The 144,179-nt window shown below is 40.2% G+C and overlaps 4 protein-coding genes across 8 annotated transcripts; 2 read left to right on the forward strand and 2 right to left on the reverse strand.

Moving 5' to 3' along the window:
• Positions 1-460: 460 nt before the first annotated feature.
• NOL10 (nucleolar protein 10) lies at positions 461-38,817 on the reverse strand. Its single transcript, XM_039331872.1, has 21 exons — positions 38,697-38,817; positions 35,467-35,512; positions 34,151-34,249; positions 33,481-33,558; positions 31,945-31,982; positions 30,652-30,788; positions 29,068-29,133; positions 28,210-28,270; positions 26,541-26,626; positions 26,316-26,394; positions 25,115-25,264; positions 20,855-20,921; positions 18,307-18,359; positions 10,479-10,605; positions 9,567-9,646; positions 9,163-9,261; positions 7,653-7,742; positions 5,407-5,580; positions 3,118-3,365; positions 2,474-2,576; positions 461-1,169 (listed from the first exon to the last, which is right to left on the reverse strand). Exons 1-21 carry the CDS (start codon positions 38,760-38,762, stop codon positions 1,050-1,052), a joined length of 2,067 nt encoding a protein of 688 aa, XP_039187806.1. The 5' UTR covers positions 38,763-38,817; the 3' UTR covers positions 461-1,049.
• Positions 38,818-44,187: 5,370 nt separating this feature from the next.
• Positions 44,188-68,602, forward strand: ATP6V1C2 (ATPase H+ transporting V1 subunit C2). 5 transcript variants are annotated; one of them, XM_039331854.1, is made up of 14 exons: positions 44,188-44,482; positions 44,768-44,835; positions 46,099-46,262; positions 47,615-47,682; positions 50,887-50,972; positions 56,633-56,727; positions 57,501-57,592; positions 58,902-59,000; positions 61,508-61,576; positions 62,488-62,580; positions 64,327-64,420; positions 66,080-66,177; positions 66,519-66,648; positions 67,399-68,602. In XM_039331854.1, the coding sequence occupies exons 3-14, from the start codon at positions 46,134-46,136 to the stop codon at positions 67,492-67,494; spliced, it is 1,149 nt and encodes a 382-aa protein (XP_039187788.1). In that variant the 5' UTR covers positions 44,188-44,482; positions 44,768-44,835; positions 46,099-46,133; the 3' UTR covers positions 67,495-68,602. The 5 variants fall into 5 exon arrangements, with proteins under 5 accessions (XP_039187788.1, XP_039187787.1, XP_039187789.1 ...); XM_039331853.1 differs by having other exon boundaries at positions 44,771-44,835; XM_039331855.1 differs by lacking the exon at positions 44,768-44,835 and having other exon boundaries at positions 44,188-44,446.
• Positions 68,603-68,984: 382 nt separating this feature from the next.
• On the reverse strand, positions 68,985-88,378 carry PDIA6 (protein disulfide isomerase family A member 6). The gene is made up of 13 exons (XM_039331849.1): positions 88,224-88,378; positions 83,594-83,735; positions 82,623-82,680; positions 80,015-80,141; positions 79,142-79,248; positions 77,602-77,738; positions 76,854-76,968; positions 74,486-74,626; positions 72,810-72,894; positions 72,646-72,718; positions 71,474-71,632; positions 70,784-70,880; positions 68,985-69,485 (listed from the first exon to the last, which is right to left on the reverse strand). Exons 1-13 carry the CDS (start codon positions 88,255-88,257, stop codon positions 69,411-69,413), a joined length of 1,350 nt encoding a protein of 449 aa, XP_039187783.1. The 5' UTR covers positions 88,258-88,378; the 3' UTR covers positions 68,985-69,410.
• Positions 88,379-138,772: 50,394 nt separating this feature from the next.
• On the forward strand, positions 138,773-141,465 carry KCNF1 (potassium voltage-gated channel modifier subfamily F member 1). The gene has a single exon (XM_039331894.1). It carries the CDS (start codon positions 139,369-139,371, stop codon positions 140,830-140,832), a length of 1,464 nt encoding a protein of 487 aa, XP_039187828.1. The 5' UTR covers positions 138,773-139,368; the 3' UTR covers positions 140,833-141,465.
• The last annotated feature ends 2,714 nt before the right edge of the window (positions 141,466-144,179 follow it).

Here is a 144,179-nt window from a genome sequence, read left to right on the forward strand (position 1 = left end):
CCAGATCTCCTTTCAATTTTCCCTTCCTAGCTTTTCTACATTTTTTTCTCAAGCTAATCACTTTTATTATACTCTAAAGAAAATGATGGAAGGAGTGTTTATTCTGAGAAATATATATCTCTTCTATCTTATCTGTTGATAAGATAGGAAGTGGGGATAATAGTCAATTAAATTTTTCCATCTAAAGTAGAAGTTATTTTAAAAGAATTCATAAAACTTTGGTGCTCACACATAGAAACATGAACCCAGCACCTGAGTAAACTGACACTTGGCTATTTAGAAACTGCTGAAATGAAATTCACATTAAATATATCGTTCATATTGACAGACTGTAGGCTCAGTCTAACCCTAACCTTAACCCTAACCCAGTGTTTGTCAATAGTGAAAATAAAAAGTTACAGTAGGCGAAATATATGTAAAATCAGAGCAGACATGAAACCAGTACCCAATGTAGGAAAGATTTCTTTTCAGGTTCTGTTTAATAAAATTGACATCCATGGAATTGCATACAAATCTCCCATACACTGATTTAAACTTAGCTCCTCTTCAGGAACACAAACAGATTACTATCACCAAGGAGAGCTCCAAAGTAAATCCTTCCTTTTGTTTTGCTAGAATAAAAGCCCATTTTAACCTCATCAGTTGGGAAGAAGGGAAGCAAATGTTATCTTAACTGCTTGGTTGTCCGAATATGCAGTATATCAACAGGGCTGTGTACTATTGTTCATATGCCATAAAAATATAGCAAGGTTTCCCGATTCTTAAGAAGTAGAGCCATTTGAAGTACCACAATATTATTCGTATTTATTCACGTTCACATAGAATGTACACCTATCAGCCACCACACACAAGGTTATACAATAACCAACTGCTGTCTCTTCAGAAACATTACAGTAACACGTCCGGGGCAAACAGGAGATCCACTATGCTTCCCCACAACATAATTGGGCTATGGACTGTTTTCCTCTGTCAAAGTGGAGAACAATCCACTATTAAAAAAACAAACTTCTGGGTCCCCAAAAGAAAAAAAAAAAAGCCGAACTGCTCCATCAATGGAAGCGTCGCCTGTTTCCCTGTTTACTTCTGAGATGGCCAGCGGACCGGCGGACTTTTCTCCTCTCTTCATGATGGAGTTTCTCTGCTTCCTGCTGCTTTTTATGGTGCTCGGACTGCAAACAAATTACAAAAATCACTTAAAGGCAACCTCATAATTTATATATCCAACGGAGTTCATTTGAATAGATTATCTCTTAGTGGAGGGAAGAGACAAAGTGTCGCCCTTCTCCTTCCATTTGTATCTTTTCCCTTCTCCATCTTCACTTATGGGTTGGGAGACAAACAGGGAAAAGGGAGAGAAACCAAAAGCTTTGGGGGGTGGGAATGTGATCATTAAATTTGCAAGTAGCTTCATAGTCCCATAAAAGAGATAAGAAGAAACAGTGTGAACATGCCAAAATAAAAAAATAAAATAAAACTTAATGAAAAGTTTATTAAGAAACATAAACAAGTAGATAACTGGTTTTTTTTTTTAAAAAAATCTGCTTATAGTGTTAAGAGTTCACAGTTAAGTTTAGATGCTAAAATTATAATGGTTTGGTCCACTGTGGGGGGAAAAAGCCCCCAGAGTTGCTTTGTTCTAGATTTCCAGGCAGAAATACAAGTGTGGCTGGAGGGGGAAATGTGAAAAATCTCAAGGAAAATGTGAAAAACATCTCCTCTTCCACTCTCTCGGAACTGACAAAAACCTTAAAGATGTCTACAATTGCAACTTAGGCTGTAGGCTGAAAATTCCTATGTTAGCTATACCAAAATACTTTATAGAAGATAGTTAATTCACCGAGCCATCTGGATACAATTAAGAGAAGCAAAATTTGTCTTTTTGATGTAGTACTTTAAAGCCTCTTTTCAGTTTATTTCAAACAAATCTACTTTTTTTTTACAGTTATGTAGTATAAATTATGGCCTGGTTTCTAAGAAACTGGTAGCAGTTTCCTATTCCCACTTCCGGTCATCTTGCCTATATGTTTTTTGTGAATGTGGGATGACACCTGAAAAAAATGATCAAAGCAAAGATGGCGAGCGGGGCTGCTAGGAAATTGGGGGGGGGCCTACAGGTAATGTGTGTGGAGGGTGAGGATGGTGGTGGTGTGAATATGAAAGAAATTAAGATCTATCCCATTTCTGCTTTGGCTAGACTTCTGCAGAAGTCAAGTCAATACCCAGCAGAAGCATAATGCTATATGGATCTAGCTGTCACAACACAATCAGACAAAGATTTAGCACCCCTCTCAAAGCTAGTGGCAGCAAATTAAAATATGCAAAGTGAAAAGGGAGAGGCAAGTCTGCCGAGTTGGCCCAAGAATAGACCATTCCGCTCTAGAAACAGTAATCCACCCGCAGTCTCATCCGAAGGACAACTTAGTACTTCTACTGCATTGGTCTTGACGGTTTTAAATTTAGGATTGATGCTTACCTTTTTTAATTTAAAAGTAACCTGCTTACTTCCTACAGTGGTATCGTGTACACTAAGTGCGCCTACTCTCTCTTCAAGTTGCAAGCGATCGCCGAGTGACTTTCTGCAAACGAAAATGAGAGGATGAACTCAGCATCTACTTTCATGGTCAGCATATCATCTCCCGTATAGTTAACTGTCTGTGCTTTCAGAGCAAATGGAACAGAAATTCACCACAAAAATGAGGAAAGGAGGGAGGGAGGAACCAAGCTAATTAAAGTATCTTAAGACCACTTATAATGATCTTTACATTAGGATAGGCCAGTGGGCTGATTGGCTAGGAGACTATGGATCCTATAACATATCAGCCTAAGACCATATCCGGATTTAAGGGCCCACGACACTGGCACAATGACGCCACATAGGCCTTGTGCCTCCCTATGCACAGCCCATCAACATTTCTAAGGAGTCAATGGAGTTTCTAGTTGCACCTCTTTTAATTGGTGTGCAAATGAATGATGAATTGAGAGAAACCTCTTCACTACATCTGTGCTATAAAATCAACTGCCTTTAGCAGAAATCTGAAATCAACAGTACATCTTAATCATGAGCAATGAAAAAAAAAGCAGACAAATCACTGGAATGGAATAAAATTGCAGTCTTACTTCTTTAACGTTTGCTTTTTGGCAGTGTCTTGGAAACTTCTAAATTCTTCCCCAGCTTTAATCTCAAAAAACTTTGGTTCCAGGACTGTTTTCTGATCCTCCTTGAACCTTTCCTGCCGTTTTACTTTTTCCTCTTGGCGTAGAAGTCTGCGCTGTTTCCTGACCTCTTCAACCCATCCTTTTTCATCATCTGAAGACTCCGAAGTTTCTGCATCACTTGGTTTTCCTTCTGGCTCTTCCTCTTCTTCCTGAAGACAAAAATAGTCAGTTTAAAAAAAAAAAAAGAATTAACATTCCTTAAATGAACCATTTACCTAATTAGGAGTACGTGACGCCTTACAGATGCACTGTTTGGAAAGGACGTTAACCCAAGATTGGGCAAGACATTTTCAACAGAATGCCTTTATTGCTAATTACCATCACCAATGATCTACAATTCTACCTGAGCTGCTGAAAGATTAAAGCACCCCTCACCCAAAAGGACAAAACATATCCAATATAAATTAGATTTAATATTCCTATTGCTGAAAGGAGAAAAAAAAAGGATCCAAGACTGCTAGGAAGCAAAGTGTGTGCTACATAGGGCCTCCAACTGCTCAACTTAAGAAGCAAACATCTGAAATTAGGAACCAATCTATCAAGAAGTAGCAGAAGGGAAAATAAAAGAGACCCGTTCCTTGATTTTATAATAATTCAACAAAACAACAACAACCCTTTCCAAAGATAAAACAGTGGCAAGAGAAGACCAACATAAAAAGCTGCATTCTTAAAAAATACAGAAGTATGCGAGAGTTGGGAATATAATGATATAATGGGAGGGAAAATAATTCCACAGCATATGTGCTATCAGTAACCCTTTCTTCACAGTATCTCCCAGGATCAATCTGCAAAATTGTGGCACAGAGAACATGGTCTCATCCAAAGACTGCAGGTGCCTGATGTATCTAGAGATGATTTTAAAATAGCCTGCTATGGTACTGAACTTGTGGCAAAGTGCCAGCTAATGCCGATCTTTTAGCAGAGGGGTGACTGGTTCATGTTGAGGCACTCTAGTTAGTAACCTAGGCGTTGAATTCTGCACCAATGGTACTTTCTGGACTACTCACAAGGGTATGCCACAAAAAGCAGTTATAGTAGACCATTCTTGAGGTTGCCTATGCAATGAATTACTGTAATTAGGCAATTCTTCCCAAGGGCTGAGCAGAACTAATCTACCAGTTTAAATTCATAATATGCTTCCTAGCTATGAAGGTAGCCATCGGTAGATCCAGAAACAATCCTAAATTGCATATTTGTTCCTTTGTGGGAAACCAGTCCAATCTAGAACAGGTAGATCCCCTACTTTCTATACCAGGGGTAGGCAACCTTGGCTCTTTTCTGACTCGTGGACTTCAACTCCCAGAATTCCTGAGCCAGCATGGCTCAGCTTGGAAACCTCTCCCTTTCCCCTCAGCATGGCTGGCTCAGGAATTCTGGGAGTTGAAGTCCACGAGTCATAAAAGAGCCAAGGTTGCCTACCCCTGTTTTATACAAATTATAATTACCTTATCCATCTCATCTTTCCTATTACCATCTCCTATTGGTATCTTATAATTTATCAATTTGTTGTTCATATGTACACCGAGAGCTTATGAACAGCAGACAAATTGCTTATGGTTCCAATCACACTTGGCCAATAAAAAATATTCTATCTATGAAGCTGACACTCCTAATGCTTTAAACTTATTCTGCAACAATATTTTCACTCCTGGTAAGATTTTTAAGACCATCACCTACTTGGATATGACCAGAGTGCATGCTGCATTCCCATTTGGTCCAAACTGTCCACATTTGTCAAGCTTTTGTGCTCAAAGAACAAATACCGCATAAAGGGGGAAAGCCATTCGTCGTGTTTTATTAGCTAGCCATGTATGCCTGTGCACAAGTAAGAACTGGATGTCTAATGCAAAAGGAACAACACAATTATCTTAAATCTTGCTAGGGCTTCTTAGCACACATTAACTAAACCAAGGGTAGTCAACCTTGGCTCTTTTATGATGCATGGACTTCAATTCCCAGAATTCCCAAGCTGGCTCAGGAATTCTGGGAATTGAAGTCCACGCGTCATAAAAGAGCCAAGGTTGACTACCTCTGAACTAAACGAATGGTGGGGATAGAAAGGTTGAGAAAATATGATTATATTGAATCCTCCTGGGATCCTTCTCAAACAGTAGAGGGGAAATTACATCTCATTTTTTTTATAAATAGCTATTGGAGAACACTAGAAAGTCTCAAATTCTCAGATTTTACCTCTCCCAAGGCTTCATGGTATTCTAACTCCTTTAACTTCTTCTTCCTTTTCTCACTCATTTTAGAAACAAGTGGATTCAGCAGCCTAAACTCTTCACTCTTCTCATCCACCTGGAAATCAGGATCCTCAAACATGATTTTGAAGCGGTCATCACTAAGGATGCTAGGCATTTTCTGGAAGAAAAATGAAAATGGAAGTTGAGAAATAGTTCCCTCGCTTAAAGTTTTCCAAATATATCTGCTAAATGCATTTAAATCTCCAAAGACCTTTTGCAAAGCAAGAAGAAGCTTTGTAAAATAAAATTGATATTTTTTTTCCTCCGATGAGCTATCTATCTTTATTATTTATTTAACATCAAGCTTAAACCAACTTTTTCTTTTAAGAGTTTGCTTGGGGGACTATAATTTCCTCCTCATATATTCTCCATTCGAGGAGTTTTTATGTTTAGTTTGTTTTCTACTGTCAGTTGTTTTGAGTGCCATTTGTGGTGGAAAGGAAGGTTGTAAGTTAAACAAAGTAAAACAAATGCAACAGCAGGTTTGTGGAGGAAGAAGGAAACTGCCAGGCAGAATGTTTTATGTGTTTTCTTCCAAATTCTTTACCGGTCCTTGAAATGTCCACATTACTTACCTAATATTATGCTGACTTAGACTTATTTATCTTACTTTAGTTTATTTTTATTTCATTCGTTTTACTTATTTTACTGATTTTCCTATACCTATTTGTACTTATGCATAATTCAAAATAAAGATTATTTTAAGATCACGGTGACAGAAGCGATGGGGGATTGCTGCATTAAATGTATGAGTGATAGTCCTCAACAGAATCCTTTGTGGATGGAATAAATGGAATTTTTCTGTAATAACTCCCATTGTTTGGAGAACATCTTTCTGAGGAGATTCGCGCATCCCTTACTGAAAATTGGCTATAAAGAAATAGCTGGTATTTGGTATGTAAGTGAGGGTCTTCTAATATCATAAGGTGTCACGCTTTTAATTTCATACAGTGATTTTCTTGATAGCGTGATTTTATTGCTAGCTTTTGAAAAAATAGCATGCATTCATACATCAGTTGTGTCTTGTTGAATTACTCTCAATAGCCCCTGTCAACTTGACCAGGGTTGAGATCCCCACCTTTACCTTAGGTAGTTTTTTTTTTTAGAAAATCTGAAGCCCAGCCTATATTGGTCAAGGTACTTGGGATTTAAGCAGGGTTAGTATGGCAATGTCTCGCTTACAAATTAAAAGGCAGTTTCACCTTTAAAGTGAACTCTAATTTTAATTAAGATTGCAATGTTCTGACATAGCTATTTAATCACTACTTGCATTTTAGGAGTTAGAAAAAGGTCACTTGAGCCTGGCTGCTGGAAAAATACTAGCACCTGGGAACTAGTCTTGTCCAACAACTTGTTTGGACAGCTGGCTAGAAAGGAAAATTCTCTGAGTCACTAAAATTGCTCTAAAATATGCATTCAGTTTAACTCTAAAATATGCATTACGTTTTGTGATCTAACAGGAATCAGAAGTTGCTGGGATAAAATAAAATATATAAATATAAAATATTTATATAAAATAAAAACAACTTAAACGTAAAGCCGAATTTAAAATGCCAAGAGGCAGGAGCACAGTGTTCCGATCAAATAACTGTATCACCCCGTTTATTGTGTAGATGAGTAACTTTTAGTTCATATTACTTAAAATACTTTACATTATCCTTAGTATTACTATTAATATTACTTTACTATTACTACATCACTATTAATTTCAACATAACCTTTCTATACAGGGATGTGCCTAGTGCAGGGGTAGGCAACCTCGGCTCTTTTATGACTCATGGACTTCAACTCCCAGAATTCCCTGAGTCAGCTTTGAAGTTGAAGTCCACGAGTCATAAAAGCCAAGGTTGCCGACCCCTGGCCTAGTGCACTCTCATTTCTGATTGTGTTTTGATTAACAGAATTCACCTCAGCAAGTAAAGCTCTTTTAGCTCAGTCATCTGAGTACCATTTCCTGTCATGCTCTCCAAGGATTAGGATGATATCAGTCTTAGCCCTGTCATCAGAGGTCCAATAACTGGAGATGATAGGATAAGTCGAAATAGGACTTTCAAAGTTTCTGATCCCTCATGAACTTAATACCCCTCCATCACCCCACACGTATCCAGATATAGGCATCTTTGAAACAGCACCACTGGTCAATTTCACTTCATATAACTAATATAATAGGAACAAGGAAAGGCGACCCACCTTCTGTTTCTTCTTTCGAGCATTTTGTAGCTCCTCTTCTCCCTCCTCAATCAACTTCAGTGCAAGTTCTTTATTAACTCTGGGAAGTTTCTAGCGAATAAAACAAGCATGGATCTCTTTTAGTGTGGCACCTGGCACCTTCAATGTATTTGCTGATTAAATATATGAATCACCGTACAGACAATAATGGTGTATAGGCTATATAATGATTTGGAATATGTCAAATTATGTATTAAGTGAAAAAACAGGCTCTAGTTACATCTACCCAGATTTCTTGGATAATTTGAGAAATCCCAAATTATTTAGAAGGTGCTCATACGAGGGATTTCAGTAGAAAACATCAAGAACTTGGATCTTTCTGAGATAGCCAAGGACTTCTGATTTTACCAGTGGCTTAAGAAAGAAGAGGATCATACTTATTTTCACCACAGAGCAGTGCATGCTTTGGAAATGAGTTAAAAAAAAATGGTTTCAGACTTTGTCACTGGTTCTGGGGATTCCACTTTTAAAAATTAAGAAGACTCTTAAGGAAACTCAAAGGGCAAACTTGATGGACCACTGGGTGTTTTTCTGCCACCAGGTTTCTATATCTCTCTGTTTCTTTAAGCAGCAGCACCACCACCTTTTTTTTTCAGATTCACAAAGAAGCCTGAAAAATGTTGGGATCCCTCCTCCGTGATGCAAAGTGACCCCTAAGCACTATGCCAGCGATGGCAAACCTTTTAGAGACCGAGTGCCCAAACTGCAACCCAAAACCAACTTATGCATTGTCGGGGGCCGGGTGGGTGTGGCCAATTGGCTGGGCATGGCCCACTGGCTGGGCGTGGCTGCAGTGGTAACAGCAGACTGGGTGGGACTAAAAAGTTCAATCAATCAATTCCAACTTTGCAAGATCTTTTTTTTTCCTGTGAGAAGTTGAAATTGACTGATTAAAACTTTTTTGTTTTTGCACACGGCGGCGGAGGCCTAAAGCAAAAAGGTTTTATAAAACCCAGCTGAAGGCTTAGGACTGGGGTGACAGCGCGCGTGTCCACAGACAGGGCTCTGCATGCCACCTCTGGCACCCATGCCATAGGTTCGCCACCACTGCGCTATGCCATTCATATTACAACCGCTGGCATTTTGCCAGACTAGCACAAAGTAAAATTCAGGTTGCTGACTTATCACCTGGTTCAAATGTCATTTCTCATCGGGAAAACCCAATCTACGTAGGGGCTACATAATTCCTTCCATCAAGAATGGTATTTTTTAGAATCCTGAAAAGCGGGAAGGAGAATATGGATTCCTGCTGATAGTTAAGCCAACGCCAGTAGTGCCCTTTGAGAGCTCACTACTTACCCCAGCAAGGTCAAAAACAAAGAAAAACTCTGTAGCAGGTGACATGGTGCTCCTTTCCTTTCAGGAGTAACAACTCTCAAACACTCCAAATATACTGTTTATTTCTAGGATTCTCTCTTTCATTCTCTCTCTTTGATAAACTTATCCTGAATGAGCCAAGCTTCTTCTTTACCTTTAGCTGCACTCTTTGCGCACGTGTTTCTTCTATCTTCTGCCTAATTTTCTCCCTTCTGTATTCCTCGTAGGCAAAAGGATTTACCATCATTTTAACCTGCAAGCACAAAGCAATCAGGGAGAAAGAGGGAGAAACCGTAAATCATGGCATAATGATTCTTCCATTTGATTTAACACTCTTATTTGCTGGATTTATATTCAGGGTTGCTAGCAAGAATGAGAATAAATCTAAAAATCGAGCTATGTACTAATTAAACGTTGCTGAAAGATGGCAATAAAATGAAACTCACAGCAGCCAACTGAATAAAAGTCATCTCATTCATTCAACCAAAAGTCTGCCTGAAAAAAAGGTGCTCTATAAGGAAGGGAGCTAGCTTGACTACTTTGGGCAAACCCACATACCTTATGGTACAATCGTATGTCCATGAAAAAGCCATGCATGTATGCCCGAAGAAGGGGTGATCCAATAAGATGAGAAAGCCCTGGAGACAAAAATGGAGGTTGGGGGGGGGGGGACAGGACAGAGAGAGGGAGATACATATATTGAACCTGACTTTAATATAACACACATTTTAGAAAATAAATTTCAGAGTATCCATGACACACACAAAAAAAGTAATCTTGTGGTGCCAACATTATTATAGACTTTTGATTCCAGGTCACCATCACAGATTCCCTGCAAAATCTAAGATAACCACTTTATGTTACTTAGCTATAAATCTTTTAAAAATGACAGTTTTAAGTACTCCTAAAGTTTTAAATGCAAGGGACAAGTGGATTTGAAAAAAAATCATATTAGATTTAATGTAAATGTTATACCCTTTTAAAGTTTATTTTTTTAATGTAATGCTTAACTGGCTTCTCCTAGGTAAAATATATTTATATAGAGTTTTAACAGTTTATTACTAAATTAAACAAGTTTAATTTTCCTCAATTACTAATAAAGAATTGAGTCTCAAGCAGCTTTTAAATTATTCCTGCAAAAATGGTAGTTACATTTGTATTTCTTTTGCATAATACCGTCAGGTACCAAAATTGTACCTTATTCGTGATTTGAATCAGCTAATATAAGCCATTCTTTCAACTCAGATCAAGGTACAAATCAAAGTTCTCAATTTGGACTAGGAAAATAAGGAAATCAAAACAGGAGTCTTCTACCAAAGACCCGGTAGTGACAGGAATGCAAATACATTTCATCTTGAAGGACTGTATGTTGTAATCACTAAGATACATAAAGGTATAAGTAAATCTGAGGTCATACTCTAAGGAAAGAGGCAAGCCAAAAAAATCACATCTACAGCAGTAATACTTTACCAAGATTGTCAAGATCTTTTCTTGTTACAAATTTATAGTCATCATAAACTGTTGTCTCTGGGTTCTCCTCCAGCTCTTCTGTCAGATTATCAAGAAAGGAGCACCACTTTGGAGCAGGACCTAAAACCTACAGATATATTCAAGTCAGATGTGAAGGCAAATTATTTCGGTGAAAACCCAATGACCCAATAGGTCTGAAAATGATTGTTTCCCTTTCCTCCCAATGAGGGTGGCTTATCCCTTTTCCACTGTTGATAACAATCTCTCTTCTGCTACTTGGTTCACACCCAGCGAACCAACATTAACTGAGTAAACTTCAATATATACACAGCATTATCAAGGTGCATGTTGAAAGCTCGCTCTTTCTCCAGAGCAGAGGGGAAAAGAAATAATGGCACCTACAGAATGGAACTTTAATGCCCCGCTTCCTTTTCAAATCAATCAGTGACAATAATACAGGGAGAAGATAAACAAGACATTTCAAAAGAGAACAGCTGCAATCTAAGCAACCTGGATTTCCCTACTCCAGAGCAAAATATATTTGGGGGATGCTGAGCCTATGTGCTCTTCGTATAACGATTAATGTCACTGTAACTGAGACCATGTCAGCCTTATCTACCATTTACACAGCTCAAGGATGAGAAAAATATTTGTACAGATCAATAAAAACTGCCAGTGCCAATTATCTAAATATGCATTCACTGCCAGCATACTTCAAGTACTTCTTTGGAATTGTTACTATGACCTTAATTTTTCAATACACACATGAAAAGTTGTTTGTGAGGAGGGGGGGGAGTCTACAAATTATTAATGATAAAGTTCTACATAACTGTGAATAAACGAAGGCTCAGTACAGAAACATTCAACCTGTGTTGTCAAATGTCTTGGAGTGGCACATGGCAGTTGCTTTAGCAAGAGACCTCAGTACGGAAGCATACATTTTCCTGATAAAAACAGCTGAAGATTTGGGTTCCAATAAACATGTTATTTCATATTACTATTAACTGTGATCTCCCATCTATTTTTTTTTCTATCCTTCCACATTTCAAGGCTCTGACCTGAAAAGTGTAATTATAATTTTCCTCAAAACACCCAGAGAAAACATTCTTTCCAAATTAGTCATTAAATCCTCATCTTGTAGTTGAGCTTGTGCAAACTACTGACAGCTTCCCCATTAACCTACTTTCTGGTTTATTGAGAATAAGGCTGTTAATTTACTTCACTTTCCTTTCAGTGTAATGATGCCATGCTTTGTCACAGGCGTCCTTTTCTTTCCCACAAGATACACCCAAGGATGATCACTGCTGCCATTCCTTTTTCTCCTCTGCTCTGGACAAACACAACCCTAGCAGTCTCTTAGGTTCCCTTCCCCTGTTCCTCCCCTATTGCTCCTGAGTGCTTTCCCTGTCGGTGCTGTCAAAACAAGCATACCTGCTTTCGCCACCTTTTCCTTCAAACCAATCTTCCCCCAAAATACACAAGGTCACATTTCCCCAACCTTAATTATACCATCATCTATTCTTTCTTCACTTAGGGCTGCCTAACCATGGGAAAGGAGTTCATGCAGGATCAACCTGACTGAAGATTTCAGTATTTCCAGGTAAAGTTCATCCTCACGTGTTAGTTTTCTACCCCTTCTATTTACAAGCACAGACAGGAAGCAGATGGTTACTATTTATCTACAGGCACTAATCTGAGCCACTGGAACAGCTTCGGGTAAGCAATTCTGTGAAAAACCACATCTGAGAAGGAAAGCTTTTAAACTCCCCTCCACCGGAAGCATGCGCATTGAAAGACAAGCCACCCTGAATAATATTCATTTATGGCCATTACACTGACAGAGCAAACCTCCAACCTGCTGCCCGGGAACCATTTCCTTTTTTCTCTTCCTCTCCTCTGAGAAATCAGAAGCAAAGGAAGGAAGAGCAACTGGATTTGAAAGAGCTGAAGGAATGTATAGAGCAGTGATGGCGAACCTTTTAGAGACCGAGTGCCCAAAAACCGCCCCTCCGCCTCCCACCCTGCCTGTTCCGACCCCGCCACCTGCCCTGCCTGCCCACAGGACTATGCACCGCCTCCATGGCCCGCTGCAGATCACCCAGGCAGCCCTGCAGCGCCATAGCAGCCACGCCCTCCGCCCACACCCCACAGCATCATCTGCATGCTATGGGTCGTGAGGGCAGAGTCTTGTCCCTGTTGCCTGGCTATGTCCTTGGCTGCGCTACTCCGTGCAGGCCGCGCCCAGGGGTGACTCTCCTCCAGGGGGGCTGCTGGTGAGGAGGGGGACGCAGGGGAGGTGGGGCTGGGGTGACGGCATGTGTGCCCACAGAGAGGGGTCCGAGTGCCGCCTCTGGCACGTGTGCCATAGGTTCACCACCACTGATATAGAGTTTCAGCACCAGGGACTTGTCAAGCAGGGGTAAGAAAATCTGTTTCAATTAAAGTGCTCAGTTCTACACAACTAGTAAAGGACCTCTCTTCCCCTGTCTGATTGACCTCCCTCTTCAGTCTCCGTTTTTGCTTCTGTATTCTTTTCTTCAAAAAGAAAGTTAAGGGAAGGGAGGAAAACAAAAGAAAAATAAAGTTTTTGCTTTGCTTTTCAGTCGCCAGAGGCCTGGGGATGAATCCACTGCTGGCCTTCACACCCCACCAAGTGGAATATCATAACAGCTTTCTCCAATCAGGTGGTCACAGTGTGCTGGGAGTTGCACTGCAACACACTGGGAAGGCTGTACTAAATATCCAACAGGAAGTCAGTGGGCCATAATGAAACTCTGCCTAGAACTGTGTTATGGAGACGATGAGCATAATCTTAAAAATACTGAATCCTATGGATCTTCCCATGGACAAGCAGTTTTTTTTTTCCTCCGTGGGTGTCCCGCTGGAAGACGCTGTCCAAACAAAGTATAATGGGCATTATTATATTTCTGTGCTAATGTTATGCATTTAGCAGCCTAGGGAATTCTAACATTATTATCAATCCAGACCAATTCAGCATTATGCTTTATGCGTCATCCTTCAAGATCCCACAATCTCGCTTTGATTTCTTTCCTCTCAATCACTGTTGATCACTATGTGGATTAGGGATATATTTGCTTAGTCTTGTGAGCCAGTTGCTCCAAGGAGGAGAACCCATGAGAACTCCAAACAACAAGAAAGCTCTGACAGAGATGATTTTCACTCCTTTCCTTCTTGCTGTGCTGTTTTTTTTTTATTATTATTTCTCTCCCCTTTAGGTGGCCAAAGGCAGGCTTGTGTCTCTTTGAGCAGCCCTAGTGCAAGATCAGGCTCATCTCTTATTCTGAAGTTTGTTCATTTCTAGGCCAGATATTTAATATAGGATGTGTCATCTATATTATAAGAGGGAACAAATGGCAGTGTTATTCAAACATGCAGTGGTGAAAGAAATCACATGAAAATTTAGAACATTCATAATCTTGCAATGCTGTGACCTACAATGTGATGTGAGTTTCATCTAAACCTCATTAAATGATCAAGAGAATCTGGTTAAATAAACAACAAAAGAAGGCAATGTCAAGATTTTTTACTGAACACACTCTGCCAACATTCACCGCCTTTGTTGGGAAAAAAAAACCCACTCGTGCCACCTCTTTTGACAGCGGTAACTTCAGTCTAATGTCTTCTGCATCTATTAATCAATCCTTAACATCAGCTTGAAGGTATTTTGACTTCTTTATAGAAACTGCTTCAACTCACTTCAGATTATGACACATTTCAGCTGGATTCAGGGCAGGACTCTGATTTAATCATTCAAAACACTAGCTCCATTTACCCCAGGCATGCTGGCTGAGGAATTCTGGGAGTTGAAGTCCACAAGTCATAAAAAGGCCAAGTTTGAAGACTCCTGATTTACCCCATTGAGAGGACCATCCTAGGGCTTCATGTACATTCCAACTAAGGAATTCAATATCAGTCAGTACGATCAAATAAGGCAGTGGTTCTCAACCTTTCTAATGCCGCGACCCCATAATACAGTTCCCCATGTTGTGGTGACCCCCAACCACTTATACATCACCGGGTGCCAGGGGCATGGCCAAAGAAAAGGGGGAAAAAATGGCGGACATCCTTGTTTGGCGACCCCCATGAAATGGTCGTTCGACTCCAAATGGGGTCCCGACCCACAGGTTGAGAATCACTGAAATAAGGGATGACGGAGTATACTGTTTGGGCTGGTTTTTTAAAGCAGAATTTTTCTATTAATTGAATTTAGATGAAGTGGGCCAGAGTACTGTTGGACTACAGACAAATCTAAAGATTCAAACACTTTCTGGTACTACTCCAAAATCATCCTGCTATACATTTCTCCACAATAATCAATTGCCACAGAACAGAGATGCAGGTCAATAGAAGCTAATTAGGATAGAGGAGGCAATCAGGATTGTTTCCAGAACAAGAACAGAACAGCCAAACAAAGTACATGTTGCCTTGCCATCTTCTGGCCAAATGAAATCTTGTATAAGTAGACTCAACAGTGCTCTTCATTATTTGACAAGCATATTAATCCATCAATATGGGGAAAGCATCTTCTTCTAGTTTTACAAGCTTTGAAAGGATGCATTATATTGAAGGAGCATGCCAGTTTTTCCCCTAAAAGTTTGAATGCAAAAGCAGTTGCCTATAATTTCCAAATATTCCCCCAAATCCTTCCTGTACCTAAGTCTACAATTACTTTGTAAAGTAGCAGAAAGGCCACTGTTTAAATCAGGGATCTTCAAACTTGGCCCTTTTATGACTTGTGGCTTTCAACTCCCAGAATTCCTCAGCCAGCGTGCCTAGCTGAGGAATTCTGGGAGTTGAAGTCCACAAGGCATAAAAGGGCCAAGTTTGAAGACCCCTGGTTTAAATGGTCTTCTGGCCAAACAATATGTCACTAAATTAGATTTCATATTCGTAATAGAAAGGAGCTGTCATGAAAGCTTCCTTTGGTTATACATCAATTAATATCTGCCCTTCTCACTAGGTATAACTACCCAATGACTTTTATAGCTTTCAAAATGTAGAGGTGGAGGTATAATTCCATCAGCTTGAGGACTTTCCATGACATAGTGAGGACCATACTCCATAGTGGATAGTGTCAGGATGTCTTGTAATGCTCATGGTACCTATAGGACTTTAAATCTTCCCAACTACACACACACACACACACACACACACACACACACACACACACCAAAGGGGAGGGGGGAATTGGCTTGAATTTTTTTGGGTTTTCCCGGCTCCAGGGCCATAACATGGTCGCTGCAAGCCACAACTAGTTTTTTTGCTCTCCTGTTCCAATACAGCTAATCCTGACCTGAGGGATTCTATTTAAACCCAATGTGACGGGAATCCCAAAGCCGCATTGGTTAACTTCTAAAGGCAGTGTCTGTTTTTATATCTCTGAAGAGCTTCCTAATTCTATTTCAGGATAAAAATTCACATTTTAAAATAAGGATGTTACAACAGATGGGACATAATTAAAAACTGAATGGGTATTTTTTTAAATGAAAGAACGGAAAACACGTATCAAGCCAAGTTTTGGTATGAACGTTCTTGTATTATTAATGATGTATACTTATTTCCACATGGGCATTTTCCAATATTCATCTGCTAAAGCTGTATCTATTAATATAAACATCTCACCTTCTTCACGCCCAGTTCCCAACCTATTCAGTGGTGTGTCATATTTAGGAAGTAAATCAATAAATAATCATATGGCTCCTATTTCTACACCCCCCCTCAACATTTTGAATTGTCTGTGCAAAATCCGAGATCTCTCAATAGAAATCCCAAAAGTGGGCGGGGTGTGGTTCATAACTCCCCCGCTTCCTTCCCTAAAGCCTTCACTCCTGGTGTGGTTCTCCTGCCCCCACCTATCACTCTCTATTTTCCCCATAACCATTTCCCCTTTGGAAGGGTGGGGTCCTGGCACCTTTTGTGCTGAAGGCCACATGCAGCCCTCAATAGCCTTGATACCTATCTCTAGACTCCCAACCCATCTTGCCAATTAACATTAATGTTCTATGTGTCAGAGGTGGGGAAATTCATAATTCAATGAAGAATAATCATATTAACCGGTCAGTATAATTTTGTAAAATTATTCAATTCAATCACACTTTTATATTTCCCTCACTCTTTTTTGCTTTAGTCCTGCCTACATTGTGAAGTGCAGCCCACAACATGCTACCTAAAGCATTTCCCTGCATAGAACATTTTGGGCTCTGAGAAATGTCCCCTCCCATCCAGACCCACCTTGGTCCATAGTCTACCACCATCCTTTAACTGAAGTATCTCTCTTTCACATCTGCTTATCCAGCTGCTTATCAGGACCGCAGGGTCTCCTCCCACACCCGACACAGCGGTCCAAATGTGTTAAAAGATTCTACAGGATGGCCACAAAATTACTTCCTGAGAGTCACACACTGGATGGCTTCCGCACCTATGCCCACACACGCGCATTTCCTTTGAGGCAACATGTTATGATGGGAAGTAGAGGATTTCCTTTGTTGTGAATAAGCCCAACCTGCTACTTTTTAGATTGAAAGTACTTATCCAAAAACAGATAGGAAGCCCACATTTCCTGTTTTGTGGAGACTCAACAATTGTCTGGCAGATTATACTCAAAAATATTGGCAGATGAACCGCAAGTATTTCGCCACATTACCATAAGAAGACCCAGGAAAGAGAAGGTACACTTTCTAGGGAAATAAGTTAATGCTGGGTGTGAAATGCACAAGTAAAGCAACATGTTTCTTTCCAATCTATTTTCTATTTTATTTAGTGCTATGTTTACAGTTGTAACACCATTTATTGGTGAAAAAAGTTGATATCCAATGATCAGCTATTTTACATTTCACTGTGACTGCATAAGACAGAAAAAGTCTCATTAACCAAGCTTTGTCCACAGTGGAAATCAAGGGGAAATTATCAGTTAACTTCAAATGACTATAGACATTTTTAAATAAGTTTATTGCTTTATCATAGACAATAAAATAAAACAAACAAACAAAATGAAACAAAACAAAAACATACATTTGACCCTAACCAGAACAAAAAAGAAAAGAAAAAAAATAGTGTACAAAAACGGAGGAAAAAGTGGTCAATTAAATTTAACATTTAACGTGTAGCATCCACCCTGGCTGACTGTAGCAATTTTTGTACATAGGCTGAGCTATAAAAAAAACCTTGATTCTAATCAAAGGTGCAAGACTAGAGGGCAACAGCAGAAAATTGAAACACAGAATTCTCCTTTACAGCATCATTACCTTCTTGCTCCTTCAAAAACATGTTTTATTTATTATTTGTATTTATTATTAACTCTTTTTACAGGTCCACAATCCTTTGGCAATATTTTCCAGACATTCTGGAGGAGACTGATCTGAGTTATCACGCTAATATCTAGGGACGATATTAGATCCTAGCCACATACTATTTATGAAAAAGCCATGTAGTCAAACAATGTATTAATGGGAACAAATTGCCTCTAATCAATCTCCCAATCTAACTGCAACTCTGGGATCTTCTAGTGATCTCCCATTGCAATACAAATGAAATACCACCTTGCTTAGGTTGGCCAATGGAGGTACTGCCATCATGAAAAGACAATTTCAGTGAAATAAAATAAACTGTAATTTCAGTGGGACAAGAATAAAAAGCACGCATGAAGTACTACTGCTGTTTCTTTTTCAACATCAGTGTAACTCATATACTCAAATATGTATATAATCCTTGTAATTGAATGCCAACTTTAAATACAAAGAGTACAGATCTATTCTATCATGCCCAGAGACAAAACAGCAAAGCTCACTTAACAACTCATATTACTTACAGGAATGTAGTAGATGTTCATTTTAGGGGTTTCATTGGCTGTGAACAGCATTCCTGTGGATCAAAAAAATTAAGATTGTTGGTCTCAAATGCAGAACTTTTCCTCCATTTTAAACTTTGAGGAGATTGAACTAACTAAGATTATTAGTGGGAGTAAAGCTGAAATACCATACAATCCAAAGTCATTTTTTAAAAATAATTAACAGGTCCACTGATATAGCAGCAACTCTACCTCAGACAGAAGAATGTTTAACCCAAAGCAACCAGAAGTAACCACCTTTTCTCCCATCTTTCAACATATACCTTGCATTCAATCAAGTACACTTACAGATTAATTAAGAGAAAAACATAAATCAGTCCAATACTGATATTTGACAAAGTAGAAATTGTTTTTCTTCTATAATATTGATAGCATTGGAGCAGGGGGCAGTATCTTGTTTATCTTTAATTGTCAACAAGACCATTATTTTTATCTGGGATATTATACCGAGAACCAGATTCTAACAACCAAGAAACTTAGAATAAATCTGGATTTTTGAATGTTGCATTATCCCGTATAGTTGACTTCTAACAATAATAAGAGATATGTTCTAATTAATATCTATACCTTAATCCTTGAACACGGGGGACAAAAGTGCCATTTTACAGCCAGATGGGATTAATTCAATCTTTGCAGATTTTTTTTTTTAAATTCAACATTTACTTCCACAATTTACCCTCCTTACTCCTGGACAAGAAAGTTAATAATATAAAACAAGAATACTAATCAAACTACAGCGATCACAAAGACTTTTTAAGCATGACCATCCATAATAACTTCCATACACTGCAGTAAAGATGCAAGCAGTAAAAATCCACAGCTTCCTGTAAGCACTCTAATTAAACTCTGCCAATCCCATCAAATGGTATCAGCTTCCTGCAGAGTTACAGATTTAGAGTGACAATCTGCAGGATCCTAGCTCATGTGAAAATCAACATGTACACAACTGTGTGCAGCTTCCAGCAGGAAGCCAAGATTGTCTGAGTGACTTTGGGGGAAGGGAGAGGTAGGGCTTAACTATAGCACAAGGACTCCAAGTTTCAGAACATATGAATTGGAGCTCAAGGGATACCCTATTTCAGTGGTGGCGAACCTATGGCATGGGTGCCAGAGGCGGCACCCAAAGCCCTCTCTGTGGGCACGCGCACCGTTGCCCCAGTCCTAGGCCTTCAGCTGGGTTTTATAAAACCTTTTCGCTTTAGACATCCGTCGCCGTGTGCAAGAAAAAAAAAGGCTCATTCAATCAATCACTCTATTTCAACTTCTCGTGGGAAAAAAAAGATCTTGAAAAGTTGAAATTGATTGATTGAACTTTTTAGTCCCACCCAGTCTGCCATTATTACCGCAGCCATGCCCACCCAATGGGCCACACCCACCCGGCACTCAACGATGCATAAGTGGGTTTTGGGTTGTAGTTTGGGCACTCGATCTCTAAAAGGTTCGTCATCACTGCCCTATTTAAAGCAGGTAGGTCTTGTATTTTAATTTCCCATTCAAAAAATAACAGGCATCCAATAAAGATGGTTCCCCCCCCCTTCGACACCAAAAAGAATATAATGGGCTCCTTGATTAATTCAGTAGGAAGAATCTCTACTATTCCCCACTCCAATATAAACTTAAATTCAGAACAATTCATTAACCAGGGAAAAATGTGTATTCATGCTGTGGAGGGACCTTTTCTATATGCCTGTGGAAGAATACTTCCAGAGAAGCACTAATAAGGACATGATATTATAAAACAATTCTCCAGTTAGGTGCCCATTGAGCTGCAAGTTACACATTCTCAAAGTGGTACTTGTAATAAATCAGGAAAGCATCAGACTCAAACATTGGGGGGGGGGGAGAATCCTGACTACTTTGAATAATCTCATTAGTAAAAGACAATGTACGGAGACACTGTTAAGACATCATAGACACCTGACAGTGAAATTTTGTAATGGGAGAATAAAATGATCCAATTCTAACATGATGATATTTTCAATGAGAGATGAAGATTTTGGAATTTAGAAATGAACTGATTAAAAACCTCTATGAAGAATAATGATAAAGTATATGTCTACCTTTACATCTCAAACTCATCACCCCTTGAATGGGACAGGTTTTTAGGAAATCACAACCAGTTCTCTATCCAATCATCATGAAGGATTCAGTATACAGTACAGCCCACTGCTTTTCACTCTTCGCATCTATAAGATATGTGGACTTCAATTTCCAGAATTCTTCAGCCAGCACAGCTGGCTCAGGAATTCTGAGAGTTGAAATTCATATATTTTAAAATTGCTAAGGTGAAAAATATTTTCGCCCGTAAGAGCAAAAATGCTCCATTGCTGTTTAAAATTATTAATAATTCTGAAATGGTCAATAGATGATTCATTAAATACTATCAAAGGAAAAATGAAAAGGGTCACCTCCTTCCAAATACTCAAGAAATTATCTAACATTGGGCAGTCAGGAAAGCTATGAGTCAATCTGTATGACCAGAAAATTCAGATATTGTTTCGTACTTTACCTGAATTGGGGTACAGGCAAACATCATTAATATTATGTTCAGGTTCTATGGACGTGAATATTTTCCCCTGAAAAATGAAGTCACACAGTTCTTAATGAAAGCATACAAAGGAAGTAAGGAATTTCATATTATAGAAAGAGGAGTCTTTGGGCAATGAGATGGATAGCATTTAAATTCAATAAATAAATTCTTTAGACAATAACTCATTATCTGCCAAAATATTGTTATTGTCTTCATATTGCTAATATTAATTTGGAAGTGTGTGCAGTTAAATAGAACAATTTCATTACTATTTCAGAAAGGAATTGGTTCAAAGTCTTCAATTTTGCTATGTTATGTGGAGCCTGATTTTTATAGCTGTTGCACTCTGAAATTTTAGTACTTTTTAAGAGTGTAAAATTATCTATCTATCTATCTATCTATCTATCCATCCATCCATCCATCCATCCATCTACTATTGTTACCTAAACCATACAAAGAATATCTAGCAGCAAATTTCCATGTCCAAATTACATTTCTTTTAATAAACAACATGCACCAAATCATAAGACTATCCATATTGTCAAATGGCACAGTCCAGTCTAAATCTATTGATTTAAGTGGCTGTCAAGTTTATCAAAATTTCTTCTTCAGAAAAAGAAAGGATTTCTTAGCTCTGGCTAGACTAGACTCATCTTTATTGCCAACAAGCTCTTCTCCATAGCACATAGCTCTTCACTTCCACAATGTGTCCTCTAGTATTTCCAGTTCAGTAGATAAACCATAACTGAGGCACAAGGTGATTGTAGCAAGCTCCATATTCTATCATTTGAAGGCAGATTCTGTAGCCATTTTAAGCACCCCACATTCCTTGGCAGCCAATCCCACCTACTCCCAAAGTATTTAGAAGAGGACAATCAGACAATTGTATTGCTAGGTATGAAGAAAGCAAATTACTCTTCTGGTATTTTTCTGCTGTCTGGAGTCCCCCCCCCCCCCAAAAAAAAATTGGCAAGCAAATTTTGAGGACACAGATGTTGAAGATTTTAACACAACAAACATACCGGCAAGGCTCATATACTGGAGATGTTTTCCTTGAGTAAGTGTCAATTAAACAAAGTACTACAAGCAAACCTCTGCCAACCCAGAATTCCTATCTGTCTGCTGGATCAGCCATTGCTTTACACTTTTCATCCAACGTGCATGAACATACGTTTTTCTGGGCCTTCAAAGTAAGTATTTTCTCCCTTTCCGTGGGAAGTATGTGGATTTTCCGTTCCGCTGTAATATTTTCCACAACCTATTTCAATGTTTTCATGTAGAGGAAAAAGATGTTTGGCCAGAGCCAGATTTAATTTAGAAGTGAGTGTTATGTATAGGAAGGTATGAAAGAGGAAAGAAGACCTACTGCTTTGAAGAGAGCAATTTATTGTATTAATGACCGCAAGATGTTTGAGGAAGCCCCAGCCCCTTTCCTCTCTCCCATAAAAACAACCCCCCCGAGACAAGTGAAATGTTAAATTCCTTTTGTTCCACAACATGCTGGGATCAAAATACTGGGAAAATATTATGCAAAATCATGGTTGTAGCAGAAGAGGTTTGTGGTATGCCGGGAAAAAGGTGAGAAGTCCACCTTTTTGGTTCTTACACAGAAGCTCCCTTTGTTTGGATATGTATTCCTAAACTGGTAGCCTTCATATATGGGCTTCGTTTATTGGTATCAATCAAATTTATACCTCAGTGTAGTCACAGGAATCTTGGCAGCTCACAAAATATACAATATAAATGTACAATATAAAAACATACCACATAAAATAATTCAAACTCAGAGATAACATATCAGATCAGCAAACCCTTCAAGAAAAAAAACAGACTTCAGCTTTTTTCAGAAGGCAGACAGTGTCAGAAATAGAGAAAATTCCAATGGAAGGGCTAGTCCAGGGATAGGCAACCTTGGCTCTTTTATGACTCGTGGACTTCAACTCCCAGAATTCCTAAGCCAGCAAAGATAAGTGTGGTACGGCTTCACCTTGAGCTTTGCTTCAAAAAGGCCCTATTTAACTCCTGAAGCAAATCATCCTTTCAAGGATTTACATAGCCCTAGTGCAGGGGTAGGCAACCTTGGCTCTTTTATGACTCGTGGACTTCAACTCCCAGAATTTCTGAGCCATGTATATAGCTGGCTCAGGAATTCTGGGAGTTGAAGTCCACGAGTCATAAAAGAGCCAAGGTTGCCTACCCCTGGGCTAGTCCTATCTCCCTGAAAAACAATGCTTCCAGACTCTGGACCCCCTTGATTTCTAAGTATGAGAAACAATCAGCTGCTTCTCCCAGCATAATCAAAGAGGCCAGGCCAACTCTAGTGAGGAGATGCAATCCTCTAAGCAACCTAGCAACGTGCCATAATTATAAGTTGAAACCAGCATCTTAAATTGCACCCAGACTTCAGTCAGCTATCGGCATGGCCCCCCGTTAGGAATTCTGGAGCTGGTGGACATCTGGAAAGTGAAATAGCTGTACTAGAACAAAGGCCAGATGTGTGGAGATTAGCCTATGAAGGTGCCATGGTATAGACCAGTGTTTCTCAACCTTGACAATTTTAAGGCATGTGGACTTCAACTCCCAGAATTCCACAGCCAGCAATGCTGGCTGTGGAATTCTGGGAGTTGAAGTCCACATGCCTTAAAATTGTCAAGGTTGAGAAACACTGGTATAGACTTAAGAGTGGCCACTCTTAGGGGAAAAGGTAACCATCCTAAACTTAGTTTTTACTGAATCCAGGATGAGTCAGCTAAATAAACAAAGGATGCGAATAGTCGTGACTCCAAGTCTGACACTGAAATAGGATTTATTTTTTTTCCCCTTGTGAATTCCTCCCTTCACTTGTTTCTTTAATAGTTTCATTTTGCCTCTAGGTACAATACTCTTCCTTTCCCTCCCTGTTTAATTCTGGGACCTCACCCACGTCTGCTGCTTTCTTAATAATTAAGAAAAAGATTTTCCTCCAACCTCAACTTTGAAACCAAAGGATGAGATACTTTCCAGCTCCAGGCAAAGCGGAAACATAAAGCTGCTTCCTATCCTACCACCTTCCAATTACACACAACCAGAGGTGATTTTGAAGTAGATCTATTAGATCTGTTTTGTAATAAGGAGACTCCTCGTTTGGAGACTCCTCACTGAGTTCTCTATAATCCCATACGGTAATTTTGCTGTAGATACAGTTTAAAAGTCCTTGGGGTGTGTGTGTGTGTGTGTTGTATAGTTACCAGTCAAGAATGGCTGCTTAAATCATTATGATTCTACTCCCCAAATCAGAAAAGGCTTGGAAAGTGGACAATGACCAAAAGTGAATCTGTATAGCAAAAAGTTGAGAATTCATTTCAATTTTGATATTCAAAATTCTTGGGCATTGAAATCATTAATTCCAATTGTATCTTTTACACCTTGGCTTCAGTTGGTGAATTTTAGACTTGACATCAATAAACAGATTCTGCAAGTCTGATATCTGTCTAGCTCTCTTCTGTCTTAAGACTTTATTAAGCCCACAATTCAAAATTAAATGCACTTTAATCTTGTGCATAAGCACATAGACTAAAATGCAAAGGTGAAACATGAAGGGAGCCAATGTACAATTTTGTGGTGGCCATCTATGCTGAAAGGCATTCAGTCTTAGCTCCACAAGGCCGTCTAGAAACAGCGAGGAACCAGCCCCTGCCGTGCCGGCCCCACCCCCTGGGTGCATGCTGGGGAGGTATCACTCTTTGTGAGGAATGAAGAAATGGACCACGCCTTGGCGCTTACCTCGGTCCCACCCCCTTCTGCCAGAAACCCTCAGATCTGTCCCACTCTTGCCCAGGCCCCCACAGGCACTCTTGACGCGAACGATGTAAGCTGGCCATGCTCACCCAGTAGGCCACACCCACTCCATCCACGCCCACCCAGTAGGCTGCACCCACACTGGCCACACTCCCCCGCCCCCCCCTCAAGGGCAACCGCAATGCTGATGCAGCCCTCAATGAAATTGAGTTTGACACCCCTGCCGTAGGACTTTCAGTTTTTACAAAATCCAAGACATGCAAACACCTTTTATAGAAGAATTGGAGCACTTCTACTTAACTAAACAGAGTTACCATTATGATTTATCTGCATACTAAATATAAATAAAACACTATTTTTATTTCGAATGGGGCACCGAAAGTAAACATGCTATTTATGATTTAGTTATAACAGCAGAAAGTAGATGGTGTTCAGACAGAAAACAAGAATCAATATCCTTACCGTGTCCTGGTTCCATAGTTTTATAATTCGTGAATCAGCAGAAATAATCAGATCCAATGCATTGTGGAACTGGATTGATTTGACTGGTAGACCGTATTGGTGATCCTTCATTATTAATGGATTACTTGACCGAAGATCATAAAGTAAGACCTGGTGCCCAGAAACAATAGGTCAAATTTGGTGGTCAGGTATTACTTAATACAGGTACAAACCTAAGATAACATTTATATTTTGAAATTGAGAATAATAAAAGAGATATTTTGGGTTATTGAATATTCTGTAAATCCACCACAGGGACTTTTAAGTAACAAAATCTCTTAGACTAATTCATAGTATTGGTCTGCAAATCAAGCAGCATTAAGCATTATTTTATTTAGAATAACTATTACATACTTTTATCAAAACGCTTTGGAACGGACTAGCTCAACCCTCATCCATTGTACACTTGACAAATCTCTATTTATATGTTGCAAAATACAGGTCACAGTGTATCATCCAACCATCAGTTTGGCTGGCCTACAGTAATCTCATTACATTCAAGAACAGTGTTTTATTTACCCTTTAAAACTTTAGAGGAGCTATCACAATATTCTCTGGGTATGAATTATACTAATAATTAAAACTAGATTTCCATTCAGTCTGGTTTTGTTTGGTTGGCTGAAGTTTTTTTTTATACAAAAAAAACCACCAGAAGCTCTCATCAATAACCCAACTTAACACGCAACACATCAACTAACCCTTTTGAAGAATCCACAAGTGTCTTTAGACTAGAATTAAGCAATCCGAATTACAATATTCCAGCACCATATTCCCTTCACAAGCTCGCCTTATTGAATTAACTTTCATTCATTCATTCATTCGTTCGTTCGTTCATTCATTCATCCAGTCAGTCAGTCAGTCAGTCAACCAATTTATATGCCACCCATCTCACTCTGCAAAGTAAGTCTGGGTGACTTACAATTAAAATAATAAATATTAAAATATTAGAAACATTAGGTACAAAGCTAAGAAACAAAAGGACTTCTTAGTCAATCAACCACCCCCAACACAGAGCACCTCTGTCAGAACCCCAAGCCACCAAATCCAGGTTTTAATGTCCTTCCAGAAGGCCAAAAGGGCGGGGGCAACCTGGCCTCAGTCAGCAAAAAGTTTACTTCAAAGCCCTTGAGGAGTGCTGTAAGAAGGTGTACACATAGCATACCTGCCCTGTAGATGTTCCAACAGCCATCTTCAAGCTTCCATCAAACTTCAGGGCGGAAACAGCGGGCAGGCCACCTACCCTGGGAAAATTCAAATACACTTCATTCAGATGCAGTAAAGGTCATCATAATCTGGACCCAGACTTAACACCCCAAATCTGAATCTGACAGCATATTATTTCTGTTAGAAATACGACACAGGAGAGATATTTAGAATATGTCCATACTCTTGATCAGCAGTCACGCTGTTTAAAGCGCAATCCAGTATCCCAACACGATTTCTCACTCTAGGGTCCCAGCATTCCACCTTTCCCTGAGAAAAACAAAGCAAAATGCCACTCGGTTATTCTGAATAATTCACCATGGTTCACCTGCTTCCTGATCTGCTTTTTACAGAAATTACCAAATTATTTTAATGCACATTTATTCCTCCAGTTTAAATATTGTGCTGCAGTCGAATCTGACATGATTTCCCCCGATTCTGAACAACATAACTCAGGAGATTCCAAAGGCAGAATAACAGAGCTCCTGCAGAGAATCAGCCAGCTGAATTATATGGAGTAGCTGAGCTCTATTTGGGAAGAAAGGGCCCTAAGAAGCAGTTAGTGTAAACTGTGATTGTCTGGTTGAACAGTTAATTGGTATAATTGTTTGTTTACTCCAAGCTGAAGCTGGATAGAACCCCATTAAGATTATAGAGGCAATATCTACCAGTACAGGTAAGTCTTCGAATTACAACCAGAATTGGGAATAGAATTCATTTCTTACTTGTTAAGTAAGTCTTGCCCTATTTTATGACCTTTTTTGCCACGTGTGCTAAATGAATCACTGCCGTTGTTAAGTGAATCAGGCGGTCGCTAAGCAAATCCAGCTTCCTTCGCTGACACTGCTTGTTGGAAGATGTCTGGGGAAGCTTGCAAACGGTGATCACATGACCCCAAGATGCTGCAACCGTCATAAATACATGCTGGTTGTGCCAACTGCCCAAATTTTGATCACATGACTGTAGGGATGCCATAGCAGGTCTTAAGCACAAATACTGGTTGCAAATCACTTTTTTCAGTGCCTCTGTAACTTCGAACCGTTGCTACATGAATGATTGGTAAGTCGAGGATTACTCTGAGCTTCAGGAAGTGGAAGAGGATTTTTCGATTATGTGGACCCTGCCTTGCCAGGCTGTTCACGATGGCCAGCTGGATAAGGATAAGCAGCTGAATCTAAGCAATGGCCAAGACCACTTTGAAGGAAGGGAGGAGGTTCCAGCAGCCCTGAAACAGGTGCCACTTTGCTGACTCCTCGAGAGGGAAGCCTCTGATCCATCTCTGATGGATGACCACTATCCAAACTTGTTCTAGAGAAGATTGTTACAAAAGCAGATCAGTAATTAGAAAGCTCTCTAGAAGATGCAGAATTATCTGGATCCATGGCAGTGTTGATTCAGCCTGTCTACTTAGGAATAAACTTTGTTGAGTTTAAATAGAATAGATCTATCTACTCTTAGATAGAAGAGTAGATAAAAGGGTAGAGAAGTGAAGCTTCAATAATTGTTGATTATTATTTAACTTTTTTTATAGTAAAATGCCTCCAGCCAAAATGAACAAAAAGAACAGCCAGCAACATCCTTTTCCAGGATACATTTTTCCACTTCCCAGTTATCTTTTCTTACTTCCAAAAATCAATGTCCTCTGCTCAGTATTTAATAGGTAACATTTGTAGAGATTCTCCTGCTAACATTTTCCATTAAAAATTTGGAGATGACTCTTTAAAATATATTTCTAGAAGCTTTACATTTTCCTTACATCTTCTCCTATCTCCCACTTCTGGGCAAGTGATGCTGTTCTGACCCAAAACTGAACCAGTTCTTGAGAATGAGTACACAATTTTAAACTCGCTTACCTCAATCGTCCCAGTGGCAAATAAACCATGTACAGGATTTATGTCGCATACATGATTCTCTCTAGAAAACAACAATAATAAGTGTTTAATGCAGACAGGGAATAAAATCCTCAAGAATCATGTTTGTTAGAAACATTAAAACCAATCAAAATATATAGAAAGCAAAAATAATATAGGACAAATTGAACGCAGTGGCTTGCATTTGAATTACTGTATTTTCTTTCTGATGTAAAATATGCATCATGATATAAATTCAAAACCAGAAATTATCACAGAAGAAATAATGAAACATTTGCTTTCCCCCTAAAATATCTCAAATACAAATGTCTTAATTCTTAATTGGCCATCCTGGCCCAATCTGCAGATGATTTAAACAAATGCTTTATAATCTGGGTACAAACTAGAGGGATGCGTATATTAAAAGTAACTCCTCCCATGATGGAGCAAACCCTCAGCAATCAACTTATTATTCCTAGTTCAAATGTCATGAGAAGCTATCTTAGCATAGTGAATCATGGCTTGTTTTACAATTTGTAGAAAGAAAACACTAAACTTAAAAAGAAAGTGAGGTCTGCAGGCAGAAAGATTCCTTCTGCTTTTGCTGGACTATTCAGCCGATTTTAGAATTAATGTAATAAGCCAATGCTGACCGTGAATAGTGTTCAACATTTACAATGTACATATAGTATTGTATGTATGTGGACAAACACAAACACACACACACATATAAATACCAAACCCAGATTGTTTAGAAATTAGCTTGTTATCCATCTATGGTGTTTTTACAGAGATCTTATATAGTTTGGCTCCACCTACTGGAAAAAGATTCTTACATTAGAAAGCAGAAGATATACTTACGAAGCATCTGTTTGTAGAGAATTCAAATACCTTCCTTGTTCCAGATTTAGCCTGTATATTTCAGAACTGTAACAAGAAAGAAAACACTCACTTTGCTTTTGATTCCTGAGTTTTACAAAGAAAGATTAAAAACCATGCAGGCAAGAAATGATGAATTAAATTAGTTCTGCTAAAGATAAAGAAGATGGCTGTGATGGAATGAAGAGCCAGTGAGTAGATTGGCTCTTCGCTATTCTACTCTGGACAGGAAGAGGACTTGTGATGGTCCACAAGTGTTCCATACAGCCGTTCATCCCAAGGAGACTGCAACACAATCGTTTACTGCATGTTTAGAGCTCTTGGAGACAAGAAAATAACCATCCTGCTCAAACCTCAATCAGCAACTTTAAGGACACTAGGTTTGCTTTTCTAGTAATTTTTGGCCATTGCTTGTGAACTACTTTTTAGGTAATAGGAACATCTGGATTGACATGTCTGAAAATACTGGGTGAGTGACAAAAATCCCAGTACTTTACAATACTTCTGTATTTTTGTAACAAAAATGACATGGACCTGTCTCTGAAGTCAAGAGGAGATCAGCTTGCCTTGAAGGGGAGTTTAAAATAATATATAATAAATGTAAATATTATAAATATATAATTATAAATATAAAAGTATATATATATATAAAAAACAAAGATTTTTAGGCATTGTTATTTGAGTGTCAGAAATTCAATCATGTCACCCAAAGAGCCATTAAGACAGTCGGCTCATAGCTATTCTGAAATTCTGCTCCAGGCTCTCTACAATGTACAGAGATACTGGTAGAGGTACAGATTCCTCACCAAATGTCAATGGGAAAAATGTAACTTCAATGTAAATTCTGAACATAACTCCACTTTCTCCTTTTTTTATAACAAGTCAAGAAAAAAAATTGTTTCATTGTTTGGAAAGAATATAGACCTAGTCTTGGTAAAAGGGGAAGAATGAGCACTTCGTTAAGGGGAGATTTTCAAAAACGATTACTTAATTTTGAGAAACAAAAAGCATGAAAAAGAAACTCGAAAATAATCCCACCTTTATTTTGTTTGGAGCAGAGACAAACACAATCAAGCTCTCAAGATTCTGTAATTCTATCCTACAACAGTAAAGAATATTTCAGCAATCTCAACTGTTGTGCCTGTTTCTTGACCTTGCCAATCCCAAAGGCTGACAATTCTTACACTTCCATGGAAAGGACTGGATTATGTTTCAAAGTTGTAATTAAACATTAAAAAAGCTTTTTAAAAATCTCATTTAATTTTCCAAGATTTCCAGTTATGATTTTTGCAGTTCTTTTACAAATATTTTTAAAATGAATTTAGGTCCTCAGTTATTCACGTGATTGAAATGTGCACAAATATATTAGAAAACTATTTGATTTCAGAAAAGCACTGCAGCAGTTGTGCTTGACTTAGATAGAAGTGTTTATTAAATAATTTCATCACTTTACTCAGGGAGAAAAAGAAAATGAATTTTTAGGGAAAAAAAAGAACTAGTCAAAACGATTTCCCACGTAGAAAAATAAAAGTAGAATTTAATAATGATTCAAAACATCACAAATACCTCGCTCCTACAAAGTATAAGTCACAGGATGGATAATGATATGAGAAATCTCTTCCAAATTTTGGTATTCTTGTCCTGTAATAACGGCCATGTTGTGAATGAAATTCCACGTATCTATCATTGTGCAAGAAAACGATCTGAAAAGTACAAGCCACAAAACTGCATTGGAGAGGATTACTTCTCCCAACTGATACTCTTATAAAGCGTCATTGAAACAAAACAAAGCAATTGTTTAAAACAAAGAATTCATCATTCAAAAAAATTATGTCACTAGGGCAGGAGTAGGCAACCTTGGCTCTTTTATGACTTGTGGACTTCAACTCCCAGAATTCTGTGCTGGCTCAGGAATTCTGGGAGTTGAAGTCCATGAGTCAAAAAAAAGCCAAGGTTGCCTACCCCTGCATTAGGGCTATGTAAATCCTTGAAAGGATTATTTGCTTCAGGAGTTAACAAGGGCCTTTTTGAAGCAAAGGTGCAAAGTGAAGCCGCACCACACTTATCTTTACTGAAACAAAGGGGATCTATTTCTACATAACAAAGAGATTCTCCCTAGTCACAGGGGCTACTGCTTGTCCCGTGGTCCCTTGAGGCAGATCACACAACCTGCCTCATCTCTGTCAAGGTGGACCAATGCATATCCAGGAAGTGCTTTTTCTCACTGAGACACAACAGGGGTCTTCCAAAAATGATGCTCCTCAAGCAGCTCCTTATCTGGGATGGTCTGACGATTTCTCCTCTGGACAGGGAGTTGGACTAGAAGACCTCCAAGGTCCTCTCCGACTTTATGATTCTGTGACAAGGTAAATTCTATGAAGCATGTGAAGCCTCTTTCAGAAACAGAGAAGATATAACAAGGCAGAGGGACATCACATTCGTTCAGTTTAGTTCTCTCTTTTGTAAGGGTATACGGCAGGAGTTACCAAAAAATGGATTTATGAGTTTTACTTTATTAGCTTCACACACACACACACACAGGAGAGACGGTTTAGCATAGTGGTTGAAACCAGGAGCCCTTGAGTTCTAGTCCCACCTTGGGCACAAAACCAGCTGGGTGACCTTGGGCCAGTCCCTCTTCCTCAACATGGGAAGGAGGCAAAAACAAAACACGTCTGAAAAAACCTTGCCAAGAAAACCGGAGAGACTTCTCTGAGTAGTCTCCAAGAATAGGACATAACTGAGCAAAAGAAGAGAAAAGGTTCACACTGCAGGCTAAGCCAGGGTATTTTTTTAAACTGTAGTCCCAAATTTACTACTATTTACACATATGATTAAAAAAATTAGAAGTTGACCTACCTTTGAGTAATCGTCCGATAAAATATCAAATGTGACTACTGGGGAGATGAAAAGTAGATTACAAATGGCAGTCAGTCATAGAGCAACTATTTCACATCATGCTTTACCCCACTTTCTCAAAACTTAATTTCATCACCCACCAAACACTCTCTGATCTTACAGCCAGAATCAGGGGCCAGAGCTGGACCAGGCACGGCCATTACAGCTCTCCATTTGCCTCCTCACCCAAACTTTTCTCTCCTGGGCTTGTGATCCATGGTACTGCTGCATCTTGAACCAAGAACGTCCACAACAAGAAGAGCAACTTGTCTTTCAGTCCAGACTCTTACTACTGTAAAAAGGTTTCAATCTCTCCCATTAGGTTCAAGGACCCAAGAGAAGCAATGGCAAGATTTATTTATGTACAACATTTGTGCATTGCCTGATTCTCTTTGACCCTGGAACCCCTCCAAAGTTGCTTTCATGGCTCTCCATGGGCTACCTGCTTTAGTATCAGTTAAGTGTAAGCCAAGAGGGAGTAGCTCTGCACTCATCCTGGATAAGCAACAAATGAGTGCAAGTCTGCTTATTGTTTAAATATCCTGCCCAGAACAGAATAGTATCGGTTGTTACAGAATGTTGTATCTTCTAAGTGTTATATTAGAAGATAATCCTCAAAAAATCTTAAGGGATCATTCCCTCACAGAGCCCAAAGAATGAAGAGGAGAATCCATGTCCAGCAAGCTTTCTCCTTCAATGATAATTTGTTTAAAATCAGGAATATTTCAATGTACTGCCCAAACACAGTGAAATTTTAGAAAAAATTCCAGTTTGCCAGTCATATATTTTTAAAGAATACAATTCAGTTTTCTACAATATATTTTCCAAAGAACAAAAATAGCATACATTGAAACTGCTACATCTTCATTCTTGAAGACCTAGCTTTTCCCTTGGCATTGCAGCCAAGATGTTAGCTAAGCCTAATTGGTATGAATGCTTTATTATATGTTATGGTTAAGTTTTGAAGTCTCGATTATATTATATTGTACTGTATTGCAGGGGTTCCCAACCCCAGGGCCGTGGACCAGTACCAGGCTGCAGCATGCCAGCAACTGGCCCACACAAACAAGGAAAGCCCCATCCACAGGATGCAGACAGCACACAAAATCACGCACTCTCCGGTCCGTGGAAAAACCTCTCTCCACGTAACCAGTACCTGGTGCCCAAAAGGTTGGGGACCTCTGCTGTATTGTATTGGTCTTATTTTATTTTGCTTTATATTGGGTTTTTCATCTATTAGCTTCCCAGAGTATTATTAGATTGAGATGATTACCTTATAAATTATACAAATAAACATAGTACAGCTATTGCATTAATAAGAAAAACATTCAGACCACTTAGGGTGCAACCCCTATCTGCTCCCCAAGAAAAATACTTCACAGACCAGATGTGTACTTATTTCTAAATAAACGTGGATTGATTTACTCTTTGAGATTTTTTTCCCCCTTTGTGCCTAATTTATCCATATTGTTTTCCATCATAATCAAGATTACTAACCTTCGGCATCCAAGCATCTTTCAAATTTCATGGATAACTGATAGGTATCAAAACATCGGACCCTTGGCTTATATGTGCCTGTTAAAAATATATATTTAACATCAAAGTGAAAAGAAAGATTCAGAGGTTGATTTAAGAGATTTTGATCTAGAAATTAATGGATAGGCAAAACAAAAATAGTCTGAAATTTTGTTCTTAGCGAAATTCAACAATGAAAATGGTCCTAGTTCACATATATGCAAATGAGTTTCCATGCAGGCCAAATATGTACATATATGCACATGTACATATGCTTATAAAAACTGCCATCCAGGTCTCCCATAGCAGCCATTTTATAACAGTGACTAAAATATGTCCTTAATATTGTTTAAGTGTGTCCTTGGGACCAACAAACCCTTTTCTAATTTCAATATTACATCAAAATTCTTTGTGATGCTGTAATATAAAAGAAAATTGAAACATTAATGCATCGGATATAATCTCTACTCACATTATCTTTCTTTAAGGCTCCCAAATACACAATGATCCACTCTCCTAATCTTTGCAAGATTTAGTGCCAGCAGACACTATATTAGATTTGTGTGTAATCTCCAGAATCCAACCCAGCATTCCTCAGTCATAATTTGCCTTTAAAGGCTTATTAACTGGACCAGGTTTTAGCCAAACTTACCTGTTGCCATTACGTACTGCCCATCTTGTGACACCTTGATCTTGGTGCTAACAGCAGGCATTTCAAAATCTTGGATAAGTTCAATTCTTCTATGAATGTCTTTAAAATATGAAATAAAATTTGAAGAAAGACTGCATAGCAAATGCATCCCTACTGCTGGACAATAATGGCATCAGCACTGCTTAACATTGCCCCACTTGGCCTAGATACCTTTTATATACCCTATGCTTATGCAATTTGCTCTGTAAAATGTTATTGCACAAACACCCTCGCCTTTTGTTCCTTCTTTGCATTTACCACACACTGCTGCTATACACACACCACTGCTATGAGCCTTGCATCTTTTTCCTCAAATGTGCTTCTGACACACTAACAAAAGAAAATGTATCCTTCAAATTATCCTCAATCCCTGCTAATAACATGTATACATCTATGTGGGGTTTTTTTAACAGTATAGTTTTCCCATCACTTTTTTTCATACAATGATTTTTCTATTTCTGCCTAGTCTAAAACCCTTGGATTTGCTGATGATCTCTCATTAAGATATTAACCAGGTCCAATTCTGCCTAGCTTTTTCAAGAACGGATCCAGAAGCTGCCACCCGCAGTAACATTAAAATAAAGAACATTTTTTTTCTTTTGTTGATCAATTTTTCTTTGTCAGTTTCTGAGTTTTCAGTGTTTCCATTACAACACTGAATTTTTGCTGTTTATGCCTCTTGGGTCAGTGTTTCAGAGAATTATCTCGTTTCTTCCCCCACATGAAAACTATTTTTTAGTTTTAAAAAATCTGGCTTCATGTATATACTATGCCATTTAAAACTCCTTTTGTACTCCTAAGCTTTTAATCAAACATAGCAAGTTCAGAATATTCTGTACTGACTAACACAACATACCAACTCCCAGAACAAGACTAACTAGAATTGAAAAAAGGAAGAAGTCACAAAGGCACTAAAATTACACTTCTACCAGACATTTATGCACTAAAGGACCCCACTCACTGAGCATGAAAAAAATAACTTTCAAATCTAGATGCTGTAAAAATGTCCATGGCGACCATTCAAACAATCAACTAAATTTCACAAGACACTATTATTTTTAAAAAATACTTTGCCAGTTTAAACACAGACAAGAAAACAGAAACATACAGAGAAGGCAGGGAATGTTCTTCCTTCCAACATTAATAAAATGCAGAAGCTATGGTTGGAACATGTCTTCAGCTTGGTATCATGAAAAAATTTGTTGGAATCTGAAATAATATTAACATGCACGAATGAACATAAGAACTCTTTTTAGAATAAAATAAAGGCAACTCACCAACATTTTTCTTTTGCAGTGCTCTTTTTTTTCTATCAGAAAGCCACTATAAAAAAACACAAAGAAAAACTCTGAAGTTTAATGATTTGCAGAAAAGACTAAAGAAAGGTTGCTCAAGAAGGCCGGTTTATATTTTAAAAAATCTTCAGCTAAACGCTCTCAGCTTACAAAGGATTAAACATTAAAAATACAATAAAATCAAATAAAACAATAACTGCAGCAGGATCCAACACAGTAACTGCATATTCACAAGTGCTGAAAAGTCACCTGATTCTGTAACTAAGCGTACCTTTACCATCACAAGAGCATATTACAAAATTAAGAACTCGGGGAATATGTAAGCAGTTGATTAGAAATTTTCATCTCTACTGTGCAGGTGTTTTCAAAATAATTCACTGCAATCCCTGTAGCTTTATTTTTCTTTCAAGAAGCTGGAGACACTATATTTTTGCCTTATCAGCTTACAAATCTTAGATCATGCAATAAAGATCTAGTGAATTTGGTACAGTAATACAGTCAGAAAAGCGCTATTTCAAAAAAATACTCCCAACTTTCATACAAAGGAAGTATAACATTTGCAAAATAACATGTTAAATACATAAAAACAACTTTTGCCGGTTTTGTATCTGCCAGTGTGGTAGAATTTAATTTCTAGCCAGTATATCAATAAAATATTGACTCTTAAATAGCCCAAATGTTCACAAAAACAAGGGGGGGGGCAATACTGCATTTTTCTTCTACGTATCCTGAGAATTAGTTCAAGGAAGGCACTTCTTTTTTTTATAAGATTTTTATTGATTTTTTTCATACATTCAATAGTACTTGTTCAACAGATATTTTAAACAGATTAAGAATACTTTTTGGACTAATAGATTTATTTTGATGAAAATTATGTATTGGAATTGAAAAAATGTTGATTTTTTAGATTGGGATGGTTTTAATAATTAATGGAGTGTTTTAACTTAGATGAGTTTTTTTTGTACAATAACATAGATGTGATAAAGTACGATAATCAATTGGATGAAATTTGAACTTTGTGTAATGAATTGAAGTGAATTAAGGTTTAACGTTATTTTTTAACTAAGATAGCTATTGTGTAATGGAAGAAGAAATAAATGAGATTGGTGATAAAAGGAGGGAAGAGAAATTAAGAACTAGAATACATCTGGAAGGGATACCTGAATTGATAACTTGTTGATTTAAAGTTAAATTTGATTTTGGTAATTGTAAACTGATAAAGTTTTAAAACAGGTTTAGTAGTAATAGAAATTTAATTTAGAAATGGAATATTTTAAACATATTATGTTATTTGAGGGGAAAAGAGAGGAGACAGTGAATGTATTAAGTTGAGTTGTTTATTTATGTTTTTACTTTTGAATGTCTGATTACCCAAACACCACAATGTGTCCTGAGCACTTTTTCTTAAAAACTAAAAAAAACCAATAAAATATTTTATAATAATAGTACTTGTTCAACAAATGTGTTGTCTGAGTTTTACATTCACAAATACAGATTTAATTCCTAATCCTTTATTCTTTCCTCTAGCCTTTGATAAAATAAGTCCCAAGTTTGATAATATTGTTTCTTCTTTTTCTTTCAACCTCAAAGTCAGTCTATCCATCTCCGCACATTCTAGTATTTTTTTAATTATTTCTTCATCTGACAGTATTTCTTCATTTTTCCAATATTGTGTGAATATAATTCTTGCCGCTGTTGTTACATGTAAAATCAAATATATGCTTTGCTTATCAGTCTGTTCTGGCATTATATCTAATAAAAAGAAAGGTACACTTCTAAATACCTGTACTTACACTTTGCAGAATTCAGTATTAGACATACATAGGACCACACTGTGAGTGATATTACTTGTTTACCAACCACTTGTTCAGCAACCATTCAAAGTTACAATGAGCTGAACAAGGAGATTTAAGACCCCTCCTTGAAGCTGAGGCCCTGGCACCCTGCCCATGATCATGTAATTGTGGTTTAGGTGCTTGGCAACTGGTGCATATTTACATTGCTTGTAGTGTCCAGCAGTCACATGATCACCATCTGCGGTCTTCAGTCAGATTCTAATAGTCACATGACCTTTTATTTTACAATTGTGTCACTTAAGCAGGTGATGAGACTACCCGTACATCTACAGATTATAGTATTAAAACCTAGATCTTGATGAATAAAAGTAATCACCTTACCTAAATTTTATCAGTATTCTAAAACAGAATATGAATAGAAAGGACCTCTTTTGATTGTCTACAGCTACGAAAGAGTATCAAAGCCACCAATATGGCAACGCCAAGCAATATTTTGCATCTCATTACAAATTCCTCCAAGGCTAATTTAATTAAGTCTTCATTCTCCCAATTGAGTCAGAGGTAGAGTTATAAAAAGGAAATGATGTCTGTAGCACTTTAAAATGAACTTATCAAATCTAAAAAAACGTGGAGGGCAACTCCCAAATCCCTTAACACTGGCCAGGAAACAAAGTTGTGGAATGCTGCCTTCAAGATTAATACGACATATGTTCAGAGTAAATATTAAACATTAATGATCTCAAAGCAGCTTATTTTTAACTATAAAGAAGAAGACAGCCTAACTTGTTGCAAAAGCATGAGATTTTATGTACTACTTGTTTCATCGGAGGGTCCAACAGATTTAAAAGGCGAAAAGATTTGAAAATCAGCTGCCTTAGAGAAGCTAATAAAGGAGAATATTTGTAACTCAGGACGGAAATGAGGAGTCCTTGATGCTCTCTGGGCTTGGTTTTTCTTGCAGTTGTTTCATTACCCAACTACGTAACATCATCAGTGCTACGTGCATCACTAGCACTGATGATGTTACCTAATTTGGGTAATGAAACGTCCGCAAGAAAACAACCAAGCGCAGAGAAAGCATCGAGGACGCTTCAGGAAAACTTCATCCAGCCAGGTCCACAGAGGTTCTTGCAATATTCCTTTCTCGTCATCTTCTAACATTGGCCATGCGGCCTTCGAGAAGCCGGAGTGGCTCTCCCGTAACAATAGATGTTTTCCGTAAGGCCAGAGATACCCTTTCCCGGGTAGCGATCGCCTTTTCGACCTGTATTGATAGGGAACTTGAAGCGCACGATCCGCCTTTGGGCATCGCGCAGAGCGAAAAGACGCGCGCTCTATACTAAGAAGCGCAGCGCGCGGGAAGGCGGAGCGCGCTGACAGGGCAAAGGCGGGGGTTTCGCGCTCCCGCATTCTCACCTCCGGCAGGCTCCGGCCGGCGCTCAGGCTGTAGATTTTCACCTCGTTGAGGCTGGAGACCTGCATACCGCCCCTCTTCCCGGACGAGTACCGGGCTTCACTTCCGGGAGCGAGAGAGAACTCTTCCGGCCATAGAGTGGAGAAAAAAAACACTCGAAAGGCGGCGGGTCATGTCATCCTAGATCGTCAACCACGTGATCCCATCTGAAGCACTTTTGCGCTTCGTCCTTTCGGGCTGGATCTTTTATTTCTTTTTCCTTTTGCTCAGAAAGGAGAGGCTGGAAAAGAAGGTTTCCAGCAACTCTGAACTTGGCTCTGGATTAGGTGGGAAGTCCCTTCGCGAAGTGCATACTTGAACGTATACACGGAATCCTGACCCCCCCTTCTCCAAAGAATCAGAATAGACCTGGAAGAGACCTTAGAGGTCTTCTAGTCCAGCCCCCTGCTCAAGCAGGAGACCCTACCATTCCAGACAAGTGGCTGTTCAGTCTCTTCTTAAAAACTTCCAGTGTTGAAGCAGCCACAACTTCTGAAGGCAAAAGCTGTTCCACTGGTTAGTTGTCCTCACTGTTAGGAAGTTTCTCCTTAATTCCAGGTTGCTTCTTGATTAGTTTCCATCCATTTTTTCTTGTCCTGCCCTCTGGTGCTTTGGAAAATAAATTAAACCCCTCCTCTTTGTGGCGGCTTTCTGGCAAAGCAGGGCCAAGTTCCCACTCTTCCTTCTTCCCTGCTGAATGTGGCCTCAGATGTGTTCTTCTGTGCCAGTTGGTCTTTATACCCAAGTTTTTCCTTGGGCTGAATGAGGGCCCCAGCAACCCCCATCCCCAAAAAGAGCAAGAAAGAAAGCCAGAGGTGCTTGGTCTTGGTTGCCATGCCGTTCCTTGGAAATTGTGTTTTCCAGGAAATTCCATTTCATTCTGGAGGAGTATAGTGGTGGCTTTCTACTTTCCATTGTACCACACCACTTTTTGCTCAATTTCCCCAGAGGTACTGGGGTAAAACTACCTTTTCTAAAGATGTGAAAGTCCGTATCTGAGAAAAAAGGTGGATGTTTAACTCTTTGAGTCTTCATCTGTCCTTTGAACTAGCCAACTGCAAATGACAGATTTAAAGTCTGCTTCTACAATGGTAATCAAACAAACCTCTACAGTAGACAATAATAGCAGCAGCCAGGATAGTTTGTTAAGCAGTTTTGTAAAATTTGTAGGTAGCATATAAAGTCAGTCCTCAGCTTTTGACCATAATTGAGTCCCAAATGTCTGTTGCTAATCAAGGCAGTTGCTAAGTGAGTTGTGCCTCATTTTACAAACCTTTTCACCACAGTTGTTAAGTGAATCATTGAAGTTGTTAAATGAATCATGTGGTCATTAAGCAAATCTGACTTCCTCTATTGACTTTGCTTTGTTGGAAGCCAGGTTACAAATGTGATCATATGACCCCAGGAAAATGCAACTGTCATAAATACATGCCGGTTGCCAAGTGCTTGAATTTTGATCATGTGACCATGAGGCTGCAATGTTGGTTGGTGTGAAAACCATTCATAAATTGCTTTTCTCTGCTGTTGTAACTTCAAATGATCAATAAACAAATGGTTGTAAGTCAACAACGTACCTTTGAAATTAGCAGAAATATATTAAAAGTCTTGGAAGATATACTGTAACCATCTTTGCTAGTTGCTAAGCATATCTTTTTGGAAAGCCATTCTGGAATAAGAGGAGCTACCATTGAAACAGCCCTTCCGCTGCTATCTTCAACACCAGAGAGTTCCCAGAGCAAAACTGAAATGAAATTAGGGTGTACACAGAAGTACAAAGAGGTGTCCCCCCCCCAGGTACTCTGATCTCAAGCTACAAAGAGCTTGATGAATTAAAATCAGCACTAGAATTGTGACCAGAAATCAAATAGAACCAGTGAAAAAATCATATTAAGCTGACCAATTATGTGGTAACATCCTATTACAATCACTTCCCTTGCTGCAATGAGTATGTATATTTATCCATGAATGTATTTCATATATGAAAGAGAATAGTTAGGATATATATCTGGGGGATTGATTTTAAGCAGTTAATGTTGATCAGTACTTATTCAATTATTTTTTTTCTTCTAATGTAGAGTTTGTGACTGGCATATGGGCACATACACATAGATGATGTGCAAGTGTGTCTCGTTTGTATGTTTACTTGAAATTAAGAAATAACTGTTCACATTATGAATTTAGATATATTAATATCAGCTAAAAACTGATTTTAACTAATGTTTTAACTGTTGTTACTATATCTAAATTCATAATATTGGGAGCTAGCCCTAGAGAGGATCTTTGTCTCCATTTAAATAGATTATTTTTGTCTATTCTTTATTTTAGAAGTGGGTCATCATAATGTATGTTTGTGTTCCTTTCTAATATAAATTAGAATAATATAAATACAATAAATGAATATTCTAGAGCATGTTAAAAGCAACCACACAAAAATTACATTGCAATAAACTGAAATATCCAGGCAAATCAACAAGGCTGTATTCTAGGCAAAAGTCATTCTGCAGGACAACAACTACATCTAAGTATCAAAACAAGCCTAATCCCTGGTTGAAATAAATAGTGAAATTGATTACTAAATAAGAACTGAAAGAACTGAAATTGGTAAACTGGGAACCACTGGTTTTCAGGCTGCACTGAATCTTTATTAAACAGATGTCTCCCAGACCTTGATGCTCAATTTCACTTGAATTGAAAGGTTGAAGAAATGACCTGGAATTTAAATATTGGATGAAACATATAGACAGATGATTTTGTATACAGCAATAGTCAAATCGTCTATGATTTCTGATTTTTCTGGAAGAAAACAACTTATTTAGCCATATCATCTGAAGTTTCTGTTTATAATCAAGTTGCAGAAATATGCGGTGAAGTGTCTGTAGATTTATTGCTAGTCTGGGCATGAAGTCAGCACATCAACACAAAAATATTGATATCAAAACTGGCAAACAGCATACAGATATTATTTCCAAGCAGATTATCCATGCAGAGTCATTAGATCAGAATAGCATATACAGTCTTTATTTTTTTTAAAAAAAAAATCACTATCTGCTTTTGTAAATGTCACCAATCCTTTGGTCATAGATTATTATTTGGGATGAATATACATTCACAAAAATTGAAATCAATGGTGTTAGTTTCACTGGGTGTGCAAAACCCTTTGATCAAAAATTTCTGAAATAAGTTTTACTTAAATGTGGATTTCCTCTTTTTTATTACTTAGATCAATAATTGAGCAATATACTGCTCTATTTTCTTGGAATTTACAACTGGAATTATATGTTTTTCCCCTCACAGAATCTTATTTTGTGAGGGGACAATCATATGATGTCAAGATGACCTCTTATTTTTAATTTGATCCAAATTACACAAATAAAATAATAAATTAGGCATTTCAGGTACAACAGTGACAGCTAACTCTTATTATATGCTGATAGATTGCATCTTATGGATTTTTTAAAACCAAAATCAATTGATTCTTTGCAATAATTTATGATAATAACAGCACTATGGCCTATATTGGCACACAAATAATGATCTGAAGAAAGTAATGACAAAACACTTCTATAACATTGCTATATGAATTTGTTCATCTAGTCCCACCTTAGGCACAAAGCCAGTTGAGGGACCTTAGGCCAGTTCTTTTCTCTCAGTTCTAGGAAGCAGGTAATGGCAAGCCACTTCTGAAAAACCTTGCCCCCCCACACACACACAAAGGGGGGGGAGAGAGAGAGACTAACTTAATTTGAGGCTTCCTTACTTTTAAAAATCTACTGAAATTGATGGCACTATATCTAAATATAGGTTAGATTCTCTCTCTTTGACTAATAGTTCATTTGACACCATTGTTATAGAATTAAAATGTTAATGCCAAAACAACTTTATCATCATATATGTATTTTGACATGTACAGGTTGCCTTTTAAAGTTGTTTCTTTCTTTCAAAACACCATTGGATCATGTCCTGAATGTGATGAATTGTCATTTTTCCTACAGCAGACTCCTCCCTTCACCTTTCCTTAATATATTGCAGGACCTTTTGAATTCAACAGGATTTCTAGATAGTAGAGGCATTATAAATATGCGTGCACACACACACACACACATATTTGTAATGTTAAAGTCCTGTTTCTCTGTGTAACAACAAAAGCCTTGGAGGCTGGGACATAGGCCAATTATTTTCCTTTTCTACCTGTGCTGGAAATGTTGGCCCACTGCAACCAGAAATCAAGATTCAATAACTCTCTCTTTCCAGGGAACCAGGAGAGAGCCCTAATATTTCAGCATTGAGGAGATAATTTCTAGGAAATGCCTTGTAAGACAATGAATACGCATTGTTGTTTCACTAGCCATGCTGCTCACTTCTTCAGAGTGGAAGTGGATACAACTGAACTCCATCATCTATATCATAATATGGATTTTATAATTTTATAATCCCATATTCAATGGAGTGCAGTGATACCCCTTCCCAGACAATTAGGCCATTCTCTCCATTTTAAATTTCCAAAGTCAGGAAGGCATTCAGAGATAAGAAGACCTTGGTCCTCTCAAATGATGGCCCTCTGAGTTGGGTGCACTCTTATTATATGCATTAACCCTGATGCTAATTTCAATCCACCTTGTGCCAGTGTGGTAAACTGCTGAGAATCTTTGGAAATCGAGTGGCTTACAAACTGAAATCAAAACAGGAATACAATTAAACAAATTGCTGGCTGCTGTCTAGAGACAAGTGATATCCTTTCTCTCTATTAAAATCTTGTGCTGCTTTAAAAATTAATAAATGTATCCAGGCCTCATTTTAAAATGGACTGTAATTCATATCATATGATACAGTTTCAATTATCAGCCAGATAGAGTAAGCAAAGCTAATTTGCTTCAGAAGGGAAACCATTATTTGAAGGAGGGCAAAATTAACTATGGGAAGTCTATCTCTTTTGACCAGGGATGAAAAAAGGTCACATTTTAGAAATGGGATAGAACAGAGAAGCCACCAGGGTATATTTTGGCTCTTCTATGGGAGAAAGTAGAAGAGGCCCCATAGTATATGAATAATAGAGGGCTGAGAGTTTTCATAGTTCCATTTCCATGTACAAACCCAATGTTTATTATTATCTCTGTCTGTTTTCAAAGACAGAGAACCATGGTTACAGAAAGATAGATTGGACTTAGTCCAATGCTTATTTTTTAGGTGCAATTTAGAAAAATCTAGGTTATTACTTCATATGCGCCTCAGATCTTTTGAAAATTCACAAGAAGCAACCAATCTCAGCCATATACCAAAATGGCTTGGTGGCACCTCTGAGACTGGCAATGATGGAAGGAAGGAAGGAAGGAAGGAAGGAAGGAAGGAAGGAAGGAAGGAAGGGCGGGCCAGCCCTGGAAAAAGTTCTAAAGCTTCCCTGTTTGGGTGTGTACGCGCCTCCATCGTCTGACGGAGGACGGGACTTCCCTGAGGAACCGTCCATCCCTGTCAGGCACCTCGAGATCTGAACCACGCAAAGGCTGGAAGGGGGAGGCCAAGGAGGAGCTTCGGCAAGCGCCACTGGCCAGAGGAAAGCGGCAGGATGGGTCTCTCCTCCCTCCAGCAAAAGGCGAAGCCGCAGCCGGTGGCGGTTCAGGTGCGGGTGGCTCCGCACCCTGCAAAGTCCATTCCTCCCCTTCCGGCGTCTCTCGGAGCTGCGCCTGCTGCCGGCAATGGAAGGGGCCGCCGCTACACGGTGAGCAGCACCTGTGGTGTCTCCCGAGGACGTGGGGTAAGTAAAGCGGTGGGAAAGTTTTCCCACCGCCTCCTTAGAGAGGCCGGTTGCTGCGCTACTGCGAAGCTCCGGCTGGGAGGGGGCGCGCGCTGCATCGCTGGCTTCGAAAAGAGACCCGAAACACTTAAAAGAGAAATGATGGGATCGGATCGGCCTCGGGGGAGTTTTCTACTGCTCGGTCCATTTTATTCCACTCGGATGTCGGCGCTGCGTCTTGGGAATAGAATGCGCTATTTGTTAGTCGTTGAGCTTGGCCGTTTACGTCCCTTCTGTTTCTAAAAGCAGTTAGGAGTGATGGGAAAGGCATTTTCGCCGAGCCGTTGTGAGCTACTTTCAACATCCAAGTAGACGTAAGTTATCCCAATAAAACTGAAAGCAAGCCTAGTTTGTGATATTTTTAGGATGCTTTGGTTGTTTTGTGTTTGAAAGGCAAAAGGCATGAATCCATCCCAGGCCATTTTAGAAAGGGGTCAGTTTTGCCTTGGAATCAATATTCGAAGGCCCACTACTAGATAAATTAAAGATTAAATGATGAAGGGAGAATTGAAGAACGTTGATTATGATCCCTTTTTACACCTATTAAAGCTATAGCCAACCGTTTCCCCTTCGTTTCATTATGGTTTCCATTTCTGAATGATCTTTCTGGCTTAAAGGATGGCTACATAGGATCAACCACACTCATTTGTCCCTAATGATAGCAGGCAGTTTCTGCAGATGGCAGCCTTTAACTAACCTGGCTTTCTCTGAAAAAACTACGCAGGGAGGGAGCTGATTACGGAAAAGATAGAAGACCACTAGGAAATCCCAGGGCTGAAGGCTAGGTTGGAAAACTGAAAGTTTCCCAAAAGACAGCTGTGGCAAACACCTTACGATGAACATAGATGCATCCATCTAATAACCAGGAGTCAAGCTCATTGTAGATAATATTTATCTTTTTTAAAACTGATAAAATTATCATAGATGCTCATATATGAAATGCAGGAGAAAACTGCTTCCTCTGCATTATTTCTCATAATGCCTTAGTAATTTTATATATACATTTCATTGTTCTAATATTTCTGAACAGGATGGCAACAAATATATATTAACTGTCTGTCATTTAGATTTTTACAATGAAGTTGATTTTTGTCACTTGTTTTGATACTTCTAATATAAAGGCGAAGGACAAAAACTTCTAGAATATATATTCTAAGCATGCTGGCTGGGGAATTCTGGGAGATGAGATCCATATATCGTAAAGTTGCCAAGTATGGAAAAAAAGGCCTTAAGATTTCTTCTCAGATAATGTTTCTTGCATTGGAATTATGAACAGATCAGCCTATTACTTCTGCAGATAATTGTGAATTGTCCCATGTTCCAGCACCCTTGCAATTGAAAACTCCTCCCTACTAACCAGATGAAACAATCCAGGCAGGGAGGGGAAAAAAAAAGGAACTACTTGCCTGTTGGTGACTTTGAAGAGAAGGTCACATTTAATTTTAGATTTGAATTGAAAGGTGATAGAAGTTTCCCTGTATGGATTGAAATACCAATAACTTTTTATTTTTTTTAAATGGATTTAAAGGTTTAGCTGATCTATTTTTGTGTTTTTTGTGTCCCCCCCCCTTCTTTAGTTGTAGTGATTTGTACGCAGGGATCCTTTTCTACCATGTCAGAGTTCTGGCTAATCTCAGCTCCAGGGGATAAGACAAATTTGCTTGCCTGGGACAGAATGAACACCGTGACTTCGAAAGCCAACCTATCCAGCAACAGCAAGTTCGCCATTCCTGACCTCAAGGTAAAAGGTGGATGAAAAGTTAGAAGGGGAGGGGGGAGAAGGAAGAACAAGACAAGAACAGGGCAGGGATCAAGCATATTTCTTCTTCTTTTTTAGTAGAGTGGGTCTCCATACAAGGAAAATTAGTCTGAATAATATATTTCATTCTGTAGCTTTCTGAAGTGCTTGAATTCTATGCGCCATTATTATCAATCAGTGGGTTAATTACTAGCCGAAAAACCTGGAGGTTTAATTTGGTTCTACTCAAGCCTGTCGTTTTCAGAAAATCTCAAAGAACTTTAGCTAGACAATCTATGAGCATCCTTAATGGTCACGATTCCAATTAAATCGAAGGGGAGCTCTGCCATAGATAGCCTTGTACAGAGACGAATTAAGTAAGATTTACTCACAAATAAACATAAATGCAATTGTAGCATTAATAAACTAAATCCGAATGAATTCAATGAGACTTAGTCCTAAGGAACCATACATTTCATTTGAATGGAGATTCATCACATTTTAACGGGTGTCTATAAAGAAAAGGGGGTGAGTGGGAATTATAACATGCATGCAATGTCATTGTGTCATATTTTACCATAACTGATTAAAAAATCATAATTTGTACTAATGCTGTTAGCATTTCTATTCAAAATAGGTTAGTTATTTCAATATTCATGCTATGTAGACTTTATCATAATTTAATTGACAGAACTTCAACTTATTAAATTACTTCTTCAATAACATCCTGCACTAACAAGTTAGTTTATTTTGGTTAGAGTACGAGATGTAAAAAAAAAATACAGGGATTAATAATATGACTATGATAGAAGTGCTGGCTGGTACCTGAAAAATCACCTTCACTATTGGTAAGATACTGTCAGTATCTTAAAGTGTAATAATTTCAAGAAGAGATGCAAGGAATTTATTTACTGCAACTGCTTTCTGCCCACATTATATATAAATAAGGTAAGGCTCTCTCATTTTAAAGAAGAAATGTTTCTTCTTACTGAAGTTTGTGAGGAAAATAAATGTTCTGTTCAGTGCCTTATGATTGCATATACAATATACTGTGAGTAATAAAGCTGTTGAGGAACACCAATAATAAAAATAGGGAAGAAGTCTTGTAGAAGTGGGTTTATAATCACATGATGATATGCAGTGTTTCCTTCTTTAGAATAGAAGAAGAGGCATTTCAGTCATTTTCTATTGAGAGAAAATATTCTCTCTGATTGACTTTGGCTTCCTCCAAGTGTCCTTAATACTTTGATTGCACAAAAGGACATCCAGGCCAAAAATAATAAAAAAGATCATTCTGGCAAAACAGTCGTGCAGCTCTTCTGTTTATGTTAAAGTATTTGTGTTCCCTTCCACAGGTAGGAACTCTGGACACACTGGTTGGCCTCTCAGATGAGTTGGGAAAACTCGATAGTTTTGCTGAAAGGTAAAATAGAACTTATTTACTGCACACAAAGACAACTGCATGTTGTTTCTCCAGGTCACAGGATTCCTGCCTGAACCCAACTCTGACTTGTTTAAGCTTGGCCTTAGAAGTCAGCCAGATCAGGCAGGTTTGGTTTTATTCTGTTTAAAGAAGAGTTGGGTCCAAACTCCTGTGTTTTATTTTGAATCCAATATGTTTGGATCTAGGGACACAGCCTTCGCCCCAAGTAATCAGCAAAGTCCCTGTGAAAAATGGTCCCTGCCCTCTTCATCATTCTATTCTATACAATTATTCTGAGAAGCCTTTACAGATATGAATCGGGCTCATAGTAATGGGAAATATGGGGGAAATAGCATTTTTTTTGCAGAAGCACTATGGATGCTTTTAAGAATATTGAAATAGCTCTATTCAGTTTTATTTGGCAAAAATGTCCATCTATTGCTAAATCTGCCCCCCTCCCAAGTCTTCAGTGTTCAGTAATAACACTGGTAATAACTGCCACTAAGAGACACAGGACTACCAAGATGCATTAGCACAGAATCTGGGAAATAAAATATAGGGGTGAAAATGAAATATATATTTGAAACACTATAGTGAGATTTGGCAGCCTAGAACAAAAGTTGGATTTTTTTTGGGGGGGGAAGGGTGGATAGGATGCTCCCCAGTCCTTTTCCCTTTTTACAATGAAAAGCAGAGTCAAATGGGCAAGGCAGATAAGAAATCCTACTTTCTCTCATTTCTTTTTCTGAATGCCCACTTTCCAATTCTCTTCCCCCTTTTGTCTATGGAGATTCTCAGTCATCCAGGTCATGGTTATCTCAAAGGTGCTTTTTCAAGTCAACTGGATTATGGTGGTGTTGTTTTTTTCCCCTTGAGGAAAAATATGTTTTGCTTCTCATCCAAGAAGCTTCATCAGTTCTGACTGGATAGTGGTGGGTGATGGAAGGATTAATCCTAATCCTTCCATTTCTCTCTCTCTCTCTCTCTCTCTCTCTCTCTCTCTCTCTCTCTCTCTCTCTCTCTCTCTCTCTCTCTCTCTCTCTCTCTCCCCTCTCTCTCTCACACACACACACACATACACACACACAGAGACACTATCCAGCCCGAACTGATGAAGCTTCTTGGATGAAAAGTGTGAAATATCTTCTTCCTCAAGAGAAAAAAAAACATAGTCCAGTTATATTTTGAAAAAGCAGCTTTGAGTCTTTCCCCTTTTCTTCTTAGTCCTTGCATCTGTATGAAAGATTAGAAGTATGAAGTTGTGTATTTTATTTAGCGGTTGGGATTTTTTTTTAAAAAAATGCAGAACATATGGGCCTGTTATTAAGAAATAGATTTGCTTCTCCTCGGTGGAACATTATTTCTCAGAATTCATCTGTTTTCTGACTAGGCTCCTAATACCGGTACTCTTATGGTCACCAAGAATTCAACTCTGCTCTATGCGTAGACATCCATTCCTAATTATGGTGGTGCCAAAATGACAAGAAATGGGTTGCCACTCTGATGCACATTTAATCTCCTGCCTGCTCCCCGTGTAGATATTCATTTTCATTTATTTATTATTAATTAAATTTCTGCATTACCCATCTCCCCTAAGTAACTCTGGGTGGTTTAAAATAGCATAATAAAACAATATAAACACCTGAATAAAAGCGGAGCTAAAAACAGAGTTAACAAGTTAAAGCTTACAAGTTAAAAGGGAAAAGATAAATATTTTTTAAATTTAAAAAAAAATAAAGTTAAAAATTCAGAAGGCTGCAAAGGTTAATGAGGCAACAGGAGTGCCCTCCAGCCACCAGCCATCCCCAGGGTTACATCATACTCTTAGACCCCCATGCTAATTGGAAGACCCACTTCTTAACTCATTTCCGGAAAACCAGAAGAATGGGGGGGGAGCTCACCTTACCTCTGGGGGGGGGGGAGATTTTCCAAAGGGCAGGGGCAGCTGCAGAAGTGCCTCATAATGGCAAGATTTCTGCCATGAGAATTCAACCCACATTTGTATTAACTGCATCATTTTATAGAAGAAGCCGAAAGTCTGAGGGGGAAACTCATCTGATGAAAGAACTGACTTGTGTGTGAGACTAGGGTGTTATAAAAATGAAGGCAACAGATGCTGAAGTCCATGGACAAAGAGGAATTGCTCTGAAGCTATGCCAATGAACTCAGCATTTATATTATAGTTTGCAGAGAAGCAGGTTGTTAGTGGAACTGTTATTAGATCAACATATGCAGGAAATGCTGGTACATCTAGCTGGGCAGCAGAAACCAGCCAGCGCTGCTTCTGACCAGCGTGGCAGGGAAGGGGCAAGAGTTTTCAGGGTCTCTTGTTTCCCCTGCAGTTTTATTACTTATTTACACAAGGAGGGGGAGAATTTTTCCATGTCACTTGAAGCAGCCCGTGGCATTCTGATCTCTCTACCCATCCGTTCTTGAGCGGTTTCCATCTCGGATGGCCCGCTTTCCTTGCAAACCTATTTTTAAATGCTCACCAAAGTTAAAATGGTATAGAATAAAGATGAGAATCCTGGGAAATTTGGGTGGAGAATTAATACTTCAAAAGCAAGTTAATGTCCATTTCTAAATATGTTTATTCTGGAGGACGCGCTTTTGGACTTTTCCAGTTCTGCTACATCAGTGTTCCATTACATGCACAAACGCACACCTGAAAGAAAGGAGTATCTGTGGATCCCATGGGCTTCAAAAATGCTTCCTCCATTCAGGCTACTACATATATACACACTCTGATTCCAGGTGTGCTTTTTCCTCTTCCGGAACAAGCCACACCTTATTTTCTTGACAACGATAGCAGTTGGGAAACAGACTTTGTAACATAAAGAACTTACTAGCACTGAATTATTAGTCCCATCCATCAGAGTTGGGGACAAAACAACAGGAAGTCATGCACTTAATGAATGAAAGAAAAGAGTATCTTCTTATTTTTAGTACCAGAACTCAACAGGTATTTTGTACAATACCCAACACACACTTTAAATAAAAAATAGCCAATTCCCTTTTTTTGTTATTGAAACTTCTTGTTAATCCATCATTGATGTTGATCTGTCATTTGCTCGTTTCTGCCTACACATTGGTTCTCATTGTAGGAACTATGAAAATGATTTTTTTTACTATCTAGCTGTAAGTTATTTCATGGTTCTCGAATTAAATTGAACTAAAATGTCACTGTTTTGTTCTTGTGTGAAGTGTAATAAAGAAAATTGCCCAGTATATTGGAGAAGTTTTAGAAGATTCAAAAGATAAAGTACAGGAAAATCTGCTGGCCAATGGAGGTAGGCCTTGAAATCATGGATATATTGTTGAGTTTGGATGTTGTTTGTTGTTTTCACTCAGTTTCCAGAAAGAATTGCTGGAATTAATATGCTCATTTATTAGAAACTTAGATGGTGCTTCTAGTTTTAGAGAATAATGCTTTTTCTTCACTGTATTATATGATTAAAAAATATGATTATCTTACAAGGAGTCCAGATTCCCAGAGAGATGACTATTACTCTACAATTCCATACAGATTTATTCTACAGATCACAAAGTATTTAATTGTTTCTAATGATAAGGAGAAATCCTTAATGGCAGTCAGCAGTGAAACACTTAGCACAAGGAAAAGTAACTATAACAGATAAGAAGAAGAAAATCAACTCAGGCTAAAATGACATTTTAAACTGCAATGTCTCGAGAGCATTGCAATTGACAACTTTTCACAGGCTAAAGTGGTATATGAATTGCTCCAAATTCAGCTTTAGTTCATACCTACATATAGAGATTTTTGTGCAATCTACTGAAGATTACCTTTAATGAACTGTTGAAATGACTATTGATAGCATAAGACCAGAATGGAATTCTGTTCTTTGGCAGACATCTTGCAGAATAAGGATGCCAAGTGATAACTTTACTTTTTAAGTCAGGTATTTTTGAAGATCAATCAATAATTGCACTTACTATATTTCAGGCACAAAGGACAAAATGAAATGTCTAAAGGGTATGTTGTGTTTGGGTGGCAATGTGTCTTGGCCAGCATGCACTAGTGTGTTTAATAATAGAGTTGAGCCCACATCTGGTTGTAGGGGTACAGTGATCAGGTTACGATGGATTTCTCTAGTAACAACCCCGTAGCTTGATCACCATCTCCCTATGACTCAGATTACTTCAGGTTTGCATCCTAGATTACTGTTGATTTTTCCTTTCCCTCAGTCTTTTTCTTTCTTTTTAACTTAACTCTGCATGTATAGTGAAAGGAACTGTAGTGACTACTGGAGCGTGTGAAACTTTCTGCATGCATCTATTTTCTTATGATCAATCGTATCATCAGTGTTCTTAAACGTGTAGTTTTTACTCAGTAGATCAGTTGGTGCTACTGGATCTAAGCTGTAAAAATTCAGATGAGGGTTTAGTGGCAGCAAATATAGCTTGCTGCTGCCACCTAGTGGTTATTTAGATTTTGCAGCCCGTGTCTAGTATATCCAGGGCTCTTCCTCACAGGTGAGGGCTGTTCATTAGTCCTTAAAGGGGAAAACAAAAAACAAAACCCCCAACACACACCATGTTGGCATTAGCAATGCTGTGCCTTTGCCAGTCTACATTCTCACTAGCCCATCGTACTTTCCTTATGTAGCTATTGCAGCCATTTTAAGGAAAAGAAGTGATGATTCCCCTTGTTTCATTTCCTATCCACCAAGTTATGCTTGCTGATTAGGAAACAGTCACCAATCTATTTCCCTCATGGGTGGGGAGTGAGGATGGGTGAATTAGATGATTGATTAGAATGGCAGATTAGCCCACTATGAAGTTGCCTGAGTTACAGTTAGTCCTCAACCTATGACCACAACTGGGACCAAAATCTCAGTTGTTGAGTGAAGTGCTCATTAAACAAGATGCCCACATGATCGCTTTGCTTAATGGATGCAATCCTGGCACATGCAGTTGCAGTCATTAAACAAACTTGTGTGTCTCCTAGGGCCTTCCTCATCCCTTGAGATGATGATATGCTCATTTCGTTATTGCTCTACCTCTCCACTAAGGAGCTGAAAATCCTCTTTGCTAAAATTCAAACAGGTTTTTCAGCCCTTGAACAAAGAGACAATCCACACATAACCTGGGCCAGGTTCCCAACCTGCCTCTCTGCACCTGTCTGTGGAAGTTCATGCTCATTACTCTATCACGCAGCCTCTCTCTGCTCTGCTTGGATTTCAGCTCCCCTTGTCTCTGGAGGCTCGCTGAAAGAGCTGCCTGCTGGAGGATTTCAGCTTCCCTCCATGCACAGAAGGAAACTCCTTCAGTGGGATGCAGAAAAAGATGAAATCTTAAGGATTTCAGCTCCATTTCTGCACTCTGCTGAAGGAGTTTAGCTCCCCTTGGCAGGCAATTCTTACAGCCACCCCCAGAGGTGAAAAGCTGTTCTCTCGGCAGGCAGCAGCAGCAGCTTGCAACCTTCCCTGCCAGCTTCCTCAGTGACTTTCTGGGGAAGCCAATAGAGCAGACTTCAAATGGTGATCACATGGTTGCAGGCTCTTGGCAACTGTTGTAAGTGGAGACAGATTGCCAAGCACCCAGATCATGATCATGTCACTGTGGGGATGGTGCAACATTTTGTGATGGTTGGAAGTGCTTTATGGACCGTAAAGCACCATTTCCAAGGCCATTGTACTTCTGGACTCTTATTAAACAAATGGTTATAAGCTGGGGATTATGGACATGGAGATCGGGACATGGGAAGAAGTGGAAGGGACCACTGCCAAAGCTCCTTGGATCATTTGAATTTGTCAGTCAGATCATTTCTGAACATGTGTAGGGTGTCCTGAAAAAGTGCTAAACCCGTGTTCCAAAGTAGCTTGGATCCACAAGTGTGGAAGACAAGCAACAGGTGAAACAGAAAGGAGCTCTGATGCTGTCAGTAAGTGACTTTCCATTTTAAGCAACTGGCAGTAATCAAAAGACAACCATGCAGTACATGTGTGTGACAAACTGACCTCCTGAATCACACAATTCTGGATGGTCTACACATAACCACAACATATATCATTATGGCACCTACTGCTGTCAAAGCCAAAATAAAGGGGACAAACTATCCTTTCCTCTCCTACCAAGGGGGATATATGTATCTATGATGTGGTGTGCAAAGGGTCACAAGAAGTGAAGCTACACAAAGTGATCTGGGAGCATTGCCCAGTGGGGATAATAATTCTTGTCAGCAGCAGCAATGGAAAGCTTTTACTGGTGACAGACCATAAGAGCACATTGTTGGCAGAACCCGACTCCTTCTCTGCAATATAGGACTAGTGCTTTTTCAAACAACAACAACACTAAACCCACTTATATATTTTAATCCATAATATAAGGGAGACCATGAGTTCCAATCCTGCCTTAGCTACGAAAGCCAGCTGAGTGACCTTGGTCCAGTCACTCTTTCTCAGCCTAACTCACCTCAGAGAGTTCTGTTGAAATGAATGGGGCAGGCCTTGTGAGCAAAGCACTCTCTGTGCACTTAAAATGACAATCACAAGTTATAGTTCTGTAATGGATTATTTGCATTCAGGGTTTATTCAAAAGAAATGAGTACAGAAGAATATGTGAGAACTACAATAAAGTGTGGCACGGTGGAATATTTCTGTTTAAAATCCATTTCCTTTCCTTTCAGGAAGGAGACAGAAAGGCTTAAGGCAGGAGTATCAAATCTTGGCAACTTTAAGACCTGTGGACTTCAACTCCCAGAATTCCTCAGCCAGGAATTCTGGCTGGGGAATTCTGGGAATTGAAGTCTACAAGTCTTAAAATTGTCAAGGTTGGACACCCCCAGTTGAAGAGAAAGGAAAGGTCCAGTTAGTTAGCATCATGCGCACTCAGGGTGCACTTAGGAATTTTACAAACATTTTTGGAAGGAGTCCATTTGCTTCTTGAATGTCCCTATTGAGCTGTCTCATACATATTTTATAGAAGATGAAGCCTGTTGATTTCAGATCTCCAAGTCCTAAATTCTTGCTGTGCGCATTAGATTTTCCACACCCAGGAAATATAAGCAGGTAAGATGACTCTTTCTAGGAGAAGCAACACTCTAGAGAAGGACTTTGAGATACCAAGATGGAGCCAGTCTGATACCCCAAAGGAAGGGGATTGCTATAGGCATTTGAAAGAGACACACTGTCCACTAAGGCAGAGGTCACCACACCTGCTTACGTACCAGTCAATCATTTATTTCTTTAGAGCATCTGGATTTGCATTGTGAGTGTTGAGCCCCATAAGTTTCTTGGACACATAGTCTCTCCCAACAAAGGGGGTCTCTAAGTGAAGAAGGTTTCACTTAAGAATTCCTTCTTTTTGTGTGTTATTAAGGCCTCATTAAAAACTACACAAAGTTGCTGGGGTGTCTAGAAACATCCTTGAATGTTCTTTCTTCTGTTTTTTTTTCCAGCTCCAGATGTTTGTGTGTGTTTGTTTGTTCCTGCACACATATATTATTTAAAACATGGCTTTAAAAAAGTATTTTGCCCTGCATTAGGTTCCCCCCCCCCTTGATTATTTTACTCCCCTGCTTTATCTCCACGCTACTTTTGATATCATAGCAAAGGTCACTTGAAAGCTTTTGGGTGGTACAAGGAGGACTGCAGTGGGGATCCCAGCATTAAAGCATACAATTCAGGATCCAATCCTTCATGCATTCCTTTAGTTCTGGTTTCTCCCACTGCCTAGCAAAATGCCCTTTATGCACCCGTTAATAGTCATGAATTTGGTCCTTATTGAAATACTAATCCAATTAACATTTAAAAAGCTCCATCTGCACTGAAGAGCTATAGCAAAGTCAAGCAGAGGGACTTTTCTCCTGTAACGAACAGGAAAATCTGCGGATATCTCATTTCAAGCAGCTTTTATGTTCATGCAGAGTAATGTAGGTTGGTAGATTTTTTGACAGAAGTGAAATTTACGTGAGATTTTGCACACTCTGAGTATGTTAGATGGTCTCTGTACGTGTCATTTTTTTTATCCCTCTAGAAATAAGCCCCAAATCTGATAATAAGTTTATAAAAGAAAGCAGTCCCCTACCAATATAAAGATTTTATATGTTTGTTTGTATCCTGCCTTTATTATTTTTACAAATACCTCAAGGCAGTGAGCATGTCCAACATATCTTCTTCCTCTTATTTCCTCCACAACAACAATACTGCGACATGGGTTTGGCTGAGGGAGAGTAATTGACTTCAAGTCACCCAGCTGATTTTTCAGGCCTAAGGTGGGACTAGAACTCCCAATCTCCTGGTTTCTAGCATGGTGCCTTAGCCACTAGACCAGGTGTAGGCAACCTTGGCTCTTTTATGACTTGTGGACTTCAACTCCCAGAACTCAGGAATTCTGCGAGTTGAAGTCCACAAGTCATAAAAGAGCCAAGGTTGCCTATCTCTGCGCTAGACCAAACTGACTTAAAAAGCCAGCCACAAAAAGGAGAGAACTAAAACTACAAAAGCAGTTTTTTAAAATATATAAAATAAGTTAGGGGTTTTTATGGTTCCCCAGCCAATATGAACTATATCTTTCGGGACTCCAGTTCTTGCTGGTTGTTAGCTGTGAAGCATTTTGATTCAGTGACACATTATGTGGGCCATGGATTCTCTAACCCTGCCCTAAATTAAACCTTATTACTTTTAATCACAGTCTTTATTCTCTTATTTGCTAACTATATTGACAAGATGAGAACTAAGATGAATATATTCCTCTTCATGAAATTAATTGGGTGAATATTTTTAAATTGTAAACAATTGGCATGGTGGGCCTTCAGATCTGGATTAGTATCTAGAAAAGGGAATAAATATAAAATGGCAATCCTTATCCAAGCCATATCCTAAATGCAAGCTAATCTGAATGCAGGTTTTCGTGCAAAAAGAATACTTTATTCTCAGAATAATTCTTATACGCATGCAGTTCACTGGATTTATTTTTATTGTTTCAGTTGACCTGATTAGTTACCTGACAAAGTTTGAATGGGACATGGCCAAGTATCCAATAAAACAGCCACTGAAGAACATTTCAGAAGGATTAGCAAAGGTAATCATCGTTTTTCCTCCTTTCTCCTATGCTGAGAAGCACCTTATAAGAGCTATTTCTCGGAAATGATAATAAAATGCAGTTAATTAAGTGCATTTAATTACTTAGGACAGCTTCCTTAGGAAACCAGTTCTGGAAATGATGGGTACTGATTTGCTTTGAAATTTATCACAAGGCAAACTAGGGCCTTTTCCCACACTGTCAAATTCTAGCATTATGGAAAATATCTTCTTCCTCATCTTTCTCCCCACAAAGATATTCTTGTCTGAGAAGAAAAGAAAAAAAAATAAACATTTAGTATCTATGTTGTCTTAAGAAGTATCTCCTGTGACTTAAGGAGACCATTTAGCTTATAACTCTAAATGTATATATTTAAGTCTGTCTTAGAAGCAGTCACAAGTCTGTCACACAGCAGTTTTCAGCAGAGCATTTATTTCTGTATCTGTAAATCTGAATTACAAGTGTGCGTTTAATGAGGGGTTTCACCCTGGTACAAGGAAGGATTTTCTTCAAGACCATAACAGAGCAAGGATAAATCAATTTCCTCCTTCCCTTCTCCCTCCAGCTGGTGTTAAGAGAGAAAGACAGATGTAGGTATTTAAATTGCAACTACCGTAAAATGGAAACTAAGTTTAGTTTTGGCCCTTTGGTAAGTCTAACAATAGAATCTATATTCTTTGTAGACTTTTGCATGTATGGAATTATTAAAACGCTCAACTTTAAAATGGATGCAGAGTTCCTATTGCTCAGCTGGATTTCCTTTTTATGTTTAGCAAATTACACAAATTGAAGCAGACATGAAAAGCCGAGCAGCTGTCTACAACAACATCAAAGGAAATCTTCAGAATCTGGAAAGAAAAACGATGTATGTGTTTAGATAAGTTTTAATGCGTTTTCTGTATACATTGGGATACTGTTATGACCTGGGGCTGGGCACTGGCGACACAGCCAAAGTAAAAGGTTAACTCCCTTTTATTGCTCCAACTTTCCCTCAAAATTCCCACCATTCACTACAAGTCCAAGAGCAAGTTCTAAATGCACACACACCCTTCTCCAATAGTTCCTGGTTACTAGAAGTCCAGGGGAGCAGCACAGTTCAGGAAGCTTGGTCACTGGGTGTCGCAGAGCTGTGTCACTTCGAAGTCCAGCAAGGACCAGGGCCAGGGCCAGGGCCAGGGCCCAGGGCCAGGGCCAGGGCCAGGCAAGGCAAGGCAAGGCAAGGTAGCAAGATGTTGGTAACAGCAAGTGTGGCTAGAAAAATGCCACGCTTGTTCCCGACAAAAGTTGCTCCCCAAGGCGTCTCTTTAAATCCTATTCCTCTGGTGAGCCTTGTCAAGAGGGGTGGGGCGCCCTCCTTCTGAGTAGTCGGGCCGAGTAGTTGTGCTCAGGGATTGGGCAGGAGAGGCAGTTGCTCGTCTCTGGAGCTCCGTCGCTCCTTTGCTCTACTGCCTGCCCTTTCCTCCCCCCTTGCTCGGTCATCCTGTGTCCTCTCTTCTTCCCTGGTGACCCTTCCGAAGGATCTGGGACCGCCTCTTCCACCTCTTCCGGTCGTTCCTCCTGGGCCAGAGAAGCAGCGCCATCTCCCTCCGTGGGTCCCATCTCCATCTCCATCTCCTCCTCCTCAGACCTGGCTCCGAGGAGGCCATGGCAAATACTGACTTCCTATGACAACGTCTTAACCTGTTAGCTGCACTGGAATATAGTAATACAGACAAGTACCATGGCCTTAATCAGGGAGTGGGTTTTGATGCTTTTGAGTCAATATTGATGATTTCTAGTCACTTCTGGACAAGTCAGCAAGTTGCCATTGCTTGCTTCCTAGGGCTAAGAGAGAGTGATTGGCCTAATATGGTTTCATGCCTAAGCTGGGACTAAAATTCACGATCTCCCAATTTCTAGCCTAGAACCTTAATTATTACATCAAATTGGCTCTCTAGTCAGCTCTTTAGTGGATCTGCATTAATTAATTAATCTGTTTAAATAAAATTTAAAAAGTGCCTAGTTCCTCTAAGCTTACTATACAGTATAACGGCTGAATTTGCTTTAAGTTTGTCCAAACATTCCCTGAAAACATTTTCTTTCTAGTCATCCAATTAAGCATTTCTTTAACATTTAGAAAGTATAAATGGTGTGGTAATTCTGTACTGATCCTTTCTCCCTTTTTTCCCCCCCAGAGGAAATCTTTTGACCCGAACATTAACCGATATAGTGAACAAGGAAGACTTTGTGTTGAACTCCGAATATCTCATCACTCTCCTTGTTGTAGTTCCTAAGTAAGAAAACGTGGGCTTTCCTATGGATGGGTTTAATTGTAACGCTCAAGGTTTACATAGTGTTTTAGAGAAAAATCTCTGTATACGGGATGGCAGTTTTGCCAGGAAAATTTTGGTGAAATGAATTGATAGAAAGTCCTCTACTAACCAAAGAGTTAATGGAAAAGGGCAAGGTTGGAGCCAGAGGCTTTATTGCCTATCGTAAGTTCCTCAGCTCCGTTCTGCTCAAATTCACACTGGGAATGTATCTACGGGTATTCTTTGCATAATGACTGCCTTGTTAGTGACCATTTGAAGTCATTTTGGCACTGAAAATGTAATTTTATGATCGGCTCCTTGCCCTTGCAACCATTGCAGCCATTTCTGCAGCTACATCAGGGGTCCCCAACCTTGGCAACTTTAAGACCTGTGGACTTCAACTCCTAGAATTCCCCAGCCAGCCATGCAGAAATTTATGGCCATTGCAGCATCCCATAGTCAGACAATCACCATTGGCATGCTTCCTAACTGGCTTCCGAGAAGCAGAGCTGATTAAGAAGAAACCGGCGGTAAAATTGCAAGTTGTGGTCACTTGGGGGTCTCACTTAACAATCATAACAACCATGGCAGACAGAAGTGAGGTTGTAAGTCTGTTGCAGTCACATGTCTCGCTTAATGACTGCATCGCTTAGTAATGTAGTTGCTGGTCCCAGTTGTGATTGTGAAGTGAAGTTTATCTGCACTGTAAATAGGAGCACTCCATATGACAGATTCAGAATACAGGTAGTCCTTGACTTACAACTGTTTGTTTAGTGATTGAAGTCACAACGGCACTGAAAAAAAGTGACCTAGGACTGTTTTTCACACTTACGACCACTGTGGCATCCTCATGGTCACGGGATCAAAATTCAGACACTTGGCAGCCGACTTATATTTATGATGGTTGCTGTGTCCCGGGGTCAGGTGATCAACTTTTGCGACAAGCAAAGTCAATGGGGAAAACCAGATTCACTTAATAACCGTGTTACTAATTTAACAACTGCAGTGATTCACTGAGCAACTGTGCCAAGAAAAGTTGTTAACGAGGCAAAATTCACTTAATGAATGTCTCACTTAGCAACAGAAATATTGGGCTCCATTGTGGACATACGTCGAGGACTACCTGTACTACGGGGCAGTGAGGATTTCTTTATTTTTCGAAACTGTAGATGCTGTTTTTTTCTTTGTAAAATAAATCCAAGGATGCTGGCACACACAGAACATCTTTTGTTTAGGCTTACTCAGAAGTAAAACCCATAGAAATAGAGCTTGGTATTTATCAACAATTCCTCAGCTCCTCTCCGTTACCGTATTAGTAGTTGCTTCAGATAGATATAGAGAAGGGGAGGTGAACGAGGGAAAGAAGAGCATCATGGAATCCTTGTAGACAAGATTCGATATCCAAGTAGCCCCTCCAGTTATGATTTACCCCAAAAAAGGGAATTCAAAGTTCTGATGGTCAGCCTCCCTCCACAGTTATGTGATTGAACTTTGGGCACTCTGAGACACAGTTGCATTTACAGCTATTTGCGATGTCCCGCAGTCACAAGGCCACATTTTATCAAAACCTGACAACTTCCAGTTTCTGGCAAAGTTGTGCAAAACCAAACTTTGGTTCGCTTAATGACCGCAGTGTTCGCTTTACGACTGCCGCCTTTGCTTGACGACCACTGAAAAACAGGCATAATTTTACAACGTATCACAGTATATACGACCCTAAATGGCGGGCTCCAGTACGCTTATATGTAGAGCAGTGTTTCTCAACCTTGACAATTTTAAGGCATGTGGACTTCAATTCCCAGAATTCCACAGCCAGCACTGCTGGCTGTGGAATTCTGGGAGTTGAAGTCCACATGCCTTAAAATTGTCAAGGTTGAGAAACACTGATGTAGAGGATTGCCTATATGTTAGAATGGATTCTAATTGCAATGAGCCTAAAAAGTTTCCCGAAAATGGAAACTTCAATATGAACTCTGAATGCTCACCTCTCAAGTCTTAGGCCCAGCACCATGCTTGAATCCACTTTTGTCAGCTCACTCGGGAAGACAATTCAAGGGTCTTAACCCTAGCTGTTTACACTGGAAGCCTGCTAACCCTTAGAAAAAAATGGAATGGGGATCGGGTAACTTGTGTCTTCCAGCTCAGGAAGCCCAACGCTCTCCCAATGGAGATTGAGTGGAGCTTAAAATTTCAGTTCTTCTTTTTTAAAAAGTTTTGGTTAAAGGGTAAAAGGAGTGCCTTGCAGAGAATAGCACAGTTTTAGCCACTTTCAGAATTTGGCACAGAAGATGCTGCCTAGAGGCTCAAGCTGATGGAAATTGAACATCCTTGTCACACAGGGTCAATTTTCTTGTGGTGCTTTCCCCCCTCCCCTCCACTTATCAACTTAGCATTAAGATTTTCTGAATTTCTGTAAAGAGAATTGACAATCATTATGCTTAAAGTAGCCCTTTATATAGAGATACTGTACAACATTTGTCTTGTTGTAGATCAGGCTATGTGCAATGGCAAAAAACATATGAATCACTCTCGGATATGGTGGTTCCTCGCTCTACGAAGTAAGTACAACTTTTGGATTGCCTTGTTTCTCTAACAGATTTCAACCTTATGCTAAGAATTGTTGGGAGTCAGGTGGCATGCAAGTTTAATAAATTATTATTTTTCTGAATGATCTCTCCGTTTCCCCTCATGTACTACTTCCCTATCCTCCTAGTATTGTCATATTCTGATTTGGAAATGCTTTGCTTGAAATTTTTTCCCGAATTGGCATGCTTCTGATTTGGATATTCTGGAATATGAACATTGCAGGGGGTCCTTGAAGGAACTTAAATAGGATTAGACATGGCTGAGTCTCCTCTTCTACTAGGAATTTTGAAAAAGAAAGAATTTGGATTGTGGCAAATTGTGATAAGAAATATCTCTTGTTTTTATTTTTAAAAAGTATTAAATATTAATACTGTCTTATTGCATAAAATTTTAAAGGATGCTGGGGGAGGTTGATTTAAAGCTGCTGAGTTTTCCTTTTTGATATTTCTTCTTATATAACAAGATTGCTTTTTATTGCCAAGGAAAGGAAAGGAAAGGAAAGGAAAGGAAAGGAAAGGAAAGGAAAGGAAAGGAAAGGAAAGGGGCACCGTAAGAGGAATGTAGGTAGCAATTTTTGGAAAGTGGGTTCAATTGTTTTCTGAAGAACTCAGTGTCTTCTGTTAATCACATGAACTTGGTGGTAGTGGCAAAATGGAAGCTAAAAAAATCTATGTAACAATAGAGTATACAGTATCACAGTATTATTGTGTGGATTAAGAAACTGCTGAGGAAGTAATTGAATCTGACAATTACCAATTACGACAGGTTATAATAATAATTAACAATCACAATTACACACTTATCGTTAATTGCTTTGGCACCCTATCAAGGAAAGGCAGGATAAGTTTTAGAATAACTGGAGCAATGTTTTTGATTCTTCCAGGATGATCGCTGAAGACGCTGAAGGAGGGCTCTTCACAGTCACCCTGTTCCGAAAAGTGATTGATGACTTTAAGACCAAAGCCAGAGAGAACAAGTACTGTTTTCTTTCTACTTCTATGCCAGAAAAGCAAAATAGTTCAGGCTCTTTCCCCAGTACTGAAGTGAAACTAGACACGTCCATGTAGTTATTCATCAGAGCTCTTTGAATAATTTGCACATGGCTGGATCCAGGGGTGGGTCTGTTTGCATCAGCAGAACAGGAAGACCAGGCAGCCAATTCTTCTCTGCCTTCCATGAATCTCCAGGATGTAGTGGGGAAAGTCTATTATATGAATGGACTTCTGTTTAGCTTACGTTAAGGACACACACCATTCAGCTATGTTTTAACCAGATTTTAAACTTGTTTAAGGATATTTTCATACATGACTATCTAGGACTAGGTCAACCCCGAAGAGATAGAAAAGAGAGGAAGATCATTTTAAAATATCCAGTTTAGCCAAGTACGTTCACGGAACAATACTGAGGAATGGATGACAAGTAAGGCAGTCTTAAATACCATGGCTTTTTAATCAATCTGATCATTTTCAAATGTTTGATGCTTACATATTAAAGCTTAAACAATCCTAACCCTTGAACAATTTGAGGACTCGGTTACCTGAAACAACCCGTTTTGTTGAATCATAATATTTACAATCATTTTGCCAATAACACCACCACTTGTAGGTTTCCACATAATGCTAAGCAAGAGACGAGCTCTCTTGGTAGTATCTTCTATGTACTGTATGAGATTCCCCCTCTGGGCTAGGCTTTGATTATAGGTGGTCCTCAACTTATAAACGGTTGCTTAGTGACTGGTCAAAGTTACGATGGATTTCCCTGAGAATACGTGTTACCCAGTTCTGAAGTTCTGACAGCCACCTCCCAAGTCATGTGACTGCATGTCAGGTGCCTGGCAGCCAGCCTGCATTTATGGATGTTTGTGGCGTCTGGTCACATGAGAGTGTTTTATCCATAGCAAGCCATTAGTTCACTTAACAGCCATGGTGTTTGCTTAACAATTGCTGTGAGAAGTGGGTGACCTGTTTTACGACCATCACGACTTACAACCATGATGGGAAGTCTCCATTGCAATCCTAAGTTGAGCTCTACTTGGTATCCTTGGAAGATATACTCTGTTTAGGCACATCATGGAAGTGTATGAGTGCCAGCTTGAACTTGCAAGTTATTCTTATACAAATGTTTTGGATTGTGGCCTAATGAGGTGTCCATTGGGAAGGCCTCTAAAAAGTGAAGGTGTTGGAGGCTATCACAAAATCAAAGTCTTGCCCCTTTTTCATGTACACATGATGGCTATATAAAGGGATAAGACTTCAATTGGGCCTATCCTCTTGAATGTTTTGATGATTCTTCTTCCCCTTCCCCACCACCACCTCAACTGGTGCTTCAGTAGCCTAAATCATCACTTATTTTGACCACTGGCTCTCCATCCAAAAACACCCAGGGTGGCTGTTAAATTCAGAGAGGAAGGATAGGATATAGGAAAAAATAAGAAACCCGTCATAACTTCAGCTAATGAGTCACTTTTTCCAGTCTGATGCATCGGGAGGGACTCATGGAGCTGAAAATAAAACGAGCTTATTAAAGATGACAAGAGCTCCTGAAAGCTTTGAAAATTAGTCTAATGTGACTTACTCCCACACTGCCAAAACTTACCTTCTTTCCCAGCTAAGCTTTCAAAGTGTACCTTGTGGTTTAAAAGAGCATTTGTGTTCAAAAGCCCAGGCAGGGAACAGCTTTCTAAAAGCCCAGGTGCTGAATGTCTACACTGATTTCTTTTCAGGTTCATGGTGCGGGAATTTTATTTTGATGAAAAAGAACTGAAGTGTGAAAAGGACGAAATGAGGAAGTTAGCTTCTGATAAGAAGCAACAGTATGTGAGTAAACTTCAAGTTGTGCGTATTGACTTCTGTGCCCCACTTGCTGACTGTTTGCCAAGTTACCAGACGATCTCACTGTTAATGATTTGCCCAGAAATGCTATACATATTCTTGGGATGACAGCCAAGACAATTCATTATCCAAAAGTGTTGTTCACAACACATTTAACCCGATTGCTGAATTAATCCATTGCCATAATCTGCATGACTCATTGACCCATGAATTAATCAGTGACCTACGTTTGCACCGCAGGCTAAACCTGGAAAAAAGGAACCAAATTTAACACATTGTGAATACAGCTATTATGTTTGTAGTTTATGTTTACAGGGCTGGTTACACTTGTAAATTTTTGGAATGTGCATATGCGTGGTTGAGAACTAGTTTGCTGTAGTGGTTAATCCACCACGTAAGAAACTGGGAGAATGTGACTTCTAGGTTGGGGCTCAAAGCCATTTGGGTAACCTTGGGCCTGTCACTCTCTCTCATCTCTAGGAAGGAGGCAAGGGCCAACCATTTTTTAAAAACTTTGCCAAGAAAACTGCAGGGACTTATCCAGGCAGTTGCCAAAGCCAATGCTGATTCAAAGGTGCATGCATGCATCCAGATGCACGCACGCACGCATGCACGCAAACAAACACACACAACCTTATTAGGCACAAACCAGTGCAGTTTTCTCTCATCAACACAGTGTTTTAATATAATAGTAGATGTAGTCCAGAATAGTACTCTTGATTTTCTAAAAACGGGACTTTCAACTGTCTTCCCTGTGAATGGATATTACCTAGTTTTGTTTGATTAATATGGCCATCCATCCTACATAAATACCTTTGGGCAGTATATAAGGATTAAAAGCACACAACCCACAAAATACAAGCTTCAGTGCTCACAGATAAAACAATGACCTCCACTCTCAACTAGTACTACCCCCCCCCCCATAACAACAGCAATGGACATTGCATAAACCTCCTGACCCAAATGCCTGGGAAAATCATTATCCTTTGAAGGTGAACGGAATGCAACCCAACAGACACCATTCAGATGGGTTGGCTAGCTCTTCTGCAAGTTTTTCCCAGCCAGAGGTAGCACCACGATCTGTAGGCTTGACTACTTGAGTCATTGGCTAGTATGTTTCATCCATTTTTGGAGGGCTTGAATTTTGAAGGAATGAATGGGTAACTGAAGCCTCCATAGGCCTTACTTGTACGAAACCCATGAAAACATGCCATCAATGAATATCAGTGAACTGGAGGTGGACTTTTGGGGCACAACTGCGAGTTCTGGAGGCCATAAAATAGGATTGGACATATATGCATGTGACAAGCTCTGCCTGGATGACAAATTCCCGCTATGTCAACTCTATTTTTGCTACCAAGGAGTTGTTTTTTAATCACTGGATGCTGAATCATATTACCTGCATCCTTCCTGGGAGGGGCCAAGGATCACAATTAGCCATTTTGGTTAAGTATTATGGGAGCATGACAATACCTAAATGTAATTTAAGACTCTGTTTAATTTAAGAAAGTGGATTACATTGCTCCTCACATATTTCATATTATTTTGTGAAATTTTCAAAAAAATGGGCCATCAGTTTGGAACCTTTTGAGAATTACATTTACAGCTCTTCTATTAACTGATATTGTATTTTACTCATTAAAGGGTCCTCTGTTGAGATGGTTAAAGGTGAACTTCAGTGAAGCATTTGTGGCTTGGATCCATATAAAGGCACTAAGAGTTTTTTCAGAATCTGTCCTCAGGTAAACATGAAATTTCATAGGATACATTTTTTCCCAAAGCAAAGCACAATCTCGGTTCAATCATTACAGATCTCGGTTGATCAGTTTAACTTTCTCATTGATTTTAAATATATTTTGTGGTAACATGTGGATCTTAACAACATTCCAGGAATAAACAAACTGTAATTAGGCAAATGTTGTGATAGAGTTAATAAGGAAAATAAACAATCTTTGATGCAATTTAAGACTAAAAACTCCTAGTCACAAAGAAAAGCAAAATGAGGATAGTTGATAGGTAATGTGAAAATCTCTTGCATTGCTTTCGGCTGCTGCCAGTTTAACACCCATTGAATTTGTTCAAGATATGGATTACCAGTGAACTTCCAGACAATGCTACTTCAGCCTAATAAGAAATCCATGAAGAGGTTGAGAGAAGTACTAAATGCAATTTTCAAGCATCTGGACGAAGTAGCAGCAGCCAGCCTAATGGATGTAAGTATACCATTGCAGGTGGCCCGCCAAAAGAGGTAGATGGCAAACAAGGGCTGCGGGAAGCATAGGACAAAATGGGTAGTGTCTCCTATTCTGACCCTTCCCCTCATCTCATTTTTGACACCGCCTTCTGCCTCCCAATCAGGAGGCTGTTGAATAAAAGGTAACAATCATTTATAGCTGAGGTGAGGAACTATGGCCCCTTTATGATTTGTGGACTTCAACTCCCAGAATTCTTAAGCCAGCATGGGAATTTTGAGAGTTAACGTCTATAGGTTATAAAAGTGCCATAGTTCCCTAACACAGTATGTGTGGAACCCCAGGGCTGCAGTTACTCCATCCTTAAATTGGCTTACCTTATTCCTGTTAACATCTGCTGTGAAGTTTTCAGAAGATCTAGAGCAGGAGTGTCAAACTCACAATGTCATGTGATGTGTTGCGACGTATTGCACCTTTTTTTCCATTGCTGGCAATGGGGTGGGTGCAGTTTTGGCATGATGCATCCGGCCTGCGGGCCGACAGTTTGACACCCCTGATCTAGACTTCTAATGAGGAATCAGCTTCGTTACACTAAGTCTGGAAATTTCCAGTTTAACATCTGTATTTACTGCTTGTTGGAAGTCTTTCATTTCACAGTACTTCTATTATGCTTATTGATGTTTCTTAAGTATCCTGACATTCAGTAAAAATTGTAGCACCTATCTATAAGTTTGAAGGGCCTCACCCTACTTTATTTTAATCTTTTCCCAGACTTCAGTTGACATTCCTGGCTTGCAGCTAAGCAATCAAGACTATTACCCCTATGTCTATTTCAAGATTGACCTCAGTCTTCTCGATTCCAGCTAAAGTTTGCTGGGCCAAGTGTGACTTGTTTTTCAGTATTGTTGGATATGATTGTGAACGAAATGTCACCCACTCAAGCTGTTTTGTTTTTAATACAAATATAATAGGAATGTGGCCCTTTCCATGCAGAAAGAGCAAGTAATTTTAAGCACCTGTTAACTGTAGTTCCTAGATTTGGCTTAATGATAAGCAGACTAAGTGCTTTTTACCATTTTAACAGTTAAAAGATCCTGGAAGCTTTTTCCTGATTATATTAGAAAAGATGCTTTGCAAGGTATTGTGTTATAATTGTATTTATTGTAAATAACCCTGATCGTCTAGGGTTTTAAAAAAATTTAAAAAGTAGTTTAAGGTAGAAATATCCTGGAGTCATACATCTAATTTGTTTAATGTATTGATTCAGTCAATACAGCAGTTACACATTAAAATAGGAGGAAATGTGTTTGGGAAATTAATTTTAATTTAACTAGTTGCTTCAGTTTAGCATGTAAGAAATCCAGATAAAAAATTTTAATCCCTTTTTTCAGTGAAACAGCTTTCCCTTCCACTGAAGACTGACTCACTGTAGACATAATACAGAATTTGAAATCTCATTTTTTTTCCAGTTTGTTGAAAGTACTATGGTCTTTTAAGTGTCCAACGTGGATTAGAATAAATGGCAGCACTTCCTCTCACCACCATTGGTTGACAATGTTACAGTATAGATAAACCTCCTTCAATGCTGCTCAAAGGGTAGTTTACAAAAAAAAAAAAAGTAAAGCCTAACAAAAAGCTCCAATGATGCTGGAGCCTTGGAGGCCCTAGAGCAGGGGTGTCAAACTCGTAACATCACGTGACGTGATGTATTTCAACTTTTTTGCCATTGCCAGCAATGGGGTGGGTGTGGTTTCGCTATGATGCATCCGGCCCATGGGCCGGCAGTTTGATACTCCTGCCCTAGAGTAAAGTGAGCCTTTTTTTAAAAAAGAGAAATACTGCTTTTTGGGGAAGGAGAATATAACACTGATACTTGGGATTTTTCTTATATCCTTCCAAAGAAATCACGTCTTCTGTTATAGGAGTATTATACTTTACAATTTAATATTATACTAAAATTAGTCTCAAATCATAATTCTGGTTTATCTGGGAACATTATTTGTCAGAGACAATGAGAATTAGCTGATTGCTTACTAGTTTTCTTGAGTTACCATGAAGGAACTTTAGTCCTTAAAGATACCCACTGCGTCAAGATAAACCTATCACACATTACCAGTAAACATGACATTTCTTTCAATTCTACAGAAAAATAACAGTTGAAAGTATTTAGAGAGAATCCGAGGACCTGGTTCATAAAGCTTAGTTTTGTGTGAAACATTTCACTACAGTTTGTTCAAAACAGCAGAATTTTAAAAGTGACTGGCTTAATACGAACACACACGTGTATCATAATATGGCTTCAAATACTGCACTGATCTAGTCAAAAGGAGATCTCTGCACACTGTACAACACTGACACAGAGTCAAAAATATTGTTTTATTCTTTCATTGAAATGAAAGCTATACTGCGAGGGAGGAGAAAAAAGAATCACATTTTAAAACTAAGTACAACCAAAGTCTCAAGTTACAATTGACCACCACATGCCAGCTAGATAAAAAAACCAAACCAAAACAAAAAATCAAGAGTATTTCAATGAAAGATCAATGTTGTTCTCAAAATATCTGTTGCACCGGATACAATTTCACTCAATAAAAAAAATTCATAGAATTTGTGAGATATTTTTTTCTTAAGAGATGCTCAGTTCACTGATGACCATGTCTCCAACCGCTGCTCTCTCGGCAAAAAAGGCCACTGGTAGATAGATCCGTGTGATGCAAAACGTTCTTCTATCCAATCCAACCACAGCCCAATGTCTCTCAAGAAACAAAGTTATCTTCAGGCTCTCACAATTCATCCTTTTGAGTATCCCAGTCATCAAGATCTATATCGCTGAGATCAATATCCTCTTCAGCTGGGAGCTGTGAGACAATGGGAGTGTGAATTGATGAGGTGTTTATCATGTATCACCATACACTTCTTAGAACAAGTTTCAACCCCCCCTAAGATGCTGAGAAAATACTGTTCAAAAGCAAACAACGCTACTATTAGATAATTTCTAAAGAGACCTAAATCCTCTTATGCTTTTTTAGTTTGTGTACAACCGGCAACTCACTTTTCTGATCTTCCCTTAAAAATATAAATTACATACCCACCATCTTATTTTGAAGGTAAGATTTTTACCAGATAAGTGATGCAATTAAAGTGGAGTTTCACCATCCACAACACCATTCAATCTCGTTGCTGTTATTGTAACTCTTTAAAATCAGCGGAAAAATTAAAGCTATGATTACTGTCTGATGGTTAAGATCAAAATAACTGGGTTTACACTGCATGCTAAGTCAAATGTTGGCTTAACATGATAAGGGAATTGGGCTACATGTTTATTTACAGCTCTTTGGCTTCTTGATTCTTGTTCTGTGTCCTACACTCAAGCTGCTAAATGCCTACAGAGATGTATAGCAAAATCATCCAAACAGTAAACCAATGTTAACTCAAAAATGGCCAAGGCATTATTATTTTATCTTTCTACAAGATAGACTGTTTCTTTTTCATTAAGCAAACTAGGATTGAAACAAGCCCAGGTCTGACATTTTGTGTGGCTTCAGTGAACTATGGAGCAGAAATTGCATATACAAAAGTAGAAGTCAACAGCAGATTCTAAGCAAACAAAGTTGAAAATCTACGTAAGCTTTAATGTAATCTGAACAGCTGGATAAACAAGCAAAGTAGGAGTGACATTATTATCAAGTTCCTCTTTATAACCCTTAATGCAACAATGTTAAGAGTACTTGAACATTTGGTGAGCAACCTGCATCAGGACAGGAAAGAAAAAAAGAAAATAGTCTGCACAGGAAGCATACCAGAATAGCTCAAACAGGATACAGAAAATAAAATTATGCCGAAAATAGATAGATAAACAAACGTCAACACTTTCAGCAAAATCCAAAAGAGAACAAAGATAGAGAGCCAAGTATAGAACTAAGATGGCTTCTCACAGATAAGGTGGGTGATAGAAAAGAGGAGAAATAAAAAGAAGCAGCAAAGTTTTAATTAAACAGATATTTTGAGTACAAGCTTTAGGGTATATACTGAAGGTTTATCAGGCTAACCTCATATTGAGAGATTGACTTGATAGTGAACCAACTTTCAACGCTTGAACCCTAAAATGTCCAAATAAGTTCTCTGTGAACAGAGAGATAAAAATGGAGTCTCTTACCTCACCATCTTTGCCATCCCAGGGCTCCACTGTGTTAATTTTGGCAAAACCGCCTCCACCAACTGGTGCTGTGGACCCTCGTCCAACAGAAAGTTCCCTAAAAATTGAATGAACATTTAGAATGTTCTCTGGTGGTTCACATTTGAGAACCAGTTTGGCCTAATGATTAAGGCAGCAGGTTAGAAACTTGGTGATTATGAGTTCTAGTCCTGTCTTAGACATGAAAGAAGGCTGGGTGAGTGACCATGCCCCACTCACTCATTCTTAGCCAACCCACTTCACAGTGTTGTTGTGAAAAATAGGAGGAAGAAGTAGCAGCCATGATCACCATCTTAAGTTGTTTATAAAAATAATAAAAGACGGGATATAAAATAAATAAGCCTGACGTGATGAATTATATAGTGAATAGTACTGACTGAGACTGGTAACTGGCCCACCTTCCCCCAGTTAAAATTTCATGAGATTTCAGTCATTTCTTTAAAAAAATGGGAGAGGAGTTAAAGTAGAAAAAGATGGGATTCAGGAACGCCCCTGAGCAAAACAGTCTTTTTGTGTTCAGAAAGGAAGTCAACTAACATGCTTACAAAGCAATTATTTTTCCCTCTGACTGACAACTGCACTATTTTTCATTGAAACTCGTCAAGCACCACAACATTCATAGGATTTGAGGTACCAACGAAAAAGCCTTACCTCAGGAATTCATTAATCCCCTGATCACTGAAAGAGCCTTTCAGCAGGGCGAATTTCATCTTTCGGGCATTAATGGCTGCCATGGCTGGATAGCCAAAGCCACCAATACCCAAAGAGTTTTCAAGGTTAGACTGGGCTCCGGCTTCTGTCCACAGCCACCTTGGATAAAAAAAACTAGGTGTTTATCTCAAAGCAAACCACAGAAGATCACATTTCTCTACTGAGGGAAGTTAGCCCCCCCCCCCCAAGAAGGAAATATTAAAAAGGAAAATATATTTTTCACCAAAAGTATTTTTTGAAAAGCAGAAACCAAACCTGGCCTCAAATTTCTTTGTCCCAAACAAGAGCTAGCTTCATACAAATGCAAATGTAAAACCATCAGGAAGGTTGGAGCCAGGGAACTCAAGACAAAGAAACTCTTAAGAGTCATTAGCTGAGCCCCAGGGAAGCAGATGACTTTTGGGATATAATAGGACTAACCCATTACCATCAAGTATACCATAGAGCAGTGTTTCTCAACCTTGACAATTTTAAGGCATGTGGACTTCAACTCCCAGAATTCCACAGCCAGCAATGCTGGCTGTGGAATTCTGGGAGTTGAAGTCCACATGCCTTAAAATTGTCAAGGTTGAGAAACACTGCCATAGAGGCACACCTAAAACTCAGGCCAGAATACGTGACACAGGAAATAGCCTCAAAGTTCATGCCACAGGAACAGGAAACTATTCCAAACAAAAGGCTAGAGGGGATATAAAAACCTACAACACCATGTGCTAAACCCTTCTCTCCTCTGCTCTTTCCTGAAGAACCATCTTTCTGCTTCTTCAATAAACTGTAACCTTCTTCCCAAAGCAGTCGCCATGTTTGCTTATTTATTCCCGGCTTGGATGAACCAGGATGAAGACTTTACTTCTAACACTACAGTTCCAGGTCCCCTGGCATCACCCAATTTCTGTGGCAAGCTGCAGAGCAAAAGGGATGGAGACAGTAGATCAAAACCAGCTGATTTCCTTAAGCCTCCCCTACTTAAGTTTGTAAGCATTGTAGGCTAGTCTATGTTGGCCAGTAGCATCTTTGTCATGGAGTCACTATTTTCATTTCAATAGGAACACAGTTTGGTCCTCCCCCCTGTCCCCAAACCAAAGCATCTTCTGCTATAATCTATAACTTACCCCCACATCTTCCTTTTGTATTTGTCTGCCATTTTCAACATGACATCCAGGTAGGCATTTCTACCTGCAGCTCCTGTTTAACAGAAATCATAAAAAAGAAAGATCACGTTTGAGGCCAATATAAAAGCCAAAGGTAAGGGAAAATACTGTTTTGTTCTTCTTACCTGTGTCAAGTATATGGGGCAAAACAGAAATGATACAAAGTTGGTGAGCATCACACGTTTGCTTTAAGACATCTTCATTAATAATCTAGGAGAGACAGATTTACAGATTCAAACTCATAGCAATTAAGGAGTAATTACTAAATTGGCTGATGTAAGTTAATTCTCCTACCAGATTGTCTCTTGCTCAATATATATATATATTTAACATGGTTAATTTATTTGCCCTAATAGGAATTTCTCTATACATGTAGTCCTCGACTTATGACAACAATTGTGCCCAAAATTTCTGTTGTTAAGTGTGACATTTGTTAAATGAGTTTTGCCTCATTTTTACAACCTTTCTTGCAACACTGCAAGTGAATCACTGCAGTTAATAAGTTAGTAACCCGGTTGTTAAGCAAATCTGGCTTCCCCATTGACTTTGCTTGTCAGAACGTTGCATAAGGGGATCAAATGACCCCGGGATATGGCAACCGTCATAAGTATGAGGCAGTTGCCAAGCATCTGAATGTTGGTCATGTGACCACGGGGATGCTGCAGAAGTCGTAATTTGGAAAACGGTCATGACATTTTTCAGTGCCACTAAATTGAATAGTCACTAAATTAACTGTTGTAAGTCAAGGGCTACCTGTATTCTGACATCATTAAGACTTTAAAACAATTCTGATCTACTGAGCTAAGGCCAGAAGGATGCTAGAAGTTCCCTTAATTCATAAAGTTCACAAGAAACATTACTAAAATTAGGGTCTACTGATCACGCCATTCTTGCTCATGACCTTTCAAGGGGACACTCCCTCCCAAAGCTCTTTGCAAGCAAAAGTCACTCTATCAACGCAGCTCAAATTGAAATAAGGGTAGACATTTCAAAAAAGGGCTTGAAATTTCCAACCACACGAATTTAATTAAGGCAATAAGAAAATTTTAAGATAGTTTGGGATAAATTCAGGAAGAAATCAAGTTTAGTTTTATTGCTCATTTTCAAATAAAACTTTAATTTGAACTATCTATCTATCTATCTATCTATCTATCTATCTATCTATCTATCTATCTATCTATCTATCTATCTATTTTCTGAGGTTTTCGCGGGTGTTTGTATATAGGTCTTTGGTTATTCGGGTTTTCTCCCATGTCAAATTGGAAGTGTCTTGGCGACGTTTTGACGAAGTCCCATTCGTCATCTTCAGGCTGGTGTTTTCGGCTTCGTGCTTCTAGGAACATGAAGCTGAAAACACCAGCCTGAAGATGACGAATGGGACTTTGTCGAAACGTCGCCAAGACATTTCCAATTTGATGCAGGAGAAAACCTGAATAACCAAAGACACACACATATGTATGTATGTATGTATGTATACACACACACACACACACACAAAACATCCCCTTAATTTTATCAATAAAAAGCATAACAGCAGCAAATTTTGTTATCAAATTATGATGGCTATGTAGCTAAAATGGGACTAATGGGGTGGGGGGAGGGGGTAACCACCTTGCACAGGTTTGCAGAGGAGAAAATATTAAGAGTTCTGTGAATACAAAATAACTAATAAAGGGTCTGAAATGAAATATGGAGTATTTTGAAAGACTGCATGAGTGTCTCACTGGACAGAGGCACCCCATACTGCAACATTGTGTTGCGATTTCCATAGGAAGTAACTGCCTGATCAAAATGAGGATACCTCTAGGAGTTCAGGCGCTGGTGCACTCTCTGAAAACAAGTCCAGAGCCCGAGCAATGATATCTGTTTTTGTCCTTCCACCATCATAGTCAACAGGTTCTTCTCCCTTTTGAAAAATTTTTATTGTTGGAAATCCACGGATCTGAAACACAGAATCAAAGAATTCATATCAGAGTGAGCACAAAAGTTAATTCACCTTGGTATTCAGTGAACTAAACATTAAAATAAAATAATGCTTAGGGTCACTGAATGTCTGCACAATCCAAATTCTCTAAAATAGCTGGTATACAAAACTATTACAGAAAACATTACATCTCTCTTTCTCCCTTTCTCTCTCTCATGCATTCAGAAAGTATTCAGACCTCCACTTTTGTCAATTTTTTTTATGCTGCAGCCCGATTCTACAGTTGTTGAAATTCATTCTTTTCTCATTAATCTACACATAGTACCCCATAATGACAAAGTGAAAACAGAATTTTAGAAAATGTCTGTAAATTTATTAAAAAGAAAAAACTGAAATATTACATTGTATTCATACCCTTCACTCAGTACTTTGTTGAAGCAACTTTGACAGCAATTACAGCCTCGAGTCTTTTTGGGCATGACACGACAAGCTTTGCACACCTCGATTGGGGGATTTTCTCCCATTCTTCCTTGCAAATACTCGCAAGCTTAGTCAGGTTAGTGGCGACTGTTGGTGGACAGCCACTTTCACGTCCCTCCAGAAATGTTCAATAAGGATCAAGTCAGGGCTCTAGCTGGGCCACTCTAGGACATTCACAGAGTTGTCCCTAAACAACTCTTGTGTTGTCTTGGTTGTGTGCCTAGAATCACTGTCATGTTGGAAAGTGAACCTTTGGCCCAGTCTGAGGTCCTGAGCATTATGGGACAGGTTTTCATCGAGGATACTTTGCTCCATTCAGCTTTCCCTTAACCTTGACCAGTCTCCCAGTCCCTGCTGCTGAAAAACATCCCCACAGCATGATGTTGCCACCACCGTGCTTCACTGTTGGGATGATATTGGGCAGGTGATGAGCAGTGCCTGGTTTCCTCCAGACATAACGTTTAGAATTGAAGCCAAAGAGTTGAATCTTGGTTTCATTAGACCAGAGAATCTTGTTCCTCACAGTCTGAGAGTCCTTCAGGGGCATTTTTACAAACTCCAAGTGGGCTTTCATGTGTTTTGCACTGAGAAGAGTCCTCCATCTAGCCACTCTGTCATAAAGCTCACATTGGTGGAGGGCTGCAGTGATGGTTGTCCTTCTGGAACTCTGTCCTGTCTCCACACAGGATCTTTGGAGCTCAGTCAGAGTGACCATCGGGTTCTTGGTCACCCCTCTTACTAAGGCCCTTCTCCCCCGACTGCTCAGTTTGACTGGGCAATCAGCTCTTGGAAGAGACCCGGTTATGCCAAACTTCTTCCATTTGAGAATTATGGAAGCCACTGCGCTCTGTAAGAAGGACCTTAATAAGAGAGATGGCCAAGAACCCGATGGTCATTCTGACTGAGCTCCATCTCTGTGTGGAGATGGGACAGAGTTCCACAAGGTCAACCATCACTGCAATCCTCCACTGCTCTGGGCTTTATGGCAGAGTGGCTAGACAGAAACCTCTCCTCAGTGCAAAACACATGAAAGCCCATTTGGAGTTTGCAAAAAACCACCTGGAGGATTCTGAGACTGTGAGGAACAAGATTCTCTTCAGTGCAGCAGCAGCAATTTTATTGTAGTCTTCCCCAGATCCGTGCCTTGCAGTAATCCTGTCTCTGAGCTCTGCAGGCAGTCTTTGACCTCACGGCTTTTGCTCTGCTACAGTATGCATTGTCAGCTGTGAGGCCTTCTACAGAGAGGTGTATGGCTTTCTAAATCATGTCCAATCAATTTAATTTACCACAGGTCGACTCCAATCAAGATGTAGAAACATGTCAGCAACGATTCAAGAGAAATGGAAGGCACCTAAGCTAAATTTCAAGTGTTGTTGTTGCAAAGGGGTCTGAATACTTACGTCAATGGGGTATTTCAGTTTTTTTCTTTTTAATAAATTTAGACATTTCTAAACTTCTGTTTTCACTGTGTCATTATGGGGTATTGAGTGTAGATTAATGAGAAAAAATGAATTTCAACAACTGTAGAATCAGGCTGCAGCATAACAAAATTGACAAAAATGACGGGGGATCTGAATACTTTCTGAATGCACTGTATCTATCCCAATGTTTTAATAAAAAAGTTCCTATTATGGAATTTATTTATTCAACAATGCTCCAGTATGTAAATGCTTAAAACATTCCATGCAATATAATGTTGCCATCTTAAAAGGGACATACTCTCTCTTCTGTGTTATTTGCTTTGCCACTCGCACTATATACTCACCCCATACCGACCGGCTACCATCTGGTGTACGGTAGCATCTACAGCAGCTAGTTTAACTTTTCCCTTTGTTTGCTCCTTCACTTCAGTTGCAGCTGATGCCCACTCTGGCTCCAAACTGTAGAAGGAAATGCATTGTTACATGTGGCCGCTTTCCCTTTAAAAAGAACAGCAATAAATTGCAACAGCAACTTACAATTAAAATCACTTTTTTAAAACAAGAATGGTTAAATTATGATAATTCTCAGGTGATAGTTGGATTCAAAATTACCACAGATTGCTACTTACCTAATTAAAAAACATGGTTGATAACAACTTTTGCTAACGGATCACAGTGACTGCTAAATAGACCTCAAAAGGATCTTATGACTTCACAAGCTGGGACTACATTAGCCCCAACAACCATTATCAATGATCAGATTCCAGGAACTGAGATGCCTGAAAGGCCTACTCCTGCTTTACAAAAGACTAGTTTTGTCTTAAATGACAACAGAGTAACGAGTTCAGAGGAGCATCATATTAAAAGCAAAGGAAAAGAAAGAAAACCCAAGGTTGCTTAAATATGGCTCACGTACCTCCAGAGATTTCAAGCGTAAGCTGCATTTCTGTATTTGAGAGCTCCACTGAATCAAATGGGGCTAACCTATCGGTAGATTGCATTATCAATATTCTTGCACCCAACTACTATTCAAACAACTGGTTTCTCCTAGTATGTATTTATGTAAATATGCTGTACAGCCAGAACACTTACTTTTTGCAATGTCCACACCATGGAGCATAAAATTCTACCAGCCAGATACTGTCACTGTCTAACACATTCTTATCAAAGTTATCATCGGTCAGTTCAATCACATCCTTTTTGCCAGAGCTTCCACTTTCATCACTGCTCTATTAAAGAAACATAAAACGGTATTTAGTACTACAGATTTTACTTCAACTCTAATTATTGATTACAACTGATGGATATATGCTTTCTAGCAAAAAAAGAGAGAGATTAGGATAGAAACTTATATATGTTTTAACTTATAAAGAAAATAATCCATCTCTGCTTGAAATCATAGTCTGTACAGGATAGAAAATGTAAAAGCGAAGTCAACCATCAATTATTCAAATTGAGTTTTTCAACAAGGAACATCTTGATGCTCTAGTAGTGGAACTAATCAGTAGAGCTTCACTTCCTCTGTTTCAGCAGCTGTATGTGTTGTCCTGAGAATGGGGAATTTAAATAAGAGTAACAGACTTGGACCCTGGAGGTCTTTCAGTCCAACCCCTGTGTTCAAGCAGGAGACCCTATAGCATTTCAGACAAGTGTCCAGTCTCTTCTTAGAAACCTCCAATAAAAGACTGATATGGCTGCCTATCTGAGATCTATGCAGCCTAGAAGTCTTGCCTTCTTCTATGAGTCTCTTTTAATTTATTTATAGCCATGATTCCTTTATAAAAAAATAATAAAGAATTTTTAACGATAAAAACAACAAAATATGAAAGAAGAAACAAAAAGACAAAGAAAAATATTATGAAGTGGCTTCTAATCTTCTTACATTGTATTTTCCTTCTTCCCGCATTCTATCTTATCACCAAACCCTTAAATCACAAGTTCATACGTGAAGATGTTGTTCTTTCTCTAATGCAGTGGTTCTCAACCTGTGGGTCGGGACCCCATCTGGGGTCGAACGACCATTTCACGGGGGTCGCCAAACAATGCAGTCTGCATTTTTTTCCCCCTTTTCCTTAGCTGCGCTACTCCCTTTTATTCTATTGGCTTTCCAAAGCCAATAGGAATTGTCCAGGCTGTCTCTGCCCTGCTGAGCCCACCAAAAGTCCCATTCTGCAAATGGTGCTGCACCAGTTGAGTAATCCTCGGCTTACGACCAGTTGAGTAGTCCTCGACTTACGACCGGTTGAGGGTCGTGGCATTAAAAAGGTTGAGAACCACTGCTGTAATGCTTATAGCCCTGATTTCTAAAGCATCCGTACAATGGAGACACCAGAAGTCTGAAGAAATTCTTTTCCATTCATTAACTCTCCAATTCTTTATTATCCTGTATCCATCAACTGTCATTGTCTACCCCTTTTATTCTGATAATTGTCACTATCCTCTACTAAGAGCTTCACTTTTTTTTTTTTTTGCAAAATGTGACCCATTTAAATGAGCAAGCCAGTTGACTTACTAAATTTTTCACTCCTGCCACAAAATAAGCCCTTCTTAAAGCCATCACTCCAATGCCAATGTTACTAGTCGTCCTGTAACATCTTTGCAATGAGCAGGAGTCAAAGCCTAAAAAGGGTACCTGTTTTCCAGAACTGTATCCTCCACCTCTGCCACTAAGACGATCTTTTACCAGTGACCGGACGGCGCTTAAAGCAGAATCAACAATAGCATCACTGGTCCTGCCTCCTGAGACACAAATGAAAGGTAGAATGCTATGTAATCATGAAAACTCCACATATATCAACGTTCACATTTTCTTTTCAGCAGCGCCAGCCACCATTTCAGCTCCTTTAATAGAAGGAGGCAAAAAATGTGTGGCTTTTTGGTGTTGCACCAGGACAAATCACTGGAGGCTTCAGCCTTGAGTTGGAAATCCAGTTTTTAACTAATCAGTATGCTCCCTGTAACGGGGTGGTAGTGGTGGTGAACGTATGCTTCTGGATGTTCTGAACTGCAACTCCCACCCAGTTCAGCCAGAAGTGAGGTATGCTGGGAACTGAAGTTCAGCAGCATTTGGAAAACCGCAGGTTCCTCACTTCTGCTCTACAGCAAATACTCAGCTCTTCAACCAAATGTAATGCAGCCATAAAAGCGGGAAATTCTTAGGAATTTCAAGTCACAAAAAAGGACCCAATATATTATAGTACCGTATATGCCGGCGTACAAGGCGACCCGGCGTATAAGACGACCCCCATCTTTGTCGCCAGTCGCATTCCTAGAACGTTGTCTTATACGCCGGAAACTACCAGTATTTCCGGCGTATAAGACGATTTGGCGCATGAGACGACCCCCGTCTTTGGCGCCGATTTTAATGCTTGCAGAAGTCGCCTTATACGCTGGCATTTACGGTAGTCTTTTCTACTTAAACTAGGCTTGTTGTGAACAAGAGAAAAAAAAATATCAGTTTTATTCAAGATGCACATCAGCAAAAATAATGTTTTTTTAAAAATACCTTGGTAGTCTTCTGCTTTGTGCTTGTTAGCACCAAAAATCTTGATAGTGGGAAACCCTTTAACACCATATTGACCTCCAAGAGATTGATGTTTATCTGCATCAACTGCCCCAACTTTCACAACACCCTGGAAAAAAGAAAAGCTTTCAGGTTAGAGAAACAAGACCAAAAAAAAAAAAAAAAAAAAAAAAAAAAATTCCTCCACAAAGACAAGGTAAAAGTCTGTTTTGCTCACACATCTGCTGACTTTAGCCCCAAACCATGGATATGTCAGTTCATATACACAGTCATTGAGAGATGCTGCTTTTGGCTTAAATATTGCCTTTGACTAAGCAGTTTCATGAACTTAGAAGAATAATTCAGCTTGAAAAATAAAGGATGTGTTGATCCCGATTCTTCCGTTAAATGCAAGAAAGTCATGAAGACATGCGCCTACACTAAATATGTTCTCTGTCTTTGGGAGCATCCTAAGTGGTTTCCCATGACTGCAATTGAGCAAGACAATATTACTCAGGCAGTTCTCCAACAGCAAATGCCTGCTCATTAGGAAGTCAAGGTGTTGCTCACTGATTTCCCATTCATTGTTAACAAAAACCCAGCATTACCAGGCTCCCTTCCAGTAAATCTTTTAAGAACGTAAATATCTGCTGTATGTAATCTCTGATAAAAAAATATAACGTAAATAGGGTTGCCAGCAGTTTCAAAATACTGATCTGTCAACCATAAGATTTAGTCCAGGGGTTCTCAACCTTGGCAACTTTAAAACTTGTGGACTTCAACTCCCAGAATTCCTCAGCCAGCAAAGCAAAGCAAAGCTGGCTGAGGAATTCTGGGAGTTGAAGTCCACAAGTCTTAAAGTTGCCAAGGTTGAGAACCCCTGATTTAGTCCAATTTGCAAACAAGCAATATACCTCTGAAATAATATATTTTAGAAGACAAAATCAGAATAAAAAAACCAATAGGGCACAAGCTAATTATAACAATCCTGGACAGAAGGTGTAACGGAAGAACTGTGGTTTGAAGGCCCTTCTATGGCAGGGAGCTTCCTATCAGCTTCTCAGTAGCAAACCATTTGCCACCGCAGCAGGGGAAACATAGGAAGTGGTAAAGAGGAAGACCCAAATCCTGTCACTGCTCCAACCAACCTGGATAGAACTGGCTCTGAAATTATTTTGTGGAAAGCTTATAGTAATGCCCAAGTCAAACATCTTATATTGAACTTTATATACAGGAGGATAGATAGGCCCTCTTTTGACACACAGACTTCATTAGGCATAATAAATAAACACCATCATCCTTAAAAATGTAATAAAATGAGATAGTCCTGGAGAATTTTTTTAAACAACTCAAAAAATGAAGCTAGCACCCACAAGGCCTCATGGTTCTCCCCACGGCAGTAGTAGATAGTGTGCGACCTTCAGAAGTTATTTGAATTCCAATTTTTATCAATCCTCATCAATGCACCCATTTTAAGGAATGGCAGAAAATACATTCAAGAGATGAACAGGCCACATATTTATTTTTCAATCAAAGAAAAGGGACATCCTAGAGATTGTATTTTCAATGTCATTAATTTTTAAGACTGTTAAGATGCTTATTTGATGACAGCCATCTTCTGCTAACAAGGGTACTAGTGGATGGGTGGAATACCTGCTTTTATTGCACATAACCCAAGTTTTATTTCTACTATCTCATGTAGCCTGAGAAAGATCCAGAACTGCCGTTCCCTTTGAAGCTGTTGAGTTAGATGAAACAGTGCTACCGGTGGCTGAGAATCACTTAGCTAGACAGTAGTTAAACTGGGCTTTATCACATCTTAATGTACAAACCGAAATGGCTTAGCATTAACTATGAACAGAGGGATTCCATTTTATGCAGTTGCAGGCTAAAAACCTGAAAACAATATTAAAGCACTTAGGCTAGTCTCTCTCTCTCTCTTCTGTCTTAGGAAGAAGGCAAATGCAAGCCACTTCCAAAAATCTGGACAAGAACATTTCAGGGACTTGTGATCAATGAGAAGAATCAAGACTGAATCAATCATGCATGTGTACACACCACACACATTTCCTTCCCTTCCTATGCTCTCAGAAAACAATAACCCTATCAGCTCATAAAATACCTGAGAAACCAAGAAATGCTGATAAAACTGGGAGAAGATGTTAGGAGTAAAGCAAAAGGCTCTGGGAAGCAAGACCAGTAGAAGATAGAGACATTGTATCTCTACCATTATCAGGTCTGCTTTTGCTGTCTCTGGTACTAAAAGTAAACAATCTGAGTTTCAACAGAAGGGCAGATTGGTCTCTGTTATGAAGAAACTCTTGGGGAAATCTGTGTGAGAGAGAGAAAAAATCTCCTTTACAGCACATGAGGTAAAAATATTCTAACTTAACAGTAAGGTGCAATTAAGGATAGGGGAAACTCAGGCTGAACTATCTCTTCCTCCTTTATGGAAATTCAGAAAGTGACTCTAGGCTTTCTTAGCCCAACTTATCCTACAGGTTTATTGCATGGGAAAAATTGGAGGAGGGAACCAGTACACTCCTTTGAGTTCCTGAATGAACAAGTAGGATGTAAATCTAATACAGATTATTTATAATATGCTACTCACTTTTAAGGCAGTTGCAGCTTTCTTCCATTCTGGTGTCAATCTTTGGCAATGGCCACACCTTTCAGAAGATAAAAATAAAAATATAATCTTCCAACATTTGATTTATTCCAAACCAAAAAGATTCTTTATATGAATTCTCACACTGAAAACTGTATAAGGCAGCATACAAGTGGTTATATTCCAAGTGATGTCCCTGACTAATTTTTATTTTTCTAGCATTCCATGCTGTTTTGAACCAATGTTTGTTGCTACAACTTCCCATCCATGTGTAACTTTGCACAAAATTGAAAGAGATATGGACGGCTAGACATGTCTCTTGCCCTTTAAAAAAAATTAACAAAACCTGACATTTCTATACAACTAATTGAAGTTCAACACATACAATTCAATCACAGCATTTTCACAGTTGGCAGGTGACATTTTGCTACAAAAGGTACAGATCCTTTCTCCCAAAAAAACAACAACAACCAAAGTTGGCGACCATATATACTTTTGTAACAACATAAATCTTCCGAAACATGAGAATAAACTGGAGTTTAGACCACGGTTATGACTTGTCTAGCCTTCAACAAAGATTTACGCTCTTATTTCATCTACTGAAAGACGTGGGAGCAGCATTTATACTGGTATCACAACTAACACAGGCCGATCTGCATTTAACAAGGATGGTTAAGGCTTATCTCCATCAACTCTTCAGGGATGCTGGGCCTGTATGTTGACTGTGAATTTCAGGAATTGCAATACCAACATCTCCGAAGGACAGCAATGAGAAAGACTGAGCCATGTATTCCTGCACACCATCTCACTTAACCGTAAGAGTAATACAACCAGAACAGTCCAGCTAAAAATGTTGCTTTGAGATGCAAGACACCAGTTACGGAAATAACATAGCTAAAGTGTACACGTGAAAAAGTGACAAACAGAACAAACAAAAACCATTTTTTTTTCAAGGCAGCCGAGTTAATACGTACCATGGTGCATAGAATTCTACTAGCCATAAACTATCACTCTGAATAACCTCTCTGTTGAAATTTGTTGGTGTAAGTTCTATAACATCATCACTGGAAGAATACAAGCTGTTAACAGCCAAGAAGAGGGTGCAACTTACAGTACCTAGGATGCAAACAGAACAAGATTCAGATAATTACCGACAAGTATTATATATTTTGGCTCAAAAACAACGGCTAAATTAGTGGTAAAATAATGTCGGAGAACCCAGGTCCGCTAAACCAAAAAGAACAAGAAATAATTTGTGTGCAAAACATTTCAACAATGAAATCCCATTTTGAGTAGGAAGAAGCTCTGGCACTACAAGAACTCTTCCAACATCCCTATAGACTTTTTTGACCTGTACTTATAATCAGAACATCCTTCTTCCAGTAAGATCAAAATACTAATGGAATATAGTGAAGTTGGAACAGATTAAAAAAAAAAAAAGTAAAATCAGAATAGATTTTAGGATTGGAACTTTTCCTGCTAATCTGGCACTTCTATTTCCTCTCTAGGCAAGTGTGGCTGCCTGAATTAAAAAAGTAAAAGGCTATTTTTCTCATGAAAACATGCCTACTCATCAACAGGCAACATATATCGAATATACACAAAGTTATTTAGTGGTAATGCTCTTCCTGCTTAATCCAGGAATTCTCTGATTTTGTGGATAAGCAAACTGAGTGGGCACTGTCAGTCCGGCTTGGGTCAATGGGCCCTGCCAATCTTGTCAGTTTCTAAATTTGCTTTGATCTCTCATAATCAATAGTTCAAATCTTTCTGACTTCATCCTTTATATAACTTAAATCAGGGCTTCCTGCACACGTTGGATCCCTTTGGAATTTGGCTTCATTCCTAAATCCATTTATAGGAAAATAAGCCCCATTAGACTGAATGAAACCATTCCCAAGGAAACAGGCCAGCATATGGTCATACTATACTGTATGTGGGAGTGGTTCTTCTGCTTTCAACAGATTACACCACATTTTGTAATGCTGTTGAATTGCATGTTTTATTATATTTTTTACTGCTGTGTTAAGGTGGTATGTCTAAAGTATCCCGCTTTGGGATTTGAATGAAAACTGAACTTTATTAGGATAATATGCCATATGTTGCTGTTCTTTAAAGGCTCTGTAATGAAATCAAGAAAGCAAGTTTAACCTCTTGTCCTCATTAGGTTCTTTTTGGAAACATAGTCTTTAATACCCAAATATTAATTTAGAAAGGATGTGCCCTGATCAGTTGGCTGAACCATTTATTTGAAGATTATTTTGCAATAATTAGTCAGCCCCAAAATGTATCCATCTTCTAAGGCAGTGGTGGCGAACCTATGGCACACGTGCCAGAGGCGGCACTCGGAGCCCTCTCTGTGGGCACACGTGCCCTTGCCCCAGCCTCGCCTCCCCCGTGACCCCCTCCTCTCCAGCAGCCCCCCTGAAGAAGAGTCGCTCCTGAGCATGGCCCACATGGAGCAGTGCAGCCAAGGACATGGCAGCCAGGCAGTGTAGACAAGACTCTGTCCTCACACCCCCGTCGTGCACAGTTGATGCTGCAGGGTGTGGGCAGAGGGCGTGACCACCATAGCGCTGCTGGGCTGCCTGGGCGATCGGCAGGCCCTGGAGGCGGTGAGTTGCCCTGTGGGCAGATGGGATGAGGGATTGGGGTGGGGCAGGAAGTGGAGCGGGGGCAGGGCCAATTTTTGGGCACTCGTTCTCTAAAAGGTTCGTCATCACTGTTCTAAGGTAACGTAATCTACATGAAAGCACTGAGGAGCCTTTCAAATTCAGCAAATAAATTTAACAAATAAACAGAAGATGGTCCCTGGAATAAAAATCTGCAAGCGATTAGGAAGACTGATCATCAGCTGGCTGCACAGCTGAAGTATTCCGATACAGATACCCTTCAATATAATTGTAAGCACTTTTATTTCTGCAAGACACCTTCCTAAACCAGAAGCTCTTGGAAATTTACACCCAACACTTGTTTTAACATGCAATTAACATCCATACCTCAATCACTTGATTTATATGAAGATAACTACAAGTCTGATCTAATGCCTGGAAATGTATATATGTATGTATATATTAGAAATGCCCAAAATTTGTATTCAGGAACTGGAACAATTCTATACATCCCTAAAAGTAATTTATATGTGTTTGGGACTGCACTACAGTAAAAAAAATTTCCCTTATGATGGGGGAAAAAAAACCTCTCATCACAGAAAGTATCTTTGTTCAACTGAAAATGCTTAACAGCAGGAGCAGAAAAGCAACGGGGTGCCTGAGATCAATCCCATTCCCACCCACAGCAGGGTTTTTTTTTAATATGCTTTTTAATTGAAATGAATAAAGTGCTAACATACTGGAAGTGAAGCACAAATCTCTTGCATCAATCTAATTTTACAAAACTATTTCTCGACCCCATACAGACTGTAAAAACATGAAAATCAAGTGTGGGTGCCTACAGCGCTGAGTTCTGTTTCTCCTGCCTTGGCTATCTACAAAGAGCTTATAAGGAGCACCCTGAGCAGAGGCGTCCTTGGGAGGTAAGGGGGCAAATGATAAAACCAGGTTTGTGCTTAAGTTCTGCCCCTTTTACACATGCATCATGACATTACATGCCCACACAAAAGAGGCAGGGCTCCTGATGTGAGCCCTGCATTGCCATTTTGACAAAAGCACTGGTTCCTGCAGATACCTCCAATCTTCAGGTGGGCTAAAAAAAGGGAGCATTTCATGTGTTAAGATAGTCATTCTAAAGCAGACATGTCAAACTCGCGATGTCACATCGTGCAACATATTGGGCCTGTTTTGCCGGCAATGGGGTGGGTGCGGCTTCCAGATGATGCATCCGGCCCGCGGGCCGGCACTTTGACACCCCTGTTCTAAAGCAAACTTTTCTAATGGCAATCATTTTGCAAAGTTTCCATGTGTCCGCTGACCCTAAAACACAGGTAGTCCTCGACTTGCAACAGTTTATTTAGTAACCGTTCAAAGTTACAAAAGCACTGAAAAAAGTGACTTATGACAGTTTTTCACACTTACAATCATTGCAGCATCCCCACGGTCACATGATCAAAATTCGGATGCTTGGCAACTGACTCATATTTAGGATGGTTGCAGTGTTGTGGGATAGTGTGATCCCCTTTTTCAACTTTCTTACAAGCAAAATCAATGGGAAGCCAGTTTCACTTACTAACAATAACTGCAGTGATTCACTTAACTGAGGCAAAAAAAGTAGTAAAATGTGGCAAAACTCACTTAACAAATGTCTATGGAGATTCTCATTCATCAGGGTCAAGGCGCTTTTTCAAGAGGCAACTGGACTTTCTTCTTTGAAGACTTTTTGCTTCTCATCCAAGAATCTTCAGAGCTGAAGAAGCTTCTTGGATAAGAAGCGAAACATCTTCAAAGAATCACTGAACAAATGTTTCAGCAACAGATGTTTTGGACTCAACTGTAGTCGTAAGTCGAGGACTACCTGTATTGCCTAATCCTGCCTTCTCCATGCTAGAGAAATGATTTGTTTCAGAGTGGCTATTTCACATTCTTCTGTTCTTATTTGATTATCAGTGCTAAAAAGGTCCACAACCCTAACCAGATCTGGTGCCCTCAGACAAACGATTCCAAGGGGATCGAAGGAGATCAACAGGATCTCCTTCTATTTTAATGCGAGAAGCACAACAGCACTACCTGAGACCCATTGCAGCAGGCACAAAGCTAAGACTTCAATTTCCATCCAGCCTGCATCTAAATAGCAGGATGCAAAACGCTGTAAATGGGAAGAGCTCTGTGTGAACTCGAAACAACCGATCCGAGTCGAAACTGCCCTTAAAAGCATTCCTGGCAGGGTCAGCCCAGCTCGTTCCCAATCTTTCAGATTGGAAGCATTTTGCACGTCTCAAACAGGCGCCTGGGTCACCCCGAGAGCCGCCGAAGAAGAGTGGCGAACCCGCCCTTCAAACATGCCTCGTGGGGCTGGACTGTCTTTTCCCTCTTGAATAAAGCGCGATTCCTACTGCAAAACGGGAAAGCACGGGGAGAGACGGGAAGGACCCCTGGCCTTTCCTATTTGTGTAGCGTATAGCATAGATCAGAGCATAAGGAGAACAGTAATAACATTATATAGAAGAAGCACATAATACAATGGCACGCGAGCTTTCCTAAAATTGGGTGAATAAAAAGCAAGGCAGTTGAGTGATAAAAGCCATGCTGGGGGGGGGGGAGGAGAGGGCAGGACCCACCTCGCAAGGAGCAACCAAACGCAAAAACCACATAAGCCGCCTTAAGAAAAAAAAATCCGATTTGACTTCTTTCCCAAGTTATCCCTCGCATCCCCGAAACGCTTCTTCAGACTATAAATTAGACAGCCCGATTGCTCTCCTCCTTTAAGGACCGGCTATTCTAGAACGATATGCAGCAAATTAAATCTAAGAGCCCCAAGGCTGGAGAACCTCACGCAGTCCATTTAAGGCTGACAATCGGAGGGGGAATTTCTTACGCCGACCCACCATTAACCCTCCAGACCCGTCCTCGCTTCCACTGCGCTCCAGATCCGGAGCCTCTTCTCCAAGGCTGCGCCTCCTTCCCTCCCTCCCTCCCACCTTCCAATTACCAAGCAAAAATCGCTTTCCGCTCAACGCGCCCATGTTGCGCTCGGAAGACCTCCGACACAGCTCGCGTCGCCGCGATTCTGCCGCTCCTCTCCCAGGAGAGGAGCAAATGTTTCAGCAATCCCCCGCCGTGGCTGCCGCGCATTGGTTCTCGCCGCGATCCCTCTTTTGCATAGCCAATGGGAAACGGACGGGTCAGGCCCGGAACGAGGCGTGGAAGAGTTCGGATGGGCGGGGCTAATGAAATCTCGGCGAAAGGAAAGGGAAAGGGAGTGAGGGTCAAGGGGTTGTAGCCGGCGCAGCTCGACCACCTGCTTCCGGCCTCTCTTATTGGTACTCTTTGGTTGAGTGGCCATAGAGCCAGGGAAAAGGGAAAAAGAAGACGTGGAAGGGAGGGATTTGCGGAGGAATGAAACTGCTACAGCGGCTTTAAAGCTTGGCGCCATGCAGATAAGCTAGGAGTCCAGTACCCACAATTCTCAGTTGGGCTGATGGGGAATTCTGAGAGGCGTCGTCCTTACCCTTGTGGAGTATATCCCGAGCTGCAATAAGAGAGCCTGTCTTTGAACATTTTTGCAGAAAGTAAAGGTCGAAAACCCAAAGGTGCTTTTTCGGGAGGCTATTGGGCTTGCTTGTTTTTCTTTGAAGACGTTTTGCTTCTCATCGAAGTTTCTTCAGCAAAGGCCTACTGGAAAAGCATACGTATGTGGCTAGAAAAAATATTGGGCGAACAAGTGGATTTTAAACCTGAATTTTTTTTTACTAGGCATTATGTCTGAAAAGACTAATAAGCAGAAATTATATTTAATTTTACATATTACCACAGCAGCGGGAATAATTTTTGCACAATATTGGAAGAATGAAGGATTGCCATCAGAGGAAGAAATAATTACGAAAATATTGGAATGTGCAGAGATGGACAGACTGACTATGAGGCTGAAAGACGAAGATATGGACTACTATCAAATTTGGAATTTATTTTATTCTTGGCTAGAGAAAAGAATGAAGGATTAGGAATTGAACGTGTATTAGCTTAGCAAACTCCAGACAACTTGTTGATTGGAAAAATTAACATATGTTGATGAAAAAAAATTAATAAAAAAGATTTTTTTAAAAAGAAGTTTCTTCAGCTCTGATTGGGTATTCCCACCATCCAGTCAGAGCTAAAGAAGCGTCTTGGATGAGAATCAAATCCCCCCCCCCCAACCAAGAAAGTCTAGTTATCTCCTGAAAAAGCACCTTTGGGTCAACCATGACCTGGATGACTGAGAATCTCCAATAAACATAAAGGTTGAAAAGAGTTTGGAGATGTCTGATTCATCCTTCTGCACTGCTCCCCATACCCTTTCTACTTGATACTTGTAAGATGGCACTTCATAGATATTTGGGGTTAGCATTATATTTTTATCCTGCCTCCCATAGCTCAATGTGGGGAACATACCTAATATTTCTGCCTCCTATTTTCCTCAAGATACGTAATAAAACGTGCACACACTATTATAAACCTATATCGCACAGCAATGATTACATGAATCAAGTTTGGAAAACCAAGGACAACAGCCTGGCAACTAAATCAGATTGATGTGTCAACACTGATGGTAAAGAAAACCCATTTAAGTTTGACCCATTGCAAACGAACAACAATTTCATTATAGAAGCTATGAACACGAGTACTTTGAGATTCAACTTCTATTGACCTATAAAAGTGATGGCAGAGACTGAGTGCGGAAACTGCAACCCAAAGCCCATATGCATCATCGGGTGCCGGGTGGGTGTGGCCCATTGGCTGGGCGTGGCTGTGGTGGTAATGGCAGACTGGGTGGGACTAAAAAGTTCAATCAATCAATTCCAACTTTGCAAGTTTTTTTTTCCTGTGAGAAGTTGAAATTGACTGAGTGATTAAACCTCTTTTTTTTTTGCACATGGTGGCGGAGGCCTAAAGCGAAAAGGTTTTATAAAACCCAGCTGAAGGCCTAGGACTGGGGTGACGGCGCACATGCCCACAGAGAGGGCTCTGTGTGCCGCCTCTGGCACCTGTGCCATAGGTTCGCCACCACTGACCTATAAGAAGCTTTTTGTTGTTAGGACAATATTTGGATTAGGAACCAGCTTGACTATCTTTATTTAGCAGGTTTTGATAGTTCATAACAGGAAAGCATACAAGCATGAAAATGCATTTCTGAATACTATGAGAATAGATTTTCTTCTGAAGAGTGGACTTGTCAAAGTCAAAGTTTATTTCAGTGACTGATTGCATATAAAATTCTAAAGTCAATATATGTTCAAAAGCGAACAACAGTATAACATATTAGTAAACTTTAAGTGATAATGGCCTTCCAACCAGTATCGGTCAAATGTGATAACACTGAAAAGAAACTAGATGACCTCTTCATCTTGGTTAGATAAAAAATAAACAATATAAATTCACGGCTGTTCTTTTTCATTTTTATTGTTGATCATAAAAAGAATATAACAATATAAAAACTAATAAACAGAAAAAATAATGAAATAAAATTGTTGTTGTTGTTAGTTGTGAAGTTGTGTTTCAACCCATTGTGACCCCATGGACAATGTTCCTCAGGCCTTCCTATCCTCTACTATCTTCTGGAGTCCATCTACTGCTTCAGTGACTCCATCCAGCCACCTCATTCTCTGTCGTCCCATTCTTCTATTGCCCTCAATCTTTCCCAGCATTAAGCCCTTCTCCAGTGAGTCATTCCTTCTCATTAGGTGGCCAAAGTATCCATTATTAAACAATGACTTGAACTTTGATGACATAAAGAAATATTGGTTTCCTGTCCCATGCAGAGAAGGTTGATGGATTCCACTTGAAACAGGCTCAGAATAAACTCAATGGATGGATTATACAAAATTAATTTTATTCCAGGTATTCTCAAGACATTAGCTCACAGTTATTGCAGAAGTTCTTCCAGAATGTAGGTTGTAATCTGGACCCATCTCGTAGGTAAAGGAATAATGGATTTCCCCATTCTACGTAAATGTTACATGCTGCACGGAGCTCCTAGCCTAGCCATGAGGCTAGGATTCAAGGAAGGATAATAAAAACCTGGCACCTCACAAGATATCTGGTAATAAACCACAAGACCCTCCCAGTGGCCAATTAGAACACAGATATAACCATGTAACAACTAAACTACATTTCCCAGAAGGCTACCCTTAAGGGGACAGCACTTTAACCCTTAAAATGCTACTTGCTCTACACACAATTTCCTAAGCTAGCTTTACACTCTGACCAGATGGTTATATACTGGTCCAGCACATTCCCCGCTTGGAAATATATAGTTTCCACTATTAACTAACCATTAACTAGAATAAGCAAAAACATAGCATCAGACAATGCAATTTTACTATTAACTGACTATTAACTAGAATAGGCAAAACATAGCATCAAAACATGCATAACTATAACTGAGATAAACAAAGGCATAACATCAAACAATGCAATCATGAGGTAAATACAAAACATGCATAACTATAACTGAGATAAACAAAGGCATAACATCAAACAATGCAATCATGAGGTAGACACAATATGAATAGTTCGAGGATCAATCTTCAAGTTCGGTCTTCCTCAGCAGCAGTACCAAGTTGGTGATCTGTCTGGTGTAAAGCCTCTTCACGAGATTCTGTGAATCATGACCTGACTTTTGTGGCTTCGCGAACTAGTCCATCAGAACTGGGTAGAACTTGGTGCACAAGTCCCATGGGCCAAGAGTTCCAAGATACATCTGTCAGCAAGACAAGGTCTCCTTCTTCTAGGTTAGGCTCTTTGGTCTTCCATTTGCGGCGATCCTGAAGGGTAGACAAGTATTCTTGCTTCCAGCGCTTCCAGAAGGTGTTGCCCAGCAGTTGAACTTGTCTCCATTGCTGTTTATACATGTCTTTGGGAACAAAGTTCCCTAATGGTGCTGGCCAGTTGCCTGTCTTCTGGGTTAGCAAGGTGGCTGGGGTGAGGATAGTTGGATTTTCAGGATCAGAAGAAACTGGAACCAAAGGTCGAGCGTTGATGATAGCTGCTACTTCTGCCATGAGGGTAGTGAGGACTTCATGTGTCAGCGTGGGTATCTTTGTCAACATAGAGTCCAGGATTTTGCGGGCTACGCCAATCATGCTCTCCCATGCTCCTCCTATGTGGGATGCATGGTGAGGATTGAATGTCCATACACAATTTTGGGCCTTTAGGTACTTGTCAATTGCTGAGTCAGGGCAAATGCCTTCGTCAATCTGTAAGTCCTTGCAGGCTCCTAGAAAGTTAGTTCCTTGGATGCTAAGACATGTGAACAAGATGATTACTGCTACGCCCAATATGCGGGGTCTCCGTTTGGAGGAGCGTTTGAAGTGGGTTGGTCCTAGGAAACGGTTAGAGGGCGTTTTTTCTGTCTTCTTGACTATTGCCGACAAGCAGATGGTCTGGATGATCGTTTTCTCGTCCTATGTGAGCAATTTGCTGGGTGCCTGAGGTAGAACATTGGCATCTAGATCTGGATCTAGAAGCTCATAGTGTTCTGGTCTCTGTGACATCAGGCTGTCTGGATGAGCCAATAACTCAGGACCCTTTAGCCAGGGTCAATTGTGATGCAAGAATGGACTGTGTGGCCTGGTTCGCAGGGTTCTGATCTGTTTGCATATACTGCCATTGCTCAGGGCTTGAAGATCGTTTAATCCTTTCTACTCTATTGCTTACATAGACGTAGAAGTGTCTGCTTTGGTTGTAGATTCAGCCCAACACCACCTTGTGTAGAAGGTGGTGGAGTGTAGCTCAAGGTCTATCATTTTTGTTGGCAGGTTGGTGAGTTTTACGGCCAATACGGCATCGCAGAGTTCCAACCTTGGTACAACCCTTGTTGTTTTGCTAGTTTCACCTTTCCAGTGACGAAACCGATGTAAATGTGGCTCTCCCCGCCATAGACTTTGATGTATCCTATGGCTGCTATCACCTTCGTTGACGCATCTGAGTAGGCATGCAATTCTTTCTTTTGTACGGTGGCGGGTGAGATGGAGACATATGTGCGTTGCACCCGGATGCTTTGGAGACAACTTAGGGATGTACGCCACATCTCCCAGTCTTGCTTCTGTTCTGGTAGCACAATTGGAAAGGCTCTCGTGTGTGGAGAATGAATAAGTTTTCAGTCTATGAAATTACTTGTCCTCTAATCTCAGGGCAGTTGAATTTGCTCAGGAGCTCAGGAAAGGTTGGGAAGCTCTGATCTAATGCAACCTCCTGCTCAAGCAGGAGACCCTATATCATTTCTGACAAATGGCTGTTCAGTCTCTTCTTGAAAGTTCCAGTGATGAAACTCCCACAACATCTGAAGGCAAACTGTTCCACTGGTTGATTGTTCTCACTGTCAGAAAATTTCTCCTTATTTCTAGGTTGAATTTCTCCTTGATCAGTTTCCATCCATTGTTCCTTGTCTGGCCTTCGGGTGCTTTGGAAAAATATGTTGTCCCCCTTCCTCTCTGTATAGCCCCTCAAATATTGGAACACTGCTATCATGTCATCCCTGGTCCTTCTCTTCACTAGATTAGCTATGCCCAGTTCTTGCAGCTGTTCTTCATATGTTTTAGCCTCCAGGCCACTAATCGTCCTTTTTGCTTTTCTCTGCACTCTTTCTAGAGTTTCAATATCTTTTTTATAGTGTGATGATCAAAATTAGATGTGGCCTTAACTAAGGCTTTATAGAACATTACTAGTACTTCAGTGATCTTGATTCAATCCCTTTGTTAATGCAGTTTAGGATTGCACTGGCTTTTTTGGCTGTTGCCCCACACTGCTGGCTCATAGTTAATTGATTTCCACTAGGATTCCAAGATCCCTCTCACAGTTACTTACCCTCTCACAGCTATTGAGGTTTCACCTAATCTGTACGTGTACTTCCCTCCCTAATTATTTCACCCAGCCTATGGAAAATGCCCAATCTCTGCTTGCATTTTCCCCTAGCAGTATCTCACACAAGCTTTTGTACAGGGAAGCAATTACTACTTAATGGGATGTAACATCTGTGCAGAGAGAAAGGGGAAGGATCTCTTGTAATCTTTTTCTGGAGCTTCATGTAAGGTACCCCAAAGGCCAGCAGGTGGCAATGTTTGCTATGATGCAGCCACATGTCAAGAAGGCCAAATGAAGTAAAGTCATTTTGTATATTGCTTCCGAAAATGAGAGCAGAGGGCAGTATAAAAATACTTCAAAGATTTTACGTTGATATTTGTTCTTTAAATCAAGAACAAATGTCAACATTCGAAGCAAAGATAAAACAACCTGTAGATCTGACATTAAAAAATTATCCTATCAAGGGTTCCCAATCCTTTTTTAATTTGGCACACCTCACATTAAACCAGGAACCGCCATAGGATTATCACTGTCTGCATTCAGTATGGTTGCACCCTCACATCAAAAGGATGCATTCCAGAAGATTCATACCAGTTCAGGAGCAGACCAAAAGGATTAGAAAAGGATCAACTGATACTAGAGAAGGAAATAGTGACCTTTAGCAGCCCACATAATTGCAACAAGACAAAATACCAATGCAAAGCAAAACGCATCAGGTTTTCGGCTGCGGTGTAACATCTGAAAAAAACCAGAAAGTTCTTGCTTGCTTTATATGTCAAGATAATGGAAATAAAGTTATACAGAATAATCTCATATGGGTCTCGTCAGAATCAAGCCTCTCTGCCTGACTTCGGTGAGGCTGTTTTTCAGGTAGTTGGTGTAGGATTGGAGACGTAGGGTACAGTCCTATGCCACGGATTTGGGAGTGGGCCCACATTAATTCATTGGGATTTAGTTCTCAATATCCTTATATAGAACATGGCTGTTAAATTATTTGTTTGAAATACTTGTTACTTAGGCAAGGGCGTTTCAACCTTTTCACCCATTGTACCACTTTTAGGATATAGCAACATCTGAGTACCACCAGCAAGGTTTCAAAAACTTGATGACTAAAAAAAAAAAAAGTAATAAAGTACAGGTAGTCCTCGACTTGCAACAGTTCGCTTAGTGACTGTTCAAAGTTACAATGGCACTGAAAAAAGTGCCCCCCAAGCCACAGCCGAGCAAGACATCTGCCTGCCCGCCCGGCGGCACTCTTCCTCCTGTCCGAGGTTTTCATTATTGTGAGCATTTCTGTTGAGGATTGGCAGTGGGGGTGAGGTGGGGGGTGTTTGGTTTTTATTCCCCCCGTCTGCTGGGTGGTTGCAGCATGTTTTGGTCACTTCACATGACCCTGGGACACTGTGACCGTCATAAATATGAATCAGTTACCAAGCATCTGAATGTAAATCACAAGACCCTGGAGATGCTGCAACATTCCAGCTGATTGGTGCTCCTTCAGGGCTCAGAAGAAGCACCAGGATCAGCGCCAAGCTCCAGCAGGAGCCTGGCACTGATCCTGGTGCTTCCACTGAGCCCTAACAGTCCCGAAGAAGCACCGATCAGCTGGAAAGTGGCACTGATCCTGCTGCTTCCACTGAGCCCTGATAGCCCTGCAGCTCCAGCCATCTCTTGCTCAGGCTTGTGCGGTGCTGCCACTGGTTCAGCTCATTCCCCTCCCCCGCTACCACTTTTCTAGGATGGTTGCATACCACCTGCCAGGTGCCAATGTACCACAGGTGGTACCTGTACCACTGGTTGAAAAGCCTTGATTTAGGCGATTTGGGAAGTCTGTAAGTCAATGTTCTTCAAAACCATCTGCAGAATTTAGAAGCAAATTTAAGATGGCCGCCAGATGGTAGCCAAGAAATATTTATTTATTTATCAAATTTATGTACAGTAGCTGTCCATCACACTGAAAATGATTCTGGGCAGTGCACAAGAATAGGTAAAACAGAAAATCTAAAAACAGCAATTACGGATATAAAAACCTAGTAATAGATATCTGAAAAACCCAACATACAGACCCTCAGAGGGAGAATAAGAAGTGGCCTCTTCAACAATGGCGCCATCTAGGCAGGGGTCTAGTTCTGTGAGAGTCTCAGGCTGGTATACAGGTAGTCCTCGACTTACAATAGTTCATTTAGTGACCGTTCAAAGTTACAGTGGCACTGAAAAATATGAATTATGACTGTTTTTCATAGTTACGACCTTTGCAGCAGCCCCATGATCATGTGATCAAAATTCAGATACTGTGATCTGACAAGCAAAGCCAATGGGGAAGCCAAATTCACTTAACAACCAGGTTACTAACTTATCAACTGCAGCGATTCACTTAACAACTGTGGCAAGAAAGGTAGTAAAATGAAGCAAAACTCACTTAACTAATGTCTCACTTAACAACAGAAATTTTGGGCTCAATGGTGGTGGCAAGTTGAGGACTACCTGTATAAAAAAACCCTTAACTTGTTGCTTCCATCTAGCGGTCTTCCAAATGTTTGCAATCCAGAAATCTTAGAATTTAGATAATCAAGAAGTTTCCTTTTAACAGAGTTCCCAGTTAACTAGTTGTTTAAATATGAGATGCATACATACCCCAAATATTTTTTTTATTATAGAACTGTACTAAAATTCTTGCCTTGTAGCTTTTGTTCTGAAAATTTATCTTGAGAAGACTTGTACACTAAAGTAACAATCCTATGCCCTTTTACCCGTGAATAAATGCAATTGAACATCATAAAGCTTAATTCTGAAGCCTTGAAGTGCACAACTGTCTTCGGTAGATTAATCTGCCAATTACTTATACAGTAAAAGATAACATGTCAAGGGTTGTGTTCCCCCCCCCACATACTTTGGAGCTAGAAGACCACCCTGAATGCGCCAATGATCCAGATTGGTTGGGATTTCCTCCCCTAGTTTTAGGTGGCAGTTTTGTGGAGTAGATTTCAAAACTGTGGTAAGTCTCTTGTAGCATTTCTACTGCAGTTTTCCTATGTCTCCTGTTTGAAAATGGTGTTATATTGGGCCATCGATGTTCATAGTAGTTATCAGAGAAAGGGATTAACAGAATACAGCCTGCTTGTACCATTTTCAGAGTTTGCTTTTCAATATGTGCCTGTATGACTTCTGATTAGATGATGGTTCAAAGAAGGCAGAGACACTGCTTGTGTTAAATATGAATCTGATTCTGCAAAGTATCATATGAGAGATTTCCCTTTTTAAAAGTGGAATTTTAAAAAAAATTGCAATAACTGTATTTATGCTGCAAGTTCTCTAAAACAGTGATAGTGAACCTATGACATGCATGTCACAAATGACACACCATGTCATTTTTGGTGACAAGCCTAGGGACCACATGAGAATGCAGCCTCCAGATCCATCCATTGCTTCTTGTTGGAAATTAATCAAGGAGAGAAGCAACCTAGAACTGAGGAGAAATTTCCTGACAGAACAATCAGTGGAACGACTTGCCTCAAGAAGTTGTGGGTGCCCCAACACTTGAGATTTTTAAGAAGAGATTGGGCAGCCATTTGACTGAAATGGTATAGGCCAGGGTTTCTTGTTGGAGCAGGAGGTTGGACTAGAAGATCTCCAAATATTTTTAGAATATGTAGTACCATGCACAAAGAAGTTAGAAGATATTAAAAGATCGTCTTGGACACATATGGCTGCATTTTTTACATTTGCCATACTGACTTTCTAGGTCTAGGAGATGAGTGTCCACAACAGAGATTCTTTTGTGCCAATGAGAACATTTAGAAGTTAATAACATGCCAAAGACATTTACCCACAATAGCTGCCATGGATGGATTTGCTAAGACACAAGGTGAGTATAGCCCATCATAATACACTCATTTAGCAGGAGAGAAAATAGGAAGATTGCTTCATTACACTCGGTATGATTGATGAGGGTGTCACGTCAAATCAGTGTTGACTCCTAGTTACCACATAGACAGATGCTCTACAGCAGAGGTAGGGAATGTTGGCCCTTTTATGACTTGTGGACTTCAATTCCCAGAATTCCTGAGCCAGCCAGGATGGCTCTCGAATTCTGGGAGTTGAAGTCCACAAGTCATAAAGGTGTTCCCCACCTCTGCTCTACAGGATATTCTGTCCTCAACCTGGCCTTTCAGGTCTTCTAGTAATCCATCCATTGCTGCTGTAACTAAGTCCATCCACCCTGCTGCTGGCCTTCATTTTCTTCTCTTTCTCTCTGCCTCTCTCAGCATTATAAACTTGTCCAGAGAGTTTGGTCTTTGTATGATGGCTCCGAAATATGATAATCACTGGCAATCTGAATCCAAAATGAACTCTTGTCATCCCAAATTAACTGGGCAGGTAATACCCAATTTTCTGGTAAGTGACACACCTGCAAACAAATCTGGGCTCTAGTCATCCAATATTTTATTTTATTTTTCTAAGAGTACCTATCTGAAATTCTAAGGTATGCTTATAAAGATTCTTATAAAGGCCCTTTGATACTGTTCTTTATTTTGTTTCCTTCCTTCCTTCCTTCCTTCCTTCCTTCCTTCCTTCCTTCCTTCCTTCCTTCCTTCCTTCCTCCCTCCCTCCCTCCCTCCCTCCCACCCCCTCATTTATTTTCTTTTTCTCTCCTTCCTTCCTTCCTTCCTTCCTTCCTTCCTTCCTTCCTTCCTTCCTTCCTTCCTTCCTTCCTTCCTTCCTTCCTTCCTTCCTGTGGTTTTTTCTGACCCAAGGACTCTCTCTTTCAAAGTGGCCACATTATTTAGTTTTGCCCCACAAGAAGCAAACTTTAATTGTGCATTTGTTGTCCAAGATCCATAGATCATATCCCAGATTAACTGAACTACATTTCAGTTGGAACCGAGCATACTTTCTTTGTTCTGGGCATAAATCCACATGAGTCTTCTAAAGAAAATTTGTCCCGCATTGAGTTTTCAACAGATTATTTTCAGACAAATGCTTTTATTTTATTTTTTTCAGAGATCACTTGTGAGGGCATTTCTTAGGTCACCTCCAACTGCTACTGTGAGGTGTAACGACAGCTCAGTTTTGAGATGGCCTTCCAAAGGCCATCATTAAGGCATGCTTTTTCACTTTTAACTTCAGATTAAAAAAGTCTTGAATACCTGAGACTATATTTTACCTTTTAATCCTTTGATACAATTTTAATGTTACCTTAAACATAGCATTTATTTTTAATCATTTTTTCATGTTGATATGTTTTGTGTTGGTTCTGTTTTACTGGGCAATCACCTTAAGATTCCCTATTAGAACCATTTCTTTGAACACTTTCATGCTGTCAACAGCTTCACTCCCCCAAAGTCAACATCAAGTAGCTTGAAGATTATCCATATTTTTTCTGTTTCCGCTAAGAGGAAATATTGAGAGCAGGAAACAAAAGTCCCTGCCTCACTCTGAGCTTCTGAGGGAATCTTCTCACTTATTTACGTTGCTGATGAGAAGAAGGCTGGGTCATTTTACCCCCTGGCTTATTATGTGTTGAAGTAAAGAAAATTTTCTTCCATTGGGAAATGGAGTATCTGCTCCCCCCCTCTCTCTTCTCTCTTCTCACTCTCACTCTTTCTCTCTCTCTCATTCTCTTTCTCAATCTCTTTCTTACTTTCTCATTCTCTCTCTCTCTCATTCTCATTTTCTCCTCAGGGCTGCATCTTAAGTCCACTGCTGTTCTCCCTGTTGGCCCATGACTGTTGTGCTAGGTTTGCCACCAACCATATTGTGAAGTTCACAGATGATACAACAGTAGTGGGCCTTATTCAGGATGACAAGGTGGAAGCTTGCCGCGAGGAGGTTGAGGGGCTGGTGAACTGGTGTAAGGAAAACAGCCTAGTTTTAAATATTGGAAAAACCGAAGAGATCATTATTGATTTCAGAAAAGGCAGGCACAGCCACACTTCTCTGTGCATTAATGATTCACCTGTGGAGATGATTACCAGCATCAAATTCCTGGGTGTGCAGCTAATGAGTAGGCTGACTTGGTCGCTCAACAGTGAGAAACTGGCGAAGCGGGCACAGCAGCGCCTGCATTTTCTGTGTCACATGAGAAAAGCACATCTTCCTTCCCCTGTCCTGACCACTTTCTACAGGGAGACGATTGAGAGCATCCTGTCATACAGCATCACAGTCTGGTTTGGAAGCATCACTGCTTCAGACAGGAAGGTGGTGCAGAGAGTGGTGAGGATGGCAGAAAAGATCATTGACAGTTCCCTCCCTCCCATCCAGGGCATAGCACAGAAGCATTGCTTGAGCAGGGTCCATAAGATTATCTGGGACACTACACATCCTCTTCACGACCTGTTTTCCTTGTTACCTTCTGGGAGGAGGCTTCGTGGTATCCATAGCAGAACATCCAGATTCAGCCATAAGTTTCATTCCGTACAGCAGGGTTTTTCAACCTTTTCACCCATTGTACCACTTTTAGGATATGGCAACATTCAACAAGGTTTCAAAAACTTGATGACTAAAAATAAATAAATAAATAAATAAAGTACAGGTAGTCCTTGACTTACAACAGTTCGCTTAGTGACTGTTAAATGTAGGTGGACTGCTGATGGGTTTGTTCTCCTATGTTGTGCCATGAGTCTTCAAAGAAAAACAAGGGAAAGGTGCTTTTTAAAGTTGTCTCTTGAAAAAGCACCTTTGGGACAACCATTATCTGCATGACTAAGAATCTCCATAAACATTAAGGTATTGGTATTTAAACCTATGAAGCTCTGCATGATTTGACTTTAGGACATGATTACCTACTAGATCAGGGCTTTTCAGCCTTTCCACCCATTGTACCACTTTTAGGATATGGCAATATCAGAGTACCACCAGTCGCCTAGCAAGGTGTCAAAAATTTGATGACCAAAAAAAAAAAAAGGAAAAAAGTGATAAAGTACAGGTAGTCCTCGATTTACAACAGTTCTCTTAGTGACTGTTTGAAGTTACAATGGCATTGAAAAAAGAGCCCCCCCAAGCCACAGCCAAGCAAGACACCTGTCTGCCCACCCGGCGGCGCTCTTCCTCTTGTCCGAGGTTTTCATTGTTGTGAGCATTTCTGTTGAGGATTGGCAGCAAAGGTGGGGTGGAGGGTGTTTGGTTTTTATTCTCTCCATCTGCTGGGTGGTTGCAGCAGGTTTTGGTCACTTCACATGACCCTGGGACACTGTGACCGTCATAAATATGAATCAGTTGCCAAGCATCTGAATGTAAATCACAAGACCCTGGAGATGCTGCAACATTCCAGCTGATTGGTGCTTTTTCAGGGCTCAGCAGAAGTACCAGGATCAGTGCCAAGCTCCAGCAGGAGCCTGGCACTGATCCTGGTGCTTCCGCTGAGCCCTGACAGCCCTGCAGCTCCAGCCTTCTCTCGCTCAGGCTTGTGCGGTGCTGCCACCAGTTCAGCTCATTCCCCTCCCCCACTACCACTTTTCTAGGATGGTCGCGTACTACCTGCCAGGTGCCAATGTACCACAGGTGGTACCCATACCACTGGTTGAAAAGCCCTGCCATACAGCATTAACCTTGTGAACTCTCAAGCTTCCTTCTTCTGTTATATATTCAAGATGGACAGTATTTAATATTTATTTGCTGCGTATATGTAGGGGTATGGGTCTATACATATGTTGTTCATAGTATGTTTAGGTGTGTGTCATGTATGTGTTTCATTTTGAGAGCAGGCAACTAAATTTCATTTTTGATGTGTGCCGTTGTGCCCACAGTAAAAAAATGACAGTAAAGGTTATCATCTTATCTTATCTTATCTTATCTTATCTTATCTTATCTTATCTTATCTTATCTCATATTTCATATCTCATATCTCATATCTCATCTCATATCTCATATCTCTTATCTTAGCTTAGCTTATCTTATCTTAGCTTAGCTTATTCTCATTCTCCTATTCTCTCTCATTTTATTCTCTTTCTCATTCTCTCTCGTTCTCTCATTTTCTGTCTCTCATTCTCTCTCTCTCTCTCTCTCTCTCTCACACACACACACACACAAACACTCACGCACTCATGCATGGACACTTCAGCCTATTCTCTTTCAGTTAAGCAATACTAGGCAAATGCAGAAAATGAATAAATACTCCACAGCAAAAGAAATAAAAGACATGGCCAATGAAATATAGCTAAATCTAACTTGCAATATACTTGCTACACTTTTCTTATCTTTCAATGGCTGCAAACTATACCATAGTAGGTATTAATCTCCTAGTACAGTGGTTCTCAACCTTTTTAATGCCACGACCCCAACCAGGACTACCCAACCGGTCATAAGTAGAGGACTTTCCCTGCCCGGGAGCACCGTGCATGCGTGGTGCCACCCCCTGCGCTGGCCGAGGCGTCGCTGGCAAGGGGCAGCGATGGCACAGGGCGACCACCGGCTGGGCCACTAGCTGGCCCAGCCCAAGGGAGGTAAGGCACCCGCCGGGCCCCACGCGCGCCAGCAACCCTCCCTGCGCCCGCCAGCCTCCCACCTCCCACCCCTGGCTCTCTTTTACTTACATTTTTAGTAGTTGCTCAGCAGGGAGGAGTGGAAGCTTCCAGACAGCTCGCCTTCGCTGCAGACAACTTGCAGCACTGTTTGCAGACTGCGGCTTTTGGCGGGCTCAGCAGGACAGAGACAGACTGGACAATTCCTATTGGCTTTTGAAAGCCAATAGAATTAGACTCTATTCAAGAGAGTCTATTCTGTTGGCTTTCAAAAGCCAGTAGAATAAAAGGGAATAGCACAACTAAGGAAAAGGGGGGAAAATGGCAGACTGCATTGTTTGGCGACCCCCGTGAAATGGTCGTTTGACCCCAAATGCGGTCGCGACCCACAGGTTGAGAACTGCTGTCCTAGAAATTCAGTGTAGTAAATGTAAGAGATGCAATAATGTGCATCAGAACTGGCTTCTTTAGTCCTTTCTTTTTCTTCCAGAACCATTTCCCCTTATGATTCATGTTTGTCCCTACTAAAGAACGATCCATTTTACATTCAGAACTTCTTATAAGATGAGTGGAGTCTTTAGGAGGGCCAATAAATAAATAAATAAATGGCAGAAATGTTGTGGTGGTGCAAAGTCCATTCCTTTTGGACATGGACTGCTCAAATCTGCAATGAGGGAACGTGTTTACAGTGTAATGCTTCTTCCATCATCTTGTTTGTTTTGTTCCCCTGAAGATGTGTTGATCATCCTTGTCTTTCTCACTGTTATAATCGTTCATCACAATCAAGGCAACCATGCCATTCCATTTATTCCTTGATTCACATCATTTTCCAAATTGAGGTTGTTTTGTAGAAGTTTCAGTTAGGCCACAGCTGACTTAGCAATATATCAGTTCAGCTTTCCAGCACTGATCATCTCTGATATTGCTTTGTCCCCTATCTTGGAAACAGAGAAGTCCAGAGCTCTTTCACAGTGGTGGAAATCAATACTCTACTGCTTTCGATTGATGTACCCCGCTATAAAGAAAACAAGACTGGAATGCAGGAGCAGGCATTTGGTGGGAATCTTTTGGACAGTGTCCATCATGCTTCTGGTGATAAGCAATGTTGGATTTATACAGCTTCACAAAATTGTTTTCCCTTTGTCAACATCCTTTTATTGTGTGACACAAAATACAAAAGTGAGCTTGGTTTGCTACATGAGATTTGCAGGAACTGAGCAGGACAGAAATGTTATGCCTCTGAATCTTGGATGCAGTTTCTATGAAATTTAAAACATAATGGACTTTATACAATTAGCTTTGGTTCATGTTCTGCTTGTTACAGCTCAGTGCGATTTCTACATTTTTATTGATAAAGCTACTTAAAAATGAATGCTAAAAATTTTTTTTTATTCAAAGGAGCTCATCTATGTCAATAAGTTTGTACTTTTCTGTAACCTATCTTACTCTTCGCTGAAAAGTGCAACGCATATGGACAAAAAGCTGCATCCACTTTATGCACAAATTTCTATTCTTGTAATGTGACTTTCTTTTGTTCTCATTTTCTCCCCATTCCTCCTTCCTTTTGTCCCAAGCCCTTTCCCCCAACTCTCTTCCTCTATTTGAAAAATGTGCAGAGAGAAATGCTGAAAGAGAAAGATAATCTGTTCTACCGGTACTGGCAAATGCCACTCCATTAGCCAAATCATTGGATATAATCAGTGGTTTTTTTCTAAAAAAAAAGGTGCCAGAACTCACACATGTCACACAACCCGCCTTGCCTACCCTACAAGGTTCCATCCAAAAAAGGTGCGGGAACTCTGTTCTGGGTGTTCTATGAGAAAAAAAGCCCTCAATATAATACTACTATATTGTCTTCTTAAAACTATTGTCAATACTCGAATGTATGAAAGATGAACAGATTGGATGTTCCTTTAATTACAATTAGGGAATAATAGTTCATAATAAGGATGCAAAAAATGTAATAAAAAGACCCCATGTGTCCTGTCAGTATACTTTTGTAGAGCTGAGTATCTTAAATTGCTGTTGGCAAAGTGTTTTGATCTTTCTTTACATTTTTAAGATTTGAAGACTTTTAAGGGACAAAATAGTCCTTTAAGTCTTGCAGATGTTTAAGGCGCCTATTGCAATCTTGAATTTCCTTCCAGCAATTTTGGGAGTGTGGTCTTCAATGTGAAGTGCAAAGCCTTGTATAGCCATTAAATTTATGCAAGGTTATGTTCTGATCTAAAGGCATCATTAATTACATTCTTTATGCAATGCTTTGAGTAATATATGGTGTTTCATATGTCATTTCTACCTGAAAGTTATATTTCTGTAGGGAATTTCTTAAACTCAGGGCTGAAGATGGGATAAGAAGATATTTATTTAAATCTATGATGATAACAGGCATATAACGTCTGCATGTACAGTATGTTAATAAGGTATGCAGGCACACACACACACACACACACACACACACATACCACACATACAAACAGAAAAAAAAAATCAAGACCAATTGGAGCATTGTCTGAAGATACACTTCGCTTGCAAAGGATAAGCACTTCTGATCAAATTGTATATTTCATTCTCTCTGTAAACAGAGCAAATTAGGGTGCATGCTTGCTATTTATATGGAGTTGTTTACAGATTCAACATAAGAAAACAATATGGTAAGTACAGACATTTAGGCACCCTTTCAGTCAATACTTTGTAACACCCCTTTTGGCAGAAATAATAGCTTCCAAACGCTTCCTTTTGCCAGCTAAGAAAGTGAGTAAGAGATTTGTCACATGTTCTGCCACGATCTTTGCTTAAAAGGTTGGCTTCTGTTCTGGATGAGTAATGTCATGGAGGGAGTATAAGGGGAAGCACTTTTTCTTTTACCTTTTAAAAGTGCAAAGTGGGCAAAGTCAACGACTCCAGAGGACCTTCAGGATCCCTTGATGTTTGCAGAAAAAAAATGTTCTCTTTCTATCCTTGCTGAAAATGTCTTCTTCTAATGTTGCTTCTTCTAATGGAGCTTAGTCTTTTTTCAGTCACCCAAGAAGTAAATGTATAGACTAAAGTTAACAGAGTTCCCTTAGGATGGAAGGACAAAATGTGTTTTTGCAAATGGCATTGAAGACTTCCTTTTGGGAAACTGGGGGCAACCAAAAATGTCGTTGTTTCATTTTTGCATTAATATCTTAAGTTTTGAATTGCAGCGTAAAGCTGCTCTACTTTCCGTTGCCCTAGATTAGACTTTATCCCACCTTTATTATTTGGATAAATAACTCAAGGCATAAATCACTAAGGTGGTTCTAGAACTCAACATCTCCTGGTTTCTAGGCCAGCGCCTTAACCAGTAGTGCAGTGGTCTTCAAACTTGGCCCTTTTATGATTTGTGGATTTCAACTCCCAGCATGCCTGGCTGAGGAATTCTGGGAGTTGAAGTCCACAAGTCATAAAAGGGCCAAGTTTGAAGACCCCTGCACTAGGCCAAATTGGCTCTTTATTATACAATGTACAGGTAATCCTCAACTAACAACCACAATTGAGCCCAAAATTTCTGTTACTGAAACATTTGTTAAGTAAATTTTGCCCCCTTTTATGACCTTTCTTGCCAGAGTTATTAAGTGAATCACTGCCGTTGTCAAGATAGCAACACAGTTGTTAAATGAATCTGGCTTTCCCATTGACTTTGCTTGTCAGAAGGTCATAAAAGAAGATCACACGGCTCCAGGGCACTGCGATCATGGTAAATATGGGTCAGTTGACAAGCATGTGAATTTTGCTCACCTGACCACGGGGATGCTGCAACAATTGTAAGTGTGAACAATGGTCACAAGTCACTTTTTTTCAATGCCATTGTAACTTTGAATAGTCACTAAATGAATTGTTGTAAATCGGGGATGACCTGTAATCCTTCTACCTCTTCAAACAACATGAAGATGCCATCTGGGCCACAAGATCATGACTGCTTCTTGGCTTTGTTGTCAGGTAAAAGCCAATGTGTGCTGTGTGATGAACTTGAACATTTTGTTTCCTCTGTAAAAAGAAGAATGCCAATCCCAGCAATTTACAAACAGGACGCAGAGGCAACCTAACATTGATTACTGCAGAGTAAGTTATTCTATTTAGCTGAGTCTCAGGTCTCCATCCTTTTTCGGCAAAAAATGACAGGACCCTCCACCAAGTTCTACTTCACAGAAAGAGTCGTGGAAGCTTGGAACCAGCTTCCAGCGGAGGTAGTAGGCCAGTCATCAGTAACTGAGTTTAAACTTGCTTGAGATAAACACATGTCCATCATCTGACCTTAAAAACAACATACCATAAAAATTGATAAAATATAACAACAGTAATTAAAAAAGAATAAATAAATTAAAAAGGATAACAAATAAACTCGAAGGGCAGGCTCGCAGGAACCCTTAGGTCTTTTTCTCTCGTCAGTTTTGATGTTTCTGTGTCCCCAGCTGCAGATGAAACTGGTGAGATCGGTGAAATTGCCCAGGTGTGACAGATGTTCTCTTCATCCTTGTATGCAGAAGGGGGGGGGAGGAGGGGCTACTAAAGGTCTGAATCCAGAAAGCTGGAAAGTAGAAATCAAGTGACAAGTGGATGAGCTGCTAACAGAAAGGGCAAAGCAATTTATAACTTTCAGCAAGAATAAAAATAGGTGGCTAATTAGCAGTCTGTCTCCAAGGGGAACATCTTTGGCACTTAAAAGAAAAAAGAAAAAAAGAAAGAAAGAAGCCATTATTACATCTTGCTCAAATCATCAGAACGCTAACTGGAAAAATCACTTGCCATGTTATAAACTCCAAGAATATTTCCAAAGTCCCGCTGGTGCTACTATTGCAGAGCTATCTGACATTGGTCTCGGCTTTTACTTAGCACCCAGCCTGCCAGACACATTGGGCTATGCAACTCCATATGGAGAATTTTCACAGCGGTGGAGTAGGGTAGGAAGCATCGCACTGTAACTTTACACATAGAAAGGCTGCCATTGTGTTTCTGGCTTTAGGAATTAATGTGCTTGTTTTGTAGTCTCAGCCGCTGACAGCATCTGTCTGACCTTGTTTCGGCTCAGAAACTAATTGGAATCAGGCCAGGTTAAGTATTTGGATAGCAAAGAGTTAGGAAATTCCAAGGCTGAAAGGTAGAATGAAAAATAAAAATAAAAACGTGATGGACTAAGTCAGGAAATAGAACTAACAAATGCTGGGGTTTTGATTGATACAGGGAATAACAACAGAACCTTGATAGCCTGGTTGGAATTCTCTCTCCCTTTTATATCAAAGAGAATCAAGGCAGGTTAATCTTAAGTTCCTTTTTCACCCCCTGCTGTTTTTCAGAGCTAAGCTGATATTTATACAACTGCCCTCAAATTCCCTTCTTGAGACTACCTCCATACTCCTCTACAAAATGTCTTGGAAAAAGGGTTCTTGCATGACTATTGTACTCAAGAAAAAGCATGTAGGTATCCATGCAGAAATTGGAAAGCCTTTCAGGTACACTCGGAAAAAGGACATTATATTTGCTTTAATCCTATATTCATTTCTTATTCTTTTTTCCTTTGTGACTGTAAATCATGAAGTAGGAAAGTCAGGGTCATGAAACTGAATACGTTTTATTTCTGAGTAAATATATATGGGACCACATTGGTAATTTATTATTTTTATGTCCCTGTATTTTTTCCTATGGTTGAGATTTCCACTAGCCCTGAAAACTCAGTCCTGAAAACTCAGGCTAGCCATTTCCATTTCCATTCCAATCATACTCTTTCCCCCCTCCTTATTAGTAAAACTTAATTCCCCAACTATTTTTTGCTCAAGTAATTTTCTCTCTCTCTCTCTCTCTCTCTCCCTCCCTCTCTCTCTCTCTCTCTCCCCCCCTCTCTCTCTCTTTCCCTCCCTCCCTCCCTCCCTCCCTCCCTCCCATATTGTAAATAAGCAACCGTGTCACACTGAGTGGGTAAATAAGCAGATTGTCAGCTGTTGTCCCACAGTAAGTAAGTTTGTTGGTGATCCAGGTTCAGTTTGTGTTTCCAGAGATTAATTCCCACTTCCTCACAATCCAGTGGATAGGAAAAAAAAAAAAAAACCCTCTTCCATGGCATGTTGGAGCAGCCACATGAATAGATTTCCAGCAGCAGTGCAATGAGTAAGAATACTCCTAATCTCATGTATGACTTTAGGGGAGACTGACTGCTTTTCTTCCTCGGGCCAATATATTTCATAAACACCTGTGATGAATATGAACACTAAGCAGAAGATAAGACCACCTGTTCCTTTCTACCAGCTTGCATTTTCTTTACTGGTAATAACCATCAAAGACAGTAAACCTAATATGTCCCATGGCAGGATGCTTCACCTCATCATCTACATCAGTGTTTCCCAAACTTGACAATTTTAAGGCATGTGGACTTCAACTCCCAGAATTCCACAGCCAGCGTTGCTAGCTGTGGAATTCTGGGAGTTGAAGTCCTCATGCCTTAAAATTGTCAAGTTTGGGAAACACTGATCTACATCAACATAAACATACCTACTAACTCCCCATATCTTACATAATACAAAAGATAGATGTTGCAGTGAGGACAGTTTTGGGTTATTGATAGCCTTTGCCCATTATCATATTTCTCACATCTTTTTCATCCAGGTGTTTTCTGGTGGAATAGATGCTATCTTACATTGGTTTCGGCCAGTGGTGGGATTCAAATATGTGAACAACCGGTTCTCTGTACGGATGCTGCTTCTGGAAATCCATTCTGGGCCTGGGCAACAAAAAATTAGCTACTGGTTCAGCTGAATCCCACCGCTGGTTTTGCCGCCTGTCCTGTTGCAGAACAATACAATATTTGAGGTGACCATTTTGATTCACAAACAGTCCAAATGGCTAATCAGGCTTATCCTCCACTTTTCAGTTACTTAATGTCACTATCCTATCTTGTCTAATTTAGGAACAGTTATATCCAGAACTTCACAAACTCTAACAGTCCATTTCACAGAAGTCACTATAAGTATATTATTTTATGCAGCACAAAAGGTTGCGGTGAAAATCCCAACACATGGCTGGGGATGAAGGCAATCTCATGGGCTCCGGGGTGTGTAAGTGGGATTTGCTGTTCTCAAGAAATGACAGAGCTCTGGTTGGCCATAAATGGGGACAATGCCTGTGTCTTTATAACTGGGAGATCAAGAAGCTACCTACAGTGCAGCCTTGAAAACTCAATCATGCAAAACTCTATGGGAAAACAGAAACTTGTCATTCTTATTCACCAAACTTTTAACATCGCCAAGGTGAACAGTTCCCCAGGGTTGACAAATGCGTTAATGGAATTGCACATGTTCCTATCACATTTGTGAAAAGGAAAAGAAAAAGAAAAAACAGATAGATTCAAAGTGGTCTGAAGAGATGCAAGATTAGCTGAAGCTCTGGTGATTGATGGAAATCTCTTACTTACTTAATGGACTGATTGCTCAAGCCATTCTCTTATAAATAGCTCAATTGAGTGGAGATTATAGAGCAACTAGATTATGCATTGGCCACAAAACCTATAATCAGAAGATGGGCCAAGTGGCGTGAGATTACAAAGCCTTTTATGAAGATAAATTGCTGGAATTATTTAATGAGTCAGAAAAAGAAAAAAAATATTGCTGCTAGGAATGTAAATTAAAAATGCAGAGTAATCCGCATTAAAGCATCTTGCCTGGCAGAATAGCATTAGAGAATATTGCCTTGAAATACAGAAAATAATTATCTCCCACCCCTGCAAAATAAACAAAACAAAACAATACAACCTGACATTAAAAACTCAAGAACAAGGGGAATTTGTTCCCTACAACCAATTTAGAAAGGAAAAGAGTAAACTAACAATAAACAAAAACCCACCTGGGCAACGTGTAAAAATAATGTGTTTAATATACACTTGTTCCCTGCAAATTCTTCCAACACTTTTTCCATATACCATATTTTCTGGCGTATAAGATGGCGTATAAGATGACCCCCGACTTCGGAGAAGATTTGCATGGTTTACAAAGTTGTCTTATACGCCAGAAAATACGGTAGCTCCAGCTGTATGGATTGTAATTGTACTTTAACATAAAGAAAAAAAAATCAAAACTGATAAACATATACAAGGGGAACTCTACAAAGAAGAGAAGTCATATGGAAATCTTATCATCTGGGCACTGCAACTAAAATACCCAAAGAATGGAGACTCGCTAGAAAATAAAATTAATATGTCATTGCTAAAGCTATATTCTTGAAACAACCAATTTGGTCTAGTGCACAGGTGTCAAACTCAATCGCATCATGTGATGTACCATGATGTATTGGGACATTTCTTGCCTTTGAGGAACTGGGGTGGGCATGGCCTGCACATATCCGACCCGTGGGTCACCAGTTTGACAACCCTGGTCTAGTGGTTAAGGAGCTGGACTAGATCAGGGAAAACTGAATTTTATTTCTGCTTTAGGCCCAGAAGCCACTGGCTAGTCCTTCTTTTTCAACATAATGAAAAAGGCCATGGGAGAACACTTTTAAAAATGTTGCCTAGAAAGCTGCAAGTTGTCCAGATGGCCACCAGGAGCCAACACTGACACAAAGACACAAATATATATGTATATATAGCACTATATTATTAATTAAGGAAATCATTATAGAAGAATCCTAATGATAGTTCTGAAGGACAATTTCCTCAACCCACCAATCTCCATATATGGTGAAGTACAATGCCCATTGTTCCAAGCCAGGGTGATATTGAGGAGTTTTATAGTGCAACCCATCCGGAAGGTGATGGGTTAGGAAAAGCTGCAGTAAGACACAGAACAAATTCCTGCAGTTCTAATTGAAGATTTGGTAAAACTGTGATATTTTCCAGCCCAAGGAAGAGTTTATTTCTTGTGACGAACTCAACTGTCATGAGAGATGTATTATTTCTTTGAAATGCTGTACTATTACTGAAAAAGGTAATTTCCCTTGAAGTAAATATTGGCTTCATCAATACTTGAGTTGCTAATTTTTCCTATATTATGATTATTAAAATAATTATATACTGCTTACCATACTCAGCATATCTAGATGAGGTAGAAACTTAAAGATTCAGTATTGTATAGTGCAGGGGTAGACAACCTTGGCTCTTTTATGACTCATGGACTTCAACTCCCAGAATTCCTGAACCAGCAGGTCCTGCCTTCAGGTGCTTTGGAGAATAGCTTGACTTCCTCTTCTTTGTGGCAGCCCCTGAGATATTGGAACACTGCTATCATGCCCCCCGTCGTCCTTCTCTTCATTAAACTAGACATACCCAATTCCAGCAACTGTTCCTTGTATGTTTTAGCCTCCAGTCCCCTAATCTTCTTTGTTGCTCTTCTCTGTACTCTTTCTAGAATCTCAGCATCTTTTTTACATTGTGGTGACCAAAACTGGATGCAGTATTCCAAGTGTGGCCTTACCAAGGCATTGTAAAGTGGTATTAATACTTCACGTGATCTTGATTCTATCCCTCTGTTAAGGCAGCCTAGCACTGTGTTGGCTTTTTGGCAGCTGCAGCACACTGCATACTGAAGCTTTTGGGTGGTCTTTAAAAGTAAATCCATATAGGTTACATTGCAGTGTTATTATGATTGGTCGCACAGTCAGCCAGATGGTTAGACTAGATTTGGTATTTTTATCCACATATCAAGTCCTTCCCAAGGGCCTGGGATAGGCAGATCTGGATGTTTGATGGTGTTACGGATATCTTCTCAGGATGGAAGCTGTTCCAAGTAAAGCTGCCTTTTGCAATTGATTTTGTCAATGCCAGTGGTGTTCAAGTGGCGGTCTATTTGTTTTGGGATTGCACCAAAAGTGCCTATTACTGTTGGTACTACCTTTGTTTTCTTTTGCCACAATCATTCTACTTCTATTTTCTGTTTTGTTATGTTTTGTGATTTTTTCTAGTTTTATTTTGCTGTTTCCAGGTATGCAACATCTGGAAATAGTGAAATAAAATTGGAGAAAACCATAACATATAGCTCCCCTGGCTACAGCCATCACCTGATGATACCAGGCCCCAAACTACTGGAGAACCTCTCCCAGCAATCTCATATACAGGTAGTCCTCAACTTACAACCGTTGATTTAGTGACTATTCAAAGCTATGACAGCACAGAAAAAATGTGACTTCTGACTATTTTTCACACTTACGACCGTTGCAGCAGTCCCATGGTCACGTGATCAAAATTTGGATGCTTGGCAACCGGTTCCTATTTATGGCGGTTGCAGTATTCCCGGGGTCATGTGATCACCTTTTGCATCCTTCTGACAAAGTCAATGGGGAAGCCAGATTCACATAACAACCAGGTTACTAACTTAACAACTCTAGTGATTTGCTTAACAACTATGGCAAGAAAGGTCATAAAATGGAGCAAAATTTACTTAACAACTGCCTCACTTAGCAACAGAAATTTTGGACTCAATTGTGGTCATAATTTGAAGACTACAAGTACATGCTAAATAACAAAGGGAAGGGAACTAACGTTCTGAGGCACCCCACAAGGGAGTAATCACACTACAGATCTCTCCCTCTCTCTCTCTCTCTCTCTCTCTCCCCCAACTGCCCTATGTTTTAAATTCGATTTACAGGGAAACTGTAATTTGAGTAATCATGGGTTTTATCGCTGAGCATTTAGTATGCCATTATGATTAAGCTTTGGCAGGGAAATGAGGAGGGTGAATATGCTTACAAGGGTGATTCATACTCCAGTGAAACCAAGTATGGACTCCATGTTCCATTTGTTCCAAAGTGTGGTATACAAACTCAATTATCAGACCTCATTATCAACGTCTCAGCAAAGTTGTCAGAGAATAGTATTTCAGGATGGATGCTGTCCAAGATACTAATGAGATTCCTAGTGCTAAATAAAATCATTACAATACTTTTAAAATGATCTAAACACTGTTCCTTGATGAAAAATAAGCAATGGCTGGTCTTTCTTGGTTTAACTATAGGTGTGTCATAGGGGATAGAAAGGTCTCCTGCCATTTTTTTTTAACAGACATATAATAGTTTTTCCCAGGATACTAATGATGTATGCAGGCAATAACATGGAAATATTACATTTTTCAAAAAAATATATTCTTAATAAACATTCAGTGTTGTGTTACATTTAACGTTCTTCTCAGGCATGACCCCCTTATCGAATTGTATTGAGATGAGCTATTTTAGTGGCTGATGGACCTCCAAGGGTTTTGCCTTCACAAGCTTTGAGGGAGGACATATAACAGGGGTCTCCAAATAAGACATTTGGATTTCAACTCCCAACATGGCTGGCTGAGGAATTCTGGGAGTTGAAATCCACAAATCTTAAAGTTGCCAGGTTTGGAGATACCCTGACATATAAAATGGAAGACACTTGGTCTATAATATCCAGGCACTTACAATTTTCTAGCTTCAATGGAACTAACTTGAATATAGCTATTTTGAGAAGAGCCTCCCTATCTTTACAATCAATAGTAACAACAACAATCAGGTCTCTTTTTAACTTCCCCACTTTGTATCTTCAGTGAAAGAAAAAAAAGAGACAGAATTGAGTTTCCTTCCCTTATTTTCTTATTTAGACATCTGGCTCAGAACCAGAACCAGAATCCTTCTGAAATTAACATAAAAAAGATCCACAGAGGTGGAAATGGAGCCTGAATATTATGTCAAATCACACGAAGCCAAAACATTTGCCTCCTCTTTGCCAACAATTCTCCTCTTGCCCATCTATTTCATATTGACTCCTGAAAGCACTCTGGAAATTTGGCTTCAGCTGAAAGTTGATATTTCCTCTGCAGAATTAAATTACATTTCCATTCATTGTTCACCGTATGAATTGGGAGCCCTTTTAGAGGGCCTTACTTCAGCAATACAGTATGTCTGCCACCTTTTATCATTCTTGTAACTTAACACATTCTCAAAGAATTTAAGGAAGCTGACTATACATAGGGATGTTCAACTAGCTTGTTAGGTTGATCTAAGGTGACCCAAGAGCTATATTTGCACAATATGCCTACTTGTTGTTAGAGTACCCTGGTAACTCAGTTAACCCCATTCCCTGTTTTCCTAAACTAAGCTGTGTCATAAATTAACAACTTTGGCTAGTCTCACACAACATGGGTAAGAAGTGATTTGTTTATTTATAGATCAATGCGTCATATAAATCATTGTGTTTCTTGAACAAATATCTGAATTTCTCCAGTTCTGGATCTGACATGCTACTCACCACACTAAGATATATAAATGCAGAGGAAAAGCATATGTTGAAACCGTGTTATTTGATCCAGAGTGAATGCTGGCCTTCATTTGATGCAAAAATTAAAATCCTCTTATTTATATATAGATCATAAACCGGACTAGGGTTCAAGAAGCTCTCATTTTATTTACATTCAATAGCTGAAACATAGTAGGGTCCCACTTCTCATGTTCACATCAACCCATATCATAGAATGGCAGCTTCCCAATGGTTGTGGGTACAAACTGATGCAGAAAAGTGGGTTCTCAATGGATTAGCCTCTTTGTTTTTAATATCTGAGTGCCTGCCATTTTGATTTTTGTTTGAAAATTACACAACCACAACCAATATTGTGATGCTCTTCTCCCATTCTATAGAACAGCTTGTCTTCTGATATCTTAACTACCCTATCTTAATTCGACTTTGGAGGAAGCTTGAAGACATGGCTCTTTAGGAAAGTGGTTGGGGAGAATGAGGATTAACTTCTGTCTCATTGGGATGGGCCATGAAGGGATACTGTTTTTCTTATTGTGATTCCATGTTAAAGTTTTTGTTGCTTGTTGTAAGACACTTCGAACCATATGGAGAGAAGCAATGTGCAAGCCACAATAAGAAAGTAAATAAAATGACGTCTTAATATCTCTTAAAATTATACACATAAAGCCACTACAGAGCAGTATTAGCTAAAAGGCTGATTTTAAGAGACTTGAATCCACATTACAGGAGTCATGATTACCAGTAGTGAGTTACTAGTTTGACAGATCACTGCGTATATCAGTGGTTCTGGTGATATCTTCAAAACCATGCTATTAAAAAAGTATCTCACAGCCACAGGTACTATTAAGGGCAATAGTGATTGCAATATTGTTTTGTTCTTTTTAAAATGTTAGATATTCTAGAAGAATTAAAAAAGACTGGGAAAAGGACTGGAAACAACTGGTGGATCAGAAATGATCAATGGTCTTGCCTGAATCTGACTCTAAAAATTAAATGAAGGAAGCTGTTCCATATTAAACGGCTCTAGAGAAGGCAACTCTCATATATATATAATTTCTGTTATGCCTCATCAAAAATTCCCTCCCCCCAAAAACCCCAAATCATCAGTCCTTGAAGACCACTGTTTAAATCAGTTTGGTTTCTCATCTGACAATTTGGTTGGAGTAAAACAGTTGCAAAACTGATTTCCACAGCTAACAGATGCCACCTCAGGATTATAATTAAATCCTTGTTAACAGAGGAAGAAGATTTGAATGGTCTGGCACTTCTTTTTCTGAAAGCATTTATTAAAAAGTCCCACTATTTTCTCTTACTTTCAAATGAGTGCTGAGTTGTACAATGAAGAAAATCACAAAATTCAAATCTCATCAAACTGCAATCTTAAGTCATCAGCCGTCACCTGTTGCCCTTCTCCTTGACCTCTCTTTTTTTGGGGGGGAGGAGGCTGGAGAGTGTATGTGTTAATCTAATCATGGGTTCTACTTGTTCCCCTCTCTGCCTGCTATGGTGTACCCCAGCAGGCATTAAGTAGTCTGTGACAAACACCAGGTTTTGTAGCATCTCCCAGGTTGCTTTGGCAACATAATTTCCAGTTGAGGAGATTTGCACTATATAACTGAAATGGTCAAGCTGAAAGAGTAGCATGGGTTTGTCTATACCAGTGGTTCTCAACCTGTGGGTCGGGACCCCATTTGGGGTCGAACGACCATTTCACGGGGGTCGCCAAACAACTCAGTCCGCCATTTTTTCCCCCCTTTTCTTTAGCTGTGCTACTCCCTTTTATTCTATTGGCTTTTGAAAGCCAACAGAATTAGACTCTCTTGAATAGAGTCTAATTCTGTTGGCTTTCAAAAGCCAATAGGAATTGTCCACTCTGTCTCTGCCCTGCTGAGCCCACCAAAAGTCCCATTCTGCAAACGGTGCTGCACCAGTCAAGTAGTCCTCGACTTACGACCGGTTGAATAGTCCTCAATTTACAACCGGTTGGGGGTCGCGGCATTAAAAAGTTTGAGAACCACTGGTCTATACAAACCTATCACCTCTACTGCAGTTATTGCTAATAACCTCTGGTATTTGCTCACATCAAGGGCTGATGAAAGACAGGTGTGTTTCCATCAGGGTCTAAAGCAAATCACTTGTAAAGTGTACTGAGAGACAATGCAATCATGCTGCTGATTCCAAATCTGGTTTCAGAGCTGCTAATTTAACTTCCAATTGGCCATACTTGTACCAGTCCTGCCGAAGTTGATGGATCCCATTCTGACTGGAGACATTTAGGATTGTCCAGCAAATGCGTAATGGGACCTTTTGGTCCCTTATATATTTCAAGCAGGAATGGCCATGACATTTACAACAGATGCTGAACAGTTCTGTCTTTACAGCAAAGTCATATCATTGAGGGTTGGTAATATCAGCTAGCCTTGCTTTAAGCAGCTGTTTCCATGCCTTGGTGAAAAGCTTAGGTATGTTACCAAAGCTAGAAATCAAAAGAGAGAACTAGCAGAGCTTGTTTAGACTTAACATGGTTCCTTTCATATATATTTAGATAAGAATTCCCATGATCTCTGATTAAGATGAAAACATTTGGTGTAGAGATTCAACTCTGATGTCCATTGGACAAGATACAGAGAGTTGTGGACCAATATATCTAGAGGGTACCAGCTTGAGAAAAATAGCATATGTAGATTTGGTAGAGCAGTGCAATCAGTTAAAAAGCTTATGATGGAGCCTTACAATCCTTATTTTTGTGGAAACCAGGGCTTTTTTTTCTCGTAGAACGCCCAGAACGGAGTTCCGGCACCTTTTTTGGATGGAACCTTGTAGGGTAGGCAAGGCGGATTGTATGATGTGTGTGAGTTCTGGCACCCAGTGGTGGAAACTATAGCACTAAAGCAATTAAAAGAATCCTTAAAGAAAAAGCATGGCTGTCTATGAACATTATTCAAACAAGCTTCAAGGACATGAATAAATATGCATGTTCATACTTTCAATTATTTATTTCTACTTTGGCCTATTTAAATCTCCAATACACGGGAATTAAATATAGGGCTATCATATCTGAACTGTAAAGTTCTGGTTTACTCCTAGATGGCAGGAAATTGTTCTGAAGACATCTTATGTTTTTTCAGCCCAGTTTCAGAGTGAGGTAGAAATAAAATGAAGTAAGACGGGGAGAGGGAAAATATACCTTATAACTTAACTTTCATATTTTTATTGATGCAGTTAGCATTAATGGTGGCTTTACTCTTTAGTAGAATCTATTATTTATGCTGCCTATAAATGAAGAACTGTTATGTCCCGAGCCTTGCAAACGGCTCGGGCGTTTGCAGGCAGTCCCGGGCAGGTGCAAAGCTGCCCGGGACCAGACAGGCTGTCGCCAGCGCCGTGCGCATGCGCGGGTGCTGGCGCGGGAAAAGTATCGCATTTAAACAGGAAATGTCTATATAAGAAGCTGGGAGGTTTTGGGAGCTGCTGAAGCCATCTACTTGTAAGCTGAACGCAGAATAAAGAAAACTGAGAACTTCAACTGCTTCTCGTGTCTACTTTCCGCCAAGGACTCAACACTGGCGACGAAGGTGGGATCGCCTTACACCGCCTGGAAAGGAAGAAGTGTAAGCTTACCCAAGTGAGTCCTGAGCGGCGGAACGGCGTCGACTCGGCAGCTACCCGCCAATCCAGTGCGCATTCGGGGGTAGGCTGGCTGATAGACCTGTCTCCTGAAGATGGCGAAAATCGGAAGGCTTTCGGAGTTCGACGTCTCACATCCAGAGCGGTGGGAGTCATACGTAGCCAGGGTGGAGAACTACTTCAAGGCAAACCAAGTGAGGGAAGAGAGCTTGAAGGCTGCCAACCTGCTTTGTGTTTGCGGTCAAGACGCCTTCGACATCGCAGAAAACCTTGCAGCACCTGTTCCAGTAGAGTCTGTAAGCTACGCAGATCTGAAGAAGCTACTGAAGGAGCACTTCCACCCCAAGATGTCCGTCATCGCATGGCGCCACACCTTCGAGCAGAGGGATCAACGGCCCAGTGAGTCGGCCAAAGAATTCATCGCCGCATTACGGAAGGCCGCCAAGCACTGCGAGTTCAAAGACCTCAAAGAACGACTGAGGGACCGATTCGTGTGCGGGTTAAGGCATCGAGATCTACAACAGAGACTTTTCGCTCAAGAAGAATTGTCCTACCAAGATGCCTTAAGGGAAGTCACCGCAGAAGAAGCAGCAGGCGGCGCTGTCAAGAACATGCGGCCGATCAGAAACAGTCCAGAGGTTGCATCCGTGCACCAGGAAGACGTCCAAAGAAACTCCGAGGAGGATCCGGACGAGGAAGTCGACCGTCTTCACCCCACGAAGGAAGAAAAACAGAAGGGAAGCCCTTCAGCTCCGCTCAAGTGCATCGGCTGTGGAGGTCGCCACAGGAGAACCGACTGCAAGTTCCGCTCCGCTACCTGCCAGGCATGCGGCAAACAAGGACACATTGCAGCTGTGTGTCTGGGCCGACGAAAGGTACAACCTCAGGAAGAACTGCGCCTGAAAGGTACCAGATTCCCCAGCCAGAATAGGGTAGGGTTTTGCGCTTCGCGAAGAAGCATCCTTAGGACAGGCACACACAAGCCCATTAAGAAAAAGCTGTCACTCAAGGTGAAGCTACAAGGGGTTCCATTATCTATGAAACTAGACACAGGGTCTGCCTTTTCAATTATCTCCTTGCATACCTTTAGGAAGATTTGTTCCGGTAGTGGAACTCAGGCCAAGTTAAGGCCTTCTGACATTGTGTTAACAGATTTTCAAAATTCAAGAGTGTGTGTTAAGGGGGAGGCCACCCTTAACGTGCAATACAAGAGTTTTGAAGGTCCACTAGACTTATTAGTAGTAGGGGGTGAACGAACGAGTCTCATAGGACTCGATTGGTTTGAGGCCCTGGGGATACACGTCACAGGACTCAACAGCTTACAAACACTCGACCTACAGGAAGTCTGCAAAGAATTTGCAGATGTTTTCAGCCCCCAGGGCACATTCAAAGGACCTGTGTCCTTAAAGCTAGACCCCACTGTCACTCCCATTAGAAATAAAGCAAGAAGGGTCCCTTTTGCTTTAAAGAGTAAATTGACACTGAGTTAGACAAAAATGATTCAACAGGGCAATGCCTAGAACCTGTTGATTCAGTCCTTGGGAGACCCCCATTGTCACGACTCTAAGGCAAATGGGGACATTCGCATTTTGTGGCTGACTACAAAATGCACTTGAATAAGGCATTGCAGCAACATGCCATCCTTCGTTCTGTGGTCAGTCATATTCTGCTCCCTCAAAGGGGGGGCGCGTTTTTGCAAAGCTTGACCTAGCTCAAGCGTATCAACAGCTGCCTGTTGATGATGATGATGCTATAGCTCAGACATTGTGACCCACAGGGGAGCCTTTAAGGTAAAAAGGCTGCAGTTTGGAGTGAATGTCGCTCCTGGGATTTTCCAAGCGTAATGGAAAACACACTACGAGGTATACCAGGGGTCTGCCCCTACTTTGACGATGTCTTAATTGCAGGAGACTCCACACACATTCTAGCTGAAAGGCTTAGGGCTGTCCTGTTAAGATTCAGGAAATCAGGCCTTAAGCTCAGAAAAGACAAATGCAAGATTGGGGTGCCTTCTAATGAATTTCTGGGATTCAAAATTGATGCTGCTGGGATTCACCCTGCTGAATCCAAACTAACTGCTATTTTAGAAGCACCTAGGCCAAAGTCTAAGGCCGAACTTCAGGCCTTCCTGGGCCTCCTGAATTTCTACAATTCTTTTCTTCCACAAAAAGCTAGTGTAGCTGAGCCTCTTCACAGGCTACTAGACAAGCAAGCAGTGTGGCAGTGGTCACAAACGCATGAGGGTTGTTTTAACAAAGTCAAGGCTTTGCTCACTTCTAACAGTGTACTTGCACATTTCAACGAGTCTCTTCCTGTGTGCATCGCTTGTGATGCGTCCCCTTACGGGGTTGGAGCTGTCCTGAGCCACCTCAGGTCTGATGGAACTCAGGTTCCTGTTGCATATTACTCCAGAACATTGTCTTCTGCTGAGCGCAACTACGCTCAGATAGACAGGGAGGCTCTGGCTGTTGTTGCTGGAATTAAAAAATTCCATGACTTTCTATATGGCAGGCAATTCACGGTCTTCACTGACCATAAGCCTCTGCTGGGACTGTTTACCACACGTAAGCAGACTCCCCAAATCATTTCCCCTAGAATGCTTAGGTGGTCTATTTTTTTGTCTGCATATGATTTTTCTTTACTCCACAAGAAAAGAAATGGGCCATGCTGATGGCCTCAGTAGATTGCCTCTGCCAGTAGTAGAAGCTGACCCCGTGCCAGCTGTCAACATTCTATCAATCCAACCCTTGCCTGAGCTCCCTCTTAGTGCCAGGGATGTTGCCGCTGAAACAGGTACAGATCACACACTTTCACGTGTCCTTTCTTGGGTTTTGTCTGGTTGGCCTGAGCACTGCCCTAGTCCTGAGTTTCAGAGTTTCTGGTCCAAAAGGAACGAGCTGTCCCTTTCTCAGGGTTGTCTGCTTTGGGGAAACAGAGTTGTCATTCCCACCTCAATGAGGACTAGGGTCTTAGAATTCCTCCACGAGGGTCATCCTGGCATTGTTCATATGAAGGCTCTTGCGCGCAGCCACTTGTGGTGGCCTGGTTTAGATAAGGATATTGAGGCTAAGGTGCATGCATGCCACCTGTGCCAACGATCTCGCCCAGAGATGCCCCAAGCTCCCGTGCATAGATGGGAGGAAACACAGTCCCCATGGTCTAGGGTGCACATTGACTACGCTGGACCCTTTCAGGGCCAGTTCTTCTTGGTCCTTGTTGACAGCCATTCGAAATGGCTTGAGGTTGTACCTGTCTCATCCACCACCACTGCAAAGACTATTCAGGTACTGAGGGGGATTTTTGCTGCACACGGGCTGCCAGATGTCATTGTGTCCGACAACGGCCCTCAATTCACTTCCTCCGAATTCCAAGCTTTCTTACAGGCAAACATGATTCGTCATGCCACGTCTGCACCCGTCCACCCGTCCACCAACGGTATGGCTGAACGTATGGTGCGCATCACAAAGGACGCATTGAAAAGACTCACCTACGGGGACTGGCATCACAGGTTGGCTGACTTTCTCCTTTCTTATCGCACCACACCGTCCACTTCTACAGGGAGAAGCCCAGCTGAACTTCGTTGGGGGCGTCAACTTACTACTAAACTTGACCGGTTGCATCCGGACAGACTGCCTTCATCTACCTCACATCCTAGGGCACCTAGACAACTACTTGTGGGTGCCCCGGTTTGGGCTCGCAATTACGGGCCTGGTCATACATGGGTCCCCGCTTCTATTTCCAGGGTCACAGGTCCTCTCTCCTACGAGGTAGCCCTGGACAACGGTCGTGTCCTGCGTCGGCACATCGACCAACTCCGCCCTAGGCGGGACTTTTCAGATGAGACTCCTGGGTCTTTTCCAGGGGGGGAGGGGGACCCTTTGGAGCAAAGGGAAGGGCACGAGCTGCTGCCCATCTCCACTGATGGAGCCACAAACGGCCCATCCCAGGGTTCCGCGAGAGCTCCGAACAAGAATTCTATGAGCCTACCTAACTACCAGGCATCCACGCCTACTCCAGCCAGGGAGTCACCCCGGGGGCATACTCACTTTCCACACACATCACACAGCACTCCAGTCACGGAGGATACCCGGGGGCATCCCAACAAATCATTCCCCGCAAGAGAGCTGGCACACAATCCCCAAGGTTGGCCTGACCTTACCCCAAATCCTACAGGGGGTCAAACATACAGGGAGGTGGTCGAGGAACCAAGTCCCGACTACAACACCTCTAGCCCAAATCAGGGAATAACTGAGTTTTGGGAAGGTACAGAAACCCACACAAGCCCGGACACAGAACGGGGTTCAGGGAATGGACAGCCTCCTGACAGGTCTTGGACGGACCTAGGAGGTTCAACAGAGACGCCCAGCAGTGGCTATCACTTCAAGGGGCCCGAGGGTCTACAGCTAGGCAGGTCAACCAGGTCACAAAGTGACAGAAGCCCTGGCCTGACGAGCCCGGTGGGCGAGCAAGCAGGCCAGGCAGCGGGGCACAGTCCTTGGAAGGCACCAAGGCAAAATAAGGAGAACAGGCTCACATCTCCCTCCAGTCAGGGAACTCATGCTAGTAACCCAGAGCTGAGAAGGTCACAGAGAGCAAAGAAGTCTCCTAAATACTTAGAGGATTACATAACATTGCTGGCTAAACAAAAGCCAGGTAACGATAGGAGCACTGAGAAGCAGAACACTGCATAAAATAAATGATTATATGTTGGTAGTAGTTTTAGCCCGGGGGAAAGGGGTGTTATGTCCCGAGCCTTGCAAACGGCTCGGGCGTTTGCAGGCAGTCCCGGGCAGGTGCAAAGCTGCCCGGGACCAGACAGGCTGTCGCCAGCGCCGTGCGCATGCGCGGGTGCTGGCGCGGGAAAAGTATTGCATTTACCCGGGAAATGTCCTTATAAGAAGCTGGGAGGTTTTGGGAGCTGCTGAAGCCATCTACTTGTAAGCTGAACGCAGAATAAAGAAAACTGAGAACTTCAACTGCTTCTCGTGTCTGCTTTCCGCCAAGGACTCAACAAGAACAATAAATGAAACTACTCAGAAGCAACTACATGTGTCATTTTTGGAGCCTGACATTAATCTTGCCAGATTAAAGCAACTATTGCATAACTACAGATATATACTCTGGGAATCACTAGGGAGGAGCCATTTTTACCCTCTTCCCACTGACTAAGCTTTCCAAGCTCCACTGCCTCTTTGCCCCTCCCTATTGAGAATCCAGATTACATTCCACCACACTTACATATTCTGAGCTGTAGGCTAAATTAATGTTAATGTTCCTAAATCAGTTCATCTCTCTCTTTTCCTGTGCAACTTCCAGCCTCAAGAATACTTTCCTCCAGAAGTTATATTCCCAACTTTAATCTCTCCCTCCCTCCCTCCCTCCCTCTCTCTCTCTCTCTCTCTCTCTCTCACACACACACACACACGTTTTTGAATTGGCCCTCCCTTTCATGGATTGGCCTTCCCTTTCACGGGATAATCTTCCTAAGCTACTTCATGCTCTGATTGCCAAGCAATTCCTGACCCAGTATCTGATACCTTGCACTGTTCTGGAGCTCCTTCAAACTATCCCTCCTTCTATTGTCAGTCCCTATCATACCAATTTAAATTGCTGGTTCAACTCAATAGGCCTTGAGCATAGTCACATCAAGTGATTTGGAAGATCTGTTTGTTAACTGTGCCTGGGGCTCAGCCAGACCCAACTGGCATTTCTTAAGTTCTAAAATAGCAATGTCACGGTTGAGAGCTTTTTGTCAACCAACCCCAGTCCCTCATTGCTTTTTTTGGGATACTATGAGGCTGGTTTAAGGATAACTTAAGGAGAAGAAAGGAGTATTAGGTATGTTTGCTGCCTTGAATTATTTACAAAAGTAATAAAGGGGGGATAAAAATTGAATAAATATGAATGTGGAGAAATATATGAATATGTTTGTTAAAACTAGTTTTGGCTCTGTGTCCTTTTCTTTTTCTTTTTAATCTCATGATTTTAACTTCTTCGGCTTACTTACATATGTAAATATGTGTTTCTGAAAAATGATGTTGACAATCTAGGATTAGTTATTAATTCTCATTTGAACAGTCAACATTAAATCAGTAAGCTGAAGGCTTCTGCTTTAAAATGCCAGTTAAGTCTGCAAAATGCTGCAGGTTTGACTATTTTTGGATTGTAATTATTCCCTCTGCTAGCCACAGCCAATTTCATATAAAATGCCATGAAATCAGAGAAACCTTAAGGCACATACTTAAAACAACTCAAGCTGCCTGCTAATATGTGATATTTTTGGTTCAGTACTTCGAATTTGAGCACTATGAGAAAAGCAGCCCTGAAGCCAATGGAAGTTTTATCGAAGTGAGAACTGCAGGTTTAGATCAGCATTTACTGTTAAATTTGTTTCCCCCCCCCCAATTTGTGTGTGTGTGTGTGTGTGTGTGTTGCGTGTATATAATGAATAGAACCATCTCACATTAAAAAAATTGGTATGGGCCACAGGTCTCAAAGGGTTAGATTTAGCCTTACAGTTCTGTATTAACCTAAAGTTGTATTTGTGAAAGGAATCAAATAGGATGACACACAAGTAATTTCTGTTGACTAAATTTCCTTCTACTGGCAGAATTTTATTCTGATGGATTAGGAAACATCCCATTTAAAATTCCACTGATCTGCAGACAGAGAAATCAGCCATTGGATCTATAAGCAGGGAGGATATAAAAATATGATACAGAAAAAGCAGAAGGAGAATGTTATAGTTAAAGGTAAAATCTGAGGGCAGACTTAATCAAAGCATTAAAAAGGCAAACAACTCCTTAATGCCCTCTTAAGCCATATCCTGAATCTGAACCACAAAATGGCTAAGGTTAAGATGGAATACAATTTTCCACCCGTCAAATCTTGGCTTAGATAAAGTAGTGGCAATGAGGAAGACCACAGTTGTTTTGAGAAGTTTAATAGTGACATATTTTGACTTCTTCATATTAAGAGATGTTTAGCAGTTTAGAGCTCATTCAGAGCTAACCTTGTTTTTTTGCCCTTGTTTACTGAATAAAGGAGGATGGGTTGTTAGTGGGGAAATCTTCACATAGCTTTTCTAGCTGTGAAAGTCTCAGACTTTCAAGTCTCATTCCAGTCATGTGAGGCTCAGGTCTTGCAGTATCTTGACCATAGCAGGGCCATGAAGTCATGGAGCCAAGTTTTGATAAAAAAAAAGCAACAACTCTGGGTTATTGTTATTTGCTGGGAGCTTCAGCATGGAACCTAGTACTGAGTACTGTGGAAACTCTAGAACAGGGCTTTTCAACCAGTGGTACGCCTACCACCTGTGGTACTTTGCCACGTGGCAGGTGGTACACGACTGTTAGCCAAGTGTAGCAGGGGAGGGGAATGAGCCTAAGCAGCCTGAGGGAGAGGCGGCTGCAGCTGAATGACTGTCTGGGCTCAGCAGAAGTCCCAGGAGCCAGCAGGCTCCAGCTGATTGGCTCCAGCTAATTGGTGCTTCCTGAAGCAGCTCTGAGCTGGAGGTGAACTGAAGAAAAAGGGCGAGGAGAGGAGAGACTATAAAAGGAGGTGATTTGGGTGGAGGAAGGGGAAAAAGACAACAGGAAAGGTTTAATCCCTTTAAACAAATGAAATTAGTTTTACCCCTTTAACTGAGTCTGTTTATGGCTTTTAGAAAGTTTTCTTTGAAGGTAAAGAGACTTAATTTAAAGCTAAAGCTTTTTGCAATTGCCGGAGCCTTTCAGTCTAGGATTGCAACATTGTGACACGTGACACACCTGAGGCAGCTTAAAGAGAAAAGAACAACCTGGAAGCTTATTTTGTGAGCCTTTCTTGCTTTGCACTGTGTCTTTAAGGGTACAGGGAAGGGATTGGGGGGGTGCATTCTTACTACTGTGGAAGAGCTCAGAAGGGAGAGAGGAAGAAGAGCTGACCAGCTAGCTCAGGAGTCTACAAACTTTGCAAATTTAAGACCTGTGGACTTCAACTCCCAGAATTCCTCAACCAGCTATGAGGGCTGAGGAATTCTGGGAGTTGAAGTGCACAAGTCTTAAAAGTGCCAAGTTTGAAGACTCCTGAATTAGCTGGTAGTGATGCATATTAATAAACATGGATAAATTCATCATACATTTGTCAGTGCAAAGGGAAAATGATTCAGCAAAGGAACAGGCACTGAAGAAATTAAAACTGGTACTTTTTTCTTTTTTTCTACAGTTTGTAATATTTTATTAGATTAAAGAATAAAATACAAAAATACAAAAGCAAATAGTTGGACACAGTGGGGAGGAAAAAGGGGGGAAAGTGAGGGGGAGAAGGGAAAAAGAACAGACTTCCTCTGTTGCAGTAGCATTAACATTGAACCTCAACTTTTTACTTTTCCATAATATTATAAACTAGCCATTTCTATAACAGCAAATGAATCTAATCAGTAAAACCGCAAATCCCCCCCCTTTTTTAAAGTCATCAAGTTTTTGACACCTTCCTAAGCGCTGGTGGTACTCAAATATTGTCATGTCCTAAAAGTGATACAATCTGTGAAAAGGTTGAAAAGCCCTGCTCTAGATTGCATAATACTCTTGGATTCACCCTCCCAGAAACCTAATTGGTAGAGCCAGGTCTTTATACCCTTCCAAAAGGCCAGGAGAGTGGGGGCTAGCCTCAAATTTTAATAGAACTACCCTGAAGTATTACTTAAAGTAATTTCTGAATAGTGACATATAGAGTCTTCCTCATATTGCCTAACTAATAAGGGTTTGGCAGAGGAAAATGAAGCATTGTCTTGATAGAAGGAGGCTGTTAAGGATGATGAGCATGGAGGACACTGGCTCACTGGCTGATAATGTTCATACTTTCAAAGTGACATTATTGTTATTCTAAGGAGTCAAACATTGCCATGCGGTCCCTGAGTTTGAGGCATCCAACTGTGTTGAGAAGCTTGTGAGAAAATAATGGAGAGGACACAAAATTGTATCCATTTTGCTCCCTCCCTTGCACGTTCCTGTGGACAACTTCCTAACAGTGAGGACAATTAACCTGTGGAACAGCTTGCCACCAGAAATTGTGGGTGTTCCATCACTGGAGATTTTTAAGAAGAGACTGGACAGTCACTTGTCTGAAATAGTATAGGTTCTCCTGCTCGAGTGGGGGGGGGTGGACTAGAAGACCTCCAAGGTCCCTTCCAGCTCTATTCTATTCTATTCTAGTATTGAAGGGTAAAAACGTGTCTGCATTACTAATTTATTCACACATCCCTAAACTATCTGACAAATTTACACAAGGGATAGTTAGTAGAATAAACTTGACCTTACCTTTGTTCCCCAATACATATTCAGAACTGAAGCCCTTTGTCCAGTTATAATGTTGCAATTAAAAAGAAAGGTTAATAGATCTGTCCTTAGCCATTAAGCAATTTTCTGGTTTGCTGACTCGAACTATGGGCAGAGACATTATTTCTAAATGTCCTAACCTAAAGGATGAAAAATACAGAAAGAGAAAAGAAAAAAAAAAAAAGGGGGGGGGAGAAAAAAAAACCAAAGCTGTGATTTATGGAAAACTAAGTACCTCCAATTTATAAAATTAAATTGAGAATTATGATGTTCAGAAAAATACACATCTGCCTTCCTGAACAATTTGTTCTCACAGTGATGATAAAGAGACTGAAAGGATATTATCAGATATTATCACATATCTCAGAGATCCACATAATTTCTCTAAAACAGATTTATAAATAATAACTTAGCATTACATTTTAAGTGGAATTTTCTTAAAAGGTATGAGATCAGGCAGCAATCACAATTTTGTTTCTCTTGCAGGATAGTGAACAAGAATATATGTACAGTATGCGTATATCATTCTCATCAAGATTTACTTTTACAATGAGATGTAAGCAATGCCACAATATTGAGTTAACAAGTCCTTTGATCCTGTTTTAGTAATTGCCAGTGTTGATCATTCAAGGCAGCCAAAGTTTCCCATCTCTTTGATATGTCTTACCCTGGAAAATTTATGAGATGCCCTCCCTTTTGTTGTTTAGGAAAGTGGTGAAAATGAAGGTTTTCATAGCCTTTTAATTAATAATCTCTAGGTGTTAATGGTGCCAATTGGGTGCATTCAAATTCTTTTGGACTATAACTTCCAGAGTTTTATCTATATTGCTTACAATTAAGGAATTAAGGAATTATATCAGCCCATCTTAAGGGCAGTAGTTTGGGAATACATAATCTAGTCAAAGCCACCTGCTCCATGAAATGTCAAAGAAATGTCCTGGCACTAGAGAGCTTCTGTGACTGTTTTGTCGTAGAAACCCATTCATAAATTAGTTCATTTGCTTCTACTATTTTAAGCCATCAAATATAGCATTGGCACAACTTACTGTCTACTAAGGTGTTGATGACAAAACCTTCTGCCTTAAGTAGGTATTTGCATATTATAACAAGTAGGGTGTATTTGAATCTCACTTGAAGAGAAACAAAGCATGTTTTATCTTAAGTATAATGGGAAAAGTAGCCTTTAGAGATTATTTTTATATTTGGTGTACAAGTGGGTCATTCTTTCTTTCTGCTTCATTTTAATAACTTTGGTATCAACCTCCAGCTTGAGTATCCAAATAAAGTCCAGGATTTCTTTCATTTCTGAAAATTTTACTGTTTTATTGAATACATGACATGGTATAGGCAAAGAAAAAATAACTCTAAAATCCCAAGATATCTAACCAAAGCATATAACAATGATTTTCTCAGCCAAACCTCCCAGATGTCCACGTAGTTCATGTAAACACCTTCTTATTGTTTTGAGATCCTTCTGTTATCTTCTTCCCAGCAGTTAGAATGTCCTCAAAAAGTTTCCATACATCGGTGTTTCAACAAACATCTACAGATCATTTCTCTAATTAACCCATTTAAAACCTCATCTCTCTCCCCTCCCACCTGACACCTTGAACCATTTGCCACAGTTGTTTAAATGAAAAACATAGGACAACTGAAATGTATGTTTTATATTAATCTTAAGGCATCAAATCAAAGATTGAATGATCTGAAGATCTGGATCTTTTTCCAGGCCTTTGGTGAGGATGACTGAAGCTGCCTTTTAATATAGGTTGTTTTCTCTTGTGTCCACCCAGTTTTATTCTGCCATCATTATCCTTTTTTGCTTTTTTTTGCTTGTTGTTTTTAATGTCTTGTTTTCATGTTTTAAATCATTTGTAAACCACTCGGAATCACTGGGGGGGGTCAGGCAGCATATTTATAAATTTAGTAAATCATCATCATTATCTCAGTCTCTTATCAGCCTCTTAGCTGGAATAATACTCAGCATCTTGGCCTCACCCATGTGGCTCATGTGATGTTCACAGCTCTAGCCATATAATATTACCTATCCACTACAATACCCTCCCTGCACAGATTCATATCAGTGTAACACAGGTTCATATCGGTATAAAAGAAATTTACATTTCATGAATACAAAATTCAAAATCATAGTCCCAAAAGAACAATTGAGAAAGCCTCAGTGGCAATCAGTATCTACATCAGGAGTCTTCAAACTTGGCCCTTTTATGACTTGTGGACTTCAACTCCCAGAATTCCTCAGCCAGCATGCCTGGCTGAGGAATTCTGGGAATTGAAGTCCACAAGTCATAAAAGGGCCAGGTTTGAAGACCCCTGATCTACATCACTGTCCTTGGGTCACACTAATGCTTCTTGAGGATGCCCTATACAACCCAGGAATACAACCTCATGAGATGGTCTCACATGAGCCAAGATCTTGTCCTAATGTGATATTTCCCAAAGCTAAACTTCAGGAAATTGTAGAAGGTTCATTTTCACTGCTATCTGTATGACAGGACTAATTTTCATGGGGGAGATCAGAGGGCCAGATTAATAACAAAGAACAGACTGATGTAGCAGCAGTTTTCATCAGTGGGGTGATTGGAAGTTTAGAAAGACAGAACTTCAAGAGAGAGAGGGGCTTTATTCCCAATGTCAGAAGATTTCTGCTGGACATGCAAAGCTAAATAATTTGGAAGAAGTTTGTGAGTGCCAACACTTTTATATGGGAAAAGGACAAGTATAATTAAGCATAAAGCCACTCGCTACAGCAAGCAACATGATAATTATTCGGCTATAAGATCTGTTAGATGACATTGTGATGGAACTAATGCTGTCTCCAGCAATGACTTGATCAGACAGCTGTCAGGGTCTACTGCCAAAGGTGAGGTCCATTGCCAACTGTAGGCTTACCTGGATTTCCATTCAGTGCACCCAGCAGCTTCGGGGATTGATATTCTCTTAGGACCTTTCTATATGTAAGAGTTACACTGCTATTGAGAGTGGCAGTGCTCCCATGCCCCCAAAGAACTGGGGGCCTGAGCTGGCATCTCAGCTAATTAACCATCGTCTCATTCTTCCCCACAATAAAAGGTGCTTCCCAGATGAACTTGCAGAAAAGTATCAGGAGATGTGAAAACTGGTCAAGTCTTGAGGGAAATTATAAAAATGGATGGGAACTTTTAATAGTTTGGAGCCCTCTGGCATAATGAGGTCCCAAGGATGGTTGCCTCTTGCTGCGATTCTTCTAGAACAAAAATCCGGCTTTGACCCCAAAACTTTGAGGAGTGTGTATGTGAAGTTTTTAATTCAGAAACCGAATTATAAAAGTTATAAACCTACATTTGTTTCTAAGTGCCCTGAGACTCTGGATCAAACAACAACAAAAGTAAATGTTTCAAAAAGATCCTTTTTATCCTCAGTTTGTTTTCTGTTCTTCCAAGCCTTTCTCATCTTCTAATCCTTTTAATGCAATGGCATAACAGGTGAAAATGCGTTAGCACCTGGGTCATTCAATTCAGAGATTCATTAAGGAGGTGGGTTCATTTGAGCCATATTAGAGATGGAGCATAAAAGCCACAGACTCCCAGAGAGACAGCTTATCTATAAACCTGTGAAAATAATACTCAAAACAAAGAAGGAATAAGAAGCAAAGAAAAGCCAAAAAGGGGTCTGTTTCTGTCAAATCAACTTCTCTGTCACGAATTCTGAACGTACTCTAAAATCCAAGAGCCTATTAGGGCAATCAATACGTAACTAGTTTATGATTAATTTTATTTGGACCATTTTCCTTTTTACAACCAGAGATTTAGCTTCTTTGCTTATAAGGGAATTTTGCATTAAAATCTTACCATGGATAAGACTGTGCAGTTGGTTCCTCATGAAGTTCACAAGGTGTAAGTTCTATACTTCTTAAGTCAGAACTGAAGAAGCTTCTTGGAGGCAAAACAAAGTCCAGTTGCCTTTTGGGACAACCATGACCTGGATGACTAAGAATCTCCATAGACATATATATTTTTAAGCATCTAACAATCTAAAGCAGGGCTCTTCAAACTTGGCCCTTTTATGACTTGTGGACTTCAACTCCCAGAATTCCTCAGCCAGCATGCCTGGCTGAGGAATTCTGGGAGTTGAAGTCTACAAGTCATAAAAGGGCCAAGTTTGAAGAGCCCTGATCTAAAGCTTCGTCCTTTTTAATTTTCTTGTTGCACTGAAGGAATAAATTGATTGGCCCATTACAATTAAATTTTACTCCCCTCCTCTCAGACAAAATGTTTCACACTGACCCCATTTAAAACACAGGAAAATTTGGAGGCCCAAATGGTTGCACCTTCTCCCACTACATACGGTTCTAACAGGTTCTGTTCTCACCTGTTGCATTCTTTCCCAAAGTATCTATATTTGGAAAATATTCCAAGCTTTTCCTGCAGAATAAAAGTGTTATTTTTCCAGAATGTTGTGGACAACCTTTTAGCAGTATCTCAGTGCCCTAGGTTTTTCCTTTTGTTGGAATAAGTGTTTTTTTCCCCTAGAAGATTCCTAATTCTAGCAATCTAAGGGGTATTGCAGTTATTTCCTCTTTTCCTCATTAATAGATTTTCTCCATCATCATGTCAATTAATTATTATTTATTAATGTATTGGAGGGTGAGAATGGAAGAGATAGTTGAAAAAAGCAGAATAACCTCAAATGAAAGACATTTTTAAAAATACCATGCCTAAATTAGACAGATTAAGCATCTGCACAATTTTGAGAAGAGATACAGAGAGATTTCTCTGAAGGCAGTTATAGCTTCTGAGATGCAAAGCCTGGAAGAGTGGGATGGAGCATCAGATTGGGATTTTTAAAGTTGCTGCATTTCAAAAACCTAACCTTTAACAGCTGTTTTTTACATGTCACCAAGACACTTTTCGGAGGATGCGGTGCGAAGCCAAATAGCTTGGTGACATCTTTCCAGCAAGATGGCCAGTTCAGTTATCATCAGCTGCTTTCTTTTAGCCACCCTGACCTCTCAGCAGCTGCCTTTGCTGGCTAAGAAGCATGTAAACAGGATCACAAGCTATTTCCTCACTAATAAGTTATGGCTTCCTCCAGCCACTAGTGGGGTAGTGTGACCTCTGTTTTCATTATTACTATATTGGCACAGGGATAGTGGGTGGCACCTTGAGATACTATAGATTGCCAGTGAGGAAATGGCTCAATCATTCCATTTTGTTTGGCATGATCAGCTTCTTTTAATCTACTGCAGAGGTCTTCAATTGGTTTTGGCTGATAGACATATCTGAAATGTTGAGAGTATGTTGTGGGCTTTTTCACAAAATGATTTCACAAAGTAATTGCTGTGAATAGCGTGATCTGATGGCCACCTCCTGAGGATGCTTCCTCTCCTGCTATGTAGACTCTCTTGTCTTCCTTGTTCTGCTCATAGCCCCAGCTTTTTTCCCCCTCTTCAATTCAATTGTGTCGGATACTCAGGGACTACCTGGACTAGTCCCTGGAGTTTTCTTGGCAAGGTTTTTCAGAAGAGATTTGCCATTGCCTCCTTCCTAAGGCAGAGAGAACATGACTAGCCCAAGGTCAGCCAACTGGGTTTGGGCTATGAGTCACAGTCTCCCAGTTTCTAGCCAGGTGTTTTAACCACTATACCAAACTGGCTCTTTACAGCCCCAATTTACATTTTTCTTTGTTTCTGGGCATAGCACAGTGGTGGGATTCAGGCAGTTCGCACCACTTCGGCAGAACCCGTAGCTAATGTTTTGTTGCCCAAGCCCAAAATAGACTTCTGGAAATGGCATCCACAGAGAGAACTGGTTGTTCATATATTTGAATCCCACTGCTGGCATAGCATATATCCCAACAAAGCACCAGGCTCATTTTTATTTTTTCAAGAAATGTATAGAGGACCTGAATATTTTGTGGCAAATAAATATCAGTATGTACCAATAAATAAATAAACCTTGTTACTGGAGGCTGCTTTAAAAACTGGCTTCTGGTTTGCTTTAAAAAAAAAATTAAACAAGGAATACTTAATTTTGTTCTAGATATTGTAGGAACCTTTGCAGAGGCCATAGATAATATTATAGGACACCCCCTCCCCCATCTATCAGATGGACCTCTTGCTATTTTTTTTAAGGAGCTGGGAAAGCAGTGGAACATACTTTTAAAACTTGACATCAAACTGTGATGTACCAGTCCTCTCTGATAATTTCTGGATTTTGCATTTGGAGATTAGCTTGAGTTAAACAAAAATGCATTGTGTGTAACTTGAACCTGAACAAAGGACAAGAAGCAACGGATGGAAACTAATCAAGGAGACACCCAATCTAGAACTAAGGAGAAATTTCCTGACAGTTGAAATGATTAATCAGTGGAACAGCTTGCCTTCTGTAGTTATGGGTGCTTCAACCCAGGAGGTTTTTAAGAAGAGATTGGACAGCCATTTGTCAGGAATGGTATAGGGCAGGGGTAGGCAACCTTGGCTCTTTTATGACTCGTGGACTTCAACTCCCAGAATTCCTGAGCCAGCCATGCTGAGGAGAAAGGGAAAGGTTTCCAAGCTGAGCCATGCTGGCTCAGGAATTCTGGGAGTTGAAGTCCACGAGTCATAAAAGAGCCAAGGTTGTCTGCCCCTGGTATAGGGGTTCCTACTTGTGCAGGGTGTTGGACTAGAACAGTGTTTCTCAGCCTTGACCATTTTAAGGCATGTGGACTTCAACTCCCAGAATTCCACAGCCAGCAATGCTGACTGTGGAATTCTGGGAGTTGAAGTCCACATGCCTTAAAATGGTCAAGGTTGAGAAACACTGGACTAGAAGACCTCCAAGGCTCCTTCAATTCTGTTATTCTGATATCTGTTAAACCAAGAGAAATAATGAAGATGGAGAAGTGACTGTGTTAAAGCCATGGTCCATGTATTTAGTCATTGGTGACACTAAATATTATAGAAACAGATTAATAAGTAGCTCTTTGACCAGTTCAGGGATGTCTGCAGAGTAGGGCACAAAAAGTCAAGATGATGGCTTGTCATGATCAAATCTCTATTTTTATACATGACCCAGAGCTTCAATCACAATAATGTAGTCACAATGTTTGAGTTTTCTGAACATACTGGTATACTCTTTGTCTCTTGACTGCTGAAAGAATGAAATAAGAGGACTCCAGTTATGCTCACCTGTTGGAAAGACAGTATACAAAGGAGTAAGCCAAGAAGAAAACAACAGCAGATTCCTAATTTCAAATTCTCTTGATATACCTACCTATTTATACCCATTATAGCTTTGTGAATAAATGCTTTCCCCCCCTCCAGATGAAATTATATGACTAAGATAGAAGAATATTTTAAGAAGTGTAAACCACATGTTTTCATGCTTTTTTTGAGTTGATTTAGGCAGTTATTTATAGGATCATGGCTCAATTAATTATTTTGTTCAGAGCAGCCCACAAGTGACAGTAATTATCTAGCAGGTTTTTTGTCCTCTTGCAGTTCATACACCCTCATCTCACTTGTGCAAAGAAGAGAGTATGTATGTGGGCATGGTCTTACTTACTTTTATTTGTTTGTTTGATACCCTGGTGTGGTGAGGACTTTGGAGATTGGGTGGAGGGTGAAAATACAAATGCATCCATGACAAGAAAAAAAAAATGTGTGTGCAAGTGGTGTTGTGTTGATGGGGATAAAAACAGCTCTTTAAATCAAGAACTTGGCTTGTGCCTTGTGAAGTGTCTAAGTCAATGGTGGTGAACCTATGGCACGCGTGCCAGAGGCGGCACTCGGAGCCCACTCTGTGGGCACATGTGCCATTGCCCCAGCCCCACCTCCCCCCGTGGCCCCCTCCTTACCAGCAGCCCCCCTGGAGGAGGGTCATCTCCAGGCACGGCCCTCACGGAGCAGCACAGCCAAGGACATAGCCAGGCAACAGGGACAAGACTCCGTCCTTGTGTCCCATAGCATGCAGATGATGCTGTGGGATGTGGGTGGAGGGCGTGGCTGCCATGGTGCTGTAGGGCTGCCAGTGCGATCAGCTGCGGTGGGCCGTGGAGGCGGTGCATGGCCCTGCGGGTGGGCGGGGCAGGGTGTGGGTGGGGGCAGAGCAGGCAGGGCGGGAGGTGGAGCGAGGGCAGGGGACAGTTTTTGGGCACTCAGTCTCTAAAAGGTTCGCCATCACTGGTCTAAGTTATGTATCTGTCCATCTCTGTTACTAGCAACGAGCAGGCAAGATTAGGCCTCCGGGGAAACTATACAGGCTTAGTGGGGAATAATCTGCCAGGATGATGCTGATAGCATTTTTGAATGGCTTCGCTTTTCTGATGGTGTCTTTTTCTTGTTTTCTCTCAAGTTTGAGCTGTCTTGGTGAAGTAATCCCTGTGTTGGCAGTGGTTTGTTCTCTGAGCTCGTTGTTTAATTTCCGAATGGCTAGGTAACATCATCAGTGGAACTTCATTTGAAGAATTTTATTTCAGTTCTCTTCTGCTTTTTAGTAGAAGTATTGCTGTAACAGAAAAAACAACCCATTGATGCTAAAACATACCATTGTGGGTTTTTTTTTTCCATGCAGCTACTTCCTCTAAAGATGCTGGCTTTGACTAACATAGGATTGTGGCCCTTCCCTCTACAGGAAGTCCTTGACTTACAGCAGTTCATTTAGTGACCATTCAAAGTTACAACGGCACTGAAAAAAGTGACTCGTGACTGTTTTTTGCAGCATTCTCCATGATCACGTGATCGAAATTCAGACATTGGCAACCGGTTCCTATTTATGATGGTTGCAGTGTCCCAGGGTCATGTGATCCCCTTTTGCACCCTTCTGACAAGCAAAGTCAATGGGGAAGCCAGATTCAATTAACGATCGGGTTAGTAATTTATCCATTGTGGTGATTCACTTAACAACTGTGGCAAGAAAAGTCATAAAATCGGGCAAAATCACTTAACAAATGTCTCACTTAACCACAGAAGTTTTGGGCTCAATTGTGGTCATAAGTTGAGGACTGCCTTGTATCTGAGTGCAGGCTTGGATGATGCAAAAATCAAAATGCATCCATTGTCCAGTAAAATAATGCCTTGGCTGGATCCATGATGTTTTCTCTCTTGCCCCAAAGCGGTCAGTTTTTCATCGGTCAACTTTTGAGGAGGAAAGAAAGAATGTGCTTATACCTAATCACATAACGGTCTCCCTGTTTCCTGAAGAGCATTTTGGAATAAATCCTGTCTTCGCTAACTGAAGAATTTTACAAGGGAAAACAATCTCTAGTCTTAGACCAAGGGTAGGCAACCTTGGCTCTTTTACGGCTCAGGAATTCTGGGAGTTGAAGTCCACGGGTTGTAAAAGAGCCAAGGTTGCCTACCCCTGTCTTAGACCAAATCCAGCTCCTTTTTGATAATTCTCAGAGACTCTGTTGACTCTAAGAGTTGAATAATAGCAATTTCCCATATGATCAGACAGGGAATATAACAGTTGCATGAGAAACATGTACAGAGACTTATTAAGTCTAAGCCAACCAAACCCTAAAATTATCCCTCCCCAAAACACAGCTTCATCTGTATATTACTACAGTGGTGCTACTCTGGATCCCCTTAAATTTTTTCTCAGTAATAACAGGAATTCATAATCAAATTGCTTATCCATTACCACTCCTTTGAGAGGCATGTGGGAGAAATCTTAATTCTGTGTCCAACACAATATTTCACAGAAGATCAGTTTTGTAACCGTATCCAAATGCTTTTGAAGTCTTCCTTCCTGTTGTTGCAGTTTAGGCCAAATGTCTGTACAGGGGTGGTGCCATAATGGGAAATATACTCTGGGATCTCATATTCTGCTAAGTCTTGGTTTGTTTTAATTTGTTGAAAATGGTCTAGTGCAATGTTCTATATAAAATGCTTAAACACGAACTGCTGTTAACAAACCACATATAATATATCTGGATACAAGTATCACTGAATTTAATGTGCTCTTAAGTTTTGCATTTTCTCAATCAGTGTCGTTGTTGAGATTTCATTGTAAAGACACATTTCAGTGCACAAATATTATCACTAATTATACTTATTGAGCTAGAAAACAGTTTGTGTGCATGCACACATAAGTTACATTTGGATTTATTGGATATACACACAGATAGCCAAGAATGAGTCATGTTCTTTTAATTGGCTACCGAGAACAAATCTTGATTAGCAAAAGTCAGAAGAATTTTGGTAGCACTTTTTTGATATACTTTTTTTTTAATTAAAAGGCATACGTTTTCGTGAACAGTAGTTCACTTCATCAGTTATATAGTGTTTAGCAAAACAGATTTATTAGAATCAGAAAAGGAACTATTCAAACACGCTGCAAGGGATGTGCGATCTCACTTGGAGAACACATTACATGAAAATTGTGTCGTATGTGGTAAATGTAGCCTCCTGCAGCGGAATGATAGTTTGTGAGTTTTAAACAATTCATCTCCATTCTACAATGATTCCAAGAGAAGCCAAGACTGTCGTCTTGGGATCTGTCAAATCTAACTGCACAAGTAAAGACAGTTGAAATTGCTCATTTAATTAAGGTATTGCAAATTAGTTCATCGAGGCAGTAAAATCAGCATAAGGGAATTAGATCGTTTCTGTTAGCCTGAATAAGGCAAACTAAAGTTAGGGTTGTGACTAAGCTCCAATGGTAGGTGATTGTTTTGCTCACACCAGGACACAGGGAAGAGTTCTGCTATCTTCCTTAAGATAGTCATTGTGCATGGACTGGTACTGGGGAAGGCATATTAATCCTCCCATTATGTCACATATAATGAGCAGTGATGTTTTACTTTTAAACAGCCCTTTCTTCTCCAGCTTCAGTTTCTTCCAGCCTTGGAGATAATTGCCAATCATTTAAGACCCTTCAATCTGTCCAGATATCAACCACATCCAATTGTGTTTTTTCCACAGATCTTGAAAGAAGAGATCACGAAGAAGAAAACTGTGCTGTCTATCTAGCCTTTTCGTTTGCAGTACTAAACGTGCTTTTGCTTTATTCCACCAGAAGAGGGTAGACTTTTGAAAGCATTTGACGTCAGCCTGGAATTCCTATTGTGCTTAAAAACAGCAGAGGGAAAACAAGCACAACTTTCTCCTTGGCACCTTGCTAGACCTTGCCTGGAGCAGATGGTGTAAAAACACCCCAAGTCCTTCATTACAAAAGGAATGCAAAAGATTTTCCCCTGGAAGCTGGGAAGCCACGAGATCTCGCAAAAACTGCCAGTGGAACTTAAGGTTGTTTCCCTCTCTCTCTGCCAGAGCTGTCCTGTGTGGGTACTTTTTGTTCTACAGGAATACAGCCTTTCTCTAGGGATGATCTGCTTCTGATGGGGGATCCATGCCACTTTGGAAAAAGACAGAGCAATTTTTCCCAGCGCTGGGTGAGTTTCCTTAAGCATTTCTTTCTCTGCATTGAAATTTGTCAGGACAATTCGAATAAATGTGCTCTGACTCAGAAGCAGCCAGATGATTTGTCTCTTTACGGAAGCTTGTTGCACACTTCACAAGGCTTCGCAACCGGCAGATAGACTTGGGTCCCCTTTCCTAGCCCTGCTGAAAGTCGTTGTGGTTCAGATTGACTAAGACACAGCAAGTATTGGCTTTTTGCAAAATTACCCAAGATTTGTCCAAGGGAAGAAGCTATTGGAAACACAGCTGCAAGAAAATAATAATTAAAAAAAATGACCGAGAATGTTAGTTTGCAAGAGCTGGACAGCGACAGGTCAGAAAACAGCGAAGAGATGGAGATTATTGTTAATGTTGGAGGCGTAAGGCAGGTGCTGTATGGGGACTACCTGAACCAGTATCCCGACACAAGGCTAGCAGAACTTGTGAACTGTTTACCAGGAGGATACGATACGATTTTCTCACTTTGCGATGACTACGATCCTGGGAAACGAGAGTTTTACTTTGACAGAGATCCAGATGCTTTCAAATGCATCATCGAGGTTTATGATTTTGGGGAAGTTCACATGAAGAAAGGCATCTGTCCCATCTGTTTCAAAAATGAAATGGAATTTTGGAAAGTGGATTTGAAATTCCTGGATGATTGTTGCAAAGCACACCTGAGTGAAAAAAAGGAAGAACTTGAAGAGATTGCCCGTCGGGTCCAGTTGATCTTGGATGACTTGGGAATGGACTCCTCCGAAAACAGCTGGACCAAGTGCAAAAAATGCATCTGGAAATTCCTGGAGAAACCCGAGTCATCCTACCCGGCTCGGGTTGTGGCCGTCACATCTTTTCTACTCATCCTGACCTCGTCTGTAGTGATGTGTGTGGGAACCATCCCAGAACTGCAGGTGCAGGACTCTGAAGGTAAATCCATAGAGCACCCAGTTCTGGATAAGATTGAAACAGCTTGTATTATCTGGTTTACTCTGGAGTATGTCCTCAGACTCATCTCTTCTCCCAATAAGTTGCACTTTGCTCTTTCTTTCATGAACATCATTGACATTTTTGCAATCCTTCCTTTCTACATCAGCCTCATCCTGACCCATTTGGGCACCAAATTGATGGAATTAACCAATGTACAGCAAGCTGTCCAAGCACTTCGGATCATGAGGGTGGCCAGGATTTTCAAACTGGCACGCCACTCCTCAGGTCTACAGACATTGACCTATGCACTTAAGAGGAGCTTTAAGGAACTGGGGCTTCTCCTGATGTATCTAGCAGTTGGGATCTTTGTATTTTCTGCCCTGGGTTACACAGTGGAGCAAAGTCATTCTGAAACATTGTTTAAGAGCATCCCTCAGTCCTTTTGGTGGGCAATCATCACCATGACCACCGTGGGTTATGGAGACATCTACCCAAAGACAATGCTGGGGAAACTCAATGCTGCTATCAGTTTTCTTTGTGGGGTCATAGCCATTGCCTTGCCCATCCACCCCATCATTAACAACTTTGTCCGATACTACAACAAGCAGAGAGTGCTAGAGACAGCTGCCAAGCATGAGTTGGAATTGATGGAGCTCAATGCAGGGGACCAGAAAGGCAGAGGTTCCCATGATAAGCCAGCGCACCTTCTGAGGAATAGAAATGAACATTCCCGATGGAGCAGACACCGGAAATTCTCCTATAGTGACACTTTCATTCACCTTCTGTCAGATGATAACTATTACCGAACCAGGCTTCAGAGTTGCAAGTAGTCTGCCTCCATTCAGAAGTCTGGAATAAAAGAGAAATAGAAAGGACTCTTTTGAGGTCAGATGTTTTGCACAGGCTTAAAACACACAAATGTCTCTTTCTTTTGGTAAGTCATGGATTAGAGAAACCGAAGAGGGCAGAGAATGTATAGCCAAGTGTGCTGATCCAAGCTGCCACTTTAGGAGCCAAAAAGATAAATAAAACTAAAGATCTGTGAGTCTCTTGGCCAGTTAATGTTTCATGATTGCTTATGCAACCTTATAAAATCACAAAAGATGTTCTGCATAATAATAAAAGCAAAAATACATGTGTATAGAGTTGGTCAAAGATGTCTCTGAGTTGCTTGATAGAAAAGTCATTTCAACATTTCTGAAAACTTAGTATATTTAGCACAATGCAATCTAAGATTTTTACAAGTGAAATCCAGTTGAATATGTAATACTCTGGGAAATGTGTTTTTAAAAACCTGTAAGATTTGGTGATTCAAAACTTCCCTTTTTAGCAAAGAAAAAAGATTGCTCCCGAAGATACTATAATAAAATGATATTTATGCCAAATAAGAGGATCTTCAGTGGATATGTTTTTCTTGTTATGATTTCATTCAGTTCCTTGTAGGAAAGTTCTATGCTTTAAAACTTTACACTAAGCCTTTAACCCTTTTATAGTAATACTGACATTTATTTGTCTTCAGTCTTGCAAAAAAAGGAGAAATAAAAGTGATCAAAGAAAAATTGTCACAACAGCATGTATTCTATTTATAATGGTGAGATGTTTGTGCAGTTTCTAGAAATACAACATTTGATTTCTTAACAAGAGGATAAATCTCTCATGCAGCCTATGTTCTGAAGGATGGGTATAGCATGGAGAATTTACAAAGTGATATCCGTGGATCTAGAAAATATAGTCAAGCAAAACATAAAACTAGGGGGATTTTAAATGGCCAGAGCCATTTATTTCTGGATGGGGTTGCTTTTTGTGCTTAGAATTTCATAGTACAATTATTCAATCCAAAAGTGATAGATAATTTACATTTTAAGAGTGGCAGAAGAGAACTAAGTAACTGAAGTTCTGGGAATATCAGAAAGGATACCATAAATAGGTAGATTTAAGCCAGTTACCCTACTATAAAAAAATAAAATAAAAATTGTGTCTTCTGGCATACAGAATGGCTACAGTTGCAATGAAATTTATTGGAACTGGAGTTTGATTTTGAAAACATATATTTCACTCACCAGCACCACTCATTTTTACAAGTCATGTGATGAGACTGTCTTGGATCATTTTCTTATGTGAAGGCTGTAGATTTGTTTTCCAGGAAGCTCAGTCACATTGCCCAATGCTGGATAGCCGAGACAAATAGACGATCTTTTAATTTTGTAACACTCTTTTGCCAGATGTAACAAGAGGAAGGCAAATGTTCTCTGCCATTGTACTTGCTCTCTTATGTTCATTTCTGATCCATCAAATTGGAGGGTAATTTTTAAAATTAACCCTCGTGCTTCTACTTTCTTCTGTTACTTGGAAGATCTCAATAAGATGGCATGCTATTTGGGGGGCAAGTGGAAAAGGGCTTGAGGCAATATTTAAACCCCTCATTTTTTAAAAAACTTGATTTTAATTTATTGCGTTAAGAACAAATAAAGTTGCATAGAAGATTCTCCCTCTTTTTCTAGCCTGATAACTACCCCATAATATCAATGGAGGCAGAAGCAGTGATTCAGCAAAGGACATCTAACTTTAGACTCGTGGCCAAGAGGGATTTTGAATCATAGTCTCAGGGTTGTTACATTTGGAAACAAACAATTTACCACTAACTCAACAACAGGAAATAGATTCTTGTGGATGAGGATAAGGATTTAAAGTAAATTGTAAGTAAAAGGATTTGGAATTCTCCAAATGCCAAAATGCAAGTGTTAAATAAAATTGCCAACCAATCATTACTGCAGCCTTTAGTACAACTATTCTCGTTTAGCATTAAATTCACATGGCAATGATTCCTTTTAATAAAACTAATTAATTCTTTAGTTAGAGATCTGAGTAAGAAGCAACACATACATTCCACCACTCCAGAAACACATTAAGAAGGTACAGGGCTCTTCTAAAATAAAATAAAAGATAGAAAATAGCTTCCAAACTAGACCATGGGCAGATCTATGACTCCACAACTCAGCCCAAATTCATCTCCACAAAAATCTAGAAACCTCTTCACCATAACAACCACCACAACAGCTGTCAGTCTTATCAGGTAATCCAGACAGGAAACATGATCAGATAAGTTAATTCTACTTTATTGTGAAGCTTTATTAAGAGAACCTTGCAAGCCTGAGAGTAAAATTCTCCTGCTATCACCTTTACAGTCCAATAATGTAGGAAAGGTCTCCTGTGCTTCTTGCTCTGCCCCCTGTACAGCTGTGGGCTATGTCCTCTCTTACAGTATCTAACCATTCCCTAGACCAGAGCTTTTCAACCAGTGGTACGGTACCACCAATGGTACATTGGCACCTGGCAGGTGGTACGCAGCCCTGCCCAGCCTGGCCAAGTGTAGCTGGGGAAGGAACGAGCCAAAGTGCAGCACAGGACTTACTGTGAGAGAGTCCTCAGGAGCTGCAGGGGTAAGTCGAGGACTACCTGTACTTTATCACTTTTTTCCTTTTTGGGGGGGGGGTCATCAAGTTTTTGACTGGGGTCAAGTTTTTGCTTGTCAAAAGGTTGCAAAAGGGGATCACATGACCCTGGGATACTGTGACCATCATAAATATGAATCAGTTACCAAGCATCCAAATATAAATCACATGACCCTGGGCATGCTGCAATGGTCATAAGTGTGAAAAATGGTCATAAGTCATTTCAGTGCAATTGCAACTTTGAACAGTGGGGTTTTTTTTGTTTTTGGTCATCAAGTTTTTGACACCTTGCTAGGTGGTACTCGAATATTGCCATATCCTAAAAGTGGTACAGTCGATGAAAAGGTTGAAAAGCCCTGCCCTAGACAGCATCTCTTTCCCTAATCTCCCAAGGTCATTACATCAACAGAGTCTGTGTGTTTTCCTCTTTTTCCTCCCTTCTCCATTTGTTGGGTGCAGAACTGACATATTATTATTTACTTTTCAAATTAACATCCAGATTTGAAAGCCAAGAAAGTCAAGTCCACCGTTCCTAGCTGACTAGCCGTTGTAGTCTGAGGTAGCTGCTGCCTTCTCTTGCTTATTCATAAAGTCTTCCTTCATAGTTGTAATGCTGGATTTTGACTAAGTTGGCCCAAATTCAAGTCCACCTTCAGCATGGGAGTTTGTTGGGTGATTTTGGGGCCAGGCACTCCATCTCACTCCAGTTATTCTTAGAGGATTGT

This window comes from Crotalus tigris, unplaced genomic scaffold, assembly GCF_016545835.1.
Source record: "Crotalus tigris isolate CLP2741 ecotype Arizona unplaced genomic scaffold, ASM1654583v1 scf7180000024439.5362192, whole genome shotgun sequence".
Taxonomy (NCBI): domain Eukaryota; kingdom Metazoa; phylum Chordata; class Lepidosauria; order Squamata; family Viperidae; genus Crotalus; species Crotalus tigris.

What these genes read in the sequence shown, in the direction of transcription:
- PDIA6 (XM_039331849.1), bottom strand. Translation starts at nt 88,257, where the DNA reads ATGGGCGCGTTGAGCGGAAAGCGATTTTTGCTTG. An exon ending in GTAGAATTCTATGCACCATG is followed by an intron (nt 82,681 to 83,593) that starts GTACGTATTAAC and finishes ATCTTCTGAAAG; the next exon opens with GTGTGGCCATTGCCAAAGAT. An exon ending in TGGTAGCCGGTCGGTATGGG is followed by an intron (nt 74,627 to 76,853) that starts GTGAGTATATAG and finishes TCTGTGTTTCAG; the next exon opens with ATCCGTGGATTTCCAACAAT.
- KCNF1 (XM_039331894.1), top strand. Translation starts at nt 139,369, where the DNA reads ATGACCGAGAATGTTAGTTTGCAAGAGCTGGACAGCGACAGGTCAGAA.
- NOL10 (XM_039331872.1), bottom strand. Translation starts at nt 38,762, where the DNA reads ATGCAGGTCTCCAGCCTCAACGAGGTGAAAATCTACAGCCTGAGCGCC. An exon ending in GCAGTACGTAATGGCAACAG is followed by an intron (nt 33,559 to 34,150) that starts GTAAGTTTGGCT and finishes TATTTTTAACAG; the next exon opens with GCACATATAAGCCAAGGGTC. An exon ending in TTGCCTGTACCCCAATTCAG is followed by an intron (nt 18,360 to 20,854) that starts GTAAAGTACGAA and finishes TTTGATCCACAG; the next exon opens with GAATGCTGTTCACAGCCAAT.
- ATP6V1C2 (XM_039331850.1), top strand. Translation starts at nt 45,882, where the DNA reads ATGAAACAATCCAGGCAGGGAGGGGAAAAAAAAAGGAACTACTTGCCT. An exon ending in TCGCCATTCCTGACCTCAAG is followed by an intron (nt 46,263 to 47,614) that starts GTAAAAGGTGGA and finishes TCCCTTCCACAG; the next exon opens with GTAGGAACTCTGGACACACT. An exon ending in ACCAAAGCCAGAGAGAACAA is followed by an intron (nt 62,581 to 64,326) that starts GTACTGTTTTCT and finishes ATTTCTTTTCAG; the next exon opens with GTTCATGGTGCGGGAATTTT.